The sequence below is a fragment of the Mirounga leonina genome, unplaced genomic scaffold, assembly GCF_011800145.1.
Source record: "Mirounga leonina isolate KUSES-001 unplaced genomic scaffold, KU_Mleo_1.0 Mir_92, whole genome shotgun sequence".
Lineage (NCBI taxonomy): Eukaryota > Metazoa > Chordata > Mammalia > Carnivora > Phocidae > Mirounga > Mirounga leonina.
Window position 1 is genome coordinate 7,488,741 of NW_023270852.1, and position 144,179 is coordinate 7,632,919.

Below are 144,179 nucleotides of genomic sequence, written 5' to 3' on the forward strand. Positions count from 1 at the left end.
ATGCCCAGACGGCATTTCTGCACATGCACAGTAAGAACTGTTTGTAGATTTTCTTTACTTTGGATAATGTTGTCTTTGTTCAGCTTAAGATCTGAGGAATGCTGTTGGTTCACAGCAAGCGAGGCAGCGAGCTCTCTGCCCATAGGTGCTGCCACCAGCCGGAGTCAGAGGTAGCTAGGTGGTTGTTGTGGAATGTTAATATGTTACATACCAAACTAATATTTCAAAAATATGTATATATGATTTCTATATCCTTGTTTTTCAGATAGCCTACTTATAATTTAATATAAAATTAACTGATTCGTGCGTAAGATTTCAGTAATGAAAATAATTCCCTTTTTAAAAAATAAAAAATCACTTTGTCTTTGTAGATTACAAATAAATCAGATTTTCAAATTTAAAATTATCTACACACTAGGAAATAGAACTGTGTTAATATATAAGAAATTGGGGAATAATAAGAGTGAAGGATTTTTCTATCATTTTCATTTTATAAATTGCCACCTGTGAAAATGATTTTTGCACATTATTTGTATTTTTTCTTTGTATATGAAATAATTTTTGTACTTTGTAAAATATGGAGCCCATTGTACCTTCAGCTATTTGAGACTGTACACAGTGCTTCTTTTATAACTGGATTCTTTTAACTTTCGTAAAGGTGTTACATGCCTTACATTCACTAACCATCTTGAATTAAATTTATTTCTTAAGAAAAAGCATCCTCATTTGCTGTGAAATAAAACTCACTATGTAGTGCACAGTGCTCAGAAGGCAACATTCAGGATTTATGTATGAGACTAAAAGTTCAAGGGTGAAACGGCCCATTGCGGGCCTTGCTTATGAGGTCAGTAGACACACTGGACTCGCTGGCCTGAGCTTCGGGGCTCTGGACACACCGCCGCCGAGTTTAGGTAAGAGACCTGAAGCCGCTCTTCCCGCCCTGTGCCTTTCATGAGCGGTGTGCAATTGGTGGGGTCCTTTATGTCTTCTGGGTATATGGCCATTTGTGAGAACTTTAGGCAGGATAATCTGAACTCTAGTCGGGTGGCTGGCTTTTCCGTTCCAGGAAATCGTTAGCACAAATGAAGGCTCGGCGATTTCAGTTCTGGACAACGCTTCTTCTAGTTAAACCCTTGAGTTCACCTTGGGGACTGTAGCTACATCTCCACATGGAGCCAGTAGAATGCAGCTTCTCACCTCAGGGCTGAACCGCTAAGTCTTTTGATATCCAGGAGCCCTCTGTGAGCCAGGCAGAACGGCCCCCGGAGCCTTCAGATTCCCTCAGTCTAGAGGCTCAGGTGATCCAGGCGGGGGCCCTCAGGCTTCACTGGTCCCAGGATTCTGCCCCCGCCCCTCAAATAGCTGTGTCCCTGTAATTCAATCACAAGGGAAACCACTGAGATTGGGGGTTCAGCACAAGAATATCCAGATGCCGTTCATTCCTCAGGTCTTAGCTGTGAGGGGGAGAAGAGCACTGGATTCCAAGGAAAAAAGACTACGGCCTGGCCCCTTATAAGAAGCCTATCCGCCACCCCTCACCTGTGGCGCCTGTGACAAAGCCTTTCTACAGCTGGGCTCTTGAAAGAGGCAGATCTTGAAAGGAGCGCATTGTGCAGGTCCTGCTCCCTAAACCCTGAGCCCAAGTTCTTTAGTCTCACTTCCCAAAGCCCTCCACCCAGTGGCCTCCATTCCAGAGCTAGAGCTTAAACTGTTAATGGCCCGGCACGTTTGCTTCTCAACAGAAATTGACATTTCTAGATATTTCATTGGGGGTTCTCTTAAGAGTTATTAAGTAACCCCATCATCCCATAAAGAATTTCTGAACAATGTCAAGCTGGTAACAAGCAACAGCAACTGGAGCTATGAATTAAGCAAAGAATAAGTCAGTATTGATGAAGAGAGAGGGCTTCCAGCAGCACTGTCAAATAGATACAAATGCAAGCCATATAATGTATCTTTTTTAAAGTAAAAAGAAATAGATGGAATTGATTTTAATAACATTTCATCTTATTTTTTATATATTTTACTTAACCCAGTATATCAAAAATATTATTTCAACATGTAATCAATCTAAAAAATTATTAATGCTATATCCTCATGCAGTTTACTCATCTCCCTTAGCCCCACTCAGGCTCAATCCCAGAGGTAGTATTTCCATCTTATGGACTGCTGCCAGGCCCATCCGTTTTTAGTATGTGAAGCATCCAACAGAACCCAAATCATAATGGACAGTTTCAGATGTCCCTTTTGGTGTACGGTGGTCAAGTGTTCTGTCTCTACCAGAGCCTGGTAACATGCTAGAAACTGTTTCTCAGAAGGTGTGTAATTCGCTGTTGCTGATAGCGCGGCCCTGCCATGGCCTCCCAGGGGCCTGCTTCGGGATTCTCCCACTGGGACTTGCCATGAGCTCTATACTACATCTTTCCCCGTCCCCATTGCCAACACTCCCAACACCTCCAGCTTCCAGGCACGGTAGCCTGGCCCTGTTGCAGAGCCTCTGCTGTGGGACCTACCTGCAGCCGGCAGCTCTACACCTCACCCAGAATACTGTGTTGTCCCTGAGCCCAAAGACACTGTGCTTTCCTCACGGCGGCAAGAGATACAAGATACAGCAATTTCTCTTACTCTTTACTTTCACTTTCTTTCCCTGGCCACTGAACCCCTTAAAAACTTCACTAAAGGGGCAGGTCCTTAAATCTTCATCGGTTTTCTATGCTACACTCTGCAGTGTGTGTGACTGTGCCATGGCCTCCAGGATAGGACACCTCTTACTCATCCTGCCTGATCAGCACGGGCTCATTGATGTAATGGATCAGTGTGATGTTCTGTGGGATATCCACATGGCCCTGATCTCTTGAGATGCCATTAAGACAGAGGGCAAGGCAGTTTACACAACCCTGAGGCAAAACTGTAAATGAGTATTATTGTCTATCCCATGTGATTATGAACTGTTTCTGATCCCCTTTTCTAATTGGAATGGAAAAGAGCACATCGACCAAATGACTGCAGACCACATACCGAGGGCCTTACTAATCAGCTCTAGCAGTGATCCCGTGTCTGGCACAGCATCAGCGAGCGCGGCTCCTCCTTGGCGCAGCCAGAGCAGTCCAGCTAGTCCTCGTCCAGGATGCGTCGGATTCACGCAGAGGTCAGGTGGGTGACTTCAATGGAGAAACAGTAGGGACCACCACCCCTTCATCCTTGAAGTTGTTAATGGTGGCATTACTTTCTGCCATATCCCCTGGTATGAGATTTTCTTATTTACTATTTGGGGCAAGGCAAGGGAGCCGGGAGAAAGCAGTTTCAGAAGCTTGCACTTGGCTTTCTCTACTATGATTGCTCCCACGACGTAAGCCAGTGACCTGATGTGGGGGTCACTGCCCCTGTCAGAGCACGTGAGTTCTGACTAAGCACTCAGGTACAAAGGACTGGTGGCAGCTTCGGACCCAGCCAGACCTTAGCCGTGACTCCCCTCTTCCCTGACCTCCAGGGGCCCCATTCTGGAAAAGGGCCCATGACGATGCTTTGAGTCTCAGGTGTTCATGTCAGCTAAAACTCCGGTGTCTACTAGTCCCTTTTCTCTAGTGAATAGTCACCCAAATAAACAGTTTTCTCTGGGAGAAAACTTCAGGAATCACCGTACATACTTGCTGCACTTTTGCAAGGTCCTTCCTCCTAGACCCCTGGTCCCTCTTTAGACTATGGGTTCCAGATCTGCAAATTGGCTCAGGCCTGGGAACTGAGCAGGGGACCAAGGCTTTCCATTGTGCCTGCCCCCTGCACCTCCATTCCTGTCTGCTTTTTTCATTGTAGTTATTAAGCAGAGCCTTACTGGCTGCCGGTTTGCCCGTAGGGACACCATGCTCCATGTGCCTTCTCCACAACTTTCTGTGCGTTGAACCCCTTTGCCTACCCCTCCGCCATTACTGGCCTTACATAATATATCCATTCCAGCCCACCCACTTCTGCCAGCTTCTCTTATTTCTTCTTTACCATCTGCCAGGAAAACTCGGGTATTTCCATTTCACTGAGTGCTGGCCACTGCTTTTTCCAGACTTCTAAGAGCCACCCCCAGCAGAATCTGCCCTATCGCCTCGTGTTCCATCCAGGGTATTAAATCTGTGTCTCAAGAAAGTGCCCCCAAATCCATGAATTCTTGCTTATCCAGTCTTACATTCCAGCCCCCTTAATCAAGCGTTCCCAAAATCCAATTCCAGGAGCATTCCTCTAGCTCCTGCCAGTGTCTGTCTGTGGTAGTTACTATTCTTTCATGTATACTCTCTTTCCTTCACTAGCAGGCCCAGTATGTCTCCAGCTGGATTATTCTGGAATTCAACCCCCTAATTACGGTCCTTGGCTAGCAGGGGAGAAAGTGGGGGCCACTCCCGAGAAGGTACCTGTTGCCCGGCAGGGGTGAGGCCTCTGTGGCATCCATGAGCATAGCAGAGGTGCTGGCTCTTAGGAGGAGGGGGGGCCAACTCTGTAAGCCTAGAGGGTCAGGAAGGCTGCAGCACCCGCATCCTCCGGGGCCTCCATCCTGATGTCTTTATCTCGCATTGCAGGGTTCCAGACTTTCCCCACCAGGGCCTGACCTTCACATAACTACCTTGGCTGAGCATTCATACTTATCTGTGCAACTCTTATCTTCAGCCTGTCACTCAGCTATGTCTGTCCTCCACTGCCAGAGATAAGCGCTTCTTTGTCAGCTTCCATGGAGGCTTGCAGGCTGGCACACTTGCCCAGCAACTGCTTGTCCGTGGCCAGTGGTCCCTCTGCAGACCATCAGCCTGCGCTCACGGTAACCAGCCAATTTGGGGGGCATGGTTCCACCTCCCCCCCGCCCCGCCTTATTTTTTAAATGCCTGGATGATCACACCTACCATAACATTCCCCTCCCCTAGGAAGTTTCCCGGGGTCCTCACCAGTGAACTCTTCAGCATTTGAGCCACTACCTTGCTCTAGGGACTATCTGGGGCCCCATCAACCAGGATGGCATCCTCTTCCCCATCCCCTCTGAGACAGTCCCAAATCCCCATCTTGCCACTGTTTCCTCGGACCACTTATGGTGGTCCTGGTCCTTCTACAAAGATAGGACTCGCTATGTTCAAAAGACTTACGGGGGGGAACACGCATGAGGGAAGATGAGCAGGGCACAGTTTGGCGGCAGGTTGGGATGTAGGTTTGACCCCTGTGAGCAAGAGACAGAAGGATGGAAGGTGGAATGGAAGAGTCTGAGGCTGCAGTTCGGATCTAAAAGGAGCAAGGCGAACGGGGAGCCCTTGTGCCAAGACCGTCTGTCAGAGAAACCTTGTATCTCCCAAGAAGGAACCCACCTTAGTCATTGGCCGAGAGCAGCCTGTGGGCCTCAGCGCAAACCCTGAGGATATCAGAGCGCAGCCACAGGGGCCAGTCTGAAATCTGAGAGGTGCATTTTCACAGCCAGCACCCAGGTTCTAGGGGTTTCTCTCCATTGGAGCTCTAGACCCAAAGGAACAAAGGTGTCTGCATTTCCCACCTGATGGCAGTATATACAGAAGCTCCCAGCTCTGTCACGTACTAGCTTTTTTGGCCTAACTTCTCTAGCCTTATATTCCTCACCTATAAAATGGGAATAGAAGTTGTGATGATATGTATGAAAGTACCCAGCACAAATGAATTCTCAATATATCATTTGATTGAATCAGATTTATTCAAATACGTAACAAACACCTAGTACAGGCTGGGTCCCGAGGAGTCTCTGGATGAGTAAGAGACAGACATGCCCAAAGAGTCAGAAAGAGACAGACCGTCTGTGGTGTGCAGAATAATGCCCACCACCCCCGAACACATCACGGCCACATCCCCAGAATTTGTGAACATGCTACCTGATGCGGCAAAGGAGAATTAAGGTTGCAGATGAAATTAAGTCTGCGGGAATCAGCTGACCTCAAGAGATCTTCCTGACGCACCCAGCGTCATCACAAATGTCCTTATAAGTGGAGGAAGGAGGCGGAAGTGAGTGGCAGAGAGACGCAACACAAGAGACATGGCCAGTCACTGCAGGCTTTGAAGATGGAAGGGGCCAAGGAATGTGGGCAGCCTCTGGAAGCTGGAAAAGGCAAGAAAACATCCTCCCTCAAAGCCTCCAGAAGGAATGCAGCCCTGCAAACACCTGGAGGTTTGCCCAGTGAGACCCATTTGGACTTCAGACCTTCAGAACCGTAAGATAATAAATCTGGGTTTTTTATTTTGTTACATAAGTTAACACATTTATTACAGGCTAGCGATGTTTCAAATGGTGGAGCTTCTACTGGTCTTTCAACTCCTCGGTCTTCAGATGGCGGACTTTACTGTGATGGCAGGAATGGTTCTGTGGGTCCAGGCACCACCTGTCTTAGGTTTTCAGGCACGAACCGACGCCAGATCCCCGCAGCTCGTCTCTTTGTCTTGGTTTTGCCACAGGAGGAACAGGTGTACTTGGCATGCTGGCTTATTTCAGTTTTCCTCACCATTTTCCTGAGGGAGGCACCACAACAGATCCCACATTTAGCAGCAATCCTGCCCTTCTTGGTGCGCTTAGCCATGTCACCACAGACAACAGACGAGGGCATGCCTGCTCACACACGTGCCCACCCTAGTGACACAGGCCCACCTGTCACCTACAGTCCACCTGTTTCTGGCGACCTCTCTCAACATCCACATTTCCTAGGAGCAGCTGAGTTTGGCAGGTGGGGTTGGGGGTCCCTGCTGTGACCCCATCACTAGAGGCCTCACCAGTGGGAGGCAGCTGGAGGTCATTTCACTGTGGGGGCTTCAGTAGGCGAGGTTCCAGGGCAAGCCTGACCGGGCTCGCGTTTCCCCAAAACCTCCCTCTGTGGGATGGAGCCTACCATGAACGGGGCAGTCACCCAAAACCACAGAGGGTCCCATTATTCATTCAGTCAGTACATTTATTGGTACTTGCTGTGTGAGTGCCTGTTCCGAGACTACTTTGGACCCCAAGTCAAAGAAGCCATTACGCACACCTGCAAGGTCAGCTGTGCAGGTGGGGACAGCTAGGGGCTGGCAGAAAAATGGGAGGAGACCCTAGCCCAGCCCCGGGGCATCAGAGAAGACCTTCCAGTGTGAAAAACTGACGTGACTGGAGTCGTTTGAAAACAGGGTCGCGAGAATCCGCCTCACCTGCCCGTGTTTGACCCGGGCAACGTGCCTGTTGTTTGCAATCGTCCACAGAGTCAACAGGACAGCAGGCCTCCTGGCCATAAAGCTGTTGGCTGTGGGCTTTGGTTAGATGGAGCAGGTCACTAAAGCATACCAGGAATAGTTCCGTTTGTTAACCCAATAGTCAATCGGTGTGCACCCCACAGCAGTGCGGCCTGGCAGCACTGAATCACAGAATCCCCCCCTTCCTCTCTCTGGTGAAGCCCCTTGCTCTCGTCCGAAGGCAGGACACTTCTCTGGTTACAGCCAGAGTCTGTGCCCCCCACACTGCAATTCTTGGGTCCCAAATACACACTCGTTTGCCTCTTGTTGTGGCTCTTCATTTTCAGGTTAACACCTGAATACATGACGTGGAGGCTAAGTCTTAGGACAAGAAGGAGCTAGCTGGGCAAAGGGGAAGGGAGGAGGGCAAGGAAAGGCAGTTAAGCCAGGACGGGACATGTGTTTAGAAAGCTCTGCCTGGTGAAGATGCGCAGGGGGACTGGGAAGGCGGGTGCAGCCAGCGGCTGTTGTGGTTGTTCAGATCTGAGAAGGCAGGCAGCGGGGCTGGAGAGACATACCCGAGGTGGCATGTGTAGAGGGGCCAACCTGCTGGGGACAGTGGGCAGAGAGGGGAGAGGGACAGGACTGTCAGGTTAGTGCCCGAGAGACCTGAAAACGGCCACAGCCTCCGAGTCCAGTGGAGGAAAGACGGCCAGGCAGACAGCAGAAGCCCGGGCCCTGGCCCCACGGGCAGGCCGCACACTTCCACAGGGGCCCTGCTGGGGGGGTGGGGGCGCAGCACTGCCAGGCTCTGGGAGAGCTAGTGTCCCACAGCATCAGGCACGCGGCCCCCTGCCCAAGTCACAGACACACGGTGCGACTTGATGGAGAGAAATCGAGTAGCCACTCTGCTCTGCAGCTGAGGGCTCCCCGCTTTGGAGAGAGAGGTCAGATGCCCAGGTCGGACGGTAGTGTCTGATGGAGACGGGCTTGAACCCAGGCCTGAGCGACTATGTCCCGCTCTCACCCTCCCCAGCCATCATCCTTCAACCAGGCCAGTCTTGGCACCAGAGAAAGGAGATTAGCGGGGACCCGTGACTGCCACCTCTCACCCAGCCAGGCCAGGCCACTTAGAGGGCCATCCAAGGCCAGGAGCACACTGCCATGACGTCACCCTCCTGGGGACTTGACCAGGACATCAAGTTTCCTCTGCGGGTGGAATGAGCTAGGGCCTCCAGGAGAGGACAGAGGGGCCCATAGCTGACTCAGCACCCTTACATTCTCTCCACACGGGCCACACACCCCACAGACCACCTGAGAAGCATATATCCCTGTCTGGAAGCGAGGGTTCCTGCCTCCCTGCCAAGAAGAGCACAGGCCTAGCCCAGCTCGTCCCCCACTGTCATACAGCTCAGCAAAGCTGGGCCTTCCAGGAAACGCACGCCTGGCCCGAAGAAATAAGAGTTCAGGGCTTAGAATAGGGACGTTCATGTGATCCTGGTGAGAGCTGGTCCTGTCTGAGCCTGTTTCCTCATCCGAAATATGAGGCTGGGCTCATTTACCCCAAAGCTTCAGCAGCTGTGACGCTCTTTCTGTGTCTGCTCTACAGTCTCTGGCCCCATCCCAGCTGAAGGGTTGGACACCAGATGCCTGGTCCCTGCAGAGAGCCCCCGACTCTGGCCTCGGAGATCCACCTCCTCACTCCCCGCAGGTCCCCCGAGGTTCGAGGTTCAGTGCAGCCCCAGCCAGAGGAATGTGAGCCATTCCCGGCATCTCCTCCCCTGTGGCCAGCCCAGAGAGGGTCTGGGGCCTCTGGGCCATTCTGACAGGAAATTAGCTGGGCCTGGCCTTCCCCACTACCAGCTGCTCTGCTGACCCTGACCCCGTGTTTTCTGAAACCCGATACTGCAAATTTCAGAGCCTCCTCTCCATTCCCAAGGAGGCCTGGGTGAGCTCTGTGTCTAACCTCCAGCCTGCATGAGGGTTAGCCTTCCTGCCCTGGGAACTCCAGCCCTGCCGTGACCCTCAGCAGGCCCTACTCTGTCTAGGAGACTGGTGTCCCCATGTCTGAGGCTTCAGGCAGAGCCCATGTGCAGAGGGCCTACAACATGGAAAATGGCTTAGAGGGAAGCAAGTGGGAAGGGATGTGGAGAGACCACGTTAGGGGCTGTTGTGGTCCAGCAGATGAGTGGCCGTGGTTAGGATTAGGAAGGGGCAGTGAAGATGTGAAGAACTGGGCAGAGCCCAGAGCTATGGAGGCAACAGGAAGAAGGAGGGGCGGGCAGTGTTAGCCTGGCCATGGAGGCTGCAGGGAGAGGTGTCCGAGGCCCCTTAGTTTCTTGAGTTGCAAAGCCTCTTGGGGAGACAGGGAGCACCAGGGGCTGAGCAGCCCTGTCGCGGAGGAGAAAGGGCCCCAAGTTTGCCTTGGATCAAAGAGGCTAAGGTGCCTTTCAGATGTCCTAGTGAGCATTTGGATAGAGAGAGGAATGAGCTGGAAATGCACACTAGGGAGGCAGGAAAGTAGATGGTAACCCAAGCTGAGAGGCGGACAGGGGTGCCACAGGCGGGAGTTCAGAGAAGAGAGCCAGCCTGCGCCCAAGGACACTAATGCTGAGTGGCCTGTGCGGGGTGGACCCGGAGGGAGCGGTGAGGAGCGGCCGAGAACCACCCAAGAATGCTGCGCCCGCAAGGAACGGAGAAGGGCGGTTCAAGGGGCCAGTGCTGGAAGCTGCTGGACGACTAGGAAGAGGAGGGTCCTGGGTCACTGACGACTTCAGGGCGCGCGCTCTAGGGGAGTGAGGGGCCGATTAGGCAGGCTGCAGTGGGCTGGGAGGCCGTGAGAGGTGCGCAGCAGAGCGGCGTGGGGAGAGCTGCCCTGTGCAGCGGCAGGGGGGCTGTGGAGTCAGACAGGACCTGGCTTGTTCGCGTTTAGGGCGAGCGAGACGCGAGCGTGTTTACACGTAGCCGCCGAGGGCCCTGCCCCCGAGGCGTTGATTATACCGCGAAAGCAGGGACGACCCCCAGAAAGGTGGCCTGGAGCCCGCCGGGGCCTTGCGAAGGCGACTCCGCGCCCAAGGGGCCGAGCTAGAGGGACGGGCGAGCGCGGCCGCCGCGGGGCGCTGTCCTCTCCCCGCCGCCAGCCCCCGGCCACGCTGCCCGGGCCCCCCGCCGCCCCCGCCCCGCGCACGCACGCACACGCACACGCACACGCACGCACGCGCGTCTTAAAGCTCGGGGAGCCCGGCATAAAACTCGGCTCCGAACGGGTCGTCCGTACTGGGGATGACGGACGTAGACAGTCACACACACGCTTCTCGTCGGGGTGTGGGTTTCCCTGAGAAGTCGGGTCGCGTGCAGCGCCAGGTTCCATCCCGAACGACGGCAAGCTCCTGTCGCACTGAGCTTTCCACTCACGGGTTTGTACGAAGCCCGCCGTTCGCCTCTGCCTGGAAAGAGCCGGGAGCCAGCGCCGCCGCGAGCAGCGCCCTCGTCCCCGCGTCCCCGCGCTAAGCCCCCGCTCCCGGAGACACGGGCAGGCGCCGGTGCCGAAGGGCGGAGCTGGATGGCCACGTCGCACCCCGGCCCTCCCTGTGCGCAGCGGAGCTGAGCGGGGCACGTCACCCGGCGGGGCACGGAGACACCGGTGGTGAGCGGGAGCCTCGCCGTTCCCGAGCTCTCCGCGGCTCCTGCCAGCACCCGCCCTGGCTTCAGACACGCTCTCACCCAGTGTCTCGTGGTTTCCCTCCAGCCTCTCGGCCACTCCGCCCAGGGCGCCCGTGCTGCCTGTTGCCCCCAACCGCCCCGGACCCCGTCTTTTCTCTGCCCCTTCGCTGGACGGCTGGCGCGGAGTGCCGCCTCATCGTCGTCGCAACTCAGGCCGAAGGCGCTTCGCGAGCCCCGGCTGCCTCCGGACGCCCCCACCCGAGCACGCAGAGGCGCCCTGACCGTGTGACAGGTGCACCTCCTCTCCCAGCACTCCCTGCCCGCCGCAGCAGCAGCCTTGCTTCTCTTCCTCGGAAACGGGAACTCCTTACACTTGCCCTGGCCCCAGGCTGAGTCGTCCTCGACGGAATGTTCCCTGCTCTCACACTCACAGCTGACCCAACTTCAAAGTACACCCTCAAGCTGTCCACTTGTCACCTTCGCCACCGCCAGCCTGGCCCACCTCTCACCTGGGCTTGTGCAGGAGCGTCCTCAGCGGTCTCCTCCACCCAACAGTGGCTAGGGGGCCCCTAGAAATGAAAGCTCAGGGCATCCTCTGTCCAGCCCCCCCGCCCCCGGTGCCATTCCCTCTTCCTTGGACTGGACCTTACAACAGCTTACAAAACCTGTGGCAACCCCTCCCTCTGCGCCCGTCCGGCCTCTTCTCCGGCCATGGGCCCCTTGCTCATCTGCACCAGCCGCCACCACCACACCTGTGCTGCCCTCTTCCTAGGACACTCCTCCCGCAGACTTGGCTGAGCTCACCCCTCACTTCCCTCCGCTCTCTGCCCAGAGACGCTCCGCGGCATGTGCGCATGTGCGTGACAGCCCCCAGCCCTGGCTTGGCCCCCCGCGCTCATCGCCCGCTCTGCGGTGTCCACAGCATCGCGTCTCACGCTCAGCTGCCGGCCTGTCCCCGTCTCAGAAAGCAGGCTTTGTGAGGGCTGTAACTTCCTGTTCGCAGTCTGCCTCTCAGCACATGGAAGCGTCGTCGAGGCACAAACATGCACATAAATAAGCACTAATAAAAACTTGTGGGCGGAGCAAGAGTAGCTGAGAGGATGGCCGCTGGGCACAGGGGAGGGCGCCCAACCAGCTGAGGGAGGATGGGAAGGACAGACTGAGAGATCCACAAAGGATGGAGAGAAGGGTGCCCTTCCTGACCTGCCAGGTCCAACCTGCAGGAGGCTTGTATGTTGGTGAGGTCTGCAGCCGGTTTTATCCTCAACTGTCTCCCGCCTCTTCCCTGATGATACAGGTGTCTGTTCCTTGCAACCAAAATAGTCTTGACTCAAGCACTATCCTTCCACCCACCCTCCACATCTCCACCCTCCATCAAGCCTCCCAACCATCTAGACATCTAGTCATCTGTCTGCAAGTCAAACAGCCCACCAGGCCCTTCATCCGCAAGAGCGCCTGCCTGCCCGGGGTCCACCCACCCACCTGTCAGAACCAACAACTGTCCCTCTACACGTCAGCCCCTCAAAACACACATGGTAGAGTGGGGCCAGATCATGAAGGGTCTTGAACACCAGCTAAACAGTGGGGAGCTATGGAAGAATTTTGAGCAGCAAAGTTATATAATCAGATCTGTATTTTAGAAATGGAACACTGGCAGTTGTGAAGAAGATGGATTAGAGGAGGAAATCTAAAGCAGGAAGACCGGTTGGGGTAATAATCCAATATTCCAGATGATGAAATAGGGCAGAAGGAGAGTGGCTAGGGAAAGGAAGCTTTGAGAAGACAGGGGAGCAGCCCTGGGAGCAGGCTTGCCCAGATGGGGGACCATCTAATGGGCCTTGGCTTGGCAACCCCCAGGTGGGCCAGCTCTCAGGTGCGGCTGGGCCTCCTGCACATCTGGCCCCAGAAGTTCAGGACAGCCAGTTCCCAGGGGCCCAGCCCAGAACCAGTCCTTTCTGGGCCCATCTACAGAGCCCTCTGCCCTATAGCTCGAGGCCCTGAGCAAGTGGTACACCAACTCCAGTGTCACAGCTCAGCCCGGGCTGCAGAAAGCTGGGGCCTCTTCTCTGTTTTCTCCAACTCCTCGGAGGCTGGGCCTCAGGCCCAGTGAAGTCACAGTTTGGGAGGCAGCCCTGGCTCCCTGCCACCCATGGAGGCTATATTTGGAGCAAGACAACTCCCTACAGACATAGACTAGGGACCCACCCTGCAGCGCTGCCCCAACAATTTTACCTATCCAAGCGGTGTGAGTGTCACTCACATTTTCACGTACTTATTCATTCATTCGGTCCCTCATTTATTCATTCCCCATGTAGTTGCTGACCCCCTCGTAGGACGGGGCAGGCAGGATGTATGGTGGGCACGTGTATGCGTGCGAATATCTATGGCAATCTGTGTTGAAAGAGGGATGGCAGAACATACTCTCCGTGCCCTCCCCAGGGTTCCACGGTGTCCGTGACTCAGGATCAGGTGTCAGCGGCGTCTGCGGGCACCTGCGAGCATGTGCGTGCAGGCAGGCGCTCCCCGAGGAGGCAGCTATGACTCACCCGCACACGGCGTCTGTACCGTACCTGCGGGGAGAGGACTGTGTGTGCCAGCACGAGCCCTTGTCCCCAGGGTGGGGGGGGAAGCGGTGGTGACTAACTCGGCTGCATTCGGTGACTGGGTGCCCACAGGCCAGCTGCGACTTTACACCTTGCTCACTTGCCAAGCCAAACAGCCAGTGCTGGGTGCGAATATTCTGCACAGAGTGTGCAGGGGACAAAGTCCCAAGTCAGCGGCCTCCAGTAAGCGATCGGGGCCCAGCTGCGTCTGCCCCTCCCCTGGCATAGGGCCCGCATCTCAACCTCTCCCCCCTGGCCTCCTGGAGTCTAGGAGACTGTGCCTCATGCGGACTCCTCCGTCCCCCTCACCTGCCAGTCCCAGGTCTGCGCGCGTTAGGAGCCAGGCGGAGAGGCACCAAGCTGCCAGCCCAACCCGTTTTCCTCCCACACCCCACACCCCAAGCCCCTTCTGTTTTCAGCCATGATCGCATCTCTCTCCATCTCCCAGGCGCAACCGTAGCAAGCACAACCCCGGGAGCGTTTCCGATCTCTGGGGCTCCAGACCCACGGCCTCGGCACTGCGGGGTCCTTCCCCGTCCCTTCCTCTGTGTTCCTTGCCCTGTCTATCCCCCGCTGTCTCTCTCCTTATCTGCCCAAGGGTCTATCTTTGTCTCTTTCCGAGGCCGACTGTCTGCAGCGGAGGCTTCACGGGAGTGGAGGTGCTGACAGGGTGGGGGGTGTGGGGAGACCACTCGGTGTCCCTTCTTGAGCCTTATCAGGAAAACTGAAGTTACTGCTCAGGGCTCGGGCTGGAATTTCGCCCCGGATGACCTCGCTCCGTTTGCCGGGGCCTCCGCAGGGACAGCCAGGGTCAGACCAGGCAGGAAACAGGCCCCTGCTTGTTGGCTGCTCCCCCTCCCTCGTCACCCACTCTCATTCCCGCCGCCGGCCCCCAGCCAAGCCTGTCCACAGAGGACACGGAGGGGAGAGGGCCACCCCTTCCTAGGCTCTTACAGGAACAGGGCCCGGGCTCTGTGCGTGCTGGGGGCGGCGGGGAGGGGTGAGTCATGACCAGAATGCCTCAAGCTACCCAGCAGGGCACTCCCCAGGCCCCCAAAAGGAAACCTCAGGGCCCGAGAAGGAAGGGGGCTCCGCCACCTTCTCCCCTCATGGGCTTCCAGGCAGGCCTGCACTGCAGGCGTGTGGTACATGCCGAGGGGCTGGGGGAGCCTCGGAGTCGGGACACCTGGGTTTTGTCCCCCATCCGTCACTGCCTGCCCTTGGGCAGTTCCCTGTCTCAACCCCGTCTTCTTCATCTGTAAAGTTGGGGGGGGGGGACGCCACCTTTTTGGGCTGTTGAAGACACAGTGGGGCGGCTCCGGTAGGCTCGGCGTCCGTGGGTTTCCTCAGCCCTTGGCGGACACGGCCGCGACCCGCGGGCGCTCCCACCCGCCCCGACAGGACCGACCCTGCCGCGGGCGGGACGAGGGCCGGCGGGGCGGCCCGGGCGGCCGGGAGCGTGGCCGCGGCGCACGCCTGCCACCTGGCGGCCCCCAGCGGCGTCGCCCAGGCCAGCGGCCCGCGTCCCCGGCTCTGCCTCGCCGTGCGCCAGGCCACAGGCTCATTGCCCCAAAGGCGTCAACAGCTCACTGCCCCTGGGTCTGCGCCGCTTCAGGACCTGCCGGGGAGGTCTGGATAAGGGGGATCGTCCCTGACGGGGGCGGGCATGTCCCTCCTTCAGCCGAAAGTAGGCCTGAGAACCCCGGTCCATTGTCCCTGGAGGGTGGGATTATAGCGGTATTGTATTCTCTCGGCATACCTCCTTTGTCTCCATTTTCCACACTGGGTGTGTATTACTTTGCGATGAAAAAAAAACTACAAACGTTATTTTTAAAAGATTTTATGTATTTGAGGGGGGGGGGCTGCAGAGGGAAAGGGAGAGAGAGAATCCCAAGAGGTTGCTGCACCCAGCTTGGAGCCGGATGCAGGGCTCTGACCCACCACCCTGAGATCATGATCTGAGCCGAAATCAAGAGTCAGTTGCTTAACTGACTGAGCCACCCAAGCGCCCCCAAAAATCAGGGAAAGAGGGGGCCCAATTAGCTTGTCCATCAGGGAATTTGGGAAGGCTTTCTAGTATCTCTATTGGGAGAAACGGAGACTAGGATTTGAGACTAGGATTGATGGTCCATCCTTCACGTAAACTGGTATTAACTCTCTTTAGAAGAAAGGCAAGAAAAAGGTAGCCCAGCCTCAGGACAGGGTGGGATAAACGCTCTAAACGGACCAGAAATTCTGTAGAAGAGAGTTGCTTGCAGTTCAGTCACGTTGTCTCCTGTGAGCTCTGATTGGGCCCAGGGGACTATAACCAGGACATATTTGAGGACAACTTTGGGGCATTAAAAAGTCAGCCTCTACTAAGGACTTACTAGGTGTCAATATAGCCATGAGGAGGCTCCCCTGCCCTTAAGGAGCCTTGGGCTCCGGCGCCTGGGGGCTCAGTCAGTTAAGTGTCTGCCTTCGGCTCAGGTCATGATGCCAGGGTCCTGGGACGGAGCCCCGCATCGGGCTCCCTGCTCCACAGGGAGTCTGCTTCTCCCTCTCTCTGTGTGATCTCTCCAGATCTCACTCTCTCTAATAAATAAATAAAATCTTAAAAAAAAAAAAAGGAGGCTTGGGCTCACCTCTGAGAAAGTTCACCAGGGCTGGAGTGCAGTGGGGAGCCTCACCCCACAGAAGTGGCAGCGGGAGCAGCAGCTGGGGGAGGCCCTGGGAGGAGAGTGGAGAACAGCTCTGGCTTCCACGGGATCCCAGAGGGGAAAGCAGAGGGCAGGGGTCCTGGGGCTCCTGGGAGGTGGCAGTCCCAGGCCCTTGAGATCCACTTCAGAGCCTGGTCGCAGCCCTCCAAAGGGCCGCTGTGACTGGGAAGTGGGAGTCTCGCTGGACAGAAGCCATCCACCGTAGGACCACGGCCATGCAAACATTTGCCAAGTACCTGCCTTTGCGGGACACCTGCCTATGGAAATGCAAAGAGAGCACTCTCCAGTAGCTTTGCATCACCACCTACCTCAGTCACCTGCAGAATTTTCTCAGAACTTGCCAGTTCACCAGCAGCATCTCTATTATGTGTCCTGGCCCAGCCAAGATGGAAAACCCCTTCACCACCGGACTTTCCGAAGAAAATACACCAGGATGAGACATGGCGGGCGGGGGTTGGGGGGAAAGTTCGTCTCTGCCCTGTGGAGAAACCTGAACAGGTTGATATTCCCTCACCAGTGATGGACAGATGAACATCATGTGCCTCCAGGTGTGACATCCTCAGAAGGACACATGACCTGTGCAGGACCCCCTCTGCGAATACAGAATCTAACTCAGGGTGACAGAGTAAGTTAGAACCATTAGAACCCAGGTCTGTGTCACTCTGAAGTCCAGCCTCCTTTCCAACTCAGTAATTTTGAAGGCCAAGCACTGGCTACTTGCAATCTCAGGCTGTGAGGGCAGCCACACTAGAAAGAAGCCATTCACCCTGTCCCTTCAGCCAACTGAGCTGTGGGAAGTACAGGGCCTTGGGACTCAGGGGTGAAATCTTCTACACACCTTTTTGTATTCCCTGTGTGTTCTGATGCAAATGGCCTCCAAATGGGAACAGAGAGCCCAGTTTGGCAGCATTGGACAGTGGCCTGATTCCTCTTCTCACGTGGGAGGCGGCAGCTGGGCCTGGGCTTCTGAGGGGAGCAGAGGGACACCTGAGTGTGGAGGTGGCAGGGATCCCGGCCCCCCTGAACCCAGCCTGTGAGCTCACAGTGCGTCTTCCCAGGGGAGCTGGCCCAGGATGGCCCATCAGGAGGGCAGAGCGCCTGAGATCGGGGGTGGGGGGGACACAGACATACCAAGTGGGGCCCAGGGAGGCCTGCTCCAGAAATCTAGTGCGCGCTGCAGGTCAGAGCGGAGTTTTGGCTGAGGGGAAGAGGCAGGGTAGCACGGGACAGGAAATGAGGGGTTCGGATGGGGAGGAAGAGTCAGCCGCTAGCCTCAGGGGCTGAATGGAATGGGGGCTGCCTGCCCCTCCCCACTCCTCACGCCTTGCTGGCGCTCGGCCAGGCCCTGTGGGCCACTGTTGAGGAGGTGGACACAAGCAGGCGGGAGGGCCTGCATTCCTGTGGGTGCACAACCCTAAGAAACAGTGTGCTGCGTCTACGTGGTGGGGACGGCAGGGGAACGAGGCTCGCTCCCGCGGGAATTTAGTGTGTGCCGCAGCTTAGCCACGGCACGGGGCCGAACACTCAGCAACCACAGGCCAGCAGCAGCGGAGCGCAGGGCTGGAGCGGTCACGGCCCTCCCTCCACAGCAAGGTGAAGCACGGACATGCAACTGGCTGAGTGGGGGACAGAAACACATCGGGATGAGCATGTTTGATGTCCAAATGTAAAGGGGAGGCAGGGGGTGTAATGAACCACATCCTGGAAGAGGCATTCCAGTATGGACTTGGCTCATCCGCTTCCAGGTCCTTCTCTGCAAAGTGAGGAGTTTGGACCCACTGTGAACAGTACAAATCTTGTGTCAGGTTGATACATTTTACTTATAGAACAACTACGCATTTCCAGCATCCCAGAAGGTTCACTTACGCTCTTTTGCAATCAACAACCACCCCTCCTACCCCAAAGTCACTCTACTTCTGACTTGGAAATCCACAGATTAGCTTTGCTGGTTCCAGAAATTACTATAATCGCACAGAATGTTCTCTGGTTTCTTTGCTCAACATGATGTCTGTGAGATTCATTCATGCTGTTGCATCTCTCAGTGATGTGTTATTTCTAATTACAATGTAGTGTCCTTTGAATACACCAATTCATTGATCTCCTCCCTGCTGGTGGGCATTGGGTGGTTTCGGTTTGGGCCGTCCTAAGCAAAGCTGCTGTGAACGACCCTCCCTGTAGGGTCTGGGTGACACGTGCCTCAGTTCTCCTGGGGGTAGAACCACTGGGTACACGTTGTTTTTAGCTCTAGTGGGTATGACCAAAGAGCTCCCCCACGCTGAAACGTGACTTTTATGGGTCTCAAAATGAGTATAAACAAGGAGACAGAGGAGAAGAGAAACACATTCCTTAAACGATTCCCAAGACTGATCCTTTCAATAAATTTTGAGCACCTACCGTGAACCGGGGAAGGCTGGGCAGCGCCTCTTCCCCACGGCTCGCGGCCTCGGGTGAGGCCGATCCTGGCTCCGCGGGGCCGCGGCGCCCGGCTGGCGCTCGGCGGAGGCTCCGAGAGGCTTTGGTAGGAGGCACAGCACGGCTGCGCGGCGCCTCCGAACGCTCATTCCTTCCCAGCTGCTGGGGGCTCCCGACAGACCCTCCCGCTCGGGGAAAGAAAATCAAGCTCATGGCAACTTTCGTATCTCACACCTCAGCAACCTGCATCACAGAAAGACTCTAGAACATACCCAAAGCAATTCCGTCCGGATCTGTGTGAAAAAGGCGAACGAACCGGCAGTTTCCGAAGCCCGCGGCCCACATGGGCTGTGGCGGCGCTCGGGGCAGGCGGCCTCTCTCCCTCCCCCTTCCGCCCAACTCCCGGGACTCCTGAAGGAAAACCCTGACTCCCTGTGTTCTGGGTACTAGAACTTGCCTTTCTGCAGAGTTGTCTCGACCTTCGCACTGCCGACACCTCGGGCCAGATGACTCTTGGTTACATGGGACTGTCCCATGAATTGCAGGACATTCGGCAGCATCTCCGGCCTCTACCCACTAGATGGGAGTAACCGCTCCCAGTTGTGACAACCAAAAATGTCTCCACACGTTGCCAAACGTCCCGGGGGGTGCGGGGAGCAGCAAAACTGTCCCCTGCTGAGAACCACTACAGTAGAGAAGTAGGTTTAAGAAAACACCTTCCTCTAGAAGGGAAAGATCAGCTTTCCAAGACACACTCAAGCTGGCCTGAGTGAGTGGGCTGGCTTAGTCCACAGTAGACATTTTAATCTTGGCAACCATGTGAGACCAAAACAAAAAACCACACTGTTTACTCTGGTAAAACTGAAAGAAAAACTAAAAAGCATAAAAAGAAAATTCGGGAAAGCAGAGGTTAAGAGGATTGGGAGGTAAGAGCAACCAATGAGGGAGAAATCATCTTTGTAAGTTCCCGTCTGTGAGCACACACATCTGCCGTGGTTTCCCACATGAGTGACTCAAACACCAAACATGAAGCCGTAGCTAACCTCGTGACAGCACTCGTTTGGGGGTCCAACCTCCAAATTCAGTGTTTTCAGGAAGTATCCCTAAACTCAAGCCCATCTCATTATATGAAAATACACACACACATACACAAAACGTTACCCTACTGTTCTATTAAATCAGACAGTTTAAAATGCATGCCATTCTGGTATTTTTATTTTCTTACTGAGTCCATTTCACTAAAAACCAAACAAAAACAAAAACAAAAAAACCAAACATACAAAACATTTTTAATATATCTTAGAAAATTAGCAAAAAATTAAGAAAGTTCAGGATATTACATTGTACAATATTTAGGTAAGAATGTTTGAAAATTATAAATATTTGTTCCTTCTCAACACAGGACATCATAAAAATACATTTTTAAAACTTTCTTCATGTATAATTCCTATAAATGATCATATCCCTATTAATATTTAGGAAAAGGCCTGATTATGACAAGCATTCACACACTCCTGAAATTTTCTGTACAGTAACTACAAAAGTAAAAGCAAGGGGGTTGGGCAGCACGTTGACCGTCGCAACCATTTTAAATATTAGAAAGAATTCCGTTAGTATCAAATTATCATTCCAAACGGGATTTACTTAGTTCATCTCTGTGCTGTGTTTGATTCCTAAGGATCCATCTTAGCCAGAGCACCGTGGGCGAAGGTGTTTGCTTCCTTGCGCAGGTGGCCCCGGAGCCAGGACTTGGGTCAGCGGTAGCACAATGGGCAGAAAGCTCTGCACGACCGCACCCACGGACCGCCGCCCGCAAGCCACGAGCGGGGGCAAGGGCCACACGCCGCCAGGGACGGCTGTGCAGGGGAAGGCGTCGCAAGCGTCCCTCCCTGGCCACCGGCACGCCCAGGCCAGCAGACCAGCGGTCTAGTTCAGAAGCTTGCGCTCAGAGAAGGGCACATACTGCCTGCGTCAGGCAAGGAAGGAGCGCTGTCCCCGGGCCACTGACCCGTCCCTCCCGCGCCCCCCACACGCGGCAGCTGACGACACCGCCCGCACGGCGTGTGCGCGGCCTGCTTCCCACAAGGCCCTGAGGGAGCTAAAGGGAATTTTCAGAAGCTGAAGTTTTCAAAGAAAGAGTAAATAAAGAGCTTGATAGTGTCGACTTTTTTTTCTTTTCAGGTAAGCCCTTATTTTCAGGCAGAGAAAGAAGGCTTCCTCAGTACGTTGACCTGCTAGGAGGCACGGAAGGAGGAAGGTTAGAAGTAGCAAAGCCAGTTCCTGTGTCTTTAGCATCGAGCTTTCCAGACGCACGCCGCCGCCGCGCACCAACGGGCCCCTGCCACCCGTCACTCCCTTCACTCCCTCACTCAGTGCTCTTCTTCCCCTTCCAGCTCTTCTCTCTCTCTTCCAGTTCTGCTTGGGTGAAAGCCGCGGGGCCCCAGTTCGTGATCAGGTGAGGGTTTTTGGAACCTAAGGGACAAACACACATTAAATACAAGAAGTACCATATCCTTCGGTTAACATAAGCTTTTCCCCACAGATAAAACAGTAACTTTCTCCTTTATTTCTCCTCTGAGGAATATCCGTCAATGTCACACCAGCCAAAACAACCGGAAGGCTTATGCAAAGGGAATTAAGGGCGCCTTCTTACCTATGACAGAGTGCGTTATTCAAGAGAAACTGACCCTAAACAGCTTGGTTTCTATATATTTGGGCTAACGAAGATTTTTAGCACAATTCAAACACACAAATAAAACAGAAAAATAAGTTGGAAAAATATCTGATTACTTCAAGGAGCGTGTTACCTGGCTCTATCAATCGAATTAATCCTTCATGCTGGGCCACTTTGTCCTTCCAGCTCTTGGTCTTACTAGTTGCCATCTCCAGCTTCTTCTTAACTCCCTGGAACAAAAGCAGATTATACTATGCAAACACAATGGGAGTTTAAGAGCCAAACAGAAATGATTGGGCGCTTACTCTATGCTTGTGGGTTATCCCAAGAAATCCTCCCAGCCACCCCCGTTTTACAGATGTGGAAACCAGATGCAGAGAGCTTGAGTAACCTGCCCGAGGTCAGCCAGAGGACTGACTCGCACTGCTCCGCACGAATGTGTGAGATCCTTGTGCGCACCACGGCGCATCACCCCTTGGCTCCAAGTGCGCCCCCCCACCCACCCGGCGTGTGACTGCGGGTAACTCTCCTCGCCAGCTGGCACCACTTAAGCCTCGTCAGTAAAGGGCACTGAAGGGACACTGGAGGAAGGGGCTTTGCTTCCAGGTCCCACTGGACCCTGCTCAGTGGCTGAGAACCTGCCGCTCTTCTCAGCAGCTCCTGCGGCGGGGGGCGCAGGTGCTCACCCCAGTGCCCAGAGGACAGCCTCCCAGTCACAGCTCTTCTGCCGTCCAGGGGGCCAAGGCCGTGCCCTCTCCAAGGAGGTCGGGATCACAGCCATGGGCAGAAGGGGCAAGGGGCAAGGGGGGCCCTCTCCCAGCTGTGTTCCCTCTCTGCGAGCCCTGCCTCAGTCTCCGAGGCACGGGCTGCTTCCTGCCCCGGCCGTTGCTGCAGCCTAAGAGTCTTCTTAACCGCGTAGCAGGCAATCCCCTCGTTATGGCTCATAACTGCCTATATATCAAACTGGCCCGGTTCCAGCTGCTGTGCCTCTGGACTGGACTCGACCTGGTTACACCTCAGCACCTGTACAAACTACTACTTCTTACAGCGACGCCACCTTCTTACCAGCGCTTCTTACAGCTAAGCAAATACCGTTAGTTCTACCTGTTTAAGTTTTTACTTCAAGTCCAGTCAGTTAACAGAGGGTGTTATATGAGGGGCCTGTCCCCGCAGCTGGCCCGCCGCGCGTGCAGGCGCCGTGGGGTCACCTCGTACTGCTCCAGCGCCTGTTCCCGCTCGCGCCCCAGCTGCTCCAGCTGCGCCATGGCTTCCTGAAGTGCCCGTTCCTTCGCGCTGCGCTCGCTCTCCAGCCCCTGCTTCTCCGCCTCCGTCGCCTGAATGGCCTGCTGCTGCTCCAGGTGCCACTTCTCCAGGTCGGCCCTCTTGGAAGACTCTTCCTCTAGCAACCTGCGACACAGGCAGCCCAGGATCAACCTGCCTGGGCTCCCCACCGCGGCAGAGGCGGGGGCCCCTGAGCTCATCTCACCCCCCCCCCCATTTCGCAAGGAAGAAACGAGGAGCCACAGAGGCCCATATTCACAAAGCTGGTAAGGCGACCCACGTGTCCGGCCCTGCTCCTCTCTGTTGCACCCTTTGTTGAAAACAAATTAAAATAAAAACAACATTTACAGGGGCGCCTGGGTGGCTCAGTTGGTTGAGCGACTGCCTTCGGCTCAGGTCATGATCCTGGAGCCCCAGGATCGAGTCCCACATCGGGATCCCTGCTCAGCAGGGGGTCTGCTTCTCCCTCTGACCCTCCCCCCTCTCATGCTCTCTCTCTGTCTCTCTCAATAAAATAAAATAAAATAAAATAAAATAAAACATTTATGAGAGGTTTAACATGCACACAAACTGTATTTAGCCAAGAGCTAATTGTATTTCCCCAATCAATCCTCACAATAAACTTAAGTGCTATCAACATTCATAGTTCAACAATGAAGAAAGTGATGCACAAAAGCTAAGTACCAGGTCATTCACCTGGCAGGTGGGAGGGCCAAGTTTGGAAATTTGCCTGGTTGCTAGGACATTAAAACATTTTTCATCTAGTACAAACCTATTACCAAGGACAAAGCTAACAAACTAATGAAGGTGAGGGAAGACAGCATGGCACTGGCACAAAAACAGACATACGACCAATGGAACCCAGATATGGCCCCTCAACTCTATGGTCAAAGAATCTTTGACAAAGCAGGAAAAAACATGCAATGGAAAAAAAACAGTCTCTTCAGTAAATGGTGCTGGGAAAATTGGACAGCCACATGCAGAAGAATGAAACTCGACCATTCTCTAACACCACTCACAAAGATAAACTCAAAGTGGATGAAAGACCTCAGTGTGAGACAGGAATCCATCAAAATCCTAGAGGAGAACATAGGCAGTAACCTCTTTGACATCGCCCACAGCAACTTCTTTCAAGATACATCTCCAAAAGCTAGTGAAACAAAAGCAAAAATGAACTTTTGGGACTTCATCAAGATAAAAAGCTTCTGCACAGCAAAGGAAACAGTCAACAAAACAAAGAGGCAACCCACAGAATGGGAGAAGATATTTGCAAATGACACTACAGATAAAGGGCTGGTATCCAAGATCTATAAAGAACTTCTCGAACTCAACACCCAAAAAACAAATAATCAAGTCAAAAAGCGGGCAGAAGATATGAAAAGACATTTCTCTGAAGAAGACATACAAATGGCTAACAGACACCTGAAAAAATGTTCATCATCATTAGCCATCAGGGAAATCCAAATCAAAACCACATTGAGATACCACCTTACACCAGTTAGAATGTCAAAAATGGACAGGGAAAGAAACAACAAATGTTGGAGAGGTTGTGGAGAAAGGGGAACCCTCTTACACTGTTGGTGGGAATGCAAGTTGGTACAGCCACTTTGGAAAACACTGTGGAGGTTCCTCAAAAATTTAAAAATAGAGTTATCCTATGACCCAGCAATTGCACTCCTGGGTATTTACCCCAAAGACACAGAGGTAGTGAAAAGAAGGACCAGATGCACCCCAATGCTCATAGCAGCAATGTCCGCAAGAGCCAAACTGTGGAAAGAGCCGAGATGCCCTTCAACAGGTGAATGGATAAAGAAGATGTGGTCCATATATACAATGGAATATTACTCAGCCATCAGAAAGGATGAATATCCAACTTTTACATCAGCATGGTTGGGACTGGAGGAGATTATGCTAAGTGAAATAAGTCAAGCAGAGAAAGTCAATTATCATATGGTTTCACTTATTTGTGGAACATAAGGAATAACATGGAGGACATTAGGAGAAGGAAGGGCAAAATGAAGAGGGGGGAAATCAGAGGGAGAGATGAACCATGAGAGACTATGGACTCTGAGAAACAAACAGGGTTCTAGAGGGGAAGGGGGAGGGGGGATTGGTTAGCCCGGTGATGGGTATTAAGGAGGGCACGTACTGCATGGAGCACTGGGTGTTATACAAAAACAATGCATCGTGGATCACCACATCAAAAACCAATGATGTACTGTATGGTGACTAACATAACATAATAAAATTAAAAATAAATAAATAAATAAATAAAGGTGAGGGAAGGAGGAGCCAACAGAAGGCAGAATAAACCAGATACCACTTACTGAACAATTACTACATGTTAGATCCTTGATTTCATGACTGCTAAGCCCCCATCAATTCTGCAAGGTATTATCCCTCCAGATGAAGCAATAAAAACCAGGGTGTTTATAAGTATGTTGCACAGGCAGTAGTGGATTTTCACCAAGGTTTGTGTGACTCCAAAAAGTCATCTTTGAGTAACAGGCTACCTATCTAAGAATATCCAGGTACGGAGGCATTTAAATAAACTCACGTACAGCCCAAACCTGTATCCAAAATACAGGCAATGCAGTTAGATGCCGGCCCGGGGCCCGACACACCCCCAGGCCCGACCACCAGCACACTCTTCCAAAGCCAACGACAGAAGGACCAAAGCAAGCAACGGACCAGACGGCCTCATGTCACCACCCGCAGCCACCCCCACTACAAGAACTCCCTCTACGACACCCTGCAGGGTGGTTATCCGACTGTTCTCAAACCCTCTGGGGGATGGGCCGCCCACTGCTTCACAAATCAGGTGAGTTTATTTATGGGCAGCCTCATCTGTAGAAAGTTCTTCCTCAACTAGGAAGAGCTCTGCCACCCACTACCCCTCGTTCTACACAGGACCATCCACTCCCTCCTTAGATGTCTCCTGGAGTATGAGAACCACAGCTGAACACAACACTGCAAATGTGCTGTGACCAGTGTTTATCCACTCGCTCCATGAGTATATGTGATGCACTCTCCGTGTGCTTTTCTAGGCACTGGTGATACAACACTGAACGAGACTGGAAAGGTCTGTTTCCTCATCCTAGTGGTAAGAGTATGGAAGGGAATGGACATTTGCGGCGTCCAGGCTGCCCGGTCTGAACCCCCTTCATGTGTCCAAGGAATCTGCCACAGGAGGTGTCTGGATGGGAAGCAGACCCCTGCCCTCCTGCCCTTTGGCGGCCAGGGCACAGGGCAAGCCTGAACTGGGCTTGGCTAAGCAGATGCACAAGGAAGCAACTAGCTCTGAAACTCTGACTCTGAGGCAACCAACACAAAGGAGCAGAAACAGTGGAGAATTTATCTTGCTGGGGGTGGCAACATCCAGTGCTGAGTGACAGCAGAAGCCATGGTGACTACCAACACATGGTGCCAATGCTGACCTTCGCGGCATCCTCAGGGGACTCGCCCCACGGCCTGGTCTGTGCTGTGGCTGGGCCACTCAGCCTTGGTTCACGCCTGTGTTCACACCTGGCCACCTGCCTGCTCTAACAGAGATGGAAGGCCTGTCTAGAGCCCCAGAAGCCAGGGTCCTCCAGGGCCCTAGATTGAGAATAAACAAGTTGGCCAGCCAAGCCTCCAGGGTCTCTCCAATCTGGCAGACACTCGTCCCTCTTCACCAGAACGTTAGTCATTCCTAGAAACGACATTTGCCCAAGCTAAGCACATAAAGGCAAGGGACACAAACGCATTTGGCACCTGGCCTGAAGCTTCCGCACAGTCTCCTCATCTTGCCGGGCCTGTCTCTCATCCTCAAGGGCCTCCTGCAGTTTTAGGTACATGTCTTCCAGCTCCCGGACTCGCTGCAAATACTGCTCCAGTTCAGAGGACTTCTGGGCAACCTGTTCTTCCATCTGCTGTCTGATCTGATGGTGTAAAAGGGTCACGTTAAACTCCGGCTGACGTTCACCCTCAGGGAAAGTCTCCCACTGCTCCTCCATCCTGAACGATGACCGCAGCCCAGCAGGGTGGGCAGGGCCCCATCCCGTGCTCCCAGAACTGAGGTTGGAGGAAGGAGAGCACCACACCCAGAGTCCACGGACACAGACTACAACCCTCATGCTGTATTCCTGCCCTGGGAGTGCTCCATCCCTTCCACTCCACACTTTAAGATTCAAGTCAAGAAAATACTGTTTCCCTGAATCATTTCTCTTTAAATTCCTTTCTATTATAAAGCCACAACCTCTTTACCCACAGTCTTCTCTAAAAGGAATGAACCTCTGTCCAGTCAGAACAGCCAGGGGGCTAAAACAAAGGGGAAAGGGATGACGGACCGGCAGCCAGCGACGACTCCTCTTATCTGGCTGCCTCCTCGCCCCTCTTCTCCCTTCCTGGGGCATATCCAGCCCTGGGGGGCCTCAAGCACCCAAGTTAGCACCCTAACAAGTATATGGGTTCTCCTTTCTGTATTAAACAGTTTTGAATCTCTGCCTTAAAAACTGAAAGACAAGGACATCTAAATGTAATAGCACACACATTAGCATATGTGTCTGCGGTTTACAAAATATTCTCACTGCTCACTTCATCCTCATAAGAGTCATGAGAGATCACATGACAACGCCTCCAATGTAAAGAGAAAACTCATGCTCAAAAGCAGGACCAGAGAGGAAAGAACCCAGGATCTCCTGGCTGTGAGTGCAGCACTCCTTCCCCCCACATCTGCCTGCCTGTGTTCTTTTCTCTCCTAACATGAACTTGTCTGTTTTGACCCCAGCAACCAAAAGTTACTAAAAAATGTCACGAGCGTCTATTTAATAGGCACTGGGCTCAGTAGTCTGCCTCACATTACAACTCCACGTAAGACCTGTGTTCCAATGAACTAGCTAACCACCTACAGCAATCTGGCTCTTGGGGGTCTTGGGGGATGGGAACCTCTAAGATGAATTAGAGCTGCTAAGAGGAGCAGACCAGAATTCATCTGTTCTCATGACTTCAGAACCTCCCACTTTGCTCATTACAGAAGAGAAATGTCATGGAACCCATGCTTACTTTTTCCATAGCTATTTATTTTCCAAGCCAGGACTCTTTGAGAAGGAAAAGGAGTGCTGTTAATAATTATAACAGAATGGCAAGGACTATCCCAGCAAACCAAGACATAAAGTCACCCTAACCACAGTACTTATCACCCCATTCCATGAATTTCTATTCTGGGGTCCTGAAAGCAAGGTTTATGTCTTTTACCTTTATATCCTTGGCATAGTACCTCGCACAGAGAAGGTGCTCAATAAACCCATGCTGAATGAAGAAACACAGAACTTCCCTGAGCCCACTCCAAGTCAGAAGCAGAGCCCAGCTGACAAGATGGCCTCACTCCAGCCTCCCAGGCCTTGGCCCCTTCCCCTTCAGCCAGCCTGGCTCTGTGAGCGAATGCAGCAGCGCTCCCAGGTTCCCAGCTGTGTAGCACTCACAAGCTTCTCTCGCTCCAACTCTGTGCTGAACCTGGCCTGTAGTTCCACTTGAGTCTGAAGACGTTTCTTTTCTTCTTCTGCTGCGCGAGACGCTGCTTCTTCCAGTTTCTACCCAATCAAAACCCCACCCATAGAAAAGCAGTAAATATTAGAGTGGATATCATCTCACACATTATTCCTTAAAACTTTTACCAGAGCTTGACTTATCACAGGTGGCAATGAGGAACTCCATGGACCCATTCCCCCAGCAAAACACCCACAACTGGTGAAAATAATTTCCAAAAAACCCCCAAAACAACCATTTAAAGTCTCTGGAAATCATCCTAAGAGCATACAGCAAATGGAGAACATTTATCCAAGAAAAATCTACCCAATCTTCGTAAGAACAGTGAGTCTATGGCATCTGAGCCATAGTGTGCCCTCCTGCCCCCCGCCCCCCAATGTCAGTAAGAACAAAGTTCTACTCCTGGTAATGAAACCAAGAACACAGGGCTCCCTCTTTCCTCAGCTCATAGTCTAGCCACGGTACGCCCCCAGGAAGGACAGCCGCTAGCATTCTCATTCTTCCCAGCTCCTTGCTGCAGAAGCTCTATTCCAAGCAAGAGTGACTGAGGGGTCTGAGACTCTTTCCTCCACCCTGCACCCACTCAGAGTGGAAGTTCTGCCTCAGGGATGACAGGCTGCAATTAGTAGACACGACCACCCTTGCCCTCATTACCTGTACAGCAGAGGTTCCACACCAGGAGAGGCAAGACCGTAAGACCAGAGGCTACCACCTCCACCTCATGATAGGCCCACAGAGAGGCAAGACTATAAGACCAGAGGCTACCACCTCCACCTCGTGATAGGCCCACAGAGCAGGAACATCCCACCAAGGGAAGTAGACCACTTGTTTCTGCCACCAGCTCCAGAGCCCTGGCACAGAGGTTTGCCCAGGCAGACAGGCAAGATCTGAAGTTCTCCCCAAAAGAAATGATGTCATTTAAAACACAGGGTGAGGAAGTTCAAACTTAACGATGCTCTTGAAAACAATGGAGATTTTAAGGAATTAAGCTCATTGTTCCATGAGACCAACAAACTAAACCACAGACCAGTTAGAAATTTGACAGAGAGAAACACAGACAGCAAAGCCCTCATGTACTAGGAACAAGTCTCAAAGACTACATGTGGGCTTGAATTTAAATAATATCAGACTGAGGAGCAATTTAGGCCCCATGCCATTGTTGAAAACCATAGAATTCTAACAGCTGGGTAGGATACCAACAGAAGTAGACAGCTTAACAGAGAGATCAGAAACAGAGACACACAAAGAGAACCCTGCTAACATCATGGTCACCCCAGGGTACTGTGTGCATGTCCAAGGATGTGCCTCTGAAGAAGACAGTCAGAGCTTTACAGTGTGAAGAAAACAGACTTCACTGAAATAGCCCAGCCAAGTCACTGAACAAATGAACAAGCAAACAACAACAAGCCCTCAGGGGAGGGAAGAAATCCATATCCAGAGTTACTACAATATATTGTCTAAAATGTCCAGTTTTCCAAATGGAAAGATATTTCATGCCCATGGGTTGGAAGAACAAACATTGTTAAAATGTCCATACCACCCAAAGCAATCTACAGATTTAATGTAATCTCTATCAAAATATCAACAGCATTTTTCACAGAGCTAGAACAAATAATCCTAACATTTGTATGGAACCACAAAAGACCCCAAATAGCCAAAGCAATTTTGAAAAGGAAGAACAAAACTGGAGGTATTACAATTCCAGATTTCAAGATATACCATACAAAGCTGTAGTAATCAAATCAGTATGGTACTGACACAAAAACAGACACATAGATCAATGGAACAGAATAGAAAACCCAGAAATAAACACACAAACCCACAATTATATGGTCAAGTAGTCTACGACAAAGGAGGCAGGAATATGTAATGGGAAAAAGAGAATCTCTTCAACAAATGGTGTTGGGAAAACTGGACAGCTACATGCAAAAGAATGAAACTAGACCACTTTCTTACACCATACACAAAAATAAATTCAAAATGGATGAAAGACCTAAATGTGAGACCCGAAACCATAAAAATCCTAGAAGAGAGCACAGATAGTAATTTCTCTGACATCGGCTGTAGCAGCATTTTTCTAGATATGTCTCCTGAAGCAAGGAAGACAAAAGCAAAAATAAACTATTGGACTACATCAAAATAAAAAGCTTCTGCACAGCAAAGGAAACAATCCACAAAACTAAAAGGCAGACTACTGAATGGGATAAAATATTTGCAAATGATAAATCTGATAAGGGGTTAGTATCTAAAATATATAAAGAACTGATACAACTCAACACTAAAAAAAATAATAATCAATTAAAAAATGGGCAGAAGGGGATGCCTGGGTGGCTCAGTCGGTTAAGTGTCCGACTCAATCTCAGCTTGATCTCAGAATTTCAGAAGAGGAAAGAGAGAAAGGAATAGAAAAAGTGTTTAAAGAAATAATGGCCGAAAACTTTCCCAATCTGATGGAAAACATTAATCTATACATCCAAGAATTCAACAAACTCTAGGATAGACACAAAGAGATACACACCCACACACATCATAATAAAACTGTAGAAAGACAAAGACAAAACGAAAATCCTGAAAGCAAGAGAAAAATTATTGATCACACACAAGAAAACACCAGTAAGACTGACAGCTGAGTTCTCGACAGAAACATGACTAGTTCTGGGCAAAGTATTGAAAATAGAAGGGAAGTGTGACACTTCCAGCTGGAATACTTAATTGCCAAATCACTGAACACTTAGTCCTCTGGTACAGTGAATAGCAAGATTTGAAATAGCAGCTGTTGCATCAGCCTGGATTTCATAATTACAGGTGTATATACTCTGCTCCAGCAATCCCACTTCTGAGAATTAATTCTATAGCTAAATTAGAATGTGTATAAAATGACACAGGTCCAAAATAGTTCCCTGCAGTATTGCCTATTTAATCAAAAGATTTAAAACAAACAAAATGTTCATCAAGAGGGGACTGGCATTGTTTCTTTTTCTTTTTTTTTTTTTTTAAGATATTTATTTATTTATTTATTTATTTATTTATTTATTTGAGAGAGAGAGAGAGAGAGCCAGCCAGAGAGACAACACAAGCAGGGGCAGAGGGAGAAGCAGGCTCCCCACTGAACAGGGAGCCTGATGCAGGTCTCAATCCCAGGACCCTGGGATCATAACCTGAGCTGAAGGCAGACACTTAACTGAGTAAGCCTCCCAGGTGCCCCTGGAATTGTTCTCTTAATTTCTCTTTCTGATAGTCCATTATTAGTGTATAGAAACAACAGATTTTTGTGTATTGTTCTTTTATCCTGTAATTTTACTAAATTTATTAGTTCTAAGAGTTTTCCCTCACTATAATATCATGTCATCTGCAAATAGTGACAATTTTACTTCTTACCTTCCAATTTGGATGTCTTTTCTTCCTTTTTCTTGTCTAATTGCTCTGGCTAGGACTTCAAACACTATGTTGAATAAAAGTGGTGAGACTAGGCATCTTTGTCTTATTCCTGATCTTAGAGAAAAAGCTTTCAATTTTCCACCACTGAGTATGTTAGCTAGGGGCTTTGCATGGTACTTATTATGGTGAGATCCAGTCTCTCCATACCTGCTTTGTTGAGAGTTTTTAAATCAAAGTCAAATTTTGTCAAACGTTTTTCTGCAACTATTGAGATGATCATTTAATTCTTATCCTTCATTTTTATAATGTGGTTGTATCATACTGATTTGTAGATAAACACAATTTAAAAATGTGAAATATGATATCAAAAGCATAAAATGTTGGGGAGGGGAAAATACAAATGTTGAGCTTTAAAATGGGATCAAACTTAAGTTATCAACTTAAAATTGTGTTACATGTATAAGTTGTGTAAGCTTCATGGTAATCACAAAGCAAAAACCTATTTTAAATATGCAAAAGAGAAAGAGAAAGAAATATAAGCATAGCACTAAAGAAAGTCATCAAACCATAAAGGAGGAAAGAGAAGAAGAAAGGAACAGAAGAAATACAACAACAACCAGAAAACAATTAACAAAATGGCAACAAGTACATACCAATATTAACTTTAAATGTAAATGGACTAAACTCTCCAATCAAAAGACAGAGTAGCTGAATACATTTTTTTTTTAAAAAGGCCCCAATCCACTGAATTGTATACTTTAAAATGGTAATTTTATGCTATATGAATTACATCTCAATAAAATTTTACTTAAAGTTTCTCATTATTAAAAAAAAAAAAAAAAAGACCTATCTATATGCTGCCTACAAGAGACTCAGTTAAATGTAAGGACACACACAGACTGAAAGTGAAGGAATGGAAAAAGATATTCAATGCAAATGGAAATCAAAGAAAGCTAGAATCCTATACTTATATCAAACAGACTTTAAAACAAAGCCTGTAATAAGAGGCAAAGATGGGTGTTTTATAATGATAAAGGGGTCAATCCAACAAGAAGATATAGCATTTATAACATTTAAACATCCAGCACAGGAGCATCTAAATATATAAAGCAATTAACAGACCTACAAGGAGAAATATTCAGCAATACAATAATAGTAGGGGACTTTAATAGCCCACTTACATCAATGGATATATCATCCAGACAGAAAATCAATAAGGAAACATGGTCCTTAAACAACCCATTAGACCAGATGGGCTTAATGATATATATAAAACGTTCCATACAAAAGCAACAGAATACATATTCTTCTCAAGTACACATGGAACATTTTCCAGGAAGATCACATGTTGGGCCACAAAACAAGTCTTAATAAATTTGAGGACTGAAATCGTATCAAGCATCTTTTCAACCACAATCATATGAAACTAGCAACTCCACAAAGAAAACCAGAAAATTCACAATTTATGGAGATTAAACAACATACTGCTGAACAACCAATGGGTCAAAAGAGAAATAGAAAATACTTTGAGACAAACAAAAGTGGAAATATAACGTACCAAAATTTGCAGGATGCAGCAAAAGCAGTTCTAAGACTGAAGTTCTTAGCTATAAATGCCTACCTCAAGAAACAAAAGTCTCAGGGGCACCTGGGTGGCACAGTCGGTTAAGCATCCAACTCTTGTTTTTGGCTCAGGTCACGATCTCAGGGTCATGGCATCAAGCCCTGCATCAGGCTCTGTGCTCAGCACAGAGTCTGCTTGGGATTCTCGTTCCGCTCTCCCTCCCCCCCTGCTCAGACTCACTCTCTCTCAAATAAATAAGTAAATCTTTAAAAAAAAAAAGGAAAGAAAGAAATTAAGAAAGAAACAAAAGTCTCAAATGACCTAACTTTACACTCAAGGAACCAGAAAAAGAAAAAAAATGAAGCCCAAAGTTAGTAGAAGGAAGGAAGTAACAAAGAATAGAGAAGTAAATAAAAGAGACCAAAAGACAAGAGAAGATCAATGAAACTAAACTCATTCTTAGAAAAGATAAATTGACAAGCCTTTAGTTAGACTCACCAAAGAAAAAAGAGGACTCAAATAATAAATGAAAGAGATGTTACAAAGGATACCACAAAAATACAAAGGATCATAAGAGACTATTATGAACAATTACACACCAACAAATCAGACAACCTAGAAGAAATTTATAGATTCCTAAAAACATAAAACCAATTTGATTACTAGGAGATTCAATCAGTAATCAAAAACCTCCCAACAAACAAAAGTCCAGGACCAGACAGCTTCACTAGTGAATTCTACCACACATTCAAAGAAGAATATCTGTTCTTCTCAAACTTTTCCAAAAAAACAAAAACAAAAACAGAAGAGGAGGGAATTCCTCCAAACTCATGAGGCCAGTGTTACCCTTACACCAAAACCAGACACAAGAAAAGAAAAATTAGGGGCTAGGATCCCTGATGAACACAGATGCAAAAATCCTCAATAAAATATTAGCAAACCAAATTCAACAATACATTAAAAGGATCATACACCATGATCAAGTGGGATTTATTTTTATATAATTTAAATTTTTGAACCATATGATTATATTACCTATACAAAAGATTAGATTTTTTTTTAAAGAAACCAAAGTAGAAATAAAAGTTATTTGGGAGAGGAGGGGGATGAATAGGTAGAATACAGAGGATTTTTAAGGAAGTGAAAATAAGCTTGAATGATACTGTAATGGTAAATACATGTCATTACACATTTGTCCAAACCCATAGAATGCAAAACACCAAGCATGAACCTTAAGGTAAACTATGGACTTTGGGTGCTATGAGTGTCAGTGTAGATTCTTCAATTTTAACAAGTGTACCACTCTGGAAGGGGATGCTGATACCAAGAGAGACTGCGTGTGTTGACACTGAGTTATATGGGAAATCTCCGTATCTTCCTTTCAATTTTATTGTGAACCTAAAAGTGCTCTACAAAAATAAAGTCTTTTTTCAAAAAATAATATGTGGGTAATCCCTTTAAAGATATGTATTAATTTACAAAAACCACATGATTTCTTGTTCCTTCTTCCAAATTAAATGAGGCCAATCAAGTCTTACAAAACCCACAAATGTTATAGAATTCCAGGTGATTAAAAGCTTCATCTAAGCAGTTTTTTTCTAAATATGCTTTAATGAAAAATTGGGATGAATTTTATTTCTTAACAAGAAAAAGAAAAATAAAGATTTTTAAGGGATCTATAATAATTTCTCAACACTTGTCAAATCCCAAATCAGTTGCTTAAATAATTCTGTAAAACTAGGTAGGAGGAAAGCTGTCTAGTTTGGCCTAGGCCTTGTCGGCTCTGGGCATACATTCACACAAAGCAGAACAGGCCATCTACATGCTCATGGGAGGCAGAGTTTAAAAGAGTCTAAAGGTTCAAAATGATGCCAGATAGATGAATCGCAAATGCATGATGCTAAGTCAAAGAACCCAGTCTTGAAAACTTATATACTGTGCAATTCCATTTATATGACAATTTGGAAAAGGCAAAAATATAGGAACAGAGAACAGATCAGTGGTTGCTGGGGTAAGTTAGGGATTAGTGGACAATCTGAGTACAGAGGGCAGTGTGAGGAAATTCTTTGGAGCATTAGAATTGTTCTGCATTCTGTCTGTGCTAATTACAAGAATCTAGACACATGTTAAAACTCATACAACCATACATAAACCATGCATCTTACTGTTTGTAAACTACTAAAAAATTAAAACAAAAGAAAAAAGGACACCAGAACTTTCAAGTATTGGCAATACTCTATCCTAACTTGGGTAGTAGTTTCAGGAGTATTCACTTTATGATGCTTTGTATACATTCTTTCATACTCTCTTCTGTAGGACTCTTGCATAATTTTTAAAAATTATGAAAGAAGAACAACAAGCCCAGATTCCCACCCCATTCTTTTTTTTTAAGATTTTTTTTTTTTGAGAGAGAGAGAGAGAGAATGAGAGAGAGAGCACATGAGGGGGGGAGGGTCAGAGGGAGAAGCAGGCTCCCCGCCGAGCAGGGAGCCTGATGTGGGACTCGATCCCGGGACTCCAGGATCATGACCTGAGCCGAAGGCAGTCGCCTAACCAACTGAGCCACCCAGGCACCCCCCACCCCATTCTTAAAACACCTACTACTGCCATGTGTACAGTGGATGAAGGAAGCAGTGATCACATACCACAGGTGCTCATCCTAGCCTATTAAGGGAGTTTTTAAAGAAAATGTATTACAGCAGAAAGGCAAGATGCAAGAGTGATTCAGGAGGAAGAGCAACAAGACCTGAGGAGCTGCTTTTGGAAAGTAGGTATACACTCTGGAAAACAGTATGGAGGTTCCTCAAAAAGTTAAAAGTAGAACTACCCTCCGGCAATTGCACTCCTAGGTATTTATCCAAAGGATACAAACAGTGATTTGAAGGGGCACACGCACCCCAATGTTTATAGGAGCAATGTCCACAATAGCCAAAATATGGAAAGAGCCCACTGACAGATGAATGGATAAAGATGTGGTATATATATATATATATACTCAGCCATTAAAAAGAATGAAATCTTGACATCTGCAACAACATGGATGGAACTGGAGGGTATTATGCTAAGCAAAATAAGTCAAAGAAAGACAAACACCATATGATTTCACTCATAGGTGGAATTTAAGAAAGAAAACAGATAAACATAGAGGAAGGGAAGGAAAAATAAAATAAGATGAAAACAGAGAGGGAGGCAAATCATGAGACTCTTAACCACAGGAAACAAACAGGGTTGCTGGAAAGGAGGTGAGTGGGGGGATGTGGTTATTGGGTGATGGGCATTAAGGAGGGCATATGATATAATGAGCACTGGGTATTATATGCAACTGAGGAATCACTAATAATATACTAATAATAACTGAAACTAATAATATACTGAAACTAATAATATACTGTATGTTAATAACATATAGAAACTAATAATATACTGTATGTTAACTAATAATATACTGAAACTAATAATATACACTGTTAACTAAATTGAATTTAAATAAAAAATTTTTAAAAAAAGAAAAGAAAGTAGGTATGCTGGATAGGAAAAACTGTTTCTAATATCGTATGCCCACATAATTCCTAAGGTTATAAAAGTATTAGAAAATTCTTTGAGTCTACTCAGAGGATGTCAGCACAAAGTGTGCCATTTCCATGGACTGCAAAGAGAGAACCCCACCAGGAATGTGGGGGCTGATACTGTGAGCATCTCCCATACTCCAGGGCAAAGGTGCTACAGAGCAGACACAAAAGGGTCTTAGATCTTGTAGTTTAGCAGGTGCTCACTGACTCAAGGCAGACAGGCTCAATCAATCCCAAATAAGGATGGTGCCCAGACACCGAAGACCGACTACCACCCCCAGAACCATGATACAACTGAGCAACAAGGTTTCCCAATGAATGTCAATTATCCTATACAATCTACGGTACTTGACCTCCTAGCCCAGAGATGGAAGGAGAAACTGACCCAGACTGTATCTTACACTCTGAACAGTGAGACCCCCAGCTCTATACTAAGGGTATTCAGGAGTAAAGATGGGAGCTAAGAAGGGAAAAACTAAAAAAGCAACACACCCTGCCCAGGTCACCAAAAATGACCTTGACATCCTTAGGGGAATAAAATTTCTCATCTTTATCTGACAAAATTCAACTGTGCTCACCATTCTTATAAATGTTCTTTTCCGGTCAATGAAATGCCTTGCTGACCTGAGACCCTCATACTTCCAAGGCTGGGAAAACCAGGATGTCTCACTCAGTAATCTAGATCCACTTCCTGAGAAAACAATTTACCAACATCTCTCTAAAACTGCATGCAGCTGGTCTTGGTAGGCCCAGAGCCTGTAAGTAAGGTAGCTGGGCTCCTACAGTGAAAGAGAGAGCCCTCCCCCAGCCCAGTGTCCATTCTCACCTTCCTCACGGTCTCCAGCTCCTGCTGCTTGTTTTCGTTGGCAGCCTGGAGCTCCTTCATCTGTCGCTCCAGCTCCTCTTGTTCAGCCAGCAGCTTCTTCCGGAGTTCTTTCCGACGCTGGCGGGCTTCTTTATGTGGTGGGGGGCTGCCCAACTTCAACAGATGGATAGTAGAATGAATGGCTATAAAAGGCACAGGACAGAAAAAGGGACAGACTGTTTATTCTTCGTATGCAGATGGCATACTGGGAAGAAAACCAGAGACCCAGTGTAGATTCTGATTCTGCCATTAAGTAGTGGTGTGACCTTGCATAAGTCATAACCTGCAGCATCAGTCTCCTCATCTCTAAATGTGATCTCTGGAGTCCCTTCCAGCTCCAAAATTCCATAACTGCATATCTGTGCTTAAATAGATACTTGATTCGGGAATATCACACACATTTGAAGAACTTACAGCACTTCCAATTCCCTTCTCTATATTTCTCAAAAGGCCAAATAAGAATAAGACATAGTAAGAGTTGAGATTCAAACTTCTTAATATCTGATTTGCTATATGCTGGGTTTAGTCTGCCTTTATCTATGCCTTCTGAAACCATATCCTTATACACTTCCTTCCTGAGATGGTAAGAGTAGCTACCATTTATTGAATACTTGCTATATGTATACCTTTACATGCATTATCTAATTTTTATGTATCTTCCTGATTATTTGAATTAATTTTAATTTTTTGACAGCTATTACTTTCACATTGTTCAAATTCAAAAGCATGAAAAGACATACAGGAAAAGTCTCCCTCCTGCTCCTATGCCCAAGTACTGGCTTCCCCTCTCCACTACCAACTAATGCTAACAGTTTCTTGTCTTTTCCAGAGATATTTTAAGCATATACAAATAAGTATGTATATACATCCTCCCCCTTCTTTTGACATAATACACTCTTCTGAGCCTTCGTTTTTTTCACTTACTATATCTTGGAGAGCTTTCCATGTCAGTATATAAAGCATAATACAGGGCACCTGGATGGCTCAGTCAGTTAAGCATTTGCCTTCAGCTCAGGTCATGATCCCACGGTCCTGGGATCGAGCCCTAACTGGGCTCCCTGTTCAGCGGGGAATCTGCTTCTCCCTACCCCCTGCTCATGCTCTGGCTCACACACTCTCTCTCTCAAATAAATAAATAAAATCTTTTAAAATAAATAAATAAATGAATAAATAAAGCATTATACATAAGTACTGTACAGAACCCCATTGTGTTTCTTCTATCATTTATTCAACCATTTTGCAATTAATGGACATTTAGGTTGTCTACAATCTATCATATTTTTGCAATGATGTGCCATTTTTAAAATGTGCAAGTATATCTTCATTATCTAATCACAAAAACCTTGAGAGGTAGGTACTATCTTTTTTTAAGATTTTATTTATTTGAAGGGTGGCTGGGTGGCTCAGTTGTTAAGCATCTGCCTTCGGTTCAGGTCATGATCCCAGGGTCCTGGGATCGAGCCCCGCGTCGGGCTCCCTGCTCAGCGGGAAGCCTGCTTCTCCCTCTCCCACTCCCCCTGCTTGTGTTCCCTCTCTTGCTGTGTCTCTGTCAAATAAATAAATAAAGTCTTTAAAAAAATTTTTTTTTATTTATTCGAGAGAGAGGTAGTGAGACAGAGCATGAGCAGGGAGGAGAGGGAGAAGCAGGCTCCCCGCTGAGCAAGGAGCCCGATGCGGGGCTTGATTCCAGGACCCTGGGATCATGACCTGAGACGAAGACAGATGCTTAACCAAATGAGCCACCCAGGTGCCCTGAGAGGTAGGTACTATTATTATCCCCATTCTACAGAAGAGGAAAAACAGCTACAAAATTCATAATTCAATTCAAGTGACCCAGGAAAGAGGATTCAAACCTAAGTGCACTTGCTTCAAAATCTTAAGCCACATCAAAATGACCACAATTTTCAGTATAACATAATTTTTTTTTAAAGATTTTTTATTTATTTATTTGAGAGAGAGAGAATGAGAGAGCACATGAGAGGGGGGAGGGTCAGAGGGAGAAGCAGGCTCCCCGCCGAGCAGGGAGCCCGATGCGGGACTCGATCCCGGGACTCCAGGATCATGACCTGAGCCGAAGGCAGTCGCTTAACCAACTGAGCCACCCAGGTGCCCCTGTATAACATAATTTTACTTATATCTAAGAATATCATATTCAGAAGCCCTGAACTTTCATGATTAAAAAAAAAATCTCATATGTAGTGTTTCATTCTTTACTAATTTTAGAATAATCAGTTTAAAAGTTATTAAATCAAAAGTTTATGTTCTTGAAATAATTATTTGAAACTAGTGATTTCTTGTGAAAATAACAGATCTTAAAAATTACTGGAAATATTCAAAAGTGATTGCATTATTCCTCTTTTGTTTTCTGTATTACTAAAAATTCCAGATGGTCACTTCAAAATTCTTCATAGTCCTTAAAAGGGGAAATTCCATTCTCTTTAAATAGTAAAAGTAAATAAAACTTAAAATGTCCAGTTTATAATTTTCCCACAAGTTCATTATGCAAATGAAACTGATGAAAAATTTGGGAACTCCTCTCAATTTATTTTTTTTTAGTTATTATGCTGCATGCAGAAATAACTACAATGAGGGAACAATGCTTTAGTATCTTTAATGAGATTAAAAATACAAAGTCAGAGCTCTCAAGTTATATCATGACAAATAATAAAAACTGCCTTACCCTGAATCCACTCCTGTTTCTTCTTCTTATCTGAGGCACTGATTTCAAAGGTCTTATCAAAACATTTTATGAGAAAAAGGCATTTCTTCCCATCTTTGTCGGGCAAGGACTAACACAGAAAGCAAAATTGGTTTTTAAAATTTTTACTTTTAAGCATTTAAATTTAATCTGAATTATTTATACAAATCTGGCTGAAATTCAATGTCAATGAAAAATATCTATAAGAGCATATTTCTGATTTACAAAATGCTATTCTCTAGGCAACATTACCTATGGTAACAATGACCCCTGATTAGTATATTTCATCTGGACTGTGAGAACCACCAACACCTGATGGGGACACCATGCTTTGGCTTCCTGAGCACAATAACTCTTGAACGTGAGCACACCCCTTACAGGAACCCTGGAAGGTATATCCACGTTGTTACAACAGGTATTGACTCCAATGCGCTATGAGGCTACTAAGCCAGGGTGATTCCCACATTCACCTGATGCAAATCCACTCTCTTTGCACTTGGGCTGGTATTGCTAGCAAGCTGTGGCTCCTGTCCTATATCCTTAAGTAGACTGGTATGGTCTATGGTAATCTCGTGAGTCTCCATGTTTAGCTGAATCTAAGAAGACCCCTTAGTAGGCAGTGCACACCCTGAGACATCAAAATACGTACACTATTTCATCCATCAAAATACACTGTCATTTATGAGCAAGATTTTAGGTATTTTACATGTTCTTCATCAAATACAGATGTGATGATAGTTCAGATATAAATTAAAAACTCAAAATTTATGTTTCTTGAAGACTTACTTCATTTCTTTACAGAATTAATAGCAATGAATAAGGTGTCCTGACAGTCACCTAAAATATTCAAAGATAATGCTCGTATTTTCTTTAGTTTTATTTACTGTACTCAAAATGGCCCAGATTTCCCCATATATTCATGATTTAAAACACTGTCTTCCTGAATATTTTTTGGCTTTCTTTTTTATAACTCCATTTTATTCAATAAATGTTTCCTTAAATGTTCAAATAAATCTGACTTAATCCCTATATTTTGTTCATGAGACAGAAAATAAATTCACATTACAAAAAACTTTTGTCAGGTATCTTCAGTTTTTGGTTCAGAAAGTCTGGTAACTGTATGCCTATACTATTTTAGAAATGTTAATTTTAAGATTATTTTAAGGTTCTAAAGCCTAGAAGCAAGATAAAAAGACTTGAGCAGCAGGGGGCAGCATCAGAAAGACGTAACAAGAGGCTTACCTCCACACAGCAGTTTTCATCCAAGAGAATGTCTCCTTTCTTATCCTTCAGATCCTCACTCACATAATAAGAAATTATGTTGGGTTTTAGTACAAACCAGCGTTCAGTCCAGTTTTTCCGTCTATGGCCTTTTTTCATCATGTAACCCTATGAAAGATTAAATCTGATATAAATGCCTGGCCTTTTACTTATTAGAGCTAATCTCTCTTCCTTGAATACATGAGTATAAGTGGTTCTTGACCTTTGTGGATCATGAACCCACTGAGGACCTATGAAGGCCAGGGATACTAAACCCAGTCAAATACATGCAAATACATGCATACAAAAGTTTACACATAATTCTGGACCTGCAGAGACAACAGTCCACCCCACCCTCCATCCCCCAATGCTATATACGTAGTCTTAGAACTCCTGGTGCTAAAATCATTGTGATCTTTTTTAATTCCTTTTTTTTTTTTTCTTAAAGAGAGGGAGAGTCTTAAGCAGGCTCCACACCCAGCACGGAGCCTGACATGGGGCTCAATCTCATGACCCTGAGATCATGACCTGAGCCGAAATCAAGAGTTGGACACTTAACAGACTGAGCCATCCAGGTGCCCCTAAAATTCCTTTTCTTTTAGGGATACCTATGGAAATATTTATAGATAAAATGATATGTCTGGGGGATGCCAAGGTGGCTCAGTCAAGTCCCGCATCGGGCTCCCTGCTCAGCAGGGAGCCTGCTTCTCCCTCTGCCTGCTGCTCCCCCTCTTGTGCTTGCTCTCTCTCACTCTCCCTCTCTGACAAATAAATAAAATCTTAAAAAAAAAAAAAAAAAGAAAGAAAGAAATGTCTGGGATTGTTTCAAGATACAGGAGAGGAAAAAGTAGGAAGGGTAGGATCAACCATGTGTTGGTGGTTACTGGGGCTGGATGAATGGTATATGAGAGTTCACTATACTATCCTGTCTATTCTGATTAAAACACATACACACACAAAACCCTGATAGTGATTCTCAGTAATTTAAAACCTCAATCAATGAAAATGCTAAACTTGGTCAAATATATCTTTTAACCAATCACCTTCTGGCACCAACCTACCCTTCTACCTGACCTCTCACTCACTATTCTGGAGGAAGAATTCTGCTCCAGATGAACAGAAAAGGAACTAGCAGCTAGGATTCTGGCTTCTAAATGTAGCTTCTACACTCACACTTCTAGGCCTATACTTCCTTCCCACATATCAGTCACAAAGTGTATAATTCATATCTTTACTTAAGCAAAATGACACATTATTATAGGCCAAGCCTTTCAGGGTTGTTTGAGAATAGCTGACATTTTCTTTTAAGATTTATTTATTTGAGAGAGAGACTGCTCACACGTGCAAGGGGGTGGGCAGAGGGTGGGAAGAGGGAGAGAGAATCCCAACGGAGCACAGAGCCCAACGTGGGGCTCAATCTCACCACCCCAATCTCACCACCCCAAGATCATGACCTGAGCTGAAACCAAGAGCCAGACGCTTAACCGACTGAGCCACCCAGGAGCCCCAAGAATAGCTAACATTTTAAATATTAAATGTATAAGTGCTGATAGCCTAGAGTAGACTATATATTATCATTAAATATTTATTACCTTGCTGTATTATTTGATTATTATGTCAGGTTCTAATCATATACTTGTTCAGTTTCCTAATCCTTGGACATTTAAATAAAAGCTATCTCATACTGAAATTCATCTGTAGTCCAATTATCCTGCCATCCTGGTGGGCCTAGAAGTCTTTAGACAGAGACCATGTCTCACACTTCTTTTTAGCACTAAAAACCTACACAAATGAACCTCAATTAATGTTTATTGATGGGCTCAATTAGGGAAAAAGAGCAAAGACAACAACATCACCTGCTTAGTTAATAAAGGACCAAGGTAAGGAAACCCCAACTTGGAGTTATTATTCAGTATAATAATTAAGAAATCTGAAAGATCCACTAAAAAATAAATAAATTCTATTTAACAAGCATTAAGCTTCCCATATGTATATCATATGCTATGCAGGTCATAATCTAATAAATGCAATTTTGCTAAATAAAGGTATTTTCTCCCAAAAGTAAGGGTATTTTTCTGATTTTATAAAAATATATAATCATATGCATACATTCATGTATAGAATCCTATAAAGTAGTAAGTCCAATAACAAGAAAGGAATAAAGAAGAAAATAAAATTTACAGAAATCCCACAATCCAGAGGCAATCACTTTTAACACTTTGGTGACCATCCTTCCAGATAGCCCTACAAATGTGTATCACATTTCATGAAAGGGGTTGCAAGATACTTCCTGTTCAACAACCTGTTTTTTTTCTCTGAACGATATGCCATGAGGATCTTTCAGATCAATAAATATGGCTGTATACGACATGAAAGTACTTTAAAAATAGTTAAAAATGTGGTCATTTAAACAGTTCTTTCAAAATAGTAATTTCCCAATGCTTAAGTGTACTTCAAAATTGTACCAGTGTTTTTTTTTTAAATTAAAGCCTAATACAAGACTGGGAAAATAAGAAACTTCATTCCTGTTCTAAATCAGTGTAAAAGTATAAATGACTTATACCCGATGAAAATATCTTATTTCAAACATGTCAAATTCTGAAGGTGAGGAGACAGCACTCTTACCTGTTTCAACACATCTAATATAAGCTCATTAAAGACTTCATTAATCGCCATGGACACTGTCTGCCGATCCATGCCTTTGCTGAACTGTCCATTTCCAATAAGCTCAATCAGTTCCCACACAGAAAGGCCATCTTTACTGTCATCAAAGTTGATTTTATAATGTTCAAACTGTTCTTGCTGCCAACCTCCTCCCATAACTTCTGTAAGTTTCTTAAGCAAGTATTCAATCTGTAAAAAGAAAAATGTAAAAGTATTAATTCCTAATCAAAAAAAATAACTTTTAAACTTAGGTATGTATCTATGTTATTTGCATTGATATGGTCAACTTAGGAAATTTTCTTTTCTAGTTACAAAAGCATATCTTTAAATAATCATATTATCAGGGAGAAAGGTATGGATAAAATGCCATTGGTCCTATATTAACTTTATAGAACAAGTAAAGGAATCAAAAACTGATAACCCTCTAATAGTATAGTATATCTGTATGCAGAACTAAAGCAAACTGCACACATACAGTATCATACACAAACTAACTGATGTGATTTGATTACTCTCTGTTGGGTAAATATTTCAATATACCAGAACACTGATCCTACTGAACTAATATGCAAGTACTAAGTGAAATAAGCATCTCAAAGTAGTATGTACAAGTTAGTCCTCAATTTACAAATTTTCCACATAAGCCAATTATTTGAAAGTTATGATGCTTCCTCCCATTATAACATTGACAATGTTGGCAACAATGGCTGAATTCCTAGTCCGGGCTAGAAAAGTTTATTAAATCCTGAAACACACACCTTTGTGTAGAAAAACAGTAGAAAATGTTGCTATTGAAATAGCAGCAGGTGAACAAAACAGTGAGGCAGTAATACTCATTGAATGAAAAATCGGTATCTTACTTTCTGGAAAGCCTAGATTTCCTACAGCACTCTTGAATTCACCATGTCCAAAAATGAATGAATCACCTCAACCTTCCAAATGGCTCCCCCTTCTATTATAGATTTCAGCTGCGAACAACACCATTCACCCATGCCAATCCTTGTTCCCCACTCCTTTATATGAAGTCAGTGATAAAAACCTACTGTTTTCACTTCCCTAGATCAGTGTTTTTCAAACTGTAGGTTATGACCCAATATAAAACCAATGTATTAGGTAGTAAACACCATTTTCCTTAATGGAATGAAAATATTTGAGTTCACCTACAATAAAAACAAATGTTTTGTGATAAGTTTAGCATTGTGGGTGTGTCTATGTGTGCTGGGTCATGAAATAAAACTTATCTTCCTATGGATTACAGTCAAAAGAGAATGAAAAACTTTGTCCCAGCAGTTCTCAAATCCATCCCCTCCTACTCCATCTTCCTTTGTTCAGGCCTCCCAATTGGTATCCTTGACTCCAGCATTGCTCCCTTGCATCTATATTCTGCTAGAGAGATTTTTCTAAAACACAAGCTGAGCCTGTCACCTCCCTCTTTAAATCCTGTCCTGGCTCTCTATCACCTCAAAGATAAAGACCAAGCTCTTCTGTGGCCCTTGGTGAGCACCACCCTCCCAGCCCCACCCCGGCTTACTATCTATCTCTAACAACGTTTTCCACTTATGCCCACTGCAGATTTTACACTTCACCATACCAGATTAGAGGTCTTAAGCTTATTCTGCAAAGGATTAGGTAGTTAATGTTTTAGGCTTTGTGCATCTCTATTAAAGTTACTCTTTGTTTGGATTGGGTTTTTGTTTGTTTGTTTGTTTGTTTTATGCTTTAAAAATGTAAAAACTAGGACAGCTGGGTGGCTCAGTTCTTAAGTGTCAGCTCAGGTCATTATCCCAGACTCCTAGGATCGAGCCCCTCGTTGGGCTCCCTGCTCCAAGGGAAGCCTGTTTCTCCCTCTCCCTCTCCCACTCCCCCTGCTTGTGTTCCCTCTCTCGCTGTGTCTCTCTGTGTCAAATAAATAAAATCTTTTAAAAAAATGTAAGAACTCTTCTTAGCACATGGGCTATACAAAAATAGGCTATGGGCTAGATTCAGCAATGAGCCATAGTTTGCCAACACCCGCCATAGATTATAAAGAGTATACCAATTTAACACACTTTTTTATGCCTCTATGCCTTTCCCCATGCTGTCCTCTCTGTTTTGAATACCTCTCCTCATTTCTCTACCTGGCTAACTGGTATTCGTTCAAAATCTGTATTGTCTAGGCTATTCCTACTTCAGGTGAGGTGTGTGGAACCAGCATCAGTGGCATCACTTAGAAGCCTGTCAGAAATGAAGAATCTTGGACCCTACCAAAGACCCCAAAATCAAAATCTGCATTACAGTAAGAACCCTAGGTACTTCCACATGCACATGAAAGTCTGAGAAGCACTGCTCTAGGAAAACTGCTCTGACCAAACCTAATTCAGGTCAGGTGGTCTTCTCTGTCACTGCACTTAGCATACAGTACTGAAATCACCTCTTTACTCATTTTCTTCCCTACCACTTTCTGAATTCTTTATACAAGGGACCATGTCCCACCCATCTTTGAATCTCCAGAAATCAGCACCATACCTAGAATGTGGTAGAGCTCCATTAACACTTACCAAACTGAAATAAACTAAGCTAAGCCTCAATTTTTTCATCTATGAAATGGACATAGTAACACTTATCACATAGAACTACTACGGGGATAAAACGAGACAAGTTGATTATTTTGCATAGTGTCTGACACAGTATGTACTCCATCAACATTACTTCCTTTTGTACTGAGTGAGTGGGGTATTATACAAACATTTAAAATTACATTTTATGAACAGACCCATAACCACTAAGGAAATTGAAGCAGTCATCAAAAATCTCCCAACAAACAAGAGCCCAGGGCCAGATGGCTTCCCAGGGGAATTCTACCAAACATTTAAAGAAGAATTAATACCTATTCTTCTGAAACTGTTCCAAAAAATAGAAATGGAAGGAAAACTTCCAAACTCATTTTATGAGGCCACCATTACCTTGATCCCAATATCAGACAAAGACCCCATCAAAAAGGAGAATTACAGACCAATATCCCTGATGAACATGGATGCAAAAATTCTCACCAAAATACTAGCCAATAGGATCCAACAGTACATTAAAAGGATTATTCACCACGACCAAGTGGGATTTATTCCTGGGCTGCAAGGTTGGTTCAACATCCGCAAATCAATCAATGTGATACAATACATTAATAAAAGAAAGAACAAGAACCATATGATCCTCTCAGTAGATGCAGTAAAAGCATTTGACAAAGGACAGCATCCTTTCTTGATTAAAACTCTTCAGAATGTAGGGATAGAGGGTACATACCTCAATATCATAAAAGCCATCTATGAAAAACCCACAGCGAATATCAGTCTCAATGGGGAAAAAATGAGAGCTTTCCCCCTAAGGTCAGGAACACAGCAGGGATGTCCACTATCACCACTGCTATTCAACATAGTACTAGAAGTCCTAGCCACAGCAATCAGACAACAGAAAGAAATAAAAGGCATCCGAATCAGCAAAGAAGAAGTCAAACTCTCACTCTCTGCAGATGATATGATACTTTATGTGGAAAACCCAAAAGACTCCACCCCAAAACTGCTAGAACTCATACAGGAATTCAGTAAAGTGGCAGGACATAAAATCAATGCACAGAAATCAGTTGCATTTACATACACCACCAACAAGACAGAAGAAAGAGAAATTAAGGAGTTGATCCCATTTACAACTGCACCCAAAACCATAAGATACCTAGGACTAAATCTAACCAAAGAGGCAAAGGATCTGTACTCAGAAAACTATAAAATACTCATGAAAGAAATTGAGGAAGACACAAAGAAATGGAAAAACATTCCATGCTCATGGATTGGAAGAACAAATATTGTGAAGATGTCAATGCTACCTAGAGCAATCTACACATTCGATGCAATCCCTATCAAAATACCATCCACTTTTTTCAAAGAAATGGAACAAATAATCCTAAAATTTGTATGGAACCAGAAAAGACCCCGCATAGCCAGAGGAATGTTGAAAAAGAAAAGCAAAGCCAGTGGCATCACAATTCCGGACTTCCAGCTCTATTACAAAGCTGTCATCATCAAGACAGTATGGTACTGGCACAAAAACAGACACATAGATAATGGAACAGAACAGAGAGCCCAGAAATGGACCCTCAACTCTATGGTCAACTCATCTTCGACAAAGCAGGAAAGGATGTCCAATGGAAAAAAGACGGTCTCTTCAACAAATGATGCTGAGAAAATTGGACAGCCACATGCAGAAGAATGAAACTGGACCATTTCCTTACACCACACACAAAAATAGACTCAAAATGGTTGAAAGACCTCAATGTGAGACAGGAGTCCATCAAAATCCTAGAGGAGAACACAGACAGCAACCTCTTCGACCCCAGCCGCAGCAACTACTTCCTAGAAACATCGCCAAAGGCAAGGGAAGCAAGGGCAAAAATGAACTATTGGGACTTCATCAAGATAAAAAGCTTTTGCACAGCAAAGGAAACAGTCAACAAAACCAAAAGACAACCGACAGAATGGGAGAAGATATTTGCAAATGACATATCAGATAAAGGGCTGGTATCCAAAATCTATAAAGAACTTACCAAACTCAACACCCAAAAAACAAATAATCCAATCAAGAAATGGGCAGAAGACATGAACAGACATTTTTCCAAAGAAGACATCCAGATGGCCAACAGACACATGAAAAAGCACTCAACATCGCTCGGCATCAGGGAAATCCAAATTAAAACCTCAATGAGATACCACCTCACACCAGTCAGAATGGCTAAAATTAACAAGTCAGGAAACGGCAGATGTTGGTGAGGATGTGGAGAAAGGGGAACCCTGCTACACTGTTAGTGGGAATGCAAGCTGGTGCAGCCACTTTGGAAAACAGTATGGAGGTTCCTCAAAAAATTGAAAATAGAGCTACCCTACGATCCAGCAATTGCACTACTGGGTATTTACCCCAAAGAAATGCAGTGATCCAAAGGGGTACATGCACCCCAATGTTTATAGCAGCAATGTCCACAATAGCCAAACTATGGAAAGAGCCAAGATGTCCAACAACAGATGAATGGATAAAGAAGATGTATACACACAATAGAATATTATGCAGCCATCAAAAAAATGAAATCTTGCCATTTGCAATGACGTGGATGGAACTAGAGGGTATTATGCTGAGCTAAATAAGTCAATCAGAGAAAGACATGTATCACATGATCTCACTGATATGAGGAATTCTTAATCTCAGGAAACAAACTGAGGGTTGCTGGAGTAGTGGGGGTGGGAGGGATGGGGTGGCTGGGTGATGGACACTGGGGAGGGTATGTGCTATGGTGATCGCTGTGAATTGTGTAAGACTAATGAATCACAGACCTGTATCTCTGAAACAAATAATACATTATATGTTAAAAAAAGAAGATAGTAAGAAGGGAAAAATGAAGGGGGGGAAATCGGAGGGGGAGATGAACCATGAAAGACTATGGACTCTGAGGGGCGCCTGGGTGGCTCAGTTGGTTAAGCGACTGCCTTTGGCTCAGGTCGTGATCCTGGAGTTCCAGGATCGAGTCCCGCATCGGGCTCCCTGCTCGGCAGGGAGCCTGCTTCTCCCTCTGACCCTCCCCCCTCTCATGTGCTCTCTGTCTCTCTCATTCTCTCTGTCTCAGATAAATAAATAAAATCTTTGAAAAAAAAAAAGACTATGGACTCTGAGAAACAAACTGAGGGTTCTAGAGAGGAGGGGCGTGGGGGGATGGGTTAGCCTGGTGATGGGTATTAAAGAGGGCACATATTGAATGGAGCACTGGGTGTTATACACAAACAATGAATCATGGAACACTACATCAAAAACTAATGATGTAATGTATGGTGATTAACATAACATAATAAAATAAAACTTAAAAAAAATAATAAATACCTTTCTAAAAAAATAAAAATAAAATTACATTTTAGAAAGCATTTATGAAATAACAAAGAAGAATGCAAAATTAAATTTACCTGTAATTTCCACTGCATAAAGATTACACAAATATTTTTACAAATATTAGAGGAAAACACAGAAACAGTAAGTCTAATTTGTTACAGATAAGACTGTGAGTTAATTTTTCTTTCCTTTGCACTTCCAATAATTTGGTTATAATGATGTCTGTGAAATAACATATTTTAGCAGAGAAAGAATGCCAGCAATAGCAAAAATATGCTTGCAAAGAAATGTACATCCACAAAATATCATAAAGTCAAAAATGTCAAGAGTTCTACGGATTTAATTTGATGTAATACTATAAAGTCCTCTAGTATGGAAATGATCTTCTCTCCTAAATCTAGCATATGGTCGGTGGTCAACAAATATTTACTTGCTGGAGAAAAACACACTTAGGACTTTCCTTTCTCTTGTTGGAGACAGATCATGTACTGTTAAGCTTAACAGATATTATCTTCTTGGCTTTTAAACAGAAGTAGCAGGGATTGGGGTGGAGAGTGCTGGCTGGCTCAGTCTGTAGAGCATGTGACTCCTGATCTCAGGTCATGAGTTCAAGCCCCACGTTGGGTAGAGCTTACTTAAAAAAAAAAAAAAAAGAAGAACAATTTCATTGCGCCTCGCTGGCGCAGTTGGTGGAGCATGCAACTCTTGATCTTGGGGTTTTGAGTTCAAGCCCCACGTTGGGTGTAGTGATTTCCTAAAAATAAAATCTTTTAAAAAAGAAGAAGAAGTAACAGGGATAGTCAGTGGGGGAGAAAGAAAGAAAATGGTCAAGAAGAGAGAGAAAGAGAAGCGGAGAGAATGGGGCAGAAAAGAAAAGGAAGAAAGACTAAATACAAGAAGAGATTAAAGAGAGACAAGAGAGAAAAAGAAAGTCAAAAAGGACATTAAGATAAATAAATGCCCAAAGTAAAATATCTTAGAGGCATTAACATGTACAGAAGTTCAGTCTCCCTAATGCAGCAAAAAGAAGGGCCCATGCCATCTGATCACAGCTCGGGACAAAGGTAGTGCAAGCACAACTAGAAGTTCTAGTAGTAAGGCCAGCAGAAGACACGTATATGCATATGGTCACGTGCACAAGCGAGACAAACAATGGTGCGACCGAATGACCATTCATACGACTAGTCAGGAAACAGCCTCAGCTTTTCCTCACCTACCCCTGTGAATACACCCAAGTCCCTCCCACTCCAAGCTTCAGTTCCTCTGGTATCTGGAATGGTCTTTTATAATGTTAGTAACCCAGAGAGCCTCTTAGCACCAAACTCAGCCCTAGAGGCAGCTTCCCAGGCTCATCCTGAACCTTTCTGAAGGTGTACTCCCAAAGCCTTCTGAGTTTGTCATCAGCACCGAGCATCCGCTCAGCATTCCCAGGGACTGTCCCAGACAAATTACCTAGATTCATTTCCTGCTGACTTTCAACACAATCATACACTTATCATTAGCAAATAACTGAAGGGCCTCTTAATTCATTATACTGGGCGAGGGAGAGACAAACATTCCCATTCTCAACTATTCAATCATACTAAATAATAAATCACGTGCTGCCGTGTTAGTCTCAAGTGGCCTGCATCAATTCTAAGAGCTCATTCAGTTTCAGGAAGCAGCTTACTTCCTCCTTCCAAGCAAGTTTCACCAAAAATAACAAAGAATAAACTTTCAGGCTGCATGTGATTTTCGAGGCCTTTGGCTCCAAAAATTATTTTGTTAAAAGTTCTTTCCCTGTCATCATTAAAAAGGGCCTTTATTGGCTTAACAACAATTCAGGTTTTATTTCACTAAGGGTCTCTTAAAACTATTTCAGGTTTGATATTTAATTGCATCAAAGCCATTCCTCCAAATAAGCCCACAACAGACACATCCTGTTTTGTTCTTGGCTCTGTGGAAAATGAATGCTAATGAAAAAACTATACTGACACACATTTCCAGGAATATCATTTGACAAAAATTATAGAACCATCTTAAACGGGAACATACTGTACCTTGACTTCTGCGTGTTAACTCACTTAAATATTTAATATTTTGACACTATTTTCTAGGTGATGGGAAACTGAGTCAAAAGCAAACATTTATAGGGCGCCTGGGTGGCTCAGTTGGTTGGGCAGCTGCCTTCGGCTCAGGTCATGATCCTGGAGTCCCGGGATCGAGTCCCGCATCGGGCTCCCTGCTCGGCAGGGAGTCTGCTTCTCCCTCTGACCCTCCCCCCTCTCATGCTCTCTCTCATTCTCTCTCTCAATAAATAAAATCTTAAAAAAAAAAAAGCAAACATTTATACAACTTACATCATTCATTTAACTCCCACTGTTTCTTGTATCTTTTATAGTATTAATTGAAGCTAGAGAATAAAATCTTAGTTAAAAACATTCTGGACTTAAAATACAAATAATCACTATGGTAGATGAATGATTAGAAACATAAGAATCACCTTAAATGTATAAAGCCTAAAAACTGTTGGTAAGATTACAAATTAAATTCATAGATACACTCGTGACAAATTGAGACATTACATTTCAAATTTTATTTTTAAAATGTACCTGCCTTTACATTAAACTTTATTAAAATCTCTAAGTTTAAAACTACTTCAAAATATGGGGGTTTTTTTAATGTTATTAAAGTATTTAGGAAGGAAGCAAAATGTAACAAACAATGGCCACCTTAAGAAATATTATGACTCTAGTATTTTCCATAAAATAGTGTGACCTTGAGTTTACAGTGGTTGGCCCAAGGACAGAAGATGTGCTAAGAGCTTAATAAATACAAAGCTGTATATTTTATTTTATTTTATTTTATTTTTTTCAAAGCCGTATATTTTAAACCTCAGGAGGCTGATTCAGCAACCGGACAAAGCAATTCCACATAAATCTGTCCCAGTGATTCCTTCTTTCCCCACACAAGTACTCCAGGCCACAGAGAAATTCTACATGTAAGCAGAAGAAATGCTGAAGGATTTAGGGATGTCAAAACAGAGTAGGTCCAAACAAGAACATGACAAGGTATGCTGCCTGCCTATTCTAAACAAGTCAAAGAGGCTATTCCCTTCTCAAATGAGATTAATTTGTTTAGAAAGAGGACCAAAAAAAAAAAAATTAAACATTCTAACAGCTTGTTTTTTTCCCTAAATGAATAAAATAATATATAAATTTAATTTAGACAAATAAAGAATTATATTTTATATAAATAAATACTAGATAGCATCTGGTAAAAATAAATAAAAGAAAAGAACAGGGGACCAAAGACGTTCCGATCAGCCCACAAAGATGAAGGTAGGCATACTGTGGAGTCTTGGTGGGGCCCTAGGGTACAGGAAAGGTTAGGATCATGGCACACCACAAGGCTCACATGGGTCCCAGTTCTTCGGGCCACCTGGGGCATAAATCTTTTGAGTTTCTTAGGCAAAGCAGTCAGGAAGTTGGTGCTGGCCGGCTCCCTTCACAGCCTGTGGCTCAACAATGATTTAAAACCAATGACAAATCCTCCACATCACGCAAGTGCTGCCTTGAGGAATAAGGTAAGTTTCCTTACTAATTTCTTTTTTTTTTTAAGATTTTATTTATTTGACAGAGAGACGCAGCAAGAGAGAGAACACAAGCAGGGTAAGTGGGAGAGAGAGAAGCAGGCTTCCCGCCGAGCAGGGAGCCCGATGTGGGGCTCGATCCCAGGACCCTGGGATCATGACCTGAGCCAAAGGCAGACGCCTAACGACTGAGCCACCCAGGCACCCCTACTTACTAATTTCTAATACTGAAATCAGGACAAGATCACTTTCAAGTCCACCAGGAATATTTTAGTGATGGAAACAACCCAAACATCACAAGTTCACAGTTAAGAGACCCACCCCACCTCCAGTTCCAAAGAAAACACAAATAAATTTAGAACACAGAGTAACTACAAAATGTCTTAAAAGACAATACTGGAAGTTTTATTAGCATAATTCTTCCAAGCAACAGCTAGGTTTTTAAAATGCCATCAGTACATCTTTTTCAACACCTATCAATATTCCATTCCCTTCTATATTTCTCTGTATTAAGCTAGACAACTTTGGTGTGCAAGACTCTATAGCACATTTTATTCTTTATGTCTCCTTTAACATACATGCACTATTACATCATTATTGTTACTAAGCACTAAGAAACTGTTCCCACCACTACAGTTAAACTGTGTTCTACTTGATTACCAACGACCACCTAATTGGTAAATCCAAGGGCAACTTCTCACTTAATCACCCTCTAATTTTTCTGCAACATCTAATGCCAGTAACTACTTTCCTGCTTCTTAGAACTTTTTCTTTCTTTGGCACCCATGACTCAACACTCTCCCAGTTCTCTTCCTACCTTATAGACTATTCAATTCAGCTTCCTGTACCAAATCTACTTCCTCTTCCTGCTACAGGAACAGTCCCCAAAGTTCTGTCCTCAGCCCTCACTTCTCCCACAACAGTTTCTTCCTCCCTGATCTAATCTACTTCCATGGCTTCCCCACCTCTGTCTCCAGTCCCGGCCTCTCACAAGCCCTAGATGTGCACTTCCAGTTGAATACAGGACAGCTCCACAAATATGTTCCACCTAAAATACCAATATACCCAACCCTTCATCAGGCACCATATCCGCATCTTATTCATCATCTAATCATTCATTCATACATGCATGCACACACACACACACACACAGTCAGTGAGCACTTATGGGGCGAGACACTATATTAAATGTTTCACATCATCAACTATTTTAGTCCTCACAAGAGTCCAATAAATGAAATAGTTATCCCCACTTTACAGATGAGGAAGATCACATAGTTAAAAAGTGGTAGAGTCGGGATTTAAGCCAGGCAGTCTGATTTCAAAGATCATGCTTTATTTTTTTTTTTTTTAAGATTTTATTTATTTATTTGACAGAGAAAGAGACAGCGAGAGAGGGAACACAAACGAGGGAGTGGGAGAGGGAGAAGCAGACTCCCTGCTAAGTGGGGAGCACGACACGGGGCTCAATCCCAGGACCCTGGGATCAAGACCTGAGCCGAAGACAGATGCTTAACAACTGAGACACCCAGGTGCCCCATCAAAGATCATGCTTTAAACAACCACGCTATATTACCTCCTGATCAGCCGAAGGCCTGAAACTTGTCCATAGTCAGGCATTATGAACTTAGTCCTGTCACCTCCGGATCTCTCCCATCTGAACTTCTTTTCCATTCTCACTGAAATTACTATACTTCAGTCCTCAAATACCACTTATCTTCTCTCAACTTCCCATCTCCCATCTCTTCATATTTCATCTATTTACTTGTCACTCTCTTGCTTAAAAATCATCAGTGGCTCATAGTTCCCCACTGCCTACAGGATAAAGTCAAAACTCTTTCTAGCCTCAGGGCGCCTGTGTGGCTCAGTCGTTAGGCGTCTGCCTTGGGCTCGGTTCATGATCCCAGGGTCCTGGGATCGAGTCCCACATCGGGCTCCCTGCTCGGCAGGAAGCCTGCTTCTCCCTCTCCCACTCCCCCTGCTTGTGTTCCCTCTCACTGTCTCTCTAAAAAAAAAAAAAAACAACTCTTTCTAGCCTCATCTACTACCACTCCTCTTCAGAGCCATCATGTTCCAGGTAGAAAGGGCATGTGTCATTCTTTTTGACTGCCTAGCATCTAATCCCCTTCTTATGTCTAGACAATTCCCTACCTCCCAATATAGAAGCTAAAAATGCAAATGGATCCTTTACAGGCCTCCTTTGCAGCTACTTCATGGTACCTGACATAGGCCATACCAATTAGATGTGTTATCCCCTGACTGAACTGGAAAGTGGGCACAGAGAACTCTCTCTGGCAGAAAGAACAGCTGCAGGAAGACTGGAGCCCCGGGCTACACTATGTGCACGGCCAGAGGTGTTCCACAGCACAAGTACAATCCCTCCCCTCTGGTGGGAGCAGCATTTTCCTTGTGGTTCCTCACTGGGGTGACAAGTATAGTTCCAGACGGATACCATTCAAACCTGGTTTCTCAGCCATCACGACAATTCTGTGAGCTACCAAATATCTTTTTGGCTTCGATCAGTCCGTCCAGCTGTTTCTAAGTAAGTGTCCTAAGTAGCTATTCAGACAAGCGGAATACCTCACTCACCTCAAAACATGCCCTTTGCTTTCCTGACTCATATAACCTTGCCCACTGTGTCTTCCATCCAGAATTCTTCTCCATTAGTCAAAATTCTTCCATCTTTTAAGGCCCAGCACAAGTGCTAATTTCCCCATAAAGATAAAAGCAAACATTTAATGAGCACTTTCCAAGCGTCAGGCACTCTCCTTGTCCAGTCTTCACAAGAACAGGAGGAGGTAGATATTAGCGTTAACCCTATTTTATAGTTGAAGAAACTGCAGCAAAAACAAACGATATATATCGCCCAAAGTCACACGGCTAGTGAACAGTGATAGGGCTAGAATTCAAATCCAGGAAATCTGACTGCAGACCCTGCCCTTAACCAGGGAACAGCAAATGACAGACCACGAATCCACTCCAGTCCCCTCAGCCAAATCTGGCTCATGGCATGTCTGTATACACCCATGACCTAAGAACAGTTTCTGCAGTTTTAAGTGGTTGGGGGGGGGGGGGGGGGAGAAGAATATTTCACGATCCATGAATATTATAGAAAATTCACAAATTCACATTTCAAAGTCCATGTCATTGAAGCACAGCAACATACTGTCTATGGCTGCTTTCTTGCCGTAACGGCAGATGTAAGTAGCCACAAAAGAGACAGTATGGCCCAAGAGGGCCACAAAGCCTCAAATATTTATTGTCTGGCCCTTTATGAAAAAGTTTAAGACCCTTCTTTTGCCCATTATATTACATTGCCTCTTACAAAGCCTTCCTTACTTATTTCCCCCAAGCTGGAATAAATCTTTCCCTTCTCTGTATTTGCATGGCCTTTGCACCTCTCTTATAACAGGTACTCTATTTTGCTTCGAATTACACTTGACTTATTTTTTTTCCGTGAGCAGACTACAAATTCCTTGAAGGCAGGAAGCAATCTCTTTCCCTCTGCATTCCTCTTGGCGCCTTGCTTATTGTTGGCAGTCAATAAATGCTTGCTGACTTTAAATAAAATATTGCAGTATGAACTTTTAAAGAGATTTTCCTAACATGAATATGAATCACAGAAATCACAGACGAGGCTCTGTATTGGCAGGATAAGTAATAACAGGCCCCCTCAATCAGGTATATAAATTGGTATGGCCTTTCTGACAGGCAATTCTGCCTTGTTCATCAAATACCTTGAAAGTGTGTTTTTTAGGACTCAGAACTCCACTGCTGGAAATCTGTCCTAAGGAAATAAGCAGACTAGTGTGCAAAAATGCGGTAACAGTAGTCACAAGAGCTGACACTATTTACTGAGTACATCTTACATGCCAGGTACTAAACTAAGTCCTTTAAATGCAGAACCTCCTACCCTTTAACACTGTGATGAGCCCTATTTTGTAGGTGAGGAAATTAAAACTCAAGAGGTGAAATAATTTGTCAAAAGTTAAGGAATGACAGATTTCTTTTAAGAGGAACACTATACCTGATTGTAATTCTGCAAATTAGTCTTTTCTATATTTACTACTATAATAAGCATGTATTACATATATAATTTTTTAAGGCAGTAAGCACAGAAACCCTACACCTGTCTTTTTTTTTCCTTTGGAAGCTCAGGGAAAAGAAGTCAGAACAGAATAAGCAAATGCCCTTTTTCATTTACTTTGTAAAGTACAATAAAAAGTCACCATTCTGGACTTTGAAACAAGGATAGTATTTCCTCACATGAAACAGTCTTGAGAAATAGCACTGTGGATTCTATGTTTCCCATATAGCATCACTCAGCCAATTTTGCCCTGCTTTCCTAAAACGCCATACTGGTTTTGCCAATATGTAAGTAGACAGAAAATTATGTTGTGACTTGTACTGAATAAAGACTCTGGATATGAGGACAGATTCATCTATAATTATAGCAATTTAGAGATGAAAAGTCCCACCCTGTCTGCAAATCTCCAGGGGTATTACATGACCCCAAATCACTGAGTTTTGGGCTATTTTGGATTCAGGCTGTTTTGCCTCTGATCCAAAAACACTAGTCCCAGATCTCCTATTATCTACACTGAATTAACACAGTACTACCAAGCTAGATCTATTAAATGCTATGATGACCATGTAAGAACTTCCCAGAGCCACACCTTACCTCTTCTGGCACAATAATTAATGGATACTTGTCCTCAGATAAAAAGTTGAAAATAACCCATACTTTAAAGGCATCTTCTTCTGTAATTAGCAGGGGACTCTTGGTGAGGTTTTTTTTGACACAGAGGGTCCAACACATCCTATTGAATTCAATCTTGTCAAAGTTGTCTTGGACCTAAAAAAGAATTGAGTTAAAATTTCAGTGAAAAAATTCTAACGAATGAGGAAATATTCCAAAATAAGCAGGATAAGCCAAGTAAAACAGATACAAGTTTCCATTTTCACCAATCCAATTAACTAATAACCATTTTCTAAGTACTTGCTTGTGTACCACACTTTCAAAAGCCCTAAGATGTTATATTTAGCCCGACACTAAAGCAACATCTATCTGTCCAAATCACTCACTTGGCACATAAAATACTAGCTTGTCGAATAGTTATTTTTTCACATGTACACGTTCTCTTCTAAATATAACTACCAACCCTGGTACAGAGGAGTGGAGAATATCAATTACTCAGTATGAGCCACATGCAGATATCTTATCTTTACCTATATAGTCAAAGAAGACATTTTCTTTGGAAAAAAAAAAACAAAAAACAAAAAACAAACTTTAACTGAAATTCTAAAAAGACAGCCCTGCCATACGGTCATTCAATCATGCATTCAATATTCCCTCAGCATCTATTATGAGCCAAGTACTATGCTACAAATTAAGGATATAAAGATGAAGAACTTGGTCTCTGCTCATAGAATATTCAGTTTATTAGGGAAAACAGAAATGCAATAGACAAATTCTAATATAATACCATATATAATTCAATAGTTTTTCACTCATTCAACAGATAAAATGTAGATAGTAATTATTATGTCAGGGATAATGCAAAGATACTGAATATAATACTAGCCCATGTCTCCAAGGAAAGCCAAGACAATTACAATATAGTGTGGTAAGTACTATAAAAGAGGTAAGCAGAGGGTTCCGTGGGAACACTGAGGAACTAATCCAATCTTAAGAATTGGGGGATTTGCAGAAAAAGTGACATGACAACAGAGTAGAGTCCTAAAGGATCATTAAATATCAAAGAGTTTATAGTCACTATGGAAAACTGTATGGAGGATCCTCAAAAATTTGTTTTAAAAAATGCCATATGATCCAGCAATTCCACTTCTGGGAATATATCCAAAGGTAACAAAAATGTTAACTCAAAAAAAATATCTGCACCCCCATGTTCCTAGCAGCATTATTTACCATAGCTAAGATATGAAAACAACATAAGTGTCCATTGATAGATGAACGGATAAAGAAGTTGTGCTATATCTCAATCCCAGGACCCGATCAGGACCTGAACCGAAATCAAGAGTCAGACACTTAACCGACTGAGCCATGCAGGCGCCCCTTACAACCTCCATGTTAAAAGCCATATTCTAGGACAATAAGGAAGATGTACAGGAGAAGGCAGAGTAGGTGGCAGGACCATATGAACAAAGCATTTCATTTTGGAAAGAGAGAAACAAAGTGTTATGTGTACAGTAAGGAAGAAGTCACCAGCTGACAGCAGGGAGAAATTTCTCTTGACCTCTCCCTAGAATTTGTGGTTGGTACACCAGTTCCCCCGGAATACGAAGATATCCTTTGTGCTCTGCCTTCAGCATCCTGTCTCAGTCTGGCACCATTTCCCACACCCCAATCATACACAATTGATCCCACAAAGGGAAAGCAGTAGCTGCCACAGCAGCTTCTTTTTTCTTTTCTTTTTTTTTTTTCCTTTAACACCATTTATGAAGACTTTTAATGTATGCTTGGCATTTTATATGCAGTTTCTCACTTAAACCTCATATTAGCCTTGTAAGGCCAGATATTTCCCCTATTTTACAGATCAGGAAATAGAGAAAAACTGTGTACTTTTACCAAGTTTACACGGCTTGTAAATATCAGGAAACAGAAGTTCAGAAAAACTGAATACCAAGCTCACATGGCTGGTAAATATCAAAACTAGAGTTTAAATCAAAGCTCAAATGCTGTCTCTTTCCACTCTGCTAAAATGTTTACAGAACTCAGTAGATGGAGGACATCTATGTGATGGAAGACATCTCTACAGGACTAGTTTCATAGGCCACCACCATCAACTCTATCCACCTGCACCCCTAAAAAACACTTTGGGGAAATGACATGTACACAAAAGCATGTAGCCTTACCCTGAAGAACAAGAAGTGATTCTGTGTGGATTATGTGATGAATTATAGGGTTCCTGAGGGGGAGTGGCTAGACTTATAGCTAGAAAAGCAAACATAGACCAAATCACAAAGAGCTTCGTAATTTTAAGAAATAGACTATAAGAAACCCCCAACTGAAGGGTTTTAGAGCAGAGAAGGAGAACAGGTCATCGGTTGCCCAGATTAGTACTTTGCAGAAAGATGGTATTTGAGGCAGACCTTGAAGTATATGAAGAATGCAAGGAAAAGTATTACAAAAGACAGGAAAGGAAATGGCATGAGCAAAGGTATGGCAGAAACATCACACCAGCCAGGTTTAGGGAATAGTCACAGGATGGAGACAAAAACAAGGGAGAAGGAAAGATAAAGTTTTCAGTTATGAACATCTTCAACCTGAAGGTCTGGTAAGATATTTAGATGGAGGTGTCCAAAGACAAACAAAGTGCAACTGTAGCCTAAGAGGAGAGGCAGATCTGTGAATCAACTGTATGCTGATGACGAATGAAGCCATGGCGGTCAATGAGTTCACTGACAGGAAACATAAATCGAGAAAAGAGATGGGATCAAAAAACAGAACCTCAGGGGAGATAGACATTTACAAAACAACCCTGCCATACGGGGGGAAGAGGAATTATGATGACCGAAGGAACAGTCAAAGTGGTAGGAGAACCACAAAGATATGAAAATTGAGTGAGGAAACCGTTAAGTTTGATCAATAGTGTCAAATGCTACAGAGATTAAAAAGGAGTTGTTTAAGAAAAGACCACTGTATGGGCGCCTGGGTGGCTCAGTTGGTTAAGCGACTGCCTTCAGCTCAGGTCATGATCCCAGGGTCCTGGGATTGAGCCCCGCATCAGGCTCCCTGCTCAGCAGGAAGCCTGCTTCTCCCTCTCCCACTCCCCCTGCTTGTGTTCCCTCTCTCACTGTGTCTCTTTCTGTCAAATGAATAAATAAAATCTTAAAAAAAAAAAAAAAGAAAAGAAAAGACCACTGGTTTTGCAATTGAGTGCTTACTAGTTACCTTCAAGATAGGCAAGAAATTTGGGTAAAAATCAGATTGCAATGCCATCAGAAACCAGGCAAATTCTCCATAAATTTGCCCAGGAAATAAATAGTGGCTTTTTGATCCATGTCCACTGTATAACTTAATTTTAAGAAATTGTCTGTTTGGCTCATTCCTTTCTCTAAAATTTAATGCACTATTCTTTAGTTTAATCATGCTCAAGGATAAAAACATACTAAATGGGGCGCCTGGGTGGCTCAGTTGGTTGAGCGACTGTCTTCAGCTCAGGTCATGATCCCAGGGTCCTGGGATCGAGTCCCGCATCGGGCTCCCTGCTCGGCGGGGAGCCTGCTTCTCCCTCTGACCCTCCCCCCTCTCATGTGCTCTCTGTCTCTGTCATTCTCTCTGTCTCAAATAAATAAATAAAATCTTTAAAAAAAATAAAATAAAATAAAATGAACATGCCTTGGGCTCCTGGGTGGCTCGGTTGGTTGGGCAACTGCCTTCGGCTCAGGTCATGATTCTGGAGTCCTGGGATCGAGTTCCGCATCAGCCTCCCTGCTCGGCGGGGAGTCTGCTTCTCCCTCTGACCCTCCCCCCTCTCATGTGCTCTCTCTCATTCTCTCTCAAATAAATAAATAAAATCTTAAAAAAAAAAAAAACATACTAAATGAAGGCATTTACATATTTTTTTAAAAGTACAAAATGATATGAAAAGCCCACAGCTAGCATCGTACACAACAGTGGAAAACTGAGTTGTTCCTCTAGGATCAGGAACAAGGTAAGAATGCCCACTCTCACTACTTGTATTCAACACAATACTGAAAGTCCTAGCCAGAGCAATTAGGCAGGCAGGCAAGCAGGCAAGAAGCAAAAGGAAAAGGAAAAGAAAGAGGAAAAGGAAAGGAAAAGAAAAGAGAAAAGAAAAGAAAAGAAGGAAGGAGGGAGGGAGGAAAGGAGGAAGGAAGGGGATCCAAATTAGAAAGGAAGAAGTAGGGGCGCCTGGGTGGCTCAGTCGTTAAGCGTCTGCCTTCGGCTCAGGTCATGATTCCAGGGTCCTGGGATCCAGCCACGCATCGGGCTCCCTGTTCGGCGGAAGGCCTGCTTCTCCCTCTCCCACTCCCCCTGCTTGTGTTCCTTCTCTCGCTGTGTCTCTCTCTGTCAAATAAGTAAATAAAATCTTTAAAAAAAAAAAAAAGAAAGGAAGAAGTAAAATTACCTGTTTGCAGATAACATGCTCTTTCTTTTTTTGTTTGTTTTGTTTTAAGATTTTATTTATTTATTTGACAGAGAGAGACACAGCGAGAGAGGGAACACAAGCAGGGGGAGCGGGAGAGGGAGAAGCAGGCTTCCCGCGGAGCAGGGAGCCCAGTGCAGGGCTCGATCCCAGGACCCTGGGATCACGACCTGAGCCAAAAGCAGACGCTTAACCATCTGAGCCACCCAGGCGCCCCAACATGTTCTTTCTTATATGTAGAAAACTCTAAAGATTCCGCAAAGAAAACCTGTTAGAACTAATAAAAAAATTTGGCAAAGATGCAGGATACAAATTAACACTTAAAAATCAGTCATGTTTCCAAACACTAACAACAAACACTCTAAAAAAGAAATTTTAAAAATCCCATTTAGCATAGCATCAAAAAGAATAAAATACTTAGGAATAAACTTAGCCAAGGAGGCAAAAGACTTGTACGTTGAAAACTACAAAATGTTACTGAAAGAAATTAAAGATGATATGAATAAATGGAAAGACCTCCCATGTTCATGGATTGGAAGACTTACTATTGCTAAAATGTCCCCACTACCAAAGGAATTTACAGATTCAATGCAATCCCAAGAAAATCCCAATGGCATTTTTTTTCCAGCAACAGAAAACATCATGCTGAAATTCACACAGAATCTCAAAGGACCATGAATAGCCAAAATAATCTTAAGAAGAACAAAAGTTGAGGCCTTATACTTCCTAATTTCAAAATATATCACAAAGCTACAGTAATCAAAACAGTATGGTACTAGCTAGCATAAGGAGAGACATACAGACCAGTAAAACAGAGCCTAGAAATAAACCCTCATGTATGCAGCCAAATGATCTTTAACAAGGATGCCAAGACTATACAATGAGGAAAAGATAGTCTCTTCAACAACTGGTGCTAGGAAGACTGAATATCCATATGCAGCAGAATAAAATGGGCTCTTATCTTATACCATATACAAAAATTAATGCAAAATGGAGTAAAAATTTAAATGTAAGGCCTGAAACTATAAAAATCCTACAAGAAAACACAGGGGAAGAGCTTCATGACATTGGAATAGGCAATGATTTCTTGGATATGATACTTACAGCACAGGCAACAAAAGCAAAAATGGACAACTCAGACTATTTCAAACTTTAAAACTTCTGCACAAAATGAAAGCAATCAATAGAGTTGGACAATGGTGAACCAGTCCTTGCCTGTCACAGAAGTTACACTCCAGGAGGGTTTTCAGGTACCAAACAATACAACAATAACATAACCATCTACATGATGAAAACTGTGGTAAATGCTACAAAGGGAAAACAGAGGATAGTGTAAGAACACTTTATAGGACAGCAGGTTAGCTCTGGTAAGGGTGGGGTGCTACCTGGAGAAATCTTCCTGAGGAAGTGACAATCAAGCTGAGACCTACAGGATGAGTAGGAATTAGATGCATGTTACGGGTGGAGGAAGACTTACCACAGAGGAAGTGACATGTCTGAAGGCTCTGTGGCAGGAAGGGTCTTGATAATATGAGGAACAGAGAGAAGGCCAACATAACTGCACTGAAGTGAACAAGAAGGGGAGAGAAAGAAAAGGAGGCTGGAGAGGGTGGCAGAGGCCAAATTGAACATGGCCCTGTATGCCATGATAAGGATGTTCGGCTTCACCTAAAACAACAGCAAGCCATTGAAGGGTATGGGCTCAATATTTAATTCTTGCTTAATTAAAATAAATCTATATATCGAGAAGATCTCAAGGTCTGTTGTAACGATAAAAGGTCTAGAAATCTATGATTCCATACTCCATCTTATCTAAGATTATACACTGCTCAAAATCCCAGTTTATATCACACATAATAAATCAAAAGTCTCACATCTTTTGGAAAACTACTAATGGCTGCCAGTGGTTTCAAGGTATCCAAATGGAAGACAATATCCTAAAAAGAAATGTGTAGAGTTGTTCTCATTTTCAACATATATTTCCTTTTCACTAAAATCCATACAAGATAGCAATGCTATTTATAGACCTCAATTCCAATTCAAAGTAGTAAAAGTATTTACAAAACCAAACTCACATGTTTTCTAAACTAGAATTTTCATCCAAACCAGCTCAAGACTAAAGTTCCTATGAAACAGAGACAGTTCTCAGAAGACATGGAAATTGGCCAATTTGATGCTTTGGAAATTGATTGTAGAATTTGTTTTCTCAGACAGTATTCATACTCTTCCATCAATAATTCTACTTCAAATAATCTATCCTAAAAAGAGAACTAGAGTCAGATAAAGATTTACCTAGGATAGTCACTATTATTTATAAGAGTGGGGAAAAAAATAAAAATAAAATATAAGCCGACCAAAAAGGGAATAGCTATAAAGCCACAGGACAAAATTACCGTACAATCACTGAATACCACTTAGCAGCTGGGTGACCTTAGGCAAGTAATGTAACCCAAGGCCCAGTCTCTTTGTCTTTAAAATGGTAGTGATGATGGTACTTAACCCATGGAGTTGATATAAAGAATTAATTAGAACATGTGTTTAAAATATTTAGCAGAGGGGCACCTGGGTGGCTCAAGCATCTGACTCTTGATTTCAGCTCAGGTCATGGTATCAGGGTTGTAAGATCGAGCTCCACCTACAGGGAGTCACCTTGAGACTCTCTCATACTTCTCCTGCCCCTCCCTGCCCCTCGTGCATGGTCTCTAAAATAAATAAATCTTTTTAAAAAATTAATGAAATATTCAGCGATCAAAAGGAATGAGGTACCATTACATGCAACAATGTAGATGAATTTTGAAGACATGCTAAATGTATCTTTTTTTTTTTTTAAGATTTTATTTATTTATTGAGAGAGAGAGAGAATGAGAGATAGAGAGCATGAGAGGGAGGAGGGTCAGAGGGAGAAGCAGACTCCCCGCCGAGCAGGGAGCCCGATGCGGGACTCGATCCCGGGACTCCAGGATCATGACCTGAGCCGAAGGCAGTCGCTCAACCAACTGAGCCACCCAGGCGCCCCGGAGACATGCTAAATGAAAGAAGGCAGACACAAAAGGCCTCACTCATATCTATGAGTCCAGAATAGGCAAATCCAGACAGAAAGTAGATTAGTGGTTTCTTAGGAGTGTGGAGGAGACTGTGAGTGCTAACAGATACAGTTTTTTTTAAAGGAAGGTAAGGAAAATATTCTAAAATTGACTATGGTGATGGCTGCACAAAAAAGTGACTACACTACGCTACATTGGGTGGCTCAGTGGGTTAAGCGCTGGACTCTTGGTTTCAGCTCAGGCCATGATCTCAGGATCCTGGGACTGAGCCCTGTGTCAGGCTCCCCACTCAGCAGGGAGTCTACCTGTCTCCCTCTCTCTCTGCCCCTCCCCCCACTCACGCTCACTCTCTCTCTAAAATACACAAATAAATCTTTTTTTTTTTAAAGATTTTATTTATTTATTTGACAAAGAGAGACAGCGAGAGAGAGAGCACAAGCAGGGGGAGTGGGAGAGGGAGAAGCAGGCTTCCCGCCGAGCAGGGAGCCCGATGCGGGGCTCGATCCCAGGACCCTGGGATCATGACCTGAGCTGAAGGCAGACGCTTAACGACTGAGCCACCCAGACGCCCCCCCCCCCCTTTTTTTTTTAAGTGACTAGGATGCTTGGGTGGCTCAGTCATTTAAACGTTCAGGTCATGATCCCAAGGTCCTGGGATCGAGTCCCACATCAGGCTCCCTGCTCAGCGGCGAGTCTGCTTCTCCCTCTGCCTGCCGCTCCCCGTTTGTGCACACCTCTCTCTGACAAATAAATAAATAAAATCTTTAAAAAAAAAAGTGGTTATAGCAAGAACCGCTGAATTATACACTTCAAATAATTAAATTGCATGACATGTGAAAATCTCAATAAGGCTTTTATTTTAAAAAACAGTATTTCTTTAAACTACATCACTCTTAGACTTATATTGCTGGCCACAGTACTCAATGGGCATGAAGGCAACCAGTTTTCAGCATTTAACCTCTTTTTTCACCAGAAGTTTTTAGTGCTGGGCACCTGGGTGGCTCAGTCGATTAAATGTCCAACTCCTGATTTCCGCTCAGGTCATGATCTCAGTGTCGTGAGATAGAGCCTCATGTCGGGCTCTGCACTGGGCATGGCACCTGTTTAAGATTCTCTCCCTCTCTCTCTCTGTCCCTCTCCAACCACCCCCCACCTCAAACGCATGCTCTCCCTCTCTCAAAAAATTAAAATTAAAAAAAAAGTTTTTAGTGCTGCATAACTTCACAAAGATGATGAAAATGTAGAGCCCAACTGAGCCATTGTGCCAAAATAATACTATATAACTCTTAAGCAACAATGAAAGAAAAAATAACATAGGCTAAAGGACAATAAAAAGAACTGTACAAAAACATGGTTTTGGGTAGTTAAGAGCATTATGACTTCCTATAAATGACAGTTGTTAGGCACCCATTTGAAGACATTTTGATTGCTGATGGTATAAGGATTCGAATAACAGAATTTGAAACCTCATTATGGAAGAACTAGAACTGATGTGACCAGCAAGCATTTGGTATGTCAGCCTAGGAAAACAGAATGCAGAGGCTACTAACCTCTAGAGAAAGGACATTATATTGAACTGAAAGGTTTCTTTTTGTTCTTCTTCCATGTGTATGTATGTTTCCAAAAAGCCAAAAAGAAAAGGATTGTGCTAGAAAAGTGGCAGATGTCCCAATGAGGACTTGGCATCTTGCCAATGGATTATTGGTTTTAGTCATAATAGCACAGACTAACCCTTAACATGTGGAATCAGGAAAAAAGAACTGACAATGATTCAGACCCAAAAGCCTAACAGGCTATTAAATCTCAATGAAAGAATTAGATTGCCACATAAATATTCTAAAGCAGAACTAGCTTTTGATGTAGTGTATTGGGGCTCAGTAGTAAAAAGGTAACAATATACTGCTTTCTTCAAGTATTCACTGTCAGATAATCCAGGTATAAGGTCTCTTTGCAAAACAAGAGAGGGGAGGCTCACAAAAACATTCTTCCTAAATGTTTACAGAATTCCATTCTTTACCAAAGAAGGACTTTAACAAACAAGCAAAAAAATAAAAAAAGTTAACACTCGGGGAAGGCAAAATATTTGATACAAGAACACAGGCATATTAATCATTTGATGTCTCAGGAAAGCTGAAAATAAATTCTATCAATGTGAAGAACAACAGGAATATGACTATCTCTGAAGAAGCAAATACAGAAATCAAATGGAAAAATTACTTTTTAGAAAGTGAATTTCAACATGATTTATCTCTTAGTCCCAAAACCCCTTCAGAATAATTCTCCTAGGCAAAGGCAAAAAACCTCTAAAACCACCTGGGGAAAAAGTGATAAGAATGAACACTAAAGAACACCAGATACTGGGGCACCTGGGTGGCTCAGTCATTAAGCGTCTGCCTTCAGCTCAGGTCATGATCTCGGGGTCCTGGGATCCATCCCCGCATCAGGCTCCCTACTCAGTGGGAAGCCTGCTTCTCCCTCTCCCACTCCCCCTGCTTGTGTTCCCTTTATTGCTGTGTCTCTCTCTGTCAAATAAATAAATAAAAATCTTTATTAAAAAAAAACACACCAGGGGCACCTGGGTGGCTCAGTTGGTTAAGCGACTGCCTTCATGACAACATGATCCTGGAGTCCCGGGATCGAGTCCCACATTGGGCTCCCTGCTCAGCGGGGGGTCTGCTTCTCCCTCTGACCCTCTTCCCTCTCGTGCTCTCTGTCTCTCATTCTCTCTCTCTCAATAAATAAATAAAATCTTAAAAAAAAAAAAAAAAACAGATACCAATTAAGAGAAAAGACTCATCTTTTTTTTTTTAAAGATTTTATTTATTTATTTGACAGAGAGAGACCCAGTGAGAGAGGGAACACAAGCAGGGGGAGTGGGAGAGGGAGAAGCAGGCTTCCCGCCGAGCAGGGAGCCCGATGCGGGGCTCGATCCCAGGACGCTGAGATCACGACCTGAGCCGAAGGCAGACGCTTAACGACTGAGCCACCCAGGCGCCCCCAAGAAAAGACTCATCTTAAAACTTTTGAGAAAAAACCTAAGAGAACTAGAGGCTGACAGAGTTTGAGATTTGTCAGAATAGCTTTTAAGCCACTTTCCCCTTCCCCTATATACCCAATAGCTAGAAAAAAAATAATTCTAAAAGGAAGTAATTAATCCCTCAACAGTACAGTTAAAAGAACACTGATCTAGAAATTAAACGGCTTAGGTTTAAAATCTAACCCTTATTTGTTAGGCAACCTTATGCTCTGTTTCCTCCTGAGTTAAATGGGAAGAATTCCAGTTATGCATTGCAGGATTAACATAAGGATCAAATGAGATAGTGTGTGTGATATATAGATATACATATGTATATGACACACAGATATGTATATCACATCTTGCAAATTTAGTCATTATTTTCTATTTCTTTTGCATAACCGATTACAATCTCTAAACTTTATGTTAACATTCTCCAGTCACTATTGGCACTTTTTCAACCACGTTTCAAAACAAGGCACTAATCTTTGCTCAGTTTAAACCCACACCATGGAAACCTTGGCTGCTTTATTTGGATTGAAGGACTGGCAAAATTCCACTCCAGGTGGCTAAGCAATAATGTAAACAAGAACTTACTGTTTCATCATATCCTCACTCATTTTGTGAATAAGTTTTTCTCCAAACTTAGTGGCTTATTTTGAACTTTTTAAATACTGCTATATTTTCTCCCCCAATTATAAAACTTTAAAATGCCTAAATACTAAAACCAAAAAAAACCATTTTAAAACTTAAAGTTCAAGATATTTAACAAAAGTTACACCAAGGAGAACAAAATACAGTATTAGAGTACAGCACTTTGAGATATGAAACCATGTTTCCCTATCCACTGGCCCACCCCACACAAATTTTAGCACTGAAAAGGCAATTTTCAGATTTCTGAATATCTCCCAGTATGTTCTATATTTTAATAACAGACATAATTCTGCTCATTGTCTTTTAATTTAGGGGTGGGGGGTGGAGGGCAGAAGGAGAGGGAGAGAATCTTAGGCAGGCTCCACACCCAGTGCAGACCCCAAGGCAGGGCTCCATCTCAGAACCCTGAGATCATGACCTGAGCCAAAATCAAGAGTTGGGACGCTTAACTGAGCAACAGGCACCCCTGATTGTCTTTAATTTTTAAGATTAAACACACTCACACAGCAGGTCATCAAATATTTGTGGAATTTAAGATATATTTACTTATAATACAACCACAGAACACAAATGAGCTACCTCATCAATGAACAGAACAGCACCCAGGAAAAACTCCAGAAAATAGTACAGCATCATACTATGAAGTTTTGAGACCTCACAAATCAGTTTCTGTATAATTTGATTAAAACATTTTTTAATGATTTTATTTATATGAGAAGAGACAATGAGCGAGCGAGAGAGAGAAAGAGAGAGACAGCACAAACAGGGGGAGGAGCCGAGGGAGAGGGAGAAGCAGACTCCCTGCTGAGCAGGGAGCCTGATACGGGGCTCAATCCTGAGATCATGACCCAAGCCGAAGGCAGACGCTTAACCAACTGAGCCACCCAGGCACCCCTAAACATTTTTTATTGAAATATAATTCACATACCATAAAATTTGCACTTTAAAGTGTACAACTCAATAGTTTTTAATATATTCACAAAGTTTTGCAACCACCGTCACTATCTAATTCTAGAATATTTTCATCATCCCAAAAAGAAACCACAAGCCCATTGGTAGTTACTCACCATTCCCACCTCCCCTCAACCTCTGTCAACCACTAATCTACTTTTTATCTCTATGTGTTTGCCTATTGGGGGCATTTCATATAAATGGAATCACACAATTTGTGGTTTCTGTGAGTCTTACTAAGTCTTGCATTTCATTATGGTATGATTTCTCTTTTTTTCCTAATTATTAGGCATGATCAAAGCAATGTTATCATCTCTGCAGGGAATACTTAAACATATAACACATATACACAGAAAACAAACACAAAGAGCAGAAAATTGTATTGTGAGGCTAATGTGGAATAATAGACAATAGGTACAAAGAATACTACAAAAATGAACACACTGTAATCTTGACAACCTTTGCAATAAAATTTCTGAAAAACATGCGATTTTTTTTTTAAGATTTTATTTATTTATTTGACAGAGAGAGAGCACAAACAGGGGGAGCGGCAGTCAGAGGGAGAGGGAGAAGCGGGCTCCCCACTGAACAGGGAGCCCTATGCAGGGCTCGATCCCAGGCCCCTGGGACCATGACCTGAACCGAAGGCAGACGCTTAACGACTGAGCCACCCAGGCACCCCTAAAACATGAGATTTTTTTAAAGAATCCTCATCAACACTTTGACATTTTCCAAACCACTAACTTATTATCATAAATTTTAATTACCATACCTATTACAAAGACACTAAACTATAAAAAAAATGTATACATATACAGCAATAAAAATCCAAAGAATCCATAGAAAAAAGTATGTAAATAGTTGTGGTGGTATTTAGGTGATGGAATAATATAGTTTTTAAATGTTTTTTTAAGCTTATTTATATAAGTCATCTCTACACCCAACGTGGGGCTCAAACCCACAACCCCAAGATCAAGAGTCACATGCTTCTCTGACTTAGCCAGCCAGGTGCCCCTAAATGTATTTTACTTTTAATTTTAAAGTATTATCATTGTCACTTTTGAAAGGCATTTTTAAAATATATCCAAAAGTTTCATGCTTGGTGTTAGAAATAGGCAAAAGCAGGAATTTCTCAGCCATTCATGTGAATATATGATTACTTTCATATCTAAACTAAGTGTACACAAAATGGAAAAATGACACCAATATATCATTCGGTTAAAAAAACAATTTGAAGAACTTTATATATAGCATGATCTTAATATGGAAACAAAACACTATGTATTATGTAGAGGTGTGTCTGCATGTACACATTTAAAAAGATCTGCAAAGATATTCACCAAACTGTCAAGAGCGGTTACTCCTAGAGAGTGAGACTAGAAGAGTAAAGAGACATTCACTTTCTATTTCATCTATTTTTGTATTAATTGCCTATTTAATAAGCATATGCAAACTTTCATAACTTTTTTTTTTTTAAGATTTTATTTATTTGCAAGAGAGACAATGAGAGAGAGACAGAGAGCATGAGAGGGAGGAGGGTCAGAGGGAGAAGCAGACTCCCTGCTGAGCAGGGAGCCTGATGTGGGACTCGATCCCAGGACTCCAGGATCATGACCTGAGCTGAAGGCAGTCGCTTAACCAACTGAGCCACCCAGGCGCCCCACTTTCATAATTTTTAATGACCAATTTTTTAAATTATTTGAAGGCGCCATCAGTTTAGATTATTTTCTTCTAAAAAGAAATAGAAGTACATTAAATTCAACACCTTCTTGTGTCAATTTTTAGTTATCCAAACCAAAAGAGAAACTGAACATGGCAGCAATGCCAATAGGTTATATTTGGCTTCCAAACACAAAATAGGTTTTTGCAGCATCTTTACTCATAATATACCCCAGAGGAAGCATCTGAGTGGTACCCTAAAAGTCCATGATGAAAACTTTGCTGTACAACAGCTATTTAGTAAAGATAATTAACATCACCTTTGGTATTCACATCTTACCCTAACATACCCATGCTTTAACAATCATTGCCAGTACATGTGGAACAGAATTTAAAAAGAAAAAAAAAAGCACTCTGAGAAGACATTATAGACTAATACAAAATACAGCTCTTAATTTCAAAAAATGAGCCAAGTTGTAAAATATCAAACCAAGTTTTAGAAGACCGTGGAGAAGAGGAAGAAATAGGAAATGTCAGTCTCCCATTTCTTTCTTTCCTTTCTGATTTATCCTCCTGATGCCTCACACCTGAACTCCTTAGTGAACTCACCAGCAAGGGGCTCTGGGGCCCACTTGAAATGTGCAAATCAAACAACGCTATAAGCAAGAAGACATTAGAAGCATACCTTTTCCAAAATGAACTTGTTTAAATATGGCATGTAGCCCTGATTGGAGACGGGCCCCTCATCATCATCCCTGAAGTGCTCTTCAAGGGCAACAGGGTCATGTGGAACCTTCAGCACCGTGCACAGGTTATGGGAAAGGACCTAAGGGGGAAAGAAAGTAGTTTATTTTAGCTTTTTTAAATTGGGGGTGCACCATTCCTGGAAGTACTGCAATAACCAGGTCGATGTGCGGAGTGGACAGAGCAAGCTCCTATTCCATCTCCCAGCTCCAAAAATCCATTTACTATATTGTCCTCAGATAGAGGACGTATCAGATATTAAACTGATAAGAACAGATACTACACTTGATCTTAGCCAAAAGGCCGAGAAGCAATAAGAAAGTAGTTTAAAGGCATCCGCTCACCAACACATGGCAGCTTCACTGTCTGAACACAACTGGCTGCTCCCTGCCCTAGGGAGAGAAAGATGGAGAATAAGCTAACAAATATGGGGTGAGTACTGCTTGGCTGCCTGCTCTTCACTTGGTTGTTACCTCAGTCCCTCCCCAGTTCTGGTTCACTTCAAACAAGTCTCTTTTACATGCCTACAATGAGCTGGCTCCATGCAAGATCTGTGACTCTACACAGGAATAAAGGGAACGACATAGGGAACTCAGTCCATGAGACTGTAATAACACTCTATGGTGACAGACGGTAGCTATCCTTGTGGTGAGCACAGCATAACGTATAGAGAAGTTGAATCACTATGTTGTCCACCTGAAACTAATGTACACCGTGTGTCAACTATACTTAAAAAAAATGCTTAAGTATCTGTGACTATAATATTCCTTACAATTTTTTATTACTTGGCCCACGTTAGAAAGAAAAAAGTGGGGAAGGACCAAGAGGATGTTTTCAAAATTAAACTTCTCCCCAAGTAGGGCAGTGTCAGTCAGTTAGAGCTGTAAGGGAAAGAACATGGAACTGGGCAGCTGCAGCCGAAGGTTCTGGACAAAGTGACTGACCAGGGCCAATCACACCTCTCTGGGCTCCGGTGTTCTCACTTGGTTCAATACAAAGGGCCAAGTTAATATACAAAGGTACTAAATATTAATTAGCAATCTCTAAGTGTCCAAATATCTCTAAAATTCTAGGATACTGGGCTAAGTTTTCAGCATGAATCTAAAAGAACATAAACATAAAAGCAGAAAAGAAATCAAGGGCCTGGTTTAGAAATAGGAGAAAAATTAATTGCAAAAATATCTCAGATTTGCATTCCGTATATAAAGCATTACTGGTTTTGGCATAACCTGAGTGCATACTTTAACACTCAGGCAGTTCAATTAGCAGTCTGGGGGATCTGTGAGTACTAATCTCATTTTATATTAAATGAAAATTTTAGAGTAAAACTTAAACCCCTCCCATTTCATTTGTGCATTCTAAACAGGTCAATTACATAGCTCAGGCTGTACTTGCTTTAAGAGAATCTTACCAGACGTTAAATCCCAGGTTAAAATACTCCCTACTTTTCTCAGCCCTACACATTTAATCACTTGAAGAACCACATTCATCTCAATGAAACTTTCAATGCCACTTTTTCCTGCATATACATACTTCAGTTAGGATTTTTTAAGATTAAAAAAAGTAACCTATAAAAAGAATATTTGCATATCTTCTCTTTATATTTGTTTTGTTTCTCAAAGCTTCATTTATGTGGAGATCCTTTTCTACATGCTCTACTGGTTTTAAGGAAGTAAGTAAAGTAAAGGAAGTAAATTCACAAATGGTTATAAATGAAGTAATGAAGACTTTTATCAACCCCTACAAAGCAGGCTGTGTTTCTCAAGCAAAATCTCTATTTGCCAATAGCAGAGCACATGAAAAGAGTGCGGTAGAGCTCTTGCTGAAGAATCCTGCACCACAGTCGGCAAAAACCTAAATAGATATTTCCTTTCTCTATTTACCTAGTACAACTTATGGAGTAATTATCTTCTTCCAAAGAGGTTTTGTGAGGATCAACTGCAAGAACGTAAAGTGCTTAAAACCTGTAATGTACTATAGAAATATGAGTTTGGAGAAATAAGGAGCAATTTTCTCAGCTAAGGCTCAAAGGTCATTCAAATCTGAAATCATTTAGGACTTTAATCAACTAAAAATTCCTAACCACTGGTTAAATTATGATGCATTCATAAAACATTAAGAACAATAAGGAAGTTCACTGTGTGGTGGTATGAAAAGATCTCCAAGATAAGTTAAGTAAAAAAAGCAATACGCTTAAGATTGTTTAGTGTGCCATCTTTTATATAAAAGAAAAAGAAAGAGGACACCTGGGTGGCTCAGTCATTATGCGTCTGCCTTCGGCTCAGGTAATAATCCCAGGGTCCTGGGATTGAGCACCACATCAGGCTCCCTTCTCCGCAGGAAGCGTGCTTCTCCCTCTCCCACTCCCCCTGCTTGTGTTCCCTCTCTCGCTATGTCTCTCTCTGTCAAATAAATAAAATCTTTAAAAAAAAAAAAAAGAAAGAAAGAAAGAAAAAATAAGAAACTCTAGCAGAGGCGCATCTGGGTGGCTCAGTCGTTAAGCCTCTGCCTTCAGCTCAGATCATGATCCCAGGGTCCTGGGATCAAACCCCACACTGGGCTCCTTGATCAGCAGGGAGTCTGCTTCTCCCTCCGCCTGCCACTCCCCCTGCTTGTGCATGCTCTCTCTCTCTCTGACAAATAAATAAATCTTAAAAATAAATAAATAAATAAAGGTTTTATTTCTTAAAAACTCTAGCAGATTATATAAGAAACTAATAACAGTAGGGGAAAGATTACCTTGGTGGTAGACCTGAGGTACACTTTTCGCTGCACCTCCCCTTTTTCTTAAGTTTGAAAAAAATTTTACCTATTCAAAAATGTTCTACCTATTTAAAAAATTAAACATGTATTTTTAAAAAGGGGCTAACCTAAGATCACACAGCTAAATCAATTTATCTTCAAAGTCTCTATTTTTTGTTTTACATTAATCTACTCTCTAGAGATAGGTATAAGAGGAAGGCATATTCCAAAGGAATGTACCATGATTAACAGATGAGTGAGATGTAAGGACAATCAATGAGTTCAGAAAAGAGAAACAATGTGTGTTAAAGTGACTTCATAGAGGAAGTGAAATGTAACCTAGGCCTTAAAATAAGGAGGGCTTTTGGGACAGGAAAGGGCAATTGGCAGGCTTTCAGATAGGGGAATAACATGAGAAATGTAGCTGATTAATGCAAACTCCTCAGGGTACAAAAAGGAGACACCAATCTCTCCCACACCCCTCCTTCTCTACCTTCAGGTTTCATAGATCTGCCAACTAAAGTCCTGGAAGGGGCTTTGGATGCCATATTGTCATACTCATAGATGGTGAGTACTGGCTCAAAGAGATAAAATTTGTTTCATTTTTTTAACTAATTTACTTAGCAGAACTGAGACTAGAATTCAGGTTTTGTAATCCCTGGTCCAACACTCTCTAGTAATAAGGAACATCATGGTTTTAGTTCTCTAAAGTCAACAATGCTCTTTGTATGTGTAGGTGCTTAGTTCAATTCATTGATCCAAGAAGATTTAGATTTGAACTCTAGAGTTGGACAATTAAACAGCATTTGTGTTAAAGAGAGGAATAGCTGAACTCAATGACAATTTTCTTAACCTCCTTTATCTTTATTTATTTAAACAAACTGTGAGGGAGACAACACTTAATAATAATAAGGACCCTAGAGGAGATCTGAGTGCCAGCCCTGCTCATGCAGTCTGTTCCTGTTCAGTGGTTTGCCACTTACCATTTTATAATGGTTTAATGTTTTGCTACCTATTTGCTCAGTCTCAGCATCCTCACTGCAGAATAAGGTGTTAAAAACTCCTTCTAAAAAAAATTTTTTTAAAGCCCAATCCTTAACTGTCAACCCAAACTCATTTTATGAATTCAGCAAGAGCTCTAATTCGATCATAAATTCAGCTTTTTTCATTGTTAATATGGCCTAGAATAGGAAAGTCTTCATCAAACAAAAAAACTGAATAATAGATAACTGAAAAGATTTTGTTACTAAAAGAAATTTTTAAAAAGTGTGCTATTGGGGCGCCTGGGTGGCTCAGTTGATTAAGCGACTGCCTTCAGCTCAGGTCATGATCCTGGAGTCCCGGGATCGAGTCCCACATCGGGCTCCCTGCTCAGCAGGGGGTCTGCTTCTCCCTCTGACCCTCTTCCCTCTCGTGCTCTCTGTCTCTCATTCTCTCTCTCAAATAAATAAATAAAATCTTTAAAAAAAAAAAAGTGTGCTATCTTTAAAACTTCTCAAAAATTTTTATCAGCATAAATAAATAAAATCTTTTTAAAAGGTGGGGTGGTGCACCTGGGTGGCTCAGTCTGTTAAGCATCTGCCTTCGGCTCAGGTCATGATCTCAGGGTACCTGGGATCGAGCCCTGCATTGGGCTCCCTGCTCAGTGGAGTCTGCTTCTCCTGCCCCTGCTCTTGTGCTCCCTCTTTCTCTCTCAAAGAAATAAATAAAATCTTAAAAAAAAAAATTTATCAGCAATTTTTAAAAGCCTAAACATTATCTCAATTTTTTTAATAAAAAATAAAATGTATAAAGAAACCAAAATCTTGAGGGACAGAATATAAACTATTAAGAAGAAGTAAACACTCTATATGCTTGTACAGTAGTTTATGCTTTTTAGAATAGACTTGCATCATCCATTAGTTGGTTTTAGTCTCACCCCTGGGAAAAGTAGGTATTATTGCTATTTTACAGATGAAGAGGCTGAGTCAGAGATTAGGAGATGTGCCCCAAATCACAGAATTTTATGTGTAGTGAAACTGGGACTAGAACCCAAGCCTCCTGCTCTGATGCCCTTTCCACATTTGCCACTTTCCCTCTCTTTCTGGAAGAACAGAGAGCCCTATGACCCTATGGCGATGCATGCATGTTGTAGATAAGGTGCAGTGATGGCTTGGTGCTTCCCTAGCCCTACCTAGACAGTACTCCAGGACCCAGTAAGATAGCTGGCACTATTTTGTGGAGCCAAGTTAAATCCAGGGGCAAAGAACTACATATGCCTAGAACTCTGGGACCATTCTCTCTCTCAGGGAGCCCCCATCTCCTAGCACCCACCTTTGGGGGAACCAGTTCCAAGAGGCGCTAGCCTCTCCAGATGAGGAAGCTGGAAAGCAGATCAGGACAAAAGCAATCAGGAGGAAAGAGGCCTGCAAGTGCTTGATTTGTATAAGGACTGCCCCTGAATCACTCTAATCAGAATGTTTGCAAGTTTCTCAAAAAAGTTGAATTTATCCCACTTCAAATGTCTGCTCCTCCAAAGGCCATTCTTTTAGCGCCCACATGATTGCCTAAGCAACTTTGCTCTCATTCCCCTGATTTGAAGAATAAACTATTGTTACTACAATAAAAGATCCATACCCATGCCAACAACCCATGTCTCCAGTTCTTTCATAACTATCTACTATTGCCTCTGCAGGGTCTTTGCTGACAAGAGATGACTAATTAGCTGCATGAGCCCTGTTCGTTGGTCTGTTCCTGTTTAGTGGTTTGCCATTTACCCTTTTTAAGCACTTTACTCCAACTATCATGAAAACAAAATCAAGGATGATAAACGACTAATCAGTGTTTTAACACACATGAGTGCATAATGTTTACCCTCCTCCCTCCCAAAGATTTAGCGATTATAAAGGTTCTCTGAAATGTGCCCCACCCCCCCCACCAACAAGTCACACAGTTTCCCTTTACAGGATGTGCGTAATGGGCAACTTCAACACTGAAGAAAAGGGGGGTGGGGATCTCTATTCCAACAAGTTTATCTGAACCAACACAATTATAGAATTATAATTCATAATAAGCAATCTTTAAAAAAAAAAAAAAACATGAAAATTCCTGCCTGATTTATAAAATTTCAAGCTAATGGCGAATTACCAGAAAACTCTTCCTAACAATGAACCAGAATGACCAATTTCCTACCAGTATTATGCCCTGCCTTAAGAGCATTGTCTTAATAGAAGTCCTGCCCCTTACCACATAGAGTCATTTTCCCTTTCCTGGCAATATCCTTTCATCCTGCTTATCACTGTTTAAGTCTCACTTGCTTTCTCTTAAATTATCTTCATTGTATTCAGCCTCAGAAATCTCCAAGTCAATGTTGACTTAGTCCCTAAATGCAATCACCATCCTAGAAACTTTTACTAAATTAATCTTTTTTTTTTAAGATTTTATTTATTTATTCATTTGACAGAGAGAGAACACAAGTAGGCAGAGCAGCAGGCAGAGGGAGAGGGAGAAGCAGGCTCCCGGCTGAGCCAGAGAGCCCAATGTGGGGCTTGATCCCAGGACCCTGAGGTCATGACCCAAGCCAAAGGCAGATATTTAACCAACTGAGCCACCCAGGCACCCCTTACCAAATTAATCTTAAAGTGCCGCTTATAACACATTATTCCCTCATCTAAAATTCATCAAAAGCCTACAGAAGTAAAAACCAAGTAAGTATCTCAGCCCTGTATTTAAATCACTCAACAGGTCAGGCCCTCTTTAGCTTTCTAGCATTTCTTCCTACCCCTCTGTACCAACCATACAAATCCCACCAAACAAGTTTACTCACTGCACCACACACAAACCCCGTACCACACCCCTTCCCTCCAGGCCTTTGCTCCAACCACCCCTACACCTCCATTTCTACCTAACATAAATGCTATCCCTTTCAGAAGCCTCCACCACCCAAAATCAAGATGGCCTTTCCTCACTCTGCATTTCCCAAGCACTCTGTACTTTTTATTTTGCACTACCACAAATGATTTTTCTCTCCCAAGATCGTAAATTTCTGAAAGGCCCATTGTCTTATCTATCCTTGCATTCCCACAGTACCTCACATGCTATCCAGAAGGCAGAAGGCTTTCAATAAATGCTGAATGAATTCTTTCTAAAAATTCTCTTTTAACAGTAAAACTATAATATTTTAACGACAACAATCTTAGGAAATATCCTACTCCTGTCTCCTATTTCACAGATAAAAAGACTGGGGCCTGAGACTTGGCCTAAGTCACACACTGATTAGTAACAAAACAGGGATGAGAACCCAAGTCTCCTATTTGCCTGTCCCACAACAATGGGGTGCCAGAAACATTCCCTTCTGCCTAGTTATATCCTTCAAGACTGGGTCATTCTCCATAAACTCTAGGAAACCTTTACTGGCCCTCCTGTCCACTGAACTCCTACTCAGCATTTAAATGAATTGTTTCATATGCCAGTATCTCAAATACCTAGCTGCAGCTCAGCAAGGGAGGGAACCCTGCCTAATAGTTGTATTCCATATGTTTCACAGAGACTCTAGTAGGAGTGTAACACTTACAGACAGATTAAGGCAGGATATCTAACTCAAAACCACCTGTTGTGATGTTGTCTACAGACTATATGCCATTAAACTACCTACAGTAAATGCCACTGGATTTCATTCTAAATGAACCACCTTTAATAAGTTATTTCAGGCAATTAATCAACTTAGCCCTCTTCAGAAATCAAACAGAAAATATCAATAAATTTGACGACAAAATTTTTTTAAATTTCCCTTTAAAAAGAGATACCACAAAGAAACAAAAAAAGGCTGATAGCTCCAATATTCAAATTACTCTTCTAAATTAAAGATGAGAACCTAATTTAAAAAATGGACAATGGACATAAATGGGAAATTTGTAAAAGAAACTGATGGCTAATAAATATAGAAAAAGATGCTTAACCTCACCAGTAATCAAAATAATGCAAACTAAAAGAGCGGTTTCTTTTTCCTTGAGTAACAATACCTGATGTTTGAACAGATATAGGGGAGTGAACATAGCCACCACCCAACACTGGAGAAGGAATAGAGAAGGTTTTCTCCATCACTACTGACATTTTGGACCAGATAATTCTTTTTTTTTTTTAAATAGACTCCATGCCCAGCATAGAGCCCAACACAGGCTTGAACTCATGACCCTGAGATCAAGACCTGAACTGAGACCAAGAGTCAGACACTTAACCGACTGAGCAGCCCAGGTGCCCCTAGACCAGATAATTCTTTGTTTAGCAAGCAGGGGGAGGTGCGTCCTATGCATTACAGGATGTTTAGCAGCATCCCTGGCTGAAAACATCTAAACGTCTCAAATATCTAAGAATAGGAAAATGGTTAAATAAAACATGGTGCATCAACACAGTGAAATAGTTCATAGCCATTATTAAGAATGTTGTCTGTATCTATGAGCAGTGATATGGAAAGATGACCCTAATACCTCTTTAAGAAAATAGGTTACAGAGGCACCTGGGTGGCTTAGTCGGTTAAGCGTCTGCCTTTGACTCAGGTCATGATCCCACAGTCCTGGGATCAGGACTCAGGTCATGATCCCACAGTCCTGGGATCGAGCCCCACATCAGGCTCCCTGCTCAGTTGGGAGTCTGCTTCTCCCTCTCCTGCCTCCCCTGCTTCTTATCTCTCTCTCTTTCTGTCAAGTAAATAAAATCTTAAAAAAAAAAGATTATAAAAGCATATGAAATACAGTCCCATTTATATAAAAGGATATATATGTTTGTGTATAAGCAACTAACTGTGTGCATGCATATGTGTATGTGTACAGAGCAAGGAGAGGGAGGAAAAGGGGTGGAAGAGAGAAAAGATGTTAGAAAGACATTCACTGAAAAGTTAACTGCATCCGCCCTTGGTGGTGGAATTTTGGGTACTTTTACCTTTGCCTCTATACTTCAATGCGTTGTTTAAATATTCTATGTATTATCTTTATAATCAGAAAAAGTGAAGGTTTATATTTATGGAAAATTTTAAAATTAAATATGTCTGGGGGTTCCAGCTGGAGAACACCAATGAAATTACAAAATATGAAGAGATCACTGTAAGAATATAGAGTGGATGAAACTAACTCAGTTCAGTCATCCACAAAGAACTGTGCTTTGCCATGCCTCCTGAAGAAGCCACACAATGGGCAACAAAGTCTCCCAATCTGGGACAACTTCCTTATGTTCCAGTCTCCCACTGGACTATAGCATAAACAAATGTCTTTAAGAAGATAAATCATGTATAAAAAGATTTAACTCTAGGGGCGCCTGGGTGGCTCAGTCGTTAAGCGTCTGCCTTCGGCTCAGGTCATGATCCCAGGGTCCTGGGATCGAGCCCCGCATCGGGCTCCCTGCTTGGTGGGAAGCCTGCTTCTCCCTCTCCCACTCCCCCTGCTTGTGTTCCCTCTCTCACTGTGTCTCTCTCTGTCAAATAAATAAAATCTTTAAAAAAAAAAAAAAAAGATTTAACTCTAATAAGTGTCTGCACCTATCTCTCCCACTACTTTGTAAGTTCCATAAAGGGAAGGTCTACATTTTATCCAACTGTGTCATACCAAAACCTAATAAAGTGCCTGATGTTCAACAAATGTTTGCTAAATGAGCCCTATTTAAGAATTTTCTTATCTCTCTCTTTAATTTAGTTTGCTTCTCCATCATCTTTATCTAGATCTAGGTCTTGAATTTACTTCACTGTATTACCACTATATTCCACTGGAGAGATTTTTTGTTTAACTGGAATCTCTAATTCAGATCACTTTTAGAGTAAAAACCAATGCCTCCATTAGTTATTCACACCACCAGAACTAGCAGACGTAACTCATCTGAACTGAGGTCTAGAAAAGCAATCCAGTTCCTCAAAATTCGAGTAGAGATTTTTGAGGAAGGGACTCAGTAAGAATTAACAAGTGTGAGAAAGAACTCTGTAACAGAAGAGAGAAAAATTAGGTAGTTCAATTTAGTACACTCTACTCCAAAAGAAAATCTGAAGCCACAGTATACACCCAAAGTGATGATAAAGATCACAAATCTGAGGTTTATCTTTGCTGCCCCCTCTTCTGACCACTCTGTCTCCTTATGGTCTCCATAATATGGCTCCCATCCCTATCAATCTCATGAAATTGCTTTTTCAAAAGGATTCTGTAGCAGACGCAGAGATGTACCACTCAGATCCCTCAAGAAAGGAAATGTTGCCCAGCTACAAGGACTGTAGTTAGCTGATTCAGGGTCCTCAGCCAATGACTGAGCAAGATGGTGGTATCATTTGCTCCTAGTTTTGTCAAGTCGGTATCACAATCTAACAGCTCCTTTTCCCAATCCTGCTTCCAATTTTTTTTTTTTTTAATAGGTGTTTCTTCTCAATAGCCCTTTTGCACTCCCAACTCTGTCTCACCATCTGCTTCCCAGAGAACCCAATGTGGGACAGATACCTTCTGAACAAGTCATTCTCCCAAGTTGCTGGCATTTGGCAGTCTGGATCATCCCCCTCCTCTTAGACTTATTTTTGTTCTTCTCCTTAGGAGAATGAGGGGTGAGGAAGGTGATCCCACAAAGGCACTTCTACCAAAGCTCAATTTTCAGCCCTGAGTTCTTCTTTCTCCTTATTCTCTTCTTCAAAAGTGCTTTTATTCTGACAATGTTAAGTTACCTCTATTCTAATAACTTTCAGATCCTCCTCTGGTCTTTTCCTCTCAACTGAACTCTGATTTATATCCCTAATTCTAGAGATTTCTACACTCAATTTGCCTCACATCCCAAAAAACCCAAAGAAGAATTCATTACCTTTTTCCTCAAAACAGGCTTCCCACCCTGATGCTAACTTTGGTACCATCATTCCTTTAACAACAAAATCGTGAACTCTCCTCTTCTTGTACCTCTTTTACTTATAGTTTGTCCTATAGCTAAGTCTAATTCAGCACCCCCAATGTCAACTCCTCTCTCCACTGAACGAGCTGCTCTTTCAGCTTATGGCTAACCAGAGAATGTAATGCTGGGGAAACAGGGGCTCCCTGTCCTCAGTAGCAGGTCCCATTCTCCCTTCTGAGACTCCAACAAAGAGCTGCTGCAGAGCAAACACTCAACAGGATATGACTGTGGTAAACACAGCAAGCCAATATAGTTAAATTAGAAGGCTAACCCTCAAAGACCTCATCTGGTACTCCACATTTTACAAATGAGGAAACTGAAGCCCAGCAAGAAATGACTTCCCATGGCTACATAAGTATCAGAGCACAGACAGGTCTCCTGACTCCCCAACTAGTGACACTTTTTCCTGTTTTCCCAAGGGATTTATTTTCTGTATCTTTCATCATAGATGTTCTTATAGACGAGTTTGACACATCCCTTAAGGTCAGTGACAAATGTCTCTTCCTCTAGAAGTATTCTCTGACCTAACTCCTCCAATCCTCCCCATAGGCTAGACAGGTTCCCCTCCTCTGTGTGCCCAGCACTTTTTTTTTTTTTGGTGAAAGTTTAAAGAGTTAGAAAATGAACACTCGTCTTTACACAAGAATGACAATTAATAAATGGACAAAAATGATAGAAATTATCTTAAAAATCACTATATTGCAGCCAACAATAAAATAATTCATTACAGGCAAGTATTATGAATAGATCCCACAAGCCTTAGGTGAAATGTATACTTTCTTTATCTCCCTATATTTGAATTGATAGCTTGCTGGGTCTGTCTCATTCACAAGACTAAAGCTCAGGGTGCCTGGGTGGCTCAGTCGTTGAGTGTCTGCCTTCGGCTCAGGTCATGATCCCAGTGTCCCAGATTGAGCACCGCATCAGGCTCCCTGCTCGGCAGGAGGCCCGCTTCTCCCTCTCCCACTCCCCCTGCTTGTGTTCCCTCTCGCTGTGTCTGTCAAATAAATAAGTGAAATCTTTAAAAAAAAAAAAAAGAAGACTAAAGCTCTATAAGGGTAGGGAACATAACTGTTTGATTCCCACTGCCACCATCCCAGTCCAGCACCGATCAACTGACTCATCAACTTTCACAGATGCTCCCCAATTGGTCTCCCCATCTCCAGCCTCTCACCTCTAATTACCACACCCACATCCTCAGAATAATCTCAAAACTCTACCTTTGTCATAAATTCCCAAAAAGTTTTAGTAACGTCTGCTCTTTATAGGACCAGTTCTGAATTACTGGCTCTAATGTAGTCAATCAACAAATATATGTTAACCATCTATTCTGTACAGGAACAGAAGCATCAAAAATGTAACCCCCGGGCGCCTGGGTGGCTCAGTTGGTTAAGCGACTGCCTTCGGCTCAGTTCATGATCCTGGAGTCCTGGGATCGAGTCCCGCATCGGGCTCCCTGCTCAGCAGGGAGTCTGCTTCTCCCTCTCACCCTACCCCCTCTTGTGTTCTCTCTCTCTCTGTCTCAAATAAAAAAAAATTTTTTTTTAATCTTTTAAAAAAAAAGAAAAGAAAATGTAACCCCACATCCATCACCCTAGGAGCTGAAAGAATTGATGGGGATGTGCCGCCTGGCAAGGCAGATAATGCTCCATCCTCCCAGAGCTGCTTATGCAATGAAATATCGTACCTCCAACACTGTTCAGCACGTGTTGGAGCATGGCTGGTACACCATGCTCACATATACCACCCTCCTGGTCCAGAGCAAATATACGTGATTACCAAACAAAGGCATTCCTAAGGAAGCAAAAGGTATAGAAGGCACAGAAGAATCCTAAGATGAAAAAATTAGTTTTTCCAATACTACAGAAATCTCTCCCTAATCACAGTATTTCTTCATTTATGAAATTCAACTATATGCAGATTTACTCCTAAATACCTTTCCACAGTTAATTAATTGCTGAGAATTGCAGTTTCAAGTAAACACAGATTTTGAATTAAAAAAAAAAAAAGGAACCTGAAGGTATCATGAGAAGAAGGAAATAAAGCAGAAAGCAAAGCAGAAAAATAGATTCATGAAATGAATCCCTGGGGAAGATAAAGGAAGCTGAGACAAAGGGCTACCTGAGACTTATGCTGTAGGACAGGACCAGGGACACACATAAGAAAGACTACAGAGGCAAGTTGGAATACCTTGAGTTCCAATGTACTAATTATCCACTGAGGGAACTACATAATAACCCTCGTGTTGGGAGGGAATGAGAACATAGCCAGTAATTCAGAACTGGTCCTGTCTGTGATGGCAAATGGAGTAAGTGAGAAAAGGTCACACAAAGCCTCTTCTGTCTCTAGCTTCCAGGTACTACATACCTCAGGACTACAGTGAGACCCAAAAGGAAATACAAAATGGAGACCAAGAAGGTTAAGAACTCTGAGTCATAAGATTAGAAATGCACACTGGCTCTTAAGATGGAGGGACACACACACATACAGTGCCTCACAGTTTGTATATTACCTTCAATAACGCAGAAGTTTATGTGTTATTTCAAAAAAACGCCAAAACTTCCAACTCATTTCACTGAAAAGCTGTTAGCAAATAAGGAATGAAGAAAGGAAATAACCCAGAATCCATTATTACCATTTTAAGATTTTTAAATGTCTCCTACAAATTCTTTATTTGGAGAGCTGTCTTTACTATTTTGTTTTGGCAAAATATAAAAAATATTTACAAAGACATTTACAGGCTCATTCGTGATTCCAATCCCCTAATCCCATTTTTTAATTAGATTTTTTAGTTCCTCAAAAGAAACAACTTTTACCACAGAGTTAATAGAAACAACACTAAAGATTAGGGGAAAAGGGGCACCTGGGTGGCTCAGTTGGTTAAGCATCTGCCTTCGGCTCAAGTCATGATCCCAGGGTCCTGGGATCGAGCCGTGCATAGGGCTCCCTGCTTGGTGGAGAGCCTGCTTCTCCCTCTCCCTCTGCCTGCCACTCTGCCTACTTGTGCTCTCTCTCTGTCTGTCAAATAAATAAAATCTTTAAAAAAAAGTGAAGTTCAAAACCTTAAAAAAAAAGACTAGGGAAAAATACTATACATGCCAAGTTCACAAAAATTAATCATATTTTTACGTTGTGTTTAAGACGATAAAAGCCCTTTACTGCAACTTGCTTCCTTTATACAGTTGTCCTGCTTATGCAAGGGACATATTCCAAGTGGATGCCTGAAACCCTACTGGATAGTACTGAACCCTAGATAGTTTTTTTTTTCCAATACATACATATCTATGATCAAGTTTAATTTATAAATTAGGCACAGTAAAAAGATTAACTAGTACTAAAATAGAATAATTATAACACACTGTAAGAAAAGTTATGTGAATATAGTATCTCTCTCTCAAAATACTGTACTATATTCACCCCTCCTGTAATTATAAGAGACAATAAAAGGTCTACGTGATGAGATGAAGTGAAGTGAATGATGTAGGCACTGTGACATATTGTTAAGCTACTACTTTTTTTTTTTTTTTTAAGATTTTATTTATTTATTTGAGAGAGAGACACACAGCAAGAGAGGAAACACAAGCAAGGGGAGTGGGAGAGGGAGAAGCAGGCCTCCCGCGGAGCAGGGAGCCCGATGCGGGGCTCGATCCCAGGACCCTGGGATCATTGACCTGAGCCGAAGGCAGACACTTAACGACTGAGCCACCCAGGCGCCCCTATTAGTGAACTTCTGACGATATGTCAGAAGGAGGATCATCTGCTTCCAGACCACAGATGACTGCAGGTAACTGAAACTGTGAAATTCAAAAACGCAGATAAATGGGGACTACTGTATTTTTAACTGACACACTGGCCAGGCTCAATTACTTTTGTAACCAGTAAGGTTAAAAATTTTTGAGGCTAACTGTATATATGGGAATAGAACATATAATATTCATAAGATACACAAACCAAACTGCAAAGCAAAGAATAAAAGATATTTAGCTGAAAATCTATCATTGAAGAATGAAAAAAGATTCAAACTACCCATGTTGTTCCCCAAAATTTTTTTCCACTTAGATTCTCTTTTACTTCAGAAGGGCCCAATTTAAAACAAAACAAAACCCTGTGTTTCTAAAAACAACAGGATAAAAGTGCACAGCCAAAAAGCTTATTTCAAGACATTTCCAGGAGTGACATGTAATTCGCACTGCAACCATAATTGCAAAGTTATAATAAAGATTGCAAAAAATATCACTAGATTTTGCTATATTTAAAAGGACAACACTTACTAAAACAATAAGAGTATTAATTTTAAGGCACATTTTGATCTCTGGAAGGGAACATAACAAACTAGTAATAATGGTTACCTCCAGGGCAGGAAAATAGTATGGCACAGGGCTTGAAGAAAACTTTTCACTTCTGTAAATGCCCTTTTGAACTTTACGAATTTTTTTTTTATTTATTTGAGCAAGAGAGAGCAAGAGAACATGAGGCGGGGGTGAGGGGCAGAGGGAGAGAGAGAGCAGACTCCCCACTGAACAGGGAGCCTGACACGGGGCTTGAGCCCAGGACCCTGGGATCATGACCTGAGCCGAAGGCAGACGCCCAACCAACTGAGCCATCCAAGCACACCGAACTTTACGAATTCTATACCATGCATTTATATGAACTATTCCAAAATTTCTCTTTGATGTACAAGTGTTTAAATAATAGCCTTCATCACCTTATCTTCTTGGAATTACATGTATTTTTTTCTTTTTTTTAATTTTTATGTTATTTTAATTCCACTATAATTAATAGAAAGTGTTATATTAGTTTCAGGTGTACCATACAGTGATTCAAGAATACATTACTCTGGGGCGCCTGGGTGGCTCAGTTAGGTCATGATCCCAGAGTCTTGAGATCGAGCCTTGTGTTGGGCTCTCTGCTCACTGGGGAGTCTGCTTCTGTCTCTCCCTCTGTCCCTCCCACCCCTCCCCCCCGTTCATTCTCTCTCTCAAATAAATTCTTTTTAAAAAAAGAAAAAAGAAGGGTGCCTGGGTGGCTCAGTCAGTTGGGCATCTGCCTTTGGCTCAGGTCATGATCCCAGGGTCCTGGGATCGAGCCCCACATCGGGCTCCCTGCCTAGTGGGGAGCCTGCTTCTCCCTCTCTCTCTCTGCAGCTCCCCCTGCTTGTGTTCTCTATCAAATAAATAAAATATTAGGGGCGCCTGGGTGACTCAGTTGGTTGGGCAACTGCCTTCGGCTCAGGTCATGATCCTGGAGTCCCTGGATCGAGTCCCACATCGGGCTCCCTGCTCAGCAGGGAGTCTGCTTCTCTCTCTGACCCTCCCCCCTCTCAGGTTCTCTCTCTATCTCATTCTCTCTCTCAAATAAATAATATCTTTTAAAAATAATAATATTAAAAATAAAAAAAAGAACACATTACTCAGTGCTCATCACAATATATGTACTCTTAATCCCCCTTACCTATTTCACCCATCCCCCACCACCACTAACTTCCCTTCTGGTGACTACCAGTTTGTTCTCTATATGTAAGTCTTTTTTTTTTCTTTTTTTCTTTGTTCATTTGTTTTGTTTCTTAAATTCCACATGAGTGAAATCATATGGTATTTGTCCCTCTCTGACTTATTTCACCTAGCATCACGCCCTCTAGATCTATCCATGCTGTTGCAAATGACAAGATTTCACTCTTTTTCATGGCTGAGTAATATTCCATTGTATGTACGGGCACCTGGGTGGCTCAGGTGGTTGAGTGTCTGCCTTCGGCTTGGGTCATGATCCCAGGGTCCTGGGATTGAGTCCCGCATGGGGCTCCCTGTTCAGCAGAGAACCTGCTTCTCCCTCTGCCCTTCCCCCATGCTCATGCTCTTGCTTGCTCTCTCCCTCAAATGAATAAATAAAAAATCTTAAAAAAAATATGCCATTGTATGTATACAACACATCTTTATCCGTTCATCTATCAATGGACACTTGAGTTGCCTCCTTGCCTCCATATCTCGTTGTTATAAATAATGTTGTAATAAACAGAGAGGTGAACATATCTTTCAAATTAGTGTTTTCATATTTCATAAATACCCAGTCATGGAGTTACTGGATCATATGGTAATTCTATATTGAATTTTTTGAGAAACCTCCATACCATTTTCCAGAGTGGCTGCACCAGTTTGCATTTCCACCAACAGTGCATGAGGGTTCCTTTTTTTCCACATCCTCACCAACACTCGGTGTTTCTTGTGTTTTTTATGTTAGTCATTCTGACAGCTATGAGGTGTTATCTCCTTGTGGTTTTAATTTGCACTTCCCTAATGGTAAGCAACGTTGAGCATCTTTTCATGTGTCTGTTGGCCACCTGGATGTCTTCTTAGGGGAAATGTCTGTTCACAGGTGCCTGGGTGGCTCAGTCGGTTAAGCATCTGCCTTCGGCTCAGGTCAGGATCCCAGAGTCCTGGGATCAAGCCCCACTTTGGGCTCCCTGCTCAGCGGGGAGTCGGCTTCTCCCTCTACCCCACCACCCTGTTCATGATCTCTCTCTCACTTTCTCTCTCAAATACATAAATAAAATATTTTTTATTTATTTTCTTAAAGATTTTATTTATTTATTTGTCAGAGGGAGAGATAGAGCACAAGCAGGGGGAACAGCAGGCAGAGGGAGAAGCAAGTTCTCTGCTGAGGAAGAAGCCCCATGTGGGACTTGATCCCTGGAATCATGACGTGAGCCAAAGGCAGACGCTTAATGACTGAGCCACCCAGGCATCTCAATAAATAAAATCTTTATTAAAAACAAAGTCTGTTCATATCTTCTGCCCATTTTTTAACTGAATTATTTGGGGTTTTTGGTGTTGAGCTGTATAAGTTCTTTACATATTTTGGATACTAACACTATCAAATGCAGCATTTGCAACTATCTTCTCCCATTCAGTAGGCTGTGTTTTAGTTTTGTTGATTGTTTCCTTTGCTGTGCAGAAGCTTTTTATTTTGATGCAGTCCCAACTGTTTATTTTTGCTTTTATTCCCCTTGCCTTAAGAGACATATTTAGAAAAATGCTAAGGCCAATGTCAGAGAAATTATTGCCTATGCTCTCTTCTATGACTTTTATGATTTCAGGCTGGAATTGCATGTACTTCTAAGTAACAATGGAGATTTATTACCTTTCAGCAAGACCACTGAAATTCTAAATCATCTGAAGATCATTTTAAAACATAAGTAGAGGGGCGCCTGGGTGGCTCAGTCATTAAGCGTCTGCCTTCGGCTCAGGTCATGATCCCAGGGTCCTGGGATCAAGCCCCACATCGGGCTCCCTGCTCTGCGGGAAGCCTGCTTCTCCCTCTCTCACTCCCCCTGCTTGTATTCCTCTCTCGCTCTCTCTGTGTCAAATAAATAAATAAAAATCTTTAAAAATAAAAAAATAAAATAAAACGTAAGTAGAGAAGAAAATAACTATTGCCTCTACTTCAAATAATATCCCCTATACCTATTTCCATTGACTTCTGCAAATTTAAATCAAAACCTAAAAATAACAAAGTCTGCTTTAGATGGCATATTAATAAGGTTTCATAACATATAGAATCCACACACAAATGTTCCTCATTAAAAAAATATATATCCAGGGGCACCTGGTTGGCTCAGTCAGGGGAGTGTATGACTCTTGATCTTGGGATTGTGAGTTCAAGCCCACATTGGGTGTAAAGATTAATTAAAAATAAAATTAAAAAAAAATACACACACAGACAAAAGAAGGGCATAAAAACTAAAACCAAACGAAAAAAAAAATGGGTGGAAAAAAATTGTAACATTCAACTCAATGATACTTATCAAGCTATATATATGTACCTAGCATCTTCTTATACGTATGTTTCCATCAATCACTCAGTAGTTTTTAATCTCACATCAGTTAGAGTGTATATTGAAATTGCATTCAAGGGATGCCTGGGTGGATCAGTCGTTAAGCGTCTGCCTTTGGCTCAGATCATGATCCCAGGGTCCTGGGATGGAGTCCCACATCAGGCTCCCTGCTCCGTGGGAAGCCTGCTTCTCCCTCTCCCACTCCCTCTGCTCGTGTTCCCTCTCTCGCTGTGTCTCTCTCTGTCAAATAAATAAATAAAATCTTAAAAAAAAAAACCTTTAAAAAAAGTAAAATTGCATTCAAAACAAATAGTCTTATAGTTTGTTCTAAGGAAAGACTATTCATAAACACAAGTCTAAAAGCAAGTAGAGAATGTGTTTCTGAAGATTTCCTTCCCCACCATATCTACTTCAGCAGCTGACAAGTAATCACTACATAATTAGGAAAAGCTTAATTTAAAATAATAATTCAGGGGCACCTGGGTGGCTCAGTCATTTAAATGTCTGCCTTCAGCTCAGGTCATGATCCCAGGGTCCTGGGATCGAGCCCGCATCTGGCTCCCTGCTCAGCGGGGAGCCTGTTTCTCCCATTACCTCTTCACCTCCCCCACCACTTGTGCTCTCTCTTGCTCACTCTGTGCTCTCTCTCTTTCTCAAATAAAAATCTCTAAAAAAATAAATAAAATTTGTGGCGCCTCGGTGGCTTAGTCATTAAGCGTCTGCCCTCAGCTCAGGTCATGATCCCAGGGTCCTAGGATCAAGCCCCGCATCAGGCTTCCTGCTCTGGGGGAAGCGTGCTTCTCCCTCTCCCACTCCCCCTGCTTGTGTTCCCTCTCTCATTGTGTCTCTCTCTGTCAAATAAATAAGATCTTTAAAAATAAATAAATAAATAAACAAAATTTAAAAATAAAATAAAATAATAATTCAGTTTAATGTTCCTCTGTATCCAGCCTGAAAAACAAAGTAACACCAAATCAATAGAGTTGCCTTCTAACAATCCCCTTGTTAAACTAATACAGCTGATGACTTATAGGGCTGTACAAAGGCTGAGTGTGGTGGCGGGTAAAGACTTGTACAACCGCAGCTCAGGTGGGGAGCCAGAAACACAAGTGGAGCCAAAGAAAGGTCTCCTGCAGAGGGTGCACAAAATGCAAGGAAGAAGCCTGGGAGATCACAGGGAATGCGGAAGGAAGAGGGAGAAAGAATCAAGGTTAAGAAAAGTGAGGCAGAGATGGTTCCCCTTTTTTTGGGGGGTACCGGGAGCAGGGGCTTGGGGGGGAGGAGAAGGGTACCATTAATGAGGGTCAGGAAGATATTGACCTACGTTGACCTCATGCCCAGTTGTCTTAACAAGGAAGCATCACTGTGACTAAACAACCTCAACATTTTGCCTCTATAGTAGCTTATGCAAGTCACAAGTGGTTTTCCAATTCTGTGTTCTATATTTTTATCTTATTGATAAATTTAATGAAAGTCTATGTTTGCAACAACAAAATAATATCTTAACTTATGTTGTTAATTTATTCTTTGGATTTCAAGTTACAGAATTTACTGAGGTAGTAATTTTTGTTTTACTCAAAAATATGCTTATTAGTTAATAAAAATTAGGTATAAAACATAAGCTTTTTTTGTACTAAATTGGAGACCCTGGAAGAAAATATTTACTAATTTTTTTAAAGATTTTATTTATTTATTTGAGAGAGAGTGGGGGTTGGGGGGGCAGAGAGAAAGGGAGAAGTAGACTCCCCGCTGAGCAGGGAGTCCAATGCAAGGCTGGATCCCAGGACCCTGAGATCATGACCTGAGCCAAAGGCAGACATTTAACCGACTAAGCCACCCGGGCGCCCCAGTATTTACTACTTATAGCAGTGACTCAAACACATCTATCTAAATGAGTACTGTATTACAAAGTAATCTCCTAAAAGTAAAAAAATGAATTTATTCCCAAGATATGCCAATACTCCAAACTTTTCACAACTTCTCTTTAGAGAAGAAATATGTAGTTTATAAGCTATAGCTGGGAAGAGTCACTCTCATTACTTTACAATCTCCAAAATATATGTATAGAACAATAATAATAATAACTCTCAAAGATAAGGGACTATGTCTTCCTTGAAATCTCTTCTTCCTCAGTTCCAGTGTTGCTCCAAAGTGGTTCTTACTCTTGTTTCCAGTCCCTCAGCTTCTATTCTTCCTCTCACCACATACTCTAGTCATTCCCCAAGGCCATCAATTAATTCCTCTCTTTTTTCCACGTTTCAACTAATCAGATCCTGTACTGACAGCCCCATCCTTGCCAAGGACATCATCTCCAGCAAGGACGTCAAAAACAAAATAAAGTAAACAAAACCCTATACATGTTCAAAGCTAACTTTCCTTTCTTCTCTAACAGTTCCTTTTCGTAACTTTCCTGTTTCTATTAAAAACCACTACTATCCATTGGTCATCCACAGTTGAAATTCTGACTCTGTCCTTTTCATTTCTCCTCACACCCAGTCATGAGCCGAGGCTACTAGACAGCAAAATTCCTTCACCCACCATCCCCCACTTGCCCATCCTCACCACCTCCAGCCCCTATTACCTCTCATTAGGGCTACTACAATTGTTCCCTAATTCCAATATGCCCAATCCACTCTAACCCAGGTCACATGCTACAGCCCAAGTGACTTCCTAAAGTGCACTTCTTATCATGGCCCATCACTTCTCAGAAAACTTGGAGGCTCTGTGGCACCTACCTCATTAACCTGGTTCTCAAAGTCTTCCATGCATTAACCACAATCTATTTCTATTGCTTTATCACCAGCAATAACTCTCTCTTAAATATACATTCACACACACACACACACACACACTTATATTCTATACTGCAATCAAAATAAATTACAGAGAAGTCCCCATAAATGCCTGATAATTCCTGTCTGTCACAAAGAGTTCACAGGGATGCCTTGGAGCTAACAGCAGTCAACAAACATCCAACGAATATCCAATGAATGAATGAATAGAACGGGCTTACCTCTCTCTCCCGCATTTCTATATAATCACATCCTGTCTTCAGAGTTCATTTCAAAGCTTTTTTCATGAAATAATCTCACCAGTAAAAAGTAATCACCTCGGGGCACCTGGGTGGCTCAGTTGTTAAGCGACTGCCTTTGGCTCAGGTCATGATCCCAGGGTGCTGGGATCGAGCCCCACATCGGGCTCCCTGCTCTGTGGGAAGCCTGCTTCTCCCTCTCCCACTCCCCCTGCTTGTGTTCCCTCTCTTGCTGTGTCTCTGTCAAATAAATAAATAAAATCTTTAAAAAAAAAAAAGTAATCACCTCTTCCTCTAAAATCTCATGGCCCCTAATCTTCTTTTTCCTTTTTTTTAAGATTTTATTTATTTATTTATTGGAGAGCGAGTGAGAGAGAAACAGCATGAGAGAGGAGAGGGTCAGAGGGAGAAGCAGACTCCCCGCTGACCCGGGAGCCTGATGTGGGACTTGATCCCAGGACCCTGGGATCATGACCTGAGCCGAAGGCAGTCGCTTAACCAACTGAGCCACCCAGGCGCCCGGCCCCTAATCTTCTAACCCACTCAACATCCTCTATCCAATATTTATTTCTTATCTCAAGCACCAGATCTTACTTTTCTTTTTCTTCTTAAAGATCTTATTTATTTATTTGAGATAGAGAGCAACTGAGAGAGGGAGAGAGAGATTGAGAGAGAAAGAGAGAGAGTGAGCGCACGAGTGGTGGGGGAGGGGCAGAGGGAGAAGCAGACTACATTTCTTAAGGATAAGGTAACTGAGTAATATAATTGAGAGAGAGAGAGAGAACCAACCATCTCTAATGGTTAATTATTTTCTTAATTTGCCTACCAAAATTTAAACTCTTTGAAGGCAAAAATTTGTATTTGTTTCCTTTTCCCCCCCATCTCTACTACCACCCCTAGCATTGGGCACAGTATCTAACACATGATGTGTCATTACATAGTTAGTGATTATCCATTCGTTGTCAAATATTGTGAAGGTAATTCAAAAAGGCAAATTCAAAAATATTTTAGAATGCCCATATAGTTTTACAAAGTGATAAACTTTAACACTTGTTTTGGATATTTAGTCTGGTATTTAATAAACCAATTATGGTATTAACTCTTAAGAATCTAAAAATAGCAAAAATGAACTACTGAGGCTTCATCAAGCTATTGGGACAACACCAAAGGAAATATCAACAAAACCAAAAGACAACCACAGAATGGGAGAAGATATTTACAAATGACATATCAGATAAAGAGCTAGTATCCGAAATCCATAAAGAACTTATCAAAATCAACACCCAAAGAACAAATGATCCAATCAAGAAATGGGCAGAAGACATGAACAGACATTTCTCCAAAGAAGACATACAAATGGCCAACAGACACATGAAACAGTGCTCAACATTACCTGGCATCAGGGAAATCCAAATCTAAACCACAATGAGACACCACCTCACACCAGTCAGAATGGCTAAAATTAATCAGGAAATGACAGATGTTGGCAGGGATGCGGAGAAAGGGGAACCCTCCTATACTGTTGGGAATACAAGCTGGTGCAGCCACTCTGGGAAACAGTATGGAGGTTCCTCAAAAAGTTGAAAATAGAGCTACCCTACAACCCAGCAATTGCACTACTGGGTATTTACCCCAAAGATACAAATGTAGTAATCCGAAGAGGCACGTGCACCCCAATGTTTATAGTGGCAATGTCCACAATAGCCAAACTATGGAAAGAGACTAAATGTCCAGATGAATGGATAAAGAAGATGTGGTATATATATATATATATATATATATATATATATATGGAATATTATGCAGCCATCAAAAAAATGAAATCTTGCCATTTGCACCAACATGGATGGAACTAGAGGGTATTATGCTAAGCAAAATACGTCAATCAGAGAAAGAAAATCATCATATGATCTCACTGATATGTGGAATTTGACAAACAAGGCAGAGGATCATAGGGGAAGAAAGGAAAAAATGAAACAAGACAAAACCAGAGAGGGAGACAAACCATAAGAGATTCTTAATCTTAGGCAACAAACTGAGGTTTGCTGGAGTAGAGGGGGGTGGGAGGGTGATGGACACTGGGGAGGGTATGCTATGGTGAGCACTGTGAATTGTGTAAGACTGATGAATCACAGACCTGTACCCCTGAAACAAATAACATATTATATGTTAATAAAAAAATAAATTTTCAAAAGAGAAGAAAAAAGAGCCTAAAAATACTAATCTTGTTATGAAATTAACATGGTACCTTACACAGGATAGACACACAAAAGGTTATTGTACGAACAAATGAATGAATGAACAAATTAAGGCAAAAACTCTACTCCTAGACAATAAATCAGTGGACATCAAACTTCAGAGTCAAAACAAAAAGGAAAGATCTAAACAGAAATTTTTTCTTAATATTTTCCATTCCAGGAAGACTGGTAAAATGAACAGAACGAAATCAATCCCAAAGTCTCTCGGTTAAGCAGACAAGGGACAGACAAAATACAATTGCATAGTTGCATTATCAACATCTTGTGGGTGAAGGTATGTACTGGGATTTAATATTTCTTGCCAAGCCTTTCAGTCAAGAATCCTCTTTTTCTATAAGCAGCCACAAGGACAATTTTGAATGGAGTGCAACAAAAGTAACAGAAACATCTCATTTATGTCGGGCGCCTGGGTGGCTCAGTTGGTTAAGCAACTGCCTTTGGCTCAGGTCATGATCCTGGAGTCCTGGGATGGAGCCCCACATCCAGCTCCCTGCTCAGCAGGAAGCCTGCTTCTCCCTCTGACCCTCTCCCCTATCATGCTCTCTCTCTCTCTCTCAAATAAATAAATAAATAAATAAATAAATAAATAAATAAAATCTTTAAGAAAAAAAAGAAACATCTCATTTATGTCATCAGCTAAATGAGAAAAAATTAAGAAACACTGGCTCAAAAGTTGGAAAATCCTGGTACTAGATTTAGCTACTACTTACAGCTGGGAGTCTGGGCAAGCCACCAAACACCTCATAAGCTTAATCCACCTTATCTATAAAATTAAAGAGTTATCGGGGCACCTGGGTGGCTCAGGCTCAGGTCATGATCCCAAGGTCCTGGGACTGAGCCCCACTTTGGGCTCCCTGCTCAGTGGGGAGTCTGCTTTTCCTTTTCCCTCTGCCTGCAGCTCCGCCCACTTGTGCGCACTCTCTCTCTCTCTCAAATAAATAAATAAAATCTTTTTAAAAAAAGTTAAAGAGTTATCTGGGGAGAAAAAACTATTAAGAGATCTTTAAAATAAAAATGGTGGTTGAAAGCAAAAAAATTTTAACACTGTCTGATAAGGTTTTCAATGTGTGTAAATTAATAAATATGACAATTATAAAGCAGGGAGGTCAAAAGGACTTAAATGGTGATAAGGTTTCCACATTCCTCTTAAAGTGGTAAAATATTAATTCTAAGTAAACTGAAAAGTTAGGTATGTATTATAATCTCTAGAGCAGCCATTAAGAAAACTATACAAAGAAATATAGTCAAAAAACTCATTATTGAGGTGCCTGGGTGGCTCAGTCGGTTAAGCACCTGCCTTCTACTCAGGTCATGGTCCCGGGGTCCTAGGATCAAGCCCCACATCAGGATCCCTGCTCAGCGGGGAGCCTGCTTCTCCCTCTCCCTGCAGCTCCCCCTGCTTGTGCTCAATCTCTCTCTCCCTCTCTGTGTCAAATAAACGAATAAAATCTTAAAAAAAAAAAGAACTCAGTATTAAAATGAAATACTAAAGTATATTCAAATAATCTAAAAGAAGGAAGGAAAGGAGAAACCGTGGAACAAAAAATTGGAAAACAGAAACCAAACAGTAAAATTAGTAACCTTAAATCTAACCATGTCAATAATTACATTAAATGTAAATGGCCTAAACACAATTAAAAATAGAGATTGTCAGAATGGATTAAAGAACAAGACCCAACGACATGCTATTTACAAGAAATCCACTTTAAATATAGTGGTGTAGGTAAATTAAAAGTAAAAATAGTGCGGGTGCCTGGGTGGCCCTGTCGGTTAAGCATCTGCCTTCAGCTCAGGTCATGATCCCGGGGTCCTGGGATCAAGTCTCACATTGGGCTCCTTGCTCAGCAGGGAGCCTGCTTCTCCCTCTACCTGCCGCTCCGCCCTGCTTGCGCACACTCTCTCTCACTCTCAAATAAAATCTTTAAAAAAAAAAAAAGTAAAACACAGCTCTATTCATAATCACCAAAAAGGGGAAATAACACAAATGTTCAAGGGTGAATAGATTAACTTCAGTTATCCCATTACATGGGATACATACAAACCATACAATGGATTACTTAATAAAAAAGAATTATTAATACATACTCACAATAACATGGATGGGTCTGTAGGGCATTACCCTGAGTAAAAGAAGCCAGTGTCAAAAGGTTACATACCAAATGACTTCATTTACATGACACTGTGGAAAAGACAAAACTATAGCAATTAAGAACAGAGCAGACCACTGGTTGACCCCAGCTGGAGGTGCAAGGGCAATATGAAGCTTCCTGGGATGACAGAACGGATGGAAACCTGATTTTGGTAGTTATATAAATTTGTATATTTGTTAAAACTCATGGAACTGTACACCAAAAAAGTCAATTTTTCTGTAATTTAAAAGTAAAATAAAGATTAAGAGAATGATCTCTGTGAACCCTTCCAGACTATGATTTTATGAATGAGAAGAGAGGAGTGTGAAAGTAAGATGAAAGGAGAACAAATGCTAAATCCTACTGGCATAAAAACCACTACTCATAAAAACCTCCTGATTACTGCACAAAATAAACAAAGCAAATCCAATCTTCAGAAATTCATTCCCAGAAAGAGGCTGAGAAAACCAGACATTCAGATCCAAAATGTGGATATTAGAAAGGCCTGTGAATGGCTCTTCTTGTCTATTTCTATATTTTACACTTTGAAGAAGCTGCCAATTTCTACTGGCTAAATGCCACTTTCCCTGCTTGGGGTTACTCAATTTACAAGCATTCCTTTATTTATACCCTATACTCTCAAAGATGGGGTCTTTGGCAGTCACAATAAAGACTCTGCCAGAAAGATCAGGGCTCCTAACCCGGAACTAAGGTCCCTGCGGGACGCAGCACACCCACGACTGACCTAAAGCCCCTAGGCGGGGAGGTCTTTCTCACAAGTCAGAAAGCGTCCCCCACCACCAAAGCCCCCAAGGAGGAAGCCGCTGGAGACCGGGCTCTGGGCACTTCTCACTCCTCTGAACAGCCAGACTGCCTCGGGTGCAGCTGGCCGTTTTGAGGGCTGCCTGGATGTGGAGCGTGCCCTCTACAGAAGGTTCTGCCCAGTGATCTTGGGTAAGTCCCTTCCTCTTCCAGAGTAGAGCGGTAATCTGGGCATTCTGCCTAAGGGAGCTTACCATCGCTCTCTCCGAGTCTGAGACTTTCTGGGCGCTCCCCCCCCCCACCTCGCCGACAGGAGCCCGCCTCGCCCCTCAGACCCCATCCCCACCTAACCCCCCCCCACCGCTCAGGGAGCCCTGAGGCGGCTAACTACCCGCCCGAGGGCACGGCCCGAAGGCAAGGAGGAGGCAGAACCGCCAAATCCCGGTCACTGGCCCCTCTGCGCAGAGCAGGCCGTCCCGCCGCATTCCTATTCACCCCTCCCTGGGGTCACCGCCCGCCGGGGCCGGCTTCCACCACCCGGGGGTGGTGGTGCGCGCGCCCGGGAGGGCCTGGGTTGGGGACGGGGCGGGGGCGCCCACCTTGAGCTGGGATTTAGAGACCTTGCCGCTGTGGTCCAGGTCGAGCGCGGTGAAGGCGTGCCAGATGGCCTTGAGCAGCTCGTCCTTCAAGCCCCCCATGGCCGCGGCGTGGCCACCCACACTGCCAGCCCGCCTCGCCGACCCTAAGGCGAGTCTGACTCCCCTCCGCCACCGCCGCCACAGCCGCCCGCCCTTCAGTCACCTGACCGTGGCAGGCCCCGCCCCCCCAGGCCCCGCCCCCGGGGCGCCGGCCCCGAGCCGGGCGCGCTGGCGTGGGAGCGCGGGGTGGACTCGGGAGTGGACGGGCTTAGCCACCGCCACGGGCCTTCCCTCCCGGCTTGGACGCTGAGAACTGCCCCGCAGGTCCCTCGTGTTCCCCAGACCGCATGGGGCCACCTTTAGTGCTTACGTGCTCACCAAACAAGACCCCAATTCCGGGGAAAAATATGAGAGTCGGGGTGAGCAGCCTCCAGCCCGCGCCCCGCAGTGAAAAAAAAGGAGCCCCGCATCTGTCCCGAGGACGCACCACTGTCTGGAGGAGAACTAACGAGCCCGACAAGTCCCCGAGCCGGGCCCCCAATGCTAGCGCAGTTCTAGCCGGAGAGGATGTGGAGGGGGAGGGGAGGCAGGGAAGGGCCTCTGAGGGAAGGTTTCTATTAATTTTTCAAACGTTTCTTGATGCCTACTATGTCGTGGGTGTGGGCGCACAGAGACGAGGTTTAAGGTTGGTTTAGAAGCCACAGAGTCAGGCAACGTTTTCTTCCCAACCTTCAGCTGTTGAGGGTCAGCTCACAACTTAGGAACGGTTTGACTCCGGTTATTGTGCCGTTCCTGGTATTTCTGTGCTTACACAATAGGAGTTCTGAGAGAAGCACAGCAAATCACTCCACCTATTTTACTAGTCAGAATGGGTGGACCATTTAAAAGAACACATCCAAGCCTATAAGAGCGTCCTCTTCATCGTAGATGTTTAATTAATATCTGTTAACAGTGGTCACCTGAGCTCTTTGGGCTTCAAATTCTCCACATACAAATGAACATGTTGCACCAGATGTTCTGGAGGGGTTCTTCTAGTGTTCACATCATAGGATAGTAAGGACTGCTGGCTGACTCCAATCTGATGAAGTCACCAGGCACAGTTAGTGCCCTGCCTCTCCAATCCAAGACTAAATCTGGACGATATGGAGAGAAGAACAAATACCAAGAGTTTTGAAAAGGAGATCATTCTCAGATCAAGTTTGGTTTTGCTTTCTTCTTTTACGTTCCTAAATACACACATATGTACCTTATAAAAAAGGAAAAGATTGGGCGCCTGGGTGGCTCAGATGGTTAAGCGTCTGCCTTCAGCTCAGGTCATGATCCCAGGGTCCTGGGATCCGAGTCCCACACCAGGCTCCCTGCTCCTTGGGAGCCTGCTTCTCCCTCTGCCTCTCTCTCTCTCTCTCTCTCTCTCTCTCTGTCTCTCATGAATAAATAAATAAAATCTTTAAAAAAAAAAAAAAGGAAAAGATCATCATAAGGAAGGGGGATTGGGAAAAAGCAGAAAAGGAAGGAACTGCTCAATGAGCTGTAGACCAAAGGGAACTTGGTGGGCCAGAGGAAAGAATAGCCTAGGCGAAGGGAAGGGGCAGAAGCAGAGGGACTGCTCGTCCCTCACTGTGAGGGCCCTTGAGGCCCTACCCTACTTTATCACCATTTGTCAGGACTTATCTTGACATGCCAGTATCATTTCTCTCATTTACCTTCCCCAACTCCAGTCCAAATCGGCCAGTCAGGAAAAACATATGATTCAGCCTTTAATTTCTGAATGCCAACTCAGCTTTCCCTGGGCAGTGACAAAAAAGAAACCCTCCTAATTCTCAGGGTTCAGCTTAACCACTAGATGGTTCTCTCAGTCTCTGTTAGCACCAAACAGGTATTTCAAAGCTTTTATATATATATATATAATCACATGACTAGGACATTCTGAACTTCCAAATTCCCATTTCTCCCACAATACCAATTCTCATAATCCAAACAAATTTTAAAGCAGAATGATGTCATCTCATATTTTTCAGTGGCAGGGATGGGACACATAACTTGTCTCTTTAATTCACAGTTCCTCAGATGAAGAGGAGCTCCAATCAGGGAGCCTCATATACCTGGACCTGACTTTGATGAAATCCTGGACTTCAAGGCAATTCCATGAAAGGGGACATGAACTGTAGTGGCTGGGATGAGGTAAGGACTATGGTGGATGGTCTCCAAGATGGCAGAAATTAACTCTGTTCCTCTCTGTGGATCCATACTGATCTAAATATTAAGAGGTAAATCTAATTCCCCTCCCCTAGGATATGAGCTGAACTGAGTGGCTTGTTTGACCAACAGAATGTGGCAGAAGTAACAGCTTGGGACTTCTGAACCAGATCACAAAAAGCCTTTCAGCTTTCACCTGGATTTCTTGGAATTCTTACTCTTGGAATGCTCCCTCTTGGAAACTTAATGCCATGCTGTGAGAAGCTGAGGTCACAGGGAAAAGCCACATGAAGAGAGAAAACAATGCTGGCCACATCCCAGTTTCAAACCTACAGCCTAGACATTAGATATACAAATGAAGGAACCATCTTAGACATTCTAGTCCCAGCAGACACTGCATGGAAAAGAACTCAAATCCCAGACATATGACCCCAGTCAAGCTGTCCCTACCATCTCCAGCCTTTTTTTTTTTTTTTTTCTGATCTATGTAAGTACTTTTATTTTACAACTGAGTAAACTGCTGCCCAGACAGGTAAAATGATTAACTCAAGATTGCCCAACCCTGAGTGGTTAGATGAGCCCTTGGTTTTTATTTTGACTTCCTGTGCTTGGCCTCTAGTTGTAAAATCATTTCCATTGGATTGAATTCCAACTCTGACATTTGATAGTTATGTGACTTAAGTCACTTCAGTCCTTCTAGACCTTAGTCCCCTGATCTATAACACGGAAATAATAATTGCTCTGAGTAGAAAGAAGGTGGACAGAAATGAAATTAGGGCGCCTGGGTGGCTCAGTTGGTTAAGTGTCTGACTCTTGATTTTGGCACAGGTCATGATCTCAGGGTCATGGGCTCTGCACTCAGCAGGGAGTCTGCTGGAGATTCTCTCGCTTTCTCTCTCTCCCTCTCCCCCTCCTTGCTCTTCTCTCTCTCTCTAAAATAAATAAATAAATCTTTAGAAACAAAACAAAACAGGGGTGCCTGGGTGGCTCAGTCGTCAAGCGCCTGCCTTCAGCTCAGGTCATGATCCCAGGGTCCTGGGATCGAGCCCCGCATCGGGCTCCCTGCTCCACGGGAAGCCTGCTTCTCCCTCTCCCACTCCCCCTGCTTGTGTTCCCTCTCTCTCTGTGTCTCTCTCTGTCAAAAAAAAAGAAAGAAAGAAAAAAATGCAATCAAATTCAAGCTTCCTATTCACTGGCTCACCCCCCCCCCCAGTTTTTTTTATTGTAATAAAATATACATAACAGGGGTGCCTGGGTGGCTCAGTCAGTTAGGTGTCTGACTTCGGCTCAGGTCATGATCCCATGGTCCTGGGATGTAGCCTTGCATCGGGATCCCTACTCAGTGGGGAGCCTGCTTCTCCCTATGCCCCACCCCCGGCTTGTGCTTGCTTTCTCTCTCTCTCTCTCTCCCATAAATAAATAAAGATTATTAAAATACATGTAACATAAAATTTACCACCATAGCCATTTTTAAGTATATAGTTCAGTGAATCTTGAGCAATCATCACCACCATTGTCTCTAGAACTCTTTCATCTTGCATAACTAAAACTCTATACCCATTAAATGCTAACTCCCCATTTCCCCCTCCCTAGCCCCTGGCAACTACCATTCTACTTCTTGTCTCTATGACTTAAAATTCACTCAGCCTTTTTTTTTTTAAAGATTTTATTTATTTATTTGAGAGAGAGAGAGAGCACATGAGAGGGGGGAGGGTCAGAGGGCGAAGCAGACTCCCTGCTCAGCAGGGAGCCCGATGCGGGACTTGATCCAGGGACTCCAGGATCATGACCTGAGCCGAAGGCAGTTGCTTAGCCAACTGAGCCACCCAGGCGCCCTCTCCAGCCATTTTTGAGCCAACTCAGCTGAGGCCCCAGACATTGGGAAGCAAAGAAGAACCATCCCTTCTGTGTCCTTGCCAAACTTCTGACCCACTGAATCATGAGCATAATGAAATGGTAGTTGTTTCATGCCACTAAGTTTTGAGTGGTTTGTTATGTAGCATTAGATAACTGAACAACAGTGAAAAGATAATGTTCCCAAGATAATGTTTCCTTCCCCTGCCCACCAAAGAAGATTCTGGTCTGGCCTACTCATTCTTCCTCTCCCCTACCTTCCAGAAGAGTCCTACCTTCCCAGACTAGTTCTTAAGCTGTTTTTTGTCATGGAGAATTAGGAAGAAAGGAAGAGGAAAAGAAGACCACAGTGCAAAAGTTGAGGTGGGGGTGGGGGGGATAGTTGTTGAGAAGAAAGGAAAAGCAGCTTTAGTATGTGAAGGCATTGGGTGGGAAAAGGGGGATTCTAACAGGTGTCATGGAAAACTGACTACAGAGCTCCATAGGGTTTGAAAGGTATAGATAAAAGATTTGAAAACTTTTCAAGTAGTTTTGGCTGGATAGACTTTGCTCGTTTATTCAGGACTAGCTTAATTATGGCTAATACTTGTGGCTTCTAAGTGTTACAAACAAATGGTATTCTGTCCCCTTGGATGGCATTCCAGACCACCCTGTGTTTTTCTGCTAAGTGCTACAAAGGAAAAGTATGGGTTGATATGAGTGTGTACAGGTGAATATGCTGCTCTCTCAGGAACAGGGAAAGCTGCAAATGAGGAGTGACAGTGAGGCTCAGTTCTGAAGGATGAGTTGTAGCTAACTGGGCAAAAGTGAGAGAAGAAACTTCCAGACAAAAAACAGCCTAGACAAAGTATGGTTTAGTCAAGAAACTCAAGCGAAGGCCAGTGTGGAGTATGAAGAACGGCAAGAGCAGAGATGTGAGAAGAAATTAGAGAGGTTGGGGCGCCTGGGTGGCTCAGTCGTTAAGCGTCTGCTTTCGGCTCAGGTGAGGATCCCGGGGCCCTGGGATGGAGCCCTGCATCAGGCTCCCTGCTCAGCGGGAAGCCTGCTTCTCCCTCTCCCACTCCCCCTGCTTCTGTTCCCTCTCTCACTGTCTCTCTCTCTCTCTCTCAAATAAATAAATAAACTCTTTAAAAAAAAAAAAAAAGGAAGGAAGAAATTAGAGAGGTTGGCATCTGAGGCCAAATAAGCGAGGAGCGCCAGGCCTGTCGGTGAGGTCTGTAGAGCTCTTATCTTCCCCATGGTCTGAAATACCCCATAATCAGTGGCACAATCTGGCCACAAGAAGCAAAAATGCTGAACAACTGTGCCTGAAGGTGCAGATGTGGGAGTGGTGTCCAGCCCCTGGCCTCTCAGCAGCCGATAGCATCTCCATTACTGCCATACCACAGCTTTCCTGGGGATAAGGGGAGGCTTCTGGTTCCATGGGAAATTTCATAAATCGGTCCCAGAATTTAAGTAGCACTCCAGGGAGTCAGGCCCGCTCCACATCCTCAGAGCCAGGTGAAATTGCAGTTCCCCCAGCTGGGAAAAACAGTAGCCCTCTCTGCCTCACAGGGGTGGGTTATTGTGAGGAACAAGTAAGATACCATCTGTGAAAGCACCCATAATCACTAAAGCCCATCCAAATGGGAGGGGCAATAGTGACGAACAAGAAGGAGAATAATAATAGAGTTCTGATGCCAACAAGGACAAAATCCTCTGAGGTGGTTTGCTCAAGGTGCAAAAGCAGCAAAATTTGATCTTTTAATGATAAGAACCGTGTGACAGGGCTAATTCTTAAAGCCTTCTCAGACAAAAGTAGCTGGAGTTGAGCCCAGTGTTCTGTGGAATATCCTGATTTAATGATCTTCTACTGAGACCAAAGCCAGATCTACTGACCCAATGAATGCATGAAAATCTTGAGTTGACAATGACAAGGCTTCCGGTATCTTGTAAGTCCTCTTCATGTGAAAGTTCTTTTGAAAACCTCCCTTGTTCCTTACCTCCCCCAACCCCATAGTATATAATCAACCACCCCTCAAAACCCCTGTGCAGCAGCTCTTTCTGCCCACAGGTCCTGTCCCCATGCTTTAATAAATCACCATTTTGCACCAAAAAAAAAAAAAAAAAAGAATATCAATGTCAACATTACCCAATTACCCACTGAGGATAAGGATAAGGGTAGGCATCTCAAAGGTGGAGACTGAGTCTTGAAAATTAATAAAATGTTACAGACAGCTGGAGAGGAGAAGGAAGGGCATTCCAGAAAGAGGTAGCTGAATGTGCAGAAGTATGAAAGCCAAAAAAAAAAAAGCTTGTGGGAGATGAAGGAGAAAGAAGAATGTAGAATGGTATTTTGGCTAGGGGCACCTGGGTGGTTCAGTCAGTTAAGCATCTGCCTTAGGCTCAGGTCATGATCCCGGAGTCCCAGGATCAAGCTGAGTAGGGTTCCCTGCTCAGTGGGGAGCCTGCTTCTCCCTCTCCCTCTGCCCTTCCTCCTCCCCCTGCTCATGTTCTCTCTCAAATAAACAAATAAAATTTTTTTAAAAATTGTATTTTTCGCTACATGATATTGTGATTTATAATAAGAAATATATATATAGTTGACCCTTGAACAATGTGGGGATTAGGGGCACCGACCACCTCACAGCTGGAAATCCAAGTATAATTTTTGACTTCCTCAAAACTTAACTGCTGATGGCCTACTGTTGACTGGAAGCCTTACGGATAACATAAACAGTCAACATACAGTTTGCATATGTATTATTTACTGAATTCTTACAATAAAGTAAGCTAGAGAAAAGAAAATGTTATTAAGAAAATCATAAGGAAGAGAAAACACATTTATAGTACCTACTGTTCCGAAAAAATCCACATATAAGTGGACCCATGCAGTTCAAACCTGTGTTGTTCAAGGGTCAACTGTATTTGGCCTTCTTCCAATCCCTGGCACAGAACTCCTGAAACCCATGAATTTCCTAAGTGATGAAAATGATTAAGTTGTCTTTTGTTATGTTCATGAACTTTTGGAAAGCACCTAAGGATGAGGGCTGTTTGCCAGTGGAGCCAACCATATCATTAGAAGGTTGGAACTTTCAGTCCCACTCTGACCTCCAAGGGAGGGGAGAGGGGCTAGAGGTTTAATCAGTCACCAATGGCCAGTGATTTAATCATTCATGTCTATGTAATGAAGCCTCCATTGAAGCCCAAAAAGACAAGGTTTGAAGAGTTTCTGGGTTGGTGAACCAGAACACACCCATGTGCGAGGCCTCAAACTCTGCAGAAACAGAAGCTTCTGTGTGCAGGACCTCACTCTATGTATCTCTTCATATGGCTGTTCATTCACATTCTTTAAAATCTTTTGTAATATGCCAGTAATCTAGTAAGTGAACTGGTTTCCTGAGTTCTGTGAGCCACTCTGGCAAATCAATTGGACCCAAGGAAGAGAGGTATAGGAACCTCTGATTTCCAGCTAGTCTGTCAGAAGCACTGGTAATAACCCATGCTTGGACTGGTGGTTAGCATCTGACTTATGGGACTGAGCCCTTAACCTGTGGCATCCGATGCTATCTCTAGGTAGATCATGTCAGAATTGACACTAGCTGGTGTTGGAGAATTGTTTGGTGTAGGGAAGAAACCCACACATCAGAGTTGGTTTCAGAATCATAGGCTAAGACACCTTGGTCTTTGCAGTCAGAAAGATGACCCGAGAGAGTTCTGGTTTTTTTTAGGTGAAACTGAATACAAAAGCCAGACAGAGCCTCCAAATGAGTAGTAAAATTTACTAGATTTCACTTTTGGGAAAAGGACTAGACAGAAAGGAGGGGAATAGAAAAGCAGTGGTGCAGAAATCAGGGAGAGCAACCAAACCAAAGCTCCAAACCCAAGGGCAGGAGGCAGAGCCTGAAGAAGTGCTTGATTTGTACATGGTTCCTGTGGTCAAAGGCAAGAAGGTGACTTGAGGGCTTACGGGTTAATATCCAGCCCAGATGTGACATACAAGTAGATGAGTGGAGGAGACCAGTTAGAAAAAGTAGAAGATGGGGCGCCTGGGTGGCTCAGTTGGTTAAGCGACTGCCTTCGGCTCAGGTCATGATCCTGGAGTCCCGGGATCGAGTCCCACATCGGGCTCCCTGCTGAGCAGGGAGTCTGCTTCTCCCTCTGACCCTCCTCCCTCTCATGCTCTCTCTCATTCTCTCTCGCAAATAAATAAAATCTTAAAAAAAAAAAAAATTTTTTTTAAAAAGAAAAAGTAGAAGATGAAACAAGGGTCTAGGGCCCAGGGGACACCAAAATTTAAAGGGTGCTTTGAAGAGGAGTCCTTGAAAACGGCTAAGAAAATGCAGCCAGATGGGCGCCTGGGTGGCTCAGTCGTTAAGCGTCTGCCTTCTGCCTTCGGCTCAGGTCATGATCCTGGAGTCCCTGGATCGAGTCCCACATCGGGCTCCCTGCTCAGCAGGGAGTCTGCTTCTCCCTCTGACCCTCCCCCCTCTCATGTGCTCTCTCTCATTCTCTCTCTCTCAAATAAATAAATAAAATCTTTAAAAAAAAAAAAAAGGAAAAAAAAGAAAATGCAGCCAGAGAGGTCCACCGTCTCCCTAGCCTCTAGTACTTTCTCAGCTCCACTCTCCCTTCACAGTGCCCCTCATTCTTGAGTTAATTCTTGATCCTTCCCCTCCACTCTCTCCATCAAAACTCCTCTTCTGAGAGTGAGAAAGCAATCTGAGTTAAAGCGATCCACATTTAGGTTTGAATGACCAATGCTTCTCTACTTTCATCCTTGAGTGTTAATCTCTAAGTGTAAATTAATATCCAGTGGATAAACTTTCAGCCTACTTGGGAATGGTGAAAAAAACTTCAGTTGTGGCCACCTGGCTATTTACTTCAGCTTGGGGGAGAGAAGCAGAGGAGAGAGTTGAAAGCATCTATAAAGTCGCTCTGAAGTCCTAATTTAGTGACACTCATGTGTTTCCCTCCTTCCCATCCCCCATTTTTATTTTTCATTTTTCATTTCATTTCATATAATTTATTTTTTAAGTAGTATCCACGCTGGATGTGGAGCCCAACGCAGGGCTTGAACTCACGACCCTGAGATCAAGACCTGAGCTGAGATCAAGAGTCAAACGCTTAACTGACTGAGCCACCCACAAGCCCCTACCCTCCATTTTTAATGGGGGGCATTCATGGTTTGAATCTGCTGGAAACGTCTAACTGACAGTCATATATACCTAGAAATTCTGGGAACTAGGATAAGCCAAACAGTGGTGTCCTGGGTGTAGTTCAGTGTCAGGCTGAATATCCTTCTTTCTTCTTCCCCTTTATTGACTCTCAGCAAGGACAGAACAATTAAGGCCCTCAGACTCCACACAGGAAACTGATGGAGAGAGTAGTAGAGAAGAGGGCATCTATGTCCATCCATTCTCCTTCTGGGAGAGGCATCAAATGGCATAACCATTATGAAAAACAGTTTGGAGTTTCCTTAAAAAATTAAAAATAGAATGATCTTATAATCCAGCAATCTCACTCTGAGTATACATCCAAAGAAAATGAAATCAGTATCTTGGAGAGATATCTGCAGTTCCACGTTCATGGCAGCATTGTTGACAGAAACCACGATATGGAAACAACCCAAAAGTCCATAAGTCCATTGACAGGTGAATGGATAAAGAAAATGTGATATAGGGGTGCCTGGGTGGCTCAATCGTTAAGCGTCTGCCTTCGGCTAAGGTCATGATCCCAGGGTCCTGGGATTGAACCCCACATTGGGTTCCCTGCTTGGCGGGAAGCCTGCTTCTCCCTCTCCCACTCCCCCTGCTTGTGTTCCTGCTCTCATTATGTCTCTCACTGTCAAATAAATAAATATTAAAAAAAAAAAGAAAATGTGATATATAATAAATAAATATATATGTGTGTGTATATATATATATATAATGGACTATTATTCAGACTTTGCAAAGAAGGAAATCTTGACATTTGTGACAACATGGGTGAAACTGGAAGACATTATACTAACTGAATTAAGTCGGACAAAAAGGACAAATACTGCATGATCTCACTTATGTGTGAATCTAATATAGTCAAACTCATAGAAGCAGAGAGTAGAATGGTGGTTACCAGGGATTGGGGAAGGGGGAAATAGGGAGACGTTGATCAAGGGTACAAAGTTTTACAAGATGAATAAGTTCTGAAGATCAAATGTATAGCAATGTGAATATAGTTTATAATATAGTATTGTACACTTGAAATTTGATGAAAGGGTAGATCTTAAATATTCTCAACACCAAAAAAAAAAAAAAAAATAGGTAGCATGGTGAAATGATGTATGTTAATTAGCTTGATTGTGGCAATTATTTTTAAGTGTATTTTTTAAATTAATTTATTTAAGTAATCTCTATACCCAACATGGGGCTCGAACCCATGACCCCAAGATCAACAATTGGATGCTCTTCCAACTGAGTCAGCCAGGTGCCCCTGAATTATTTTTTAAGTTATTTGTATATCAGAATATCAAGTCATATACCTTAAATATATACAATTTTTATTTGTCAATTATACCTCAGTAAAGATAGGGAGAAAACCAGCAATATCCCAAAAAAGAAAACAAACAAACCACATCTTTTTGTCCACTCTTCACTCCTTTTCTTCCTCCATGCCTTCCTTCCTTTCCTTCTTATTTTCTTCCTTCCACGAATAAGCATTGAACATCTTCTCTGTACCAGGGATGATACCAGGCGCTGGGAATCCACCAGTGAGCATGCAGGTAGCCATTCCTCTCATAGACTCACTGTTGCGAGGAAGCTCTGTCCCTTCTGCTGGTCACTTAAAGGGCCCCATGTGGATGCTACTTAGTTACCATTCCAGAACTGCTCAGGAGACCCTCCTGCTCCTTCCCACATTTCCAATCTTTCCCATCTCTCCATGATCTAACTTTCAATATATTAGTAGAGTCATCCAAAGGTTTTACCTCCTGGGAAGCAAAGGATTGTTTGCAGAGTCAGCTTTCTTTCTTTACAACATTTGATTAAAGCACCATCTTGTAACACATTATTGGACCCTTTTTTTTTAACCTGGTAATTATGTGACCATGAGGTTGATCATTTTTTTTCCTGTTCTTAGTACAATTCCTGCTAATTTGTGGCTTGCCCACAGTTTACTGCATACACTCTTCCCTCGTTACACAGAGAGAAATACATATTTATATTTTACACAGAATATACATAATGGAAGAAACAAAACAGCTAAAAATATTGACATCTACTTTAAAAATAAAAATGTTAATACATTTTATTATATGTATCCTTTCATATTAGAGTTACTTTTTTTAAAGATTTATTTTTTTAATTTTATTTATTTGAGAGAGAGAGTACAAGAGAGAGAGCATGAGCAAGGTGAGGGGCAGAGGGAGAAGCAGACTCCCCACTCAGCAGGGAGGCTGATGCGGGGCTCAATCCCAGGACTCGATCCTGGGACTCATTCCCGGGACTCTGGGATCATGATCTGAGCTGAAGGCAGATGCTTAATTGACTGACCCACCCAGGCTCCCCTAGTTACTTTTTAAATACTTGTTTTAAGCTTTTCACTTTGACTCATGGACTTTTACAAATACAATCACTTGCTATAATTATTGTTCTTTTTGATGCTCAAAAGAATCACAACGTGGCCAGTAGGAATCCTCTTATATTGGCTTCACTGCCCAATTAGCATGATTTCAAATATTTTTGGAAGCATCCTTTTCCTGGACATTACAACCCCCTCCTGATTTCCCCCTGCTCCAAGACGGAATTGGCTATGCTTCAAAAAAGCTTTGGTTTCTGTTTAAGGAACATAACAGAATCCAAAATGCGGATGTTGGGCGTGCAAATCAATTTGGTAGTGAGTAAAGTTATTTCCAGGTGACAGACCTGAAGATTATTCTTTTTAAATCCATCGGTTTGGGGGTGCCTGGGTGGCTCAATCGCTTAAACTGCTGCCTTCTGCTCAGGTCATGATCCTGGGGTCCTGGGATGGAGCCAGCCTGCTCAGCAGGGAGTCTGCTTCTCCCTTTCCCTCTGCTCCTTCCTCCCCACGGCGCCCCCCACCCACCCCCCATGCCACCGGGGATGTGCTCTCTCTCTCAAATAAATAAATACAATCTTTTTAAAAAATCTATCAGTTTGCATTAAAACTTTCCATTTTGGGGGCACCTGGGTGGCTCAGTTGGTTAAGAGTCCAACTCCTGATTTCATCTCAGGTCATGATCTCATGATCTCAGGGTCATGGGATTGAGCCCTAAGTGGAGGCCCATGGCGGGCTCCACGCTCAGTGGGGAGTCTGCTTGGGGATTCTCTCCCATTCCCTCTGCCCCTCCTCCCCACTCACACGTGCGCTCTCTTGCGGGCACTTGCTCTCGCGCGCTCTCTCTCTCTCTCAAATAAATAAATCTTTAAAAGAAAAAAAAACTTTCCATTTTTATCCAACTGGAAATTCGTTTTGTTCTAACATAAAAATATACTTCCTTAATATACCATATACTTCCTTTTTTAACCTCTCACCAAATCTATAATTATAACCTCTTCTCTTTTATAATCTTTATTTGAACCACCTATCACCATTCAGAACTCTCTTGATTGATGCAAATTTGTTTGCATTCTTTTTTGGTCCAAAATAAATTTAGTACTCAACTGTAAGAAAGATTTTCCAGTTAACTGTTATTATCTATACCATGGTTATTTATAAATGACCTGTGTTCTGCTTCAATTTTAATCCTTTTTTTGTAAGAACCTTGGTATAAATATAAAATAAATGAATAGTTTAGTGTTGTAATCAAGTCAAACTTGATAACAAAGCAACTCATATATATTTCATGATCTGTTATTGTAATAAGATAATTTGGCATGTATGGAAAAGTTTATATATATATTTTTTTAAGATTTTATTTATTTATTTATTTGACAGAGAGAGAGAGAGAGCACACAAGCAGAGGGAGAAGTAGGCTCCCCGCTGAGCAGGGAGCCAATGTGGGACTGGATCCCAGGACCCTGGGATCATGACCTAAGCTGAAGGCAGACCCAAATGAGCCACCCAGGCGCCCCTGGAAAAGTTTATATAAATGATGATAATTACACAGAAAGATGGTATGTCAAGGTTAGATGGTAGGAGAGAAGGAAGGAAAGCATGGAGAAAAAAAAGAAGGGAGTGAGTGACTAATATATATGGCATGTTTATATTTCCAGTTATTCCAAACAACTGGGTCAATACATAACAAAAGGCAATACAACCAATTACACAATACTAAGTAAAACTTTAAAAATGCATAATTTCAGGAAACCCTCTATGAAAGGTTTAGGCATGACAAATAACACTTATGGAGTGAGTAAAGTTTAATGATTTAAAGGAGTCAAGCTTCTATATAGTGTATGATTCCATTTGTATGAAATGTCGAGAGTAAACAAAGCCATACAGACAGAAAGTAGTTTGGTGGTTGCCCAGGGCTTGGAGGAGGGAGGAAATGGAGGGTGAATGCTAACCAGTTTCTTATTGGAGCAGTGAAAATATTCTTTTTCTTTCTTTCTTTCTTTTTTTATTTATTTTTTATTTTTTTTTAAGATTTTATTTATTTATTTGAGAGAGAGAATGAGATAGAGAGAGAGAGCATGAGAGGGGGAGAAGCAGAGGGAGAAGCAGACTCCCCGCCGAGCAGGGAGCCCGACGCGGGACTCGATCCCGGGACTCCAGGATCATGACCCGAGCCGAAGGCAGTCGCTTAACCAACTGAGCCACCCAGGCGCCCCTCTTTCTTTTTTTTTAAGTAGGCTCCATGCCCAATGTGGAGCTTGAACTCATGATCCTGAGATCAAGAGTCACATGCTCTACTGACTGAGCCAACCAGGCACCCCTTGATGAAAATGTTCTAACATTGATTGTGGTAATGGTGGCACAACTCTGAAGATACTAAAAACCACTGAATTGTATACTTTACATGGTCAGTTGCATGGTATATCAATTTTATCTCAATAAAGCTGTTATGAAAGTGAAGGTAGCCTGATATCTGGCAGCTCAGGCTTAGAAGGTGCCACCACCCCCCTGCTCCAGCCAGGAATCAATTATAAATAACTCCAACCGACATAAATAACCAAACATAAGTAACCTACAACCTTGGCCAGTATGAAGTGGTATTATTTTAATTTGGGATCTACTAAAATTACTGTAACCCAGAAAAGTATCAAAATAAATATTACTTATGAATATAGAGATAACGAAAAAATTAAATCTATGGTTTTAATATTTTAAAATTAGATTTAAACGTAGTTCTAAGCTCTGTGATTATTTTACTTTCGTGTTTCTGTCTGCCATTTGGTGTGTTAGGATGTTTGAAATGTTCAAAGAATTGATCTCATTGGGTTTGTGCATATAATTTGGATTGTTTAAGGGAATTTAATTAAGTGTATGCAGTGATCATTAAGACGGATTCCCCTACACTCGTTCACTCTCGGATAATTAGTCAAAGCCAACTGGCAGTCCCACCGTCCTTGCCAGTGATTGGTCTAGGAATAGGCACGTGACACAACTCTGACCAATGGGATGTAAGTAAAAGTCTACCACAGGGCTTCTGGGAAAGGTTTCCATGGTCGCCCCGCCCCCAACCCCGCAAGAAAGGAAATAAAAGTCCCGCTTCCTTCTCTGAAATGTTGTGTCTGAGTAAAATAATGTCATTGCAGCAGCCCCGTGGTGACAAGCCTGAGGGCGTTGCCAATACACGGAGAAGGGCAGAACCAAGAGAATCCCAACAAAGTGGAGCTGGAGCCCAGATGTACTGCGTCCACAGCCCACCCCACCTCGGGGCTTCACCTTATGCTAGATCAGACATTTCCTTATTATTTAAACCACTATGAGTTAGGGTTTTCTGTTATTGTCACCCCAAATAAATAGACGTTGTAATCAGGATTTAAATGTAAAAACGTAGTTTAAGAAACTTTTATTTTCTGGGCGCCTGGGTGGCTCAGTTGGTTAAGCGACTGCCTTCGGCTCAGGTCATGATCCTGGAGTCCCGGGATCGAGTCCCGCATCGGGCTCCCTGCTCAGCAGGGGGTCTGCTTCTCCCTCTGACCCTCTTCCCTCTCGTTCTCTGTCTCTCATTCTCTCTCTCTCAAATAAATAAATAAAATCTTTAAAAAAAAAAAAAAGTGGGGCGCCTGGGTGGCTCAGTTGGTTAGGCGACTGCCTTCGGCTCAGGTCATGATCCTAGAGTCCCGGGATCGAGTCCCGCATCGGGCTCCCTGCTCAGCGGGGAGCCTGCTTCTCCCTCTGACCCTCCCCTGTCTCATGCTCTCTCTCTCTATCTCATTCTCTCTCTCAAATAAATAAATAAAATCTTTAAGAAAAAAAGAAACTTCTATTTTCTAAGTTTTATTAGGCATGTAAATTTGATAAATTGAGCATCAGTTGTCTTGATACTGGGAGTTGCAGGGAGTATTCTTCTGCCCACACAGAAGCCCCTGGGACTTTGAAGAACCTAGAAGCAGTGCCAACAGACACATTTCAAAGAGGGATTCATTCCCTTGATCCTCATATGAAAACCTACTGGTAACATGACACACGTCTTCAACTGTGGCAGACTCATATAGACTCAGGCAAGACTTATCTGCAGGAATCACAAATACTGACTCCTCCTGCTCTCATTTCTGGTGGAGAAAGAGAAGTGAGAGAACCCAAAGGAATAAAACGCAAGTAGTCATGCTCTCGGTCAATGACCAAAGGGGACTTCATAGGCCAAGGGTCCCCAGCTCAAATGCCTTTAGGGTTCAGGCAATTTCTGTGACTGAAATTGAGCGGAAGTGAGGCCCTAGGAAATGGTGGTCCCCCTAGAGGGAGTGCCCCCACCCACACCCAGATGATGTTACTACGAGGAAAAGCTACAGCTTCAGTGTTGCCAGATCTTCCCCTTTTCAAGAAAAGCCAGAAACCTGGATCATATGAATTTTTAGATCAAGCCAACCGATTCAACTTCAAAAATAAAAACAAAGCATTGTGTGGCCAAACAAAACACATCTAGAGGCTGTCCACAGGCTGCCAGTTTGCAAGCTCACCCCATAGTTTTGCAGCATGCCCGTACAGTAGACATGTGTGAAAGCTGAGACACCTGCCTCGTGCTGCCAGCCCGGGCCACCATTTCCCTCCCACAGGAGCTTCTGAGACACTTCGATTCAGGGTCCCCTAGCCGAAAAGAGGTGATTCATACCAATAGCCCAGCCAGAAGGATTAGCTGCAAAATGATTTGAATGAGTTGAATGAATGATTTGTCACATGGGGTTGTTTAAGTGTTGTCCTCTGGGGCGCCTGGGTGGCTCAGTCGGTTAAGCGTCTGCCTTTGGCTCAGGTCATGATCCCGGGGTCCTGGGATCGAGTCCTACACCAAGCCCCGCAGTGGGCTCCCTGCTTCTCCCTCTCCCTCTCTTTCTCCCTCTCCCTCTGCCTCTCCCCTGGCTCGTGCTCTCTCTCTCTTTTGCTCTCTCTCTTTCACTCTCTCTCTCAAATAAATAAATAAAATCTTAAAAAAAAAAAAGTTGTCCTCTGCTTCAATGCTGAAGACTGACACATAATTTGCATTTCAATCCTTGCCAGACCCAAGTTGCGTAACAGTGATTAGCCACAAATGTGATCAGTCCTGCTGAACTCCTTTGCTGTGTTGCTAGGCTTTCTAAATTAGAATCAACCATTCACTCAGATGAAAAAACTAGAGGTGGCACCTGGGTGGCTCAGTCGTTAAGCGTCTGCCTTCAGCTCAGGTCATGATCCCAGGGTCCTGGGATCGAGCCCCGCATCGGGCTCCCTGCTCCTCGGGAGGCCTGCTTCTCCCTCTGCCTGCTGCTCCCCCTGCTCGTGCTCTCTCTCTCTCTGTGTCAAATAAATAAATAAAATCTTTAAAAAAAAGAAAAAAGAAAAAACTAGAGACACAGAGAGAGAGAGAGAGAGAGACTGAGACTGCTAGTCACTGGAGTCTCATCACACATCTCGAGCTTCCCAGTTTAGCCCAGCACAATCCGCAGTCTGCAGGGGTCACATGACAAAAATTCCCTGGTTTCTTGAAGATAAGAGTAAACCAAGGCCTGTGAATGCCTCTGACTCATAGAAAAATCTGCTCATTTTCATGGGTCTATTTGTGTGTTATTTTAAAATATATGTGATCTGACACATTGTAACAGGAGGAACTTAGGTTAGATATTAAGAACAATTTCCTGACTAACAGATTGTGAAACATTAGAGCAGGTTACAAATGAGGAAGTAGAGCTCCGTCTCTGCAGGACTTTTCCGCTAGGGTAAACGCCTGATTCTGTCGGTCAGATGCTATCGCTGGAGTCAGTGGGGTTTGTGTGAGATGTCTCTTCCAGCCTGCTCTTCAATCTTAGTAAGAGCTGCCATTTATAACATGCTCACTGTTGTAGGTCCTTATCAAGTCCTCCTGGAAACCCAGTAAGACAAATTATCCCCATTTTACAGATGAGGAAGCTGAACCTCAGAGAGATGAAATAACTCGCTGAAGTTCACCCTGGCAGGGCTAGAATTAGAACTACCTCTGTGCGGCTTCCAAGTCTAGGCCCTTTCTATAAGGCCATGTTGCTGCAGGTCCCGTGGCAGAACACCCATGGCTACCTGGGGGAGGAGAGACCGAAGGGCAGGTTCAGGCAAGGAAAATATTATCCAAAACAGTTGTGAGAGCAAGGCTGAGACCCAAAAAGGAAACCAGTGTCAGGAAGAGAGATAAGATGCCAACCGGGGCGGAGACAGAGACACAAAGGGGAGGCAAGGTCAGAACCTGGAAGTCAAGGAATATCCTTCTAGAAATGAGTCTGCACTGACTTGGACAGTCCAGGAAGTGAAGATAGTGACCAGGAAGTTCCTTTTAAGCAACACTCCCCTTGTGCTGCCGAGCCTGTCAAGCACCAGGCTGGATGCTGCTGACCCGCCCAGCTCAGCTTTTCCTTTGGTGACTCCTGACTTGCTAACAGTGCCCTTGGACAATTCCCGTTCCCACTGTCCCACCCACCAAGCAATTGTCTTTGATGAACAGGAGCTGAAACACTGTCCAACAATGATTCTGCAATGTAGTCAGCTGTTCAGAATACCTATAACAGTGTAACTTCCCTTCTCTAAAATATTGTCCCTGTTGTTTCTGCCCCGCAAGGGCCCGGGCTCCTGGAATAGCATCATTGCTACAACCTAAGAGAGGGCAGGTTGAAAACTAGTGGGTGCCTACAGCACCAATATATGATATGTTAAGCTGCACTGACTTTCCTACTTAACACTTGTGGCCAAAAAGAGTTAGTGTCTGTATTGTGACATAACAAAAGAGTAGCTCCAAGACAACTCTGGAGGAAGGTGGGGGGCACCTCTACATTATTTCAAGAGGTAATCTGGGTGCCTCTTTTGTTTTATTGGAGTATAATTAACATACAGTGTTATCGTAGTTTCAGGTGCACAGTATAAAGATTTGACAGTTCTGGGCACCTGGGTGGCTCAGTTGGTTAAGCGACTGCCTTCGGCTCAGGTCATGATCCTGGAGTCCCGGGATCGAGTCCCGCATCGGGCTCCCTGCTCGGCAGGGAGTCTGCTTCTCCCTCTGACCCTAACCCCTCTCATGTGCTCTCTCTCATTCTCTCTGTCTCAAATAAATAAATAAAATCTTAAAAAAAAAAAAAGATTTGACAGTTCTATACATTACTCAGGGCTCACCACATGCACAGTCACCATCTGTCACCAAATGTTATTACCATCTGACTGACCGTATTTCCCTATGCTGTACCTTTCATCTCCGTGACTTATTTATTTTATAACTGGAAGTTCGTACCTCTTAAGAGCTTGTTTTCCCAAACTCCAGTTGGCCTTAGGAGCTCCAGACTCTGTGCTCAAATAGGAAATCTAAAGAAATGAGTGCAACCACAGAGACACAGGAGAACAGACTCACTAGGTTCAGTTCCCAGCTGTCCAACTAGAACTGACACACAGTTCTTTCCGTTAAACTCAAAACTTTCTGGAAGCTCAGGTTTCGAGGATCAGAAGGCACGCCCAAATCTGTCCTGTTGGTCAGTGCCTTTGGGAAGTTTTTTCATTCAGTCTGTGCTTTCCTGACGCACATTCCTCTTAATAATAAGGGCGGAGAGAGAAAACTAAAGCAGAAATTTAAAAAAGAAGTCAGGTCTTTTCTTTTTTCTGACTGGTCATAGCTTGGCCAGGTCAATAAATAAATGCAAGGATACATCCGCCTGAAATTATTTATCTCACCCCACCCACCACTCACTGTGAAAAAAAACAGAGCTGACTTATCTATGACTCCAGCGGAAGGTTAAAGCTTTCCAAAGCCTTCTGAGAGTTTGGCCTAGGGATTAACAGAATTCTGGAGAATGCTTTGGATTTTAGGCTCATTCATTTATCCCACAATCATTTATTGGGTTCCACCGATTTTCTAGGTGCTGAGTTAGGAGCGGGGGAGTGCTCTGGAAATGACCAGAGCACAGATCCCGCTCTCCAGCTGCTCCAGAGGTGGAGACAAAGCACGAATTAGGTGACTGCAGATAGAAGGAAGAAAATGCTAAGTGCCACAAGAGAGAGAAAACCACATAATACTCATCATTTATATTTGAATGGGACTTTCTAAAGTCAGTTTCCTTATATTATCTCATTTGCTCCTCAGCACACCTGTGGTGGACATCTGCAGTGATTCTTGTCCAGCATCCTCTCACCATTCTGATCAATGTACCCCAGCTTCTCACTGGAGAACCTCCACCCACCCATTCTCGTCCCATGTACTGTTGCCAAGACTACGCCCGACTGTCTGAGGTAGGACAAATCTCCTGGGCCCCAGGCAATCCAAGCAGCCAATTCTCCTGGCCATAGGGACCGCCTCAGGGATGGGAACATGACCCAGTTAGAGCAACGAGAATTTAGTTGGGACTTCTGCAAAAGTTCTCAGGCTTGTCTGCTGGAGGTGAAGCAGAAGGACTAGGGTTCTGGGCCTGCTGCCAGCCATCTTGTCACTCTTTAAACCTGAGCCTGAATGCGGCAGTAAAACGCAGAGCTGAGAGTGCTGATGGTACCACTTGAGCTCTGAATTCACCGATGCCTGAAGCCATCTCTGCCCCTAGACTTTTCACCAAGGTAAACCAGTAAGTACCTTTTTGTCAGAGGCCGATTTGGGTTGGGTTTTCTGTCACTTGAAACAAAAAAAGTCATGAAAAAGGCTCTAACTCTATGAGATAAATATTTCCATCTGTTATAAAAGAAACATTGAAGGTCACATAGGTAAAAAAACAAAACAAAACCAAAAACAGCTAAGACGTGGCAGAGCCCCCTCCCGAACCCACAAAGCCTGATACGAGTTTGTCGGTTCAGTCCTTCACACCACAGCTGCTTCCCTCAGTCACAGAAATCCTGAGGAAGCCCAGATAAGTAGGCTGGAAAGATTAGCCAGGCTTCATAGGAGCACCAGTTGAGCTGGACTGTGAAAAACAGGTTGGATTCCGCCTAAGATGACGGCAAAAGTACTATGGGTAAAGGAAGCGTCATATACAAGGTCACGGTTATGAGAAACTCAGGGGCAGCTGGACAATAGCAAGTACTTCAGTTTGTCCAAAGCACTGGGTATATAAAAGAAGATAACAGAAAGCTTATTTATGATCCGAATGTTTGGGGAACTTGAAATTTATCCTGAAGGTCAGAAATTTCCAAACCCCACTGTATGAAAGAATTGGCTTCAGGTGACCGGAACTCAATTTTGGCTAGCTTGGTTGTACAGCATCTTGGGGATGAGGTCCAGGAAAGAAGATTCAAAAGAACCCAGTGAGGAGAAAGAGTCAAATTCTTGGCTTTGAGTTCCAAAAAAGTATCTTGAAACCAGGACAAGATGATGGAACTGAAGCAGGACTCACCTCTTTGAGATTGAAAGCAAGAAAGGGAAGTTCTCAGGAGCCAGAAATCAAAGCCAAAGCTAGCATAGTGAGCAGAATCTGAAGCTGGGACAGGATGGCCTTAGAGATTAAGGATGAGATTTTGACATTGATGTGGAGACAGAAAATGAAGCCTTGTGCCCTGATGAGACCTGGACTTACAAAAGGTCCTACCTGCTCCACATAGGAGGATAGAAAAACCCTGTTAACCACCCAGGGGAAGGAGCAAGAGAGCTTGCCATTAGCCTGGATCACAGGGAGAAAAACAATCATCTGTGATAAACTGGAACCGCAAGCCTGTTTTTGCACCAGCATGGGACCTGAACTCACAGGTACATCAGGTCCTGTGCTTTATCCATCAGGTGTAGGTCACAAGATATTGAGCAAAATACAAGCAAATTCATACCTAGATAGCATAATAAACTTGGAGAACATCAATTACAAGGAACAAAAATCTTAAAAGCAATCTATGAAAAAAGACAGAGTACCTACAAAAGACTAACAAACTGTAGCGAGCTACTCATCAGCAACAATAAATGCCAGAAGACAAAGAGATATCTTAAAACTGCTAATCTATTGAGCTGCAAAGGAAAACAAAAATGAGAATCAGGAGAGTGCCAAGTAATCATGCAGAGAGTGATGTTTTAAGAACCAGGCAACAATGCGGGTATGATTTACAATAGCCAAAACATGGAAACAACCTAAGTGTCTATCAATGAATAAATAGATAAGGAAATGTGATACACACACACACACACACACATACATACAGTGGAATATTATTCAGCCATAAAAAGGAAATCCTGCCTTTTGTGACAACATGGATGGGTCTTAAGGATATTATGCTAAGTGAGATAAGTCAGAGAAAGACAAATACTGTGTGATCTCACTTATTTATATATGGTGTCTAAAAAAAAAATTACTGAAACTCACAGATACAGAGAACAGATTGGTGGCTACCAGAGCTGGGGGTTGGAAGAGTGGGCAAAGTGGGTGAAGGTAGTCAATGCACAACCTTTCAGTTATAAGATAAATAAGTCATGGGGATATAACATACCACACTGTGACTAGTTATCAATACTGCATCGTATATTTGAAAGTTGCTAAGAGAATAGATTTTAAAAGTTCTCACCACATGGGATGCTTGGGTGGCTCAGTCGGTTAAACGTCTGCCTTTGGCTCGGGTCATGATCCCAGGGTCCTGGGAGCGAGTCCCGTATCGGGCTCCCTGCTCAGTGGAGAGCCTGCTTTTCCCCCTGCCTGCTGCTCTCCCTGCTTGTGCTTGCTCTCTCTGACAAATAAATAAATAAAATCTTTAAAAAAAAAATTCTCATCACAAGAAAAATATTGTAAATATGTATGGTAATGGACCTTAACTAGACCTATTGTGGTAATCATTTTGCAATATATACATATATCAAATTATTATGTTGTACACCTAAAAAGTAAGATGTTATATGTCAATTAAATCACAATTAAAAAAACCTAAACACGGGGTTAGTTATGTCAAAAGCTGCCAAATAAACAAGAACGATTAGGACAGAGAAATGCCCATTGGATTTGATAACCTAGAAATCACAAGTGAATCTGACTTCATGGTTTCAGTAGGGGGGTGGAGGACAGAAAGCTGGTGTGAGGAGGCTGAAGTCAACACAAGGAAGTAAATTTATACCTCCAAAAACCCCTTTGCTTCAAACCCATGGCCATGGCATTTAAAATGTAAAAATGAAAAAAAAAATTAAAAATAAAAATGATTTTTTAAAAAGACATACCTATCCCCATGACCCAAAAGTGGAATAGAAACACAGTACTATGAGTGGGGTGAAGTCTCAGGTTTAGGGGCTCTAAGTCTAGAAGCTGGATAGCGGCAGCTGGTCGAGTTCAACTCCTGTGGGAATAAAGGGCTCCCCTCAGTGTGGGAGACTGATGCTCACAGCTCCATACCAGAGGCTAACGCAGGTTCCACAGCTTATTTGAAAAAAAAAAAAAAAAAAAAGGCTGAAGAAAATAGCTGTCAATCTGTGGGCTCTGTCTTTATTAGAGCCCAGGGAGGTGAGGAACGAAGAGAAATTGTCAAGTCATCTGCTGGTCCCATGACTAGATCCGCCATATCCCTAATATCTGTGGGTGGAGAACCATGGGCATAGGCCCTGGCTCTAGGTTGACACCCAGAGGGCCCCACGGAGGCATCCTGGGAAGGGATGAGGGGAAAGTTAGAGAGAAAGAGAGAGAGAGAAATCAAACAAAAACAAATACTTCCTCACTCAAAAGCCTATGAACCATAATTCCAAAACATATGAAAGGACCTCCTGGTGGGAAAGATAGCCTTTAAAATTAACGATCAGATCAGAAATTTTCTCAAATTTCCTCCGGAAATTTGTAAAAGAGTATAAAAAGACTTTAAAATAGTATGTTGAACATGTTCAGAGATGAATGTACACCTTCCATTTCAAAAGGAAAGTGTGAAGCAAAAATAAGCTGAAATGAAACAACATGAACCATAACCAGTTAGAAATCCTTGAAATGAAAAATACCCTAGGGGCACCTGGCTGGCTCAGTCAGTAGAGCGTGCAATTCTTGATCTCAGGGTCTTGAGTTCAAGCCCCACGTTGGGGGTGGAGATTATTTAAAAAAAGAAAAGAAAAATACCCTAGTTGAAATCTCAGGGGCCATAAATGGGAGAAGTTCTAGAGTAAATTACTCTCAAAGAGTATATTAGAAAATTGGAAGAGGGAATAGAGGAATTCACTCAGAACACAGCATGAGATTAAAAAAAGAAACAGCCATTAAAAATATGAAGAATACATGAGGAGGTTTAAATATATATAATAGGAGTTCCGGAAAAAGATAATTGAGAGGAATGATAGAAAAAGCAATATTTGAAGAGAAAATTACTGAGTTTTTTCCCAGAATTGAAGAAAAATTCCTAGGAATGAAAGAAATTTACACTCAGCCAAATTATTATTCATGAGTGTTGGGAGAGGGGGAATCTCAGCATATAAAAACTAGGAAATGTTTGCTACTCGCAGGCCCTTACTGAACGTACTACCAGATTTTGATTCTAATACATACATCTGTTCATATGTTCACATCTCCAAAATCACAATGTGTATTACAGTCAATCAGCAACTTTTATTCTTAGTTTTGTTTTCTCTTTAAAAAAAAAAAGTCTAGGGCGCCTGGGTGGCTCAGTTGGTTAAGCGACTGCCTTCGGCTCAGGTCATGATCCTGGAGTCTCTGGATTGAGTCCCGCATCGGGCTCCCTGCTTGGCGGGGAGTCTGCTTCTCCCTCTGACCCTCCCCCCTCTCATGTGCTCTCTCTTGTTCTCTCTCTCTCAAATAAATATATAAAATCTTTAAAAAAAAAAAAAAGTCTAGACTTCTATTTGCTTAGTTTTCTATGTACTTATCCTAATGTGCCATCGAACGTTCCATCAGCTGTGCAAATCTGCTCTCCAGAATATTTATTCCCATTAGGCAGTCTGTTCCATCTACTTGAAGAGATCTCCCTGGAGCCTTCTGACTTGCTCCAGAATGAACTGGCTGTTCTCAAAGCCTGTGGCATCGCTAACTTAGATTTTCTATTCAGCATCATTTTGGCGATTTTCTTCACCTCTGTCTTGTGATGAAGTCCTAGCCTCCTGGTTCCCATTATTCTTTCCTCTTGGTTTGTCCCCCTTGTTTGAGTGAAGCAAATTCTCCTGTTGTGTCCCAACAGTGCACTGGAAGGAACATTTTTTGAGACTTTGCTCATCTGAAAATATTTTTTTCCTACCTTCACTTGATAGCTTGTTAGGGTTAGAATTCTAAGTTGGAAATTATTTTTTCCTCAGTATTTTGAAGGCATTTTCCCATTGTCTCCTAGTTTTCCATGAGAAAACTGAGAATTCAGATGCATCCTGATCCTTGAGCCTTGGTGGAAAACTGTTCTTCCTTTCCAAAAGGTTTTAGGAATGTCTCCTTGCCCACACGTTCTGGAATTTCTCCATGGAGTACCAATTTTCATTCATTCTGCTAGACTTTTAATGGACTCTTTCATACTTTATGATGAGGCCTTCATTTCAGCTCCAAGTTTTTTTTTTTTAGGATGAAGGCCTCATCTGTTGCCATGTCAACATTAAAATCCCATCCTCAGTGCCTCAGACCTATAGTGTTCCAACTTCGGATTCTGCTCACCATACTAGCTTTGAGCTCTTCTTTGATTTCTGGCACCTGGGGATTTCCCTTTCTCACTCCCAAGCTGCCTTGGTGATATTGTCCCATCTCATGGCTTTAAATACCATCTATAATGACAACTAGCAAATTATTTATCCACACCAGACCTCTCCAAACCTGCATAGTCAGCTGCTCCTTGATACCTCCATATGTATGTCCAATAGAAATTTCAAACTTAAAATTTCAAATCCAAACTCCTGATATTCCCCCTAAACCTGCCTCTCCCTCAGTCTTCCACTTCTCAGTAATGGCATTCTTCCATGTGCTCAATCTGAAAACCGCAGAGTTACCTTTGACTCTTCCCTATGCCACACCCACATTCAATGCTATCAGGAAATCCCCTCAACCTGCCTTCAAAACATACCCAGAAACCAGTGAATTCTTACCATCTCCATCGCTAACACCTGGATCCACACCACATCAAGTTTGGCCTCAATTATTAGCCTTCAACTCAATGTTGTTGAACTGTCACTGTTGCCCCTTGTCATTGGCTGCCCCCAATAAAATACAGCTCCTGTATTCATAGTCTTTTTTCTTTTTTTTCTTCCTTTTTTAAAGTAGGCTCCATGCCCAATGTAGGACTTGAACTCATGACCCTGAGATCAAGAGTCACAAGACTGAGCAAGCCATGCACGCCCTTTTTTCTTTTTTCTTTCTTATTTTTAAGTAGGTGCTGTATTCATGTTCTTGAGGCGCCCATTCCCTCAAATCCACCCTGGCCCTGTACCCTGTTTTCAATAAGAAAATGTGGCAGAATTGATGCTTGCCAGTGATGAGCCAAAGCCTTAAGAAGGCCCCATAGCCCTGGGGCGCCTGGGTGTCTCAGTCAGGTAAGCATCCTACTCTTGGTTTCAGCTCGGGTCATGATCTCAGGGTCGTGAGATCGAGCTCCGCACTGAGCCCCGTGCTCAGCGCAGTCTGCTTGAGATTCTCTCTCTGTCTCCCTCTGCCTCTCCCCCTTGCTCATGCTCTCTCACTTGCTCTCTCTCAAATAAATAAAATCTTTAAACAAAACAAAACAAAAACCCAAGAAGGCCCCGTAGCCCTGAGTTGCCATGTAAATAGTCTGGCTACCCTGTTGGAGAGGCCACGTGAAGAGGGAGAGCATATGAGACCACCTAGAGGTGAACCAAGGAGTCCAATCAACAGCAAAACAGCCAGACATTTGATCTCCATGTTACTGTTGCAGCCAGCCCCCAACTATTTGTGAACACACATGAATGAAGAAGCCACAGTGGACATTCCAGGCCCAGCAGAAATTGCTAGCCGGGCTGTGCCTTGTCCAAATTCCTAACCCACAGAACTATGAGAATAACAAGAGTTTGTTTGTTTAAGCCTCTAAGTTATAGGGGAGTTTATTTTGTCACAAAATATAACCTCAACTCTAGTGTCCCTGCTTCCTCCTTCACCCGCCCCCCACCTTCAGTCTATTCTCCATACAACAGCTGGATCAATTCTTTTAAAATATAAGAGGTCATATCACTTGTCTGCTCAGAATACTCCAATGCTTCTCATCTCACTCAGAGTAAAACCAGTATCTTTACAACAACCTAGAAGATCCCAAGAGCTGGCGAACTATGACCAGTTTGCCAAATCTTTGTACTGCCAGGGCTTTTGGTTTGTTTTTTTTTTTTAAAACAGGATGTTAAAAAAAAAAAAAATGAGAGGAAGAATACATGATAGAGACCATACGTGGCCTGCAAAGCTTAAAATACTTACTATCTGGCATTTTACAGAAAAAAATGTGCCAATCTCTGTTCTGCACAGCTGGCCCCTTGGTGCCTGCATTCATCTCCTCCCCTTGCTCACCTCGCCCTCTGCTCGCCTAGCTCCAGGTAGACTGGCCGCCTGCTCGTTCCTTGCATTTTCTTACAGTTACTCCAACCAGCCACACATGCCCTTGCCCTGAAGTCTTTGCTCCTGCTGTTTTCTCTGGTGCAGTGTTCTTCCCAGAGTTAGCCCTCCAGAGTCCTTTTCCCTCAGGTCTTTACCCAAATGCACCTTCTCAGTGAGCTTATCTGACCGTCACCTTATTGAAAATTACTATTCCCCTGCATCTCTAACTCTCTCTGCTTTATTTTTCTTTATATCTCAAGTCACTAACATATATTTTTTACTTTTTGTTGTCATTGCTTATCTTCTATATTCTCCCACCAGAATGTAAATGTGTGGAACGGATTCTTTGCTTTCTTCACTGATGCATTCTCAGCGCCTAGAACTCCTGGTGCATTTTGGGCACTCCATATGTATTTCTTGCATGTCCTTCTGGGTCATGAAAACCATCACATCCCTCTGTTTTCTGCATAGCACTCGTCACCAGTTGCAAATGCCATATTTAGTGGTCTGTCCATGAACTCCACGAAAGCGGGAGTAGAGCCGTGCTCAACAAATATCAAATATCCAATGTAATATTTATCCCAGAAATAAATCCACATTCCACACGTCTTTTAAAAGAGGGAATGGGAAGTGAGGAGGTAGAAACACCGTCGACAACTTTTTCAAGAATTGGGCTGTGAATGGGAGCAGAGAAATGGAATGGTGGCCAGAAAAGGCTACATGGTCAAGGGGAGGTTACAAATGGGGATACAAGGAATAATCCAGATCAACACATACATTAACAACATAGGAAAAAGGAGAAATTGAAGAAGCAGAGTTCTTGGAGAGGCGAAAACAACAGGGTGCAGAGCCTAGGAGGAGAGGTTGACTGTGATGGGGGGAGATCTACCCTTCCCTTGAACAGGAGGGAAGAGCAACCTCCAGCAGTTAAAGCCTCGTGGATGGCAAGATGAGGAGGTTCCCTTCTGACTTCTAGTCCCTCACTGAAGTGTGGGAGGTGAGGTTACCTGCTGAACTTAAGGGATGGGCAGGGGATTGGAGGTTTGAGAAGAGGAGACAGAAGAGTGTGGAGACAGAGACCATCCTAGGGAACTGTGAAGGGACAGCCAGGCAGTTACCAAGGGCTCATTTGAGATCAATAATCACGAATTTCAACAAAAGCAGTCACCCCATTCAGTAATTTCTCTTGAGCAGCCTCCAGCTATTGGCTGCAGGTACAGAGAAGACAGAGTTGAGTTCAGTCAGGGCGTGTGTAGCAAAGCAGTGATTCTCAGTGCATGGTCTCCAGACCAGCAACATCAGACTCATCGAAAGCTGGTAAGAAAAATGCAAATTCTCAGGCCTCACCCCAGACCTCTTGAATCAGAAACTCTGCAAGAGGACCCAGCAATCTGTGCTTTAACAAGCCCTTCAGATGATTCTGTTGCTGTGCCCAGTCAAGGTTGATGAGCACTGCAATAAAAGGAAAGAAGAATGAGAGAGCTAAGGATCCTTTTTTTTAAATTAAGATTTTATTTATTTATTTGACAGAGAGAGACACAGCAAGAGAGGGAACACAGGCAGGGGGAGTGGCAGAGGGAGAAGCAGGCTCCCCGCTGAGCTGGGAGCCCGATGTGGGACTCAATCCCAGGACTCTGGGATCATGACCTGAGCCGAAGGCAGATGCTTAACGACTGAGCCACCCAGGTGCCCCAGAGCTAAGGATCCTTATAAAGGAATAATTATAATGGCAGGCTGGAGAGTCTAAATCGGAAAAGAAAGGAAGTAAAGGCATGAGGCGGCTGATCAGTAATGATAGTGTGGTGGGTGGCGTCAGTGTCTTAGAATATAATAAGGTCAAATAATTATAGTATGGTGATTCAGGTCTATTGCTGCCATAGCAAATTACCACAAATGAGGTGGTTGAGAACAACACCCATGGATTATCTCCTTGTTCTGTAGGTCAGAAGCCCAGATTCAGCATGGCTTAACTGGGTCCTCTGGTCAGTCTCAGAAAGGCGATGAAATAAAATGAGGGATTGTGTTAGTCTCTGGAGATTCTGGGGATAAAATTTCTTCCAAGTTCACTCAGGTTGTTGACAGAATTCAGTTCCTTGGGGCGCCTGGGTGGCTCAGTCGATTAGGCATTTGCCTTCAGCTCAGGTCAAGATCTTGGGGTCCTGGGATCGAGTCCTACACCGAGCCCCGCATCGGGCTCCCTGCTCAGCAGGGAGTCTGCTTCTCCCTCTCCCTCTGCCTGCCACTCCCCCTGCTTGTGCTCTCTCTCTTGCTCTCTCTCTCTCTCTCTGTCAAATAAATAAATAAAATCTAAAAAAAAAAAAAAATTCAGTTCCTTATAGTTGTAGGGCTCAGGTGCCCACTTCCTGGCTGGTTGTGAACCAGGAGCCTTTATCAGCTTCTCCAAACTGCCTGCATCCCTGTCACATTGCCCCCTCCATCTTCCAGCTGGCAAGCTGGTGATCAGAACAGCACTTGAAGATAGTGGTCTTTATTTTTTTTTTTTTAAGATTTTATTTATTTGGGCGCCTGGGTGGCTCAGTTGGTTATGCGACTGCCTTCGGCTCAGGTCATGATCCTGGAGTCCCGGGATCGAGTCCCGCATCGGGCTCCCTGCTCGGCAGGGAGTCTGCTTCTCCCTCTGACCCTCCTCCCTCTCTCGCTCTCTGTCTCTCATTCTCTCTGTCTCAAATAAATAAATAAAATCTTTAAAAAAAAAGATTTTATTTATTTATTTGACAGAGAGACACAGCGAGAGAGGGAACACAAGCAGGGGGAGCGGGAGAGGGAGAAGCAGGCTTCCCGCAGAGCAGGGAGTCGGATGTGGGGCTCGATCCCGGACCCTGGGATCATGACCTGAGCCGAAGGCAGACGCTTAACCGACTGAGCCACCCAGGCGTCCCCAAGCTTTATTACTTCTTCCGCCTCACACTGCTGTGACAGAAGGGGTTGCTTCAGAGACAGAGTCCTGTGAGAGCAAAGCAAAGGGAAGTGCGGTAGGAAATACTGGGAGTGGCAACACCTTTTATCATGCAGACACAAACTCGGGGCCAGGCTCTCTTGCCTTCTCCAGCCAGTCAATTTAGAACTAGAATTCAGGTGAGATGTGTCTGACGGAAACACAACATGTTTATTGAAATCGAAAAATAAAGCCTGGTTGGCTCATTGATTTGATAATACACTGGTTTTGCCAATTTTTCTTAATGGTAGACATTTCTCTTAAATCGAATGAGTCCCATATGCAGCTCCAAGGTTTTGACAAATTATACATAAAACCTATCATAAGATAAAAGCATTTTATTTTTAAAAGTATGTTGGCAAGGCATATTAAAATTAATATTTTTATGTTCCCAATTCTTTCTGAATATATGAGGTTAAAGAAAGTGTCTCTAAATGAAAGAGTAAAAGATACAAGTAACATTAATTTGTTAACTCCTGGTAAAGCCTTTCTTGGTAGGTTTCCCAGAAATTGAAAAGTGAATGAGTCTAACTGGGTAACAATTCCTTTTGAAAGTCAGGTGGTTTCCAATGTCTTTGCTTTCAACAAAACTGAAAATTGAGTTACCACGCCGATCGATTATTAAAAGTAATTTTTAAAAATATTGTATTTATTTGAGAGAGAGAGAATATAAGCAGGGGGAGCGGCAGACAGGAGAGGGAGAAGCAGGCTCCCCGCTGAGCAGAGAGCCCAACATGGAGCTCGATCCCAGGACCCTGGGATCATGAACTGAGCCGAAGGCAGACAGACACTTAACCGACTGAACCACCCAGGACCCAGGTGACCCAAAAGTAATTTTTGATAATAGATTACTATGTGATTTTTGGCACATAACTCAGAAGGGGCTCAAATAAGAAAGATCGCAATAACAAAACTCCTTCCATTTTCATTTACTTATTTATGTAAACAAGGTAATATTTAACCACCTATATATGGACTAATAAAAACACAGGCCCAAGAGAGACATTTTCACTAAAATTTTGTTTTGATGTTTAATAATTATTTATAACTTATATTTGTATTGTTTTGACCAAATGTGTATTAATAATCATTGTAATGCTATTCAGTCCAGAAGAAATGTAGTACCTATAAACCTAATGATCACAGGAAATTTTTTTTTATTTCAATTCCTATATATTTTGTTATTACAGAAAAGAATAATGAGGTAATCAATAAAAGACTTCCAAGGATAAGAATATGTTACATCAGGATAAAATATTGTGGGGAGAAGGGCAATGGATTTTACAAGTTCAAGAAGAAAATGGCACAAGATAAAATTCCAACTTTAAAGAAGACGTCTATTTTCAAAAAAAAAAAAGATAATGATGGGATTGAGCTGCCATGGTATTTAGATTCTTTTTTTTTTAAGATCTTATTTATTTATTTGAGAGAGAGAGAGCATGAGCAAGGGGCAGGGGCAGAGGGAGAAGCAGACTCCCTGCTGAGTGGGGAGCCCGTTGTGGGGCTCGATCCCAGGACCCTGGGATTATGACCTGAGATCAAGGCAGACGCTTAACTGACTGAGCCACGCGGGTGACCTCACTCTCTCCTGTTTTTAAGTAGGCTCCACGCCCAGCATGGGGCTCCAACTCATGACCCTGAGATCAATCAAGCCTCCCATATTCTACCAACTAAGCCAGGCAGGCACCTCTACTCTGGTATGTAGATTCTATTAGATGCATTTTCTAAAAGGTGTTATAACAGTTTTAAATGCCAATGTATACAATAAGCCAGAAATTATTGTCCCTTGAAATTATACAAACTTATAATACAAATTCTAAAACTGATTTCAGAGAACACAGACACTGGAAAGTTCAAAGACTGCTGGCTGAGGACAATAGCAGGGAACACGTGGCCTGTGGGTGCATCAGGGGTATCGCTGCTGAATTTAATTAGCAGCACAGGTAAGACGAGAGGCAGGGAGACCAATAGGAGACCATTGCCATAGTCCATTCACTGTTAATATTTATTGATGGACTGACTGGCCACTCTGCTGGGAGCTGTACTGTGCTCCAGAGACCAGATAGGAACCACGGCCTTGCCCTCCTGGAGTTCATGGGCCTGGAGAAAGAGAATGAGGGCTAAATCAAGGCAGGACCATCGAGGGTTAGAGGTGAGGGGACAGAGGTCAGCAATACGGACACTCGCTGGCTTATCTGCGTGTCCGTGTTTTTATCCCTATTTTCCTTTTTTTTTAAAGATTTATTTATTTCTTTATTTGAGAGACAGAGAGAGAGAGCAAGAGAGAGCATGAGTGGGGGTGAGAGGCAGAGGGAGAAGCAGACTTCCTGCTGAGCAGGGAGTCTGATGCGGGGCTCGATCCCGGGACTCCGGGATCATGACCCGAGCCCAAGGCAGACATCTAACCAACTGAGCCACCCATTTTCCTTTTTAAAAAATCAGACTAACTTGCTGAAAGTTTAGTCAAACTACTGAGGACTCGAGTGCAGGGTCTCCTTGAAACCAAGTGATGTTGTTACACGGGCCCCATCCACCATCAATATTTTTAAGTAACAGGGGTGCCTGGGTGGCTCAGTTGGTTAAGCGACTGCCTTCGGCTCAGGTCATGATCCTGGAGTCCCCGGATCGAGTCCCGCATCGGGCTCCCTGCTCGGCAGGGAGTCTGCTTCTCCCTCTCCCGCTCCCCCCGTCTTGTGCTCTCTCTCTCTCAAATAAATAAATAAAGTCTTTAAAAAAAATAAAAAAAAATATTTTTAGATAACAAAAATAACTCCTGCTCATTTTAAGAATTCAAGTAACACCAAAGTATAAGAAGTGAAAGGTTCACCTTGTCCCATGCCGTCTTATTTCTGCAACCACAGTTACAAAATGGGATGCTTTTTACGATACCACCGCCCAAGTGATGCACACATGCACACACTCGGGGTGGTTAAGGATAAAACTGTTACACCCTTCGTGTGTTCAGCGGCTTCTAGACACCGGGGCCCAGGGAACTTTGTGTGTAACCCTGCAGGCAGGTTCCTTTCCTGGGGCACTGCTAACTCTAGTTCCAAATCATCTCACTCCTTTCAGAAACCTGCACGTTTGAAACCCCTGCTGGTTAGCCCAGCTGAGTCTCTAATTGGTCTAATTGGTAGGTCTTCCCAGCACCCCCTCCACGGGCCAACGCGTCCTGCCCCAGGACATGACTGGCCTCAGACCGTTCGCAGGAGGTGAGGGAGAGAAGGGAAGGCGCTCAGCCTACACAGCTGCCCTACAGAGCTGTTTGCGAAGCTTTGAATCTCTGATTCCAGATTGGCTGCCCTCCTGGGCAGCAAAATAGCGAGCTGTATAGGCCAGAGGAGCACCAATCAATTCCCTTCACTCTTCTCTCACCTTTCCCACTTCTGAGATGTTGGCAGCTCATACAACAAAGGGAGATAATGAGGGCACCTGGGTGGCTCAGTTGGTTAAGCGACTGCCTTCGGCTCAGGTCATGATCCTGGAGTCCCGGGGTCGAGTCCCGCATCGGGCTCCCTGCTCGGCAGGGAGCTTGCTTCTCCCTCTGACCCTCCCCCTTCTCATGCTCTCTCTCATTCTCTCTCTCAAATAAATAAAATCTTTAAAAAAAAAAAAAAAAGGGAGATAATGAAGTGTGCCCAAAGAGTGGAAACGGATGCAGCCATTAAAAACACTAATTATGAAGACAGTAAAATATTTATGGTATGCTAAGGAAGAGTAGTAAATTGTAAGAAGAGCTATTATTTTTTTTTTAAGATTTTATTTTTAAGGGGCACCTGGGTGGCTCAGTCGGTTGGGCATCTGCCTTCGGCTCAGGTCATGATCTCAGGGTCCTAGGGATCGAGCCCCTCATCGGGTTCCCTGCTGGGCGGGGAGCCTGCTTCTCCCTCTCCCTCTGCCTGCCGCTCCCCCTTGTTTGTTCTCTCTCTCTCTCTCTGTCTCAAATAAATAGATAAAATTAAAAAAAAAAAAAAGATTTTATTTTTAAGTGATTTCTATACCCAAGGTGGGGCTCGAAACTCACAACCCAGAGAGCGAGAGCCACACCAGTGACTGAGCCAGCCAGCTGCCCCAAGCACAGTTCTTAATATATAATTATGATACTGCTATAATCACATAATCCTATGTGGACCCATAGGAGAGCTGATATGAAAAACAAAATTAGTTATTGTTGTTAGGCCTATTAGTGGGTTTATGGGTGGTTTTGTAATTTTTTTTCTTCACACACACACACACAAATCTTGCATTCTTTTGCCCTTAAAAGGAACAAGTTTTAACTCCCTGGTCACATTGGCTGAGGAAACCCAGCCCAGTTAAGTCAGCACCTAAGTTCCCCCAGAGACTCCCATGCCTGGAGGGAGGGGTCCTGGGCTAGGCATGTGCAGAGGGCTGCCCCAGAGGCTGAAACCAAGTATAAATGAAGCATAGGGAATTTGCATGACTAACCCAGGGGAAAAACCCACCAGAGGGTTATTTCTATTTAAGCTCAGAGAAATGCAGAAGTAAATCTACTTGAACTTAACTTGACTTTAAAAGGAAACCAAACTTGCCCCTGAAGTTTTTTGGGGGGGGGGGGGGCTTCTGTAAGTTCAGGCTCCAGCGACCCTCAGCAGAGAACCAAACTCTTCCACAGGGGTCCAGATTCGTGGCCCCCCGGTCCTCAGTGTTAGTGCAAACGGTTCTGAATCCCTAAACCCACTGAGCCTTAACTTTAGACGGGCCCTGCTTAACCAAACTAAGGTTGTGAACTCTTTGGTAATCATAAAAGCTACAGAACTCCTTCCAGAAAAATGCACATGAGCCCAAAAATGTGAAACAATTGCAGGGTTTTCATGGATGTCCCCCCCCCCAAAATCCTAGACAACCCTACTTGTCCCCCAGATTAAGAACCCCCGCTGGGCCAGAATAAATACAAAGTCTTACATAGAGGTATACAACGTGAACGCTATTTTCCAAGCCTGTTGATAGGTCTGTGATGAATAAATACAAATTCATGTAAAGGAAATACTAGGTTCAGAGACTCGTGTATGCTCTCCAGAGAGACAGTAAGTGCCTGTGCAGGTCCAGGAGCAGGAAGAAAGCGGCCTCCCAGCCCCGGTGTCCCTCATCCCTGCAGCAAGGCTGTCTCCTGCTGGTCGCTCCCCTGCCCCAGCACCCAGGCACCGGAGGATGCAAGGCTCCAGATCGCGACCTTGGAGAATCTGCTGAAGCCGACCCCGGCTTTTCGGGGTTTTTTCACGGAAATGCTGCAGCGGTTGGTCGGTTCGCATGTATTTACGTTTTACTCTCCAATTATGACCGGGTTTTCCGGACGCGGACTGTCAGCCCGTGTCCAGAGTTACGGGCGGAGCCCGAGCGCGAGCGCGAGGGGCAGCCGCTGAGGTCGCGGCGGGTGAGCGCCCCTGGGCGGAGCCGAGAGAGGCCCGGGCGTGGGCGGCATGTCCTGCCCGCGAGCTCCCTCCCCTGGCGCCCGGCCCTGACCCAGGGGGCGCACCGCCTTCCTGCTGGAGGAGGGCGGCGGAGGCGGGGACGCTGCGGGGGTCCCCCGACACGCGGTGGCCTCCCGCTGGACGGCACCGGGCCGGGGCTATGCGGTCCCTGGACATCCCCCATCTCGGCGGCTGGCGGATTGATGGGAAGAGAGCGAGGAGAAGGGTGCAGAGCCCAAGCCCCACTGCTCCCAGCTCCAGGACCATCGCCCCACTCGGCTCTCCACTCATTTCCGGAGATGCTCAAAGACCCTATTTCAACTCTGGCCCCCAAACCGGATTGGTTCTAGGCTCCCGGGGCTGGCTCAGTACTCAGTACTCAGTACTCAGTACTCAGGGACTCATCGGACAACAGTATCTGGTACACAGTAGGTATGTGTGCATCTGTTGAATAAATCAAGTAACTTTCTTGTTTGAACTGTGTCTGCTTCAACACTTCCAACAGCGAGCCCCCGTTAAGAGTGGGTACAGTCAGTAATGTGAGAAGAGTGGGGGAACCGCTGGGGAAGTGGAGGGAAATGTGCGCGCCCAGAGAGCAGCTTCCTGGTGCGCAGGAAAGGCAGCGTCCAGAACCTGCCCGAGCGCTGTGCCTCGGGGCCGCGGAATCCGCGCCCACGGTCGGAACAGCAGGCCGCGTGCCCCCGGGGCGGGGCGGGGCGGGGCGGGGGGGGGAGGGCGGAAAGATACAGAGACAGAGCCCAGGGGCGACAGTCCTCACTCGACGGCAGGGTATAGGTCCGGCTCCACTGGGTACTAGAGACACGGGAGCAGGGAAGCTCAAGGCCCCAGGAGTCCTGGACAGAGGACGCCCAAATCTTCCTGCAGGGGGCAGAGCGACACCCTCCCGGGCTCGGAGGGCAGATTCCAGAGCGGTGAGCGCCCTTGCTGCCGGGTCTCAGGCTTCCCTGGTCCTGGGGGACCACGGCGGCCTGCAGGGGGCGGAATGTTCCTTTGGTTCTTCTACGCTGGGGCTGAGATCTGAGCTAAAAATAGAACCTGAGCTCAATGCAAAGGAATGAGAGTGAATAAACATAACGTGTGTATACATAGTAAAGTAGTATTTCCAAACACGGCAATAAGGAAGGGTTACTTAGTAAGGAATGAAAATTTGGAGGGAAAAATATCTAAGTTCCACATTATACAGCAAAATAAACTCCAAGAGGATTGAAATGCTTCATAATTAGAGACACTATATTAAGTAGGATAAAACAGTTATGTTTGTGGCTAAATGTCAACATTCTGGAAGCTTTGAAACAAAGCTTAGAAGAAACTGGAAAAGAAGATTAATATTCCAGTTCTTAGAAGAAACTGGAATAGAAGATTAATATTTAAAGATTTAGGGACGCCTGGGTGACTCAGTTGGTTAAGCGCGGGACCCTTGATTTCACCTCTGGTCATGATCTCAGGGTCCTGAAATGGAGCAGGGGCTCTGTGCTGGGCTTGGAGCCTGCTTAAAATGCTCTATCCCTCTGCCCCTCCTCCACCCCGCTCTCAAAAAAAATTTTTTTAGGGGCGCCTGGGTGGCTCAGTCGTTAATCGTCCGCCTTCGGATCAGGTCATGATCCCAGTGTCCTGGGATCGAACCCGCATAGGTTCCCCTGCTCAGCAGGAAGCCTGCTTCTCCCTCTCCCACTCCCCCTGCTTGTGTTCCCTCTCTCTGTGTGTGTCTCTCTCTGTCAAATAAATAAATAAAAATCTTTAAAAATATTTTTTTAACTGGATTTTAAAAAGATAAAAGCTTGAGGAAAAAAACATGTTTGCACCAAATAATAATCAGAAAATGCCAAAAATGTATAAAAGCTTATTTAAATATGTAAAAATAATCTAGATAACAATAACCAAATAGACAAAGAAGGTAATAAATAATGTAATTCACAAAGAGACATAAAATTAGGACACAAATGCATGGGGAAATGTTTGTTGTCCTTGACAATCAAAAATTTTAAACTTAAGGGATGCCTGGCTGGTGCAGTCGGTGAAGCGTCTGCCTTTGGCCCAGGTCATGATCTCAGGGTCCTGGGATGGAGTCTCATGTTGGGCTCCCTGTTCCTCAGGGAGCCTGCTTCTCTTTTTGCCTCTAGTGCTCCCCCTGCTCGTGCTCTCTCTCTCTGACAAAATAAATAAATAAAATCTTTAAAAAAAATTTTTTTTAACTTAAAACAAACTTGACCCAGTACCTTACATCTACTAGGGTAGCAAAAATGTTGTAAGACTGTAATGTATAATGTTAGCAAAGTGGTAAAATAATAAAGTCACCATAGCTTCATACAGTTCTTTTGAACAGCAATATGCTGATGTACATTCATTCAGCAAATAGCTATTGAGGGGTCCATCATCATGGAGGAGAACAGACAAGAAATAGATAAACACTGTAGGAGGTGGTGATCACTTAAAGGAGAAAAATAGAACAGCTAGTGATGGGATGTGCTATTTGAATCTGGGTAGGGTAGGCTTCTCTGATAAGATAACGTCTGAATGGAGACATGAACAAAGCAAGGGAACAAATCTTGTTCATATTTGTGGGAAGAGTGCTCCAGGTTATAAGGAACAGAAAGTACAATGACCCTGAGGCAAGAGCATGTGACTAGTAGAGCACCATTTGATTCCTTTTTAATCATGCAGTAGTACTTGGAATATTTTAGAAGGTGGGTGGGGGGATGGGGTAACTGGGTGAAGAGCATTAAGGAGGGCATTTGGTGTAATGAGCACTGGGTGTTATATGCAACTGATGAATCACTAAACTCTAAACTCTACCTCTGAAACTAAAAAATAAAATAAAATACTTGGAATATTTTAAAAATTGGTTTACTTTATATACATATTACAACAATGATGAATTCATTAAGCTGAAATGATATAGTATTGTCAAATATCTGTTATTTTATCTTCACTAAACTAAAAAACCTTAGTCCCTATGGTAGGTGACATTACAAAAAGATTGCTCCACCCCATCGTCTTCCACAAAATGCTACTTATTCGTTTCCGGTAAACTCAGCCGTTCTCTAAATGAAAGTATCCAGAAGTATGAGTTAAAGTATTGCCACTGTTTAGAGAAAGGGTATTCAAAGTAAAGGCAAAACAAGTGGTTGTTTTTTAGTAGGTTTATCCAGTTTTGTGGATCAACTAGCCTAACCATTCTCAAACAGATCCCTAACCTGATCCTCAGCCTTGAACTCCATCCAGACTCAAGCATCCATCTGTCCACTTGACCTCTCCAAATGGCTGCCAGACTTAAATGTCCAAAAGTGACCACCTGTTCTCCATCCCTCCATCACGCATACCCCCTCAACACACACCACAAAGAAGACTCTAACAGTCTTCATCTCAGCTAATAGCAAGTCAATTCTTTCATTTGCCCAGACCAAAAGCATGGAGTCATCCTTGACTTCTCTTTCCTTTAAAATTAAGTGAAGCCGTATCAGTCTTCTATTTAAACCTGTTCTTGTCTCACCACCTATCAGATGTAAAAGCTGAAGAGCTCACTATGCCCTAATGGCCCAAACTTTCTGACCTCTTCACTTACTCCTTTGGCCTTTCCATCACTCCTGTCAGACCAGCCTCCTTGCTGCTCCTCAGACACACTAGGCACATGCCCACCTCAAGGCCTTTGGACTTGTTCCCTCTACCAGGAATGCTTTTTCCCTCCAGAATCTCATGTGATGGATGCCTCCCTTCCTTCAGATCTTTACTCAGAAGCCAAAGCAACAAAGCAACTTTTTCAGTGAGGCAAGCATCCAAAAAACTCCCTGCTTTGGGGCGCCTGGGTGGCTCAGTCACTTAAGTGTTGGACTCCTGGTTTCGGCTCAGGTCATGATCTCAGGGATGTGAGATCAAGCCTTGAGTTGGGCTCAGCGTTCAGTGTGCAGAGTCTGCTTGAGATTCTTTCCTTCTCCCTTTCTCCCTCCACCTCTGCTCCTCCCCCCCTTGCTCTCTCTCTCTCAAATAAATAAATAAATATACAAAATCTTAAAAAAAAAAAAATCCCTGCGTTGGATTTTCCACTTTATCTAAATCTAAGTGTACAGGTATATATCTGTTTTGTTTACTGACGTACCCCCAGTGCCCCGAACAGTGCCTGCCACGTGATAGGCACTTAATAAATATTCATTGATTGAATGAGAGGGGGAAGGGAAAGCAGATAACAACAATGTGGTAAAGATAAGAGACAAGGAGAAACATTAACAGAAGAGTAACTTAGGGAGATTGCTAAGAATACAGGTTAACAGTGCAGAAGATTCTATAAAATAGAAATAAGCGTCCGGGTCACCAAGATAGAGGCTGGAGGCCAGGTCTTCTCTGACAAAGACTGGCTCCCTCCCTAGCTCATAGTTTATTTACATCCAGCTCCATCTTCAGAATCACAGTCCTCTGAGGGGTAAGAACACTAGAATCCACACCATGCCCTGCCCCACAGACACACGTTGGCCCTGAAATGTGATGTGGCAGACCTGATGGGAGAAAAGGATGCCTAAGATATGACACAGAAAGCTCGACTCAAATTAGTTTAAATACTAAAAGGCCTTTATTGTCTCAGAAGCAATAAGAACTTGAGTAACGGTTCGATCCAGAAATTCCCAACATCTTCAGGATCTTGGACTCTCTCGGGACTCCCTCAGCTCTGCCCTCCTCTGTGTATTGGCCTTGGTCTTACTCTGTTTCTCCTTATTGGTGCAGAAATGGCTGTAGTTTTTTTTCAGGTTGTACATCCTTATGCTGTACCATCCGTGCAGACTAGTGGGCTTCAATCTGTTTGGGCCAATGTCTGTCACGTGACCACCCCAGAGCAAGCCCCATGGCCAGGGAAAAGCCAACATGCCGAGGAGGGCAGAGCTGGCTTAGGTCCCTCCCTGAACCAGTCACTGGGCCAGGAGGGTGGGGTTTCGCTAAGTGGTTAAGGACACACCACTGGGGCTGGAGGTGAAGTCAATCCTACCTAAAGAGCATGGCCCATCCATAGAGAGGAAAGGGTAGCATGGATGAGGGACCTGCCACAGGATCCACAACAAAGGCATATCTGCCCAGGGCTGGAGATGCTGGAGGACCTCTGTCTATTCCTGTTCTTACTCAGGTCTAATTACCCATCCCTTCACCAGGGCCAGGCCCGGCAGAGGCCTCCAAATAATGTCACCAAGTTTCTGTTGGGAATCTGTCACAGCTCCCTAAACAGCACAGCATGGAGGCCATTTCAATCATGGTCTCTTTTGGCTCCTGGTCAGTCAGTCCCACTGGGCTCTCTCCCTCCCTGTCATCCCAGGCTAACTCCCCAAATGCAAGTGAGTCCAGTAACCTGACTTCTTCTGCACTCTTGGGCGGATGCTGCTTTCCGCCCTGCCAGCCACTACACCCAGACTCCTGAGCCTATCACCTGGAACTTTTGTTCACCTATAGAAAGAAGCTTCTTCCATTTTCTGCCTTAACTGAAATCTCGCTGAGGACATGGCTTCCCTCGCTGCCATCTTGCGAGATGCTAACTCATTCCCACAGCCCACCTACCATGGGACGAGGAGGAGGGTGGTCGGCATCCTTCCGTCCCTCACTGCCTCCCTTGGACCTTCACCCCTGGCACTACCATTTACCCACCTCCCAACATTCACCAGGACTTGGGCCCCTGGTTCTCAGGGTTCCCAGGGGAAATACTGCCATCATCTTAGATGACTTAGTGTTTCTGTGGGTGATACATTCTACATCTTAATTCTAAAGTCCCAGACTCCCTCATCTTCAATGGCCCTTCTTTCCACTTGGGCCACTTAGCTCCCTTGGCCACACGCCGAGCCTTGTCATCATTTAGAAGGGCTACACTCTCTGACAAAATCCCGTTCTCCAAACGTAGCAGTTGACCCAAGTCATGGAGTACAGAACAGGGTCTAGGTAAGCAGGTGCAGTGCATTTGTCTGCATGTTCAGAAGTGAGTTTTGCTTTATAGCAGATATTAAGCTTTCTATGAGAAGAGACTGGGTCACACATAATGCTAAAAACAGATGGACACGCCAGGAAGGTGCCTAGGTTTCTGGGTTTCATATCCTCTCCTGAACTGTGGGCTCTCAGAGTCAGGGAGCAGGTAAACCAGCTCTTACATAAGTGACGTTTCCTAGAAAGGCAAACGCTAGCTGTGGTAACGGAGCATTCCAAAAATGGCTAGGGGCAAAACAATCCCAATTGACACAGTTCCTCTGACAGATGCAGAGTAATCTGAGGTCTGAGGATGAGCTAAGTTTTATTTTTTTTAAGATTTTTATTTATTTTTATTTTTTATTTTTTTATTTATTTGAGAGAAGAGAGAGAGAGAATGAGCTGGGGGTGGGGGAGGAGCAGAGGGAGAGAGAGAAGTAGACTCTCTGCTGAGCAGGGAGCCCGATGTGGGGCTTGATCCCAGGACTCTGAGATCAGGACCTGAGCCAAAGGCAGGCACTTAACCGACTGAGCCACCCAGGCTCCCCAAGCCAAGTTTTAGATAGCATTAATTTTTTTTAAAAGATTTTATTTATTTATTTGAGAAAGAGAATGAGAGAGAGAGAGAGCTTGAGAGGGGGAGGGTCAGAGGGCGAAGCAGACTCCCCGCTGAGCAGGGAGCCCGATGCGGGACTCGATCCCGGGACTCCAGGATCATGACCTGAGCCGAAGGCAGTCGCTTAACCAACTGAGCCACCCAGGCGCCCCTAGCATTAATTTAATCTACCTATTTTGTCATCTGTGTGAAAACTCTTGGTGTGTGATGCAAGAACTAAGAGGGAACCAACTGCTTTAAGAAAGAAAAACAGAGAGTGGGGCTTATTGGAAGGATAATTGAGTGTTTCAAGTATCAACTAAACTAGAGAATGGGGAGGAAACCCCAAGTTTGACTTTAGTCAGGTCCAACTGGACCTGAAGATTTAACGTCTGGTTCTCTTCATATTCTGGGTCAGTTTCCCTTGCGACAGACAGGACTCCTTGGTGTGGCTGAGTGCCAGTAGCTCCCTGGCCTCTCTCACAACCCACCTGCCCCCCAGCAAAGAGGGACTGGCCTTTGCTCCCTTTGCTCTGAGGAGGGATTCTGGCCTGGCTTGGGTTGGGGGTTGACTCCCATACCATCAGTGGTTGGGCTGTGGAGAGATCTTATTAGTGGTCTAGAGTCGAGGGTCTGCCACCAGACCAATCAGCTATGCCAAGGGGATAGGGTCACACAGTACAAACCTGGCTGTTAGGCCCCTAAGAAGACACTTTCCAGGGCAGAAAGAAGTGTTAGAATGTTGGAATTGGAATGCAGGCAGCCACCCCTAGTAGGGATTACTACATCATTGCCAAAGAAGTGTTTCTTAATCCTCCCCGCAAACAGTCAAACAGCCTGACGGGTGTTGCCCATACTAAGTTTGCCTGTCAAAGCACAAGGGGACAGGGTTAAGGTCTCCTTGCTCTGTCCTCCTCCCTCGTAGGCCCCTTGGCCCGCCCTCCCTCTGCTGTACTTTTAAGGCTTCAGCCTATGGCCTCTCTCCCAAGCTGCCTGAGCGGCCACGCTCAGGCTGCCCTCTGTGTTTCCCTCCCTCTCACCGGCTGTCTCTGAGTTGCTCTCTTTGTTATGCCCAAAGGGAGAGCCTTGACATCCTCCTGAGAAGGAAAAATGCATATAGATATAAATCTGCACGTGCTCCGATTTCACATATGGAGCCTGGTGGTTGAGGAAGTGATAAGGAAACCCTGTGTCCTAAGATGGCCGACCCAGCCAGCGAGAGAGTCCCAGTCCTCGCCCCGGGCTCTTCCGGGTTCTTCTCCCTGCCCCGCTTCGCGCACGCGCCGTAAGTGCCAAGTAGGCGGAAGTAGAAGTGTATAAATTGCCCCCTTCGCGCTCAGGGCTCAGACTTCCGGAGACCACTTTCTTCGCAACCATCTGGCGTCGATAAACCGCTTATCATCCAAGATCTCCGGATGCGCTTGGTTCTTCCATCGGGCGATCCAGCCTAGGTTCTGTAACAGAAGGATTTCCTCCCAAGGCCGGGTGCAGAAGAAAGAGTAAAGGAAGGAGCACTAGTGTTGAAGACTCCCCAAATGGGTCTGCGTCTCTCCCTGGGCGAAACCAAGGTATTCCCTGGCCCCCCAGATGTGAGTCAATGTGTGCGAGCCAGTGGGTGAGCCAGGATGCTTCATTAGCTGTACACGGCTGATAACCTGAGAAAGAGCAGATGGGGATTGTGCCAACCCCCCTCACTTACTCTGATCGCTGCCAGGACCCGAGGCTTGTGCTGGTGCGCTTGCCACTGAATTTGGTTTTCTGCACTGGCTCTTGTTGCCCCCGAAGATTTTAGCTCTCCTTCACGCTCTGGCCACTTTGGTTAGGATCTGTCTCTCATTTCAGCCTTTACACAGAAACCCCCAACCCAGCCGACTTGGGAAGCACTCCAGCCAAGCTCACAGAAGCAACAGCATGGAGGCTCATAAGCGGATATGCTGTCTTTAGATGGGGGAGGCAGCTAGATTCTTGGCTCTTTCTGGGCACTGAGGAAGAAGAAAGGAGAGGTAGCTGCCCCCGCCAACCAGGAAGAGATGCTCAGCTCCGAAGTACAGCCCTGCCCGCCACCACCAGCCGCCAGTCCTATCTCTGCTAGGGCTGCTCAGCATTCAGAGACCAGCAGATAGGAAGGGGCACGGGGGTGGCAACACCCAAGGCTCAGGCACAAGGGCCCAGACACAGGGCAGACAGCACCAGGAACACGGGGGACAGGAGGGACAGTGCCCAGAGTTGGCCTGCTGAAGGAGCAGACAGCGGGGCCGATATTGTGGTAGGAC

At 44.0% G+C, this 144,179-nt stretch overlaps 2 protein-coding genes, 1 long non-coding RNA gene and 1 other non-coding gene across 9 annotated transcripts in view; 1 reads left to right on the top strand and 3 right to left on the bottom strand.

The window, feature by feature from the left end:
- The window catches only part of SBF2 (SET binding factor 2), a 466,008-nt gene extending 465,289 nt beyond the window's left edge, over positions 1-719 (top strand). For all 4 annotated transcript variants that reach the window (XM_034995316.1, XM_034995317.1, XM_034995318.1 and 1 more), the window contains one exon: positions 1-719. This exon is cut by the window's left edge and continues 1,056 nt beyond it. The gene's annotated coding sequence lies outside the window, so the exon portion shown is untranslated.
- A 4,948-nt stretch (positions 720-5,667) lies between these two features.
- LOC118004145 lies at positions 5,668-10,886 on the bottom strand. Its single transcript, XR_004677497.1, has 2 exons — positions 10,597-10,886; positions 5,668-6,495 (listed from the first exon to the last, which is right to left on the bottom strand). It is a non-coding gene; the product is annotated as an uncharacterized LOC118004145 (long non-coding RNA).
- Positions 10,887-19,836: 8,950 nt separating this feature from the next.
- On the bottom strand, positions 19,837-100,137 carry SWAP70 (switching B cell complex subunit SWAP70). 3 transcript variants are annotated; one of them, XM_034995589.1, is made up of 13 exons: positions 99,940-100,100; positions 73,051-73,098; positions 72,648-72,788; positions 58,186-58,359; positions 44,000-44,227; positions 41,357-41,503; positions 40,097-40,205; positions 37,378-37,559; positions 27,977-28,084; positions 26,268-26,434; positions 22,442-22,640; positions 21,367-21,463; positions 19,837-21,031 (listed from the first exon to the last, which is right to left on the bottom strand). In XM_034995589.1, the coding sequence occupies exons 3-13, from the start codon at positions 72,678-72,680 to the stop codon at positions 20,925-20,927; spliced, it is 1,551 nt and encodes a 516-aa protein (XP_034851480.1). In that variant the 5' UTR covers positions 72,681-72,788; positions 73,051-73,098; positions 99,940-100,100; the 3' UTR covers positions 19,837-20,924. The 3 variants fall into 3 exon arrangements, with proteins under 3 accessions (XP_034851480.1, XP_034851478.1, XP_034851479.1); XM_034995587.1 differs by lacking the exon at positions 73,051-73,098 and having other exon boundaries at positions 99,940-100,137; XM_034995588.1 differs by lacking the exons at positions 72,648-72,788; positions 73,051-73,098 and having other exon boundaries at positions 99,940-100,119.
- LOC118004368 lies at positions 72,830-73,021 on the bottom strand. Its single transcript, XR_004677561.1, has one exon. It is a non-coding gene; the product is annotated as a U2 spliceosomal RNA (small nuclear RNA).
- Positions 100,138-144,179: the final 44,042 nt, after the last annotated feature.

Excerpts from the sequence above, each read along its gene's own strand:
- SWAP70 (XM_034995587.1), bottom strand. The coding sequence starts at position 100,038 with ATGGGGGGCTTGAAGGACGAGCTGCTCAAGGCCATCTGGCACGCCTTC. Across the intron at positions 41,504-43,999 it reads TATTAGATGTGTTGAAACAG|GGTTACATGATGAAAAAAGG; the intron begins GTAAGAGTGCTG and ends AATCTTTCATAG. Across the intron at positions 40,206-41,356 it reads ATGAAAACTGCTGTGTGGAG|TCCTTGCCCGACAAAGATGG; the intron begins GTAAGCCTCTTG and ends TTTCTGTGTTAG.